This window comes from Rattus norvegicus, chromosome 7 (assembly GCF_036323735.1).
Source record: "Rattus norvegicus strain BN/NHsdMcwi chromosome 7, GRCr8, whole genome shotgun sequence".
In the NCBI taxonomy this organism is placed as follows: domain Eukaryota; kingdom Metazoa; phylum Chordata; class Mammalia; order Rodentia; family Muridae; genus Rattus; species Rattus norvegicus.
Genome location: NC_086025.1, coordinates 94,179,888 through 94,324,066, shown reverse-complemented (window position 1 = coordinate 94,324,066; position 144,179 = coordinate 94,179,888). Strand labels below are relative to the sequence as shown.

General features: G+C 41.7%; 2 protein-coding genes and 1 pseudogene across 2 annotated transcripts; 2 read left to right on the top strand and 1 right to left on the bottom strand.

Moving 5' to 3' along the window:
• The first annotated feature begins 47,621 nt into the window (after positions 1–47,621).
• Positions 47,622–53,314, top strand: Lratd2 (LRAT domain containing 2). Its single transcript, NM_001398722.1, has 2 exons — positions 47,622–48,113; positions 48,627–53,314. Exon 2 carries the CDS (start codon positions 48,723–48,725, stop codon positions 49,653–49,655), a length of 933 nt encoding a protein of 310 aa, NP_001385651.1. The 5' UTR covers positions 47,622–48,113; positions 48,627–48,722; the 3' UTR covers positions 49,656–53,314.
• A 292-nt stretch (positions 53,315–53,606) lies between these two features.
• Positions 53,607–118,436, top strand: LOC134479736 (U6 snRNA-associated Sm-like protein LSm6; annotated as a pseudogene).
• A1bgl1 (alpha-1-B glycoprotein like 1) lies at positions 116,010–119,734 on the bottom strand. The gene is made up of 6 exons (XM_039080610.1): positions 119,254–119,734; positions 118,775–119,068; positions 117,856–118,173; positions 116,804–117,091; positions 116,216–116,289; positions 116,010–116,039 (listed from the first exon to the last, which is right to left on the bottom strand). Exons 1-6 carry the CDS (start codon positions 119,732–119,734, stop codon positions 116,010–116,012), a joined length of 1,485 nt encoding a protein of 494 aa, XP_038936538.1.
• Between the last annotated feature and the right edge of the window lie 24,445 nt (positions 119,735–144,179).

Below are 144,179 nucleotides of genomic sequence, written 5' to 3'. Positions count from 1 at the left end.
CTGAGGACCAAGCTATACCACTCCTGGGCATATACCCAATAGATGCTTCAACATATAACAAGGACATATGGTCTACTTAGCAGCCTTATTTATTATAACCAGAAGCTAGAAAAAACCCAGATGTCCTTCAACAGAGGAATGGATATAGAAAATGTGGTATATCTACACAATGGAGTACTACTCAACTATCAAAAACAATGACTTCATGAAATTTGTAGGCAAATAGATTGAACTAGAAAATATCATCCAGAGTGAGGTAACCCAATCACAGAAAAACACACATGGTATGCACTCACTGATAAGTGGACATTAGCCCAAAAGCTTGGATTACCCAAGACATAATCTACAGACCACAAGAAGCTCAAGAAGAAGGATGACCAAAATACATATGCTTCACTCCTTCTTAAAAGGGGGAACAAAAATATTCATAGGAGGGGATATGGGGGCAATGTTTGGAGGAGTGACTAAAGGAATGGCCATTCAGAGCCTGTCCCACATGTGGCCCATATATATATACAGCCACCAAAACTAGATAAGATGGATGAAGCTAAGAAATGCATGCTAACAGGAACCAGATATAGATGTCTCCTGAGAAACACAGTCAGAGCATGTCAAATACAGAGGTGAATGCTAGCAGGAAATCATTGAACTGAGAACAGGACCCCCGTTGGAGGAATTAGAGAAAGGATTGAAAGAGCTGAAGGGTCTTGCAACCCCAAAAGAACAACAATGCCAACCAACCAGAGCTCCTAGGGACTAAACCACTACCGAAAGACTATACATGGACTGACCCATGGCTACAGCTTCATATGTAGCAGAGAATGGCCTTGTTGGGCACCAGTGGAAGAAGAAGTTCTTGGTCCTGCCAAGGTTGGACCGCCGTTATACGTTATAGGAGGGGTAGGCTGGGAAGAAGGATGGATGGGGAGGAGAACACCCTTATAGAAGAAGGAGAAGGGAATGGTGGGCTAGGGGGCTTATGTCTGAGAAACCCAGAAAGGGAATAACACTTGAAATGTAAATAAAAAAATATCCAGTAAAAAAATATGATTAGTAGAACAATTATTTATTTTTGGAAAAAACAAGATTTTGGGGGTGGGCAGATACAATGGCTCAGTTATAAGCACCTGGTGCTCTTCCAGAAAACCAGGGTTTGAGTTCTAGCACCCATACATACAGTAGCTTACAGTTGTCTGTAATTTCAGGTCCAGGGATCCAATGCTGCCTTCCATTTTCTGAGAACACTGCATGGATATCAGTGAGGGAACATATACACAAAAAGTTAAGGGAGCCTTCAAGGAAGGGTGTTGAGGTGAATACCTTTAAATGAAGCACCTAGGTGGTAGAGATAGGAGGATCTCTGTGAATTTAAGGGCAGGCTAATCTACACGGTAAGTTGTAGGCCAGCCTCAGCTACACTGTGAAACAGAATGAAAAAAATAAAAAAGAAAGAAGGAGAGAGAGAGAGAGAGAGAGAGAGAGAGAGAAGAAAGAAAGAAAAAAAGAAAGAAAGAAAGAAAGAAAGGAAGAAAGAAAGAAAGAAAGAAAGAAAGAAAGAAAGAAAGAAAGGGGGAGAGATAGAGGGAAGAAAGGATGAGATGATAAAAAATGTATATATCTATAAGTTGTTTTTAAAAAACAAAGCAATGAATTCCTTAACAGAGTAGGATGGAAATGTATTGATCATATTGCAACAACTTGAAAGACGTCAACTCATTCTTCAAGAATTACTGATCAGTTAAAATTATAGAATAATTTTAAAATATAAACCATGAGTAATCAAGTGTAATTATTCATTTCTGTAAGCACAAATTAACCTTTTTTTTTTACTTTTCTTGATGAGTATCGGATTTATTCCACAAAGAATTAATTGAAACGACCTCTTTCCACTCTAAGTTGCTATTAGATGATACAGTGTTCCTTTGGCTATTTCTTCTCTCTGAGGATCACTGAACCTGAGCAATCTAGGTTTTCCAAATAGCCTGATATTATGATTTTAAATGCCTTGCTTAACAGAAGTCCATTGTAAGAAGTCACACCACTAGTGATTACTACATATGTCTAAGATGAAAATACTGACGTAATGTCATCCCTTCTTCTTCCACTTGCCCACTCCTCAGTTAATGTCTGCATTACACTACATCCTTCATCCCCCCCCCCCTCCTTCATGCTGGTTTTTATGAGCAGAGTTAGTCAGATGTTCCAAATAACTTGTCTGTGGCCTCCTTACTTCATGAGTTTTTCTTCCTATTCTCAGTCTCCCCAAATAAAAAATCCAGAGTCATTCTTCTGAACTAGAGCGTGTCTTGGGACAAACATGCTGCTCTCCCTTCCTTTCCTGTCCAATGTGCTTGTATCCTGCTTTTGCTTGCAGTCTCCTCCAACACTGTTCAAGTCCTACCCAGAACTCGCCTCAAAGCCTTATTTCAATGAAAGAGCTTTGTCTTCAAGAATACATTTTGCATCAAAAGAGAATGATCCCTGCATGAAAATATTTGCTCCACACAGCATGGAAATCAGAATTAGAAGAGTTGGATGCTCTTCGATATAACAGTCTCAAGCAATGCTCTGTAGGCATAACCACCTTTCTGTTAGTTTTTCACTGCTGTGACAATGTACCTGTGATAAATATTCTATAAGAAGAAAAAATTATTACTTATTTTGGCTCATGATCTCAAAGGTCTCAGCCTACGATTGCCAGGATCCTTTGTGCTCAGACCTGTGATAAGGCAGAAAGATACAGAAGAGGAAGGCTGCTGATCTCAAAGCAGCGAAGCAGCAGAGAGGAAGAACCAGAAGACAACGTAGAGAGATGCCCTTCAGGATCACTCCTTCGGGACACATTTCCTTCAATCAGATCCACCTTTTCATGCCTATCTCCCAATAATTCATTCAAGTGAGGAGGCATCATTGTGTTCATCTGATGATCTACTCAGAGCTTGCAAAGGATTGTCAACTGGCAATGAAGCCTTTAACATGAGGGAGTCTTCATGGGGAAGTCTTCAAATTCAAAGCGTAACACCTATAAACTATTGATATTCACCAAAGAGCTCTTCTTGGCAAGGAGTTTTATTTACTAATAGCAATCATTTATTGAGATTCTCTTAGATACCAGGACTGTAATGTGAGACTATTTCTGGAGAAATGAAGCAAATAAATGTCTACTCGTCACAAATAGGTTGTCAGCAATAGACCAAAGTAATGATACCACCAAAGTCAAACATGGTAAACCAATGAATTTGCTGACTTAATTACTGAAGAATGAGTTGGGATTTATTTATGACACAAAGACATCAGTATCCCTGAAAGACTGCCCTAGCATAGGTGATGTATGGCTGGTTAGTCTCCACTTGACACAAACTAGAGTCATCAGAGGAGAAGGAGCCTCCTTTAAGAAAATGCCTCCATGAGATCCAGCTGTAAAGCATTTTTCTTCTCAGTTAGTGATAAATGCAGGTGGGCCCAGTCCATGGTGGGTAGTGCCATCCCTGGCTGGTAATCCTGGGTTCTTTAAGAGACTGAGAATGCCAGGGGAAGCAACCCAGTAAGCAGCACCACTCTATGGCCTCTGTGCCAGCTTCTGTGTCCAGGTTCCTGCTGTTTGAGTTCCTGTCCCTACTTTCTTCAATTTTGAACAAAAATATGGAAGTATAAACTGAATAAACCCCTTCCTCCTGAACTTGCTTTTGGTCATAGTGTTTCGTTGCAGCAATAGAAAGCCTAAGCCATGAGGTTCGGTTCATCATGACAGCGTTAAGCTGAGGGATCTCTACAGGTGTTGCAGACAGGAGATTGAGAGGGCTCCTCTCCTCACTAGTTCTTCCTTCTTATGGAACTGTGGGGACAGAGAGGCCATATGCATCTGGTAAGTGCCAGGGACTTCCAGAGACTTTTAAATTTTTTTCCTTCCTGAGATTTAATGAGCTTCCTCTCAGAACTCCCTGAATATTGATGAGCTTTTCCCCAGGACAGAATGTTTCAACTCAGAGGAAATTGCTCCATAGCAAAGGATTGACTGTATGATGTGAAGGAATTCGCACAGCTTTACACATATGTGATATTAATCTCACTTTTCAGATGGGAAAAATGGAGCAAAGAGAGCTCTTTGCTCTAAAATATTTATTTAGTGTGCGCGCGAGTGTGTGTGTGTGTGTGTGAGAGAGAGAGAGAGAGAGAGAGAGAGAGGGAGGGAGGGAGAGAGAGAGAGAGAGAGAGAGAGAGAGAGAGAGAGAGAGAGAGAGAGACAGAGAGAATCTACCACATGTGTGTCTGGTGCCCCCAGACAACATAAGAGGGAATCAGATACGGAGTTATAGTAAGTTGTAAGTCACTAACTGAGTGCTGGGAACTGAACCCAGGTCCCTTACAAGGGTAGTGTGCAGTCTTATCCTCTGAGCCGTCTCTTCAGGCCCTGAAAGCTTACAACTTAACAAAGGAATTTGCAAGGAATATGGCATGACTTCAGATTCACACTGCAGCACTGCGGCTCTTGAACCTTCATTCTAACCATTGCCCTCTATGATAGCAAAGCAAACCACATTGTAGTTCTCTACAGCATGTGAGAAGTATTTGCCCTACACTGAAAATGGGGAAAAAAATGACTTTTAATGAGGTAAAGTATTACACTAAATGTCCTAGTACTACACTAGCAGATGTGTTCTACAGTAACTTATTTTATAGCCAGGCTATGCTTTGTTAGGAATTACTTTTGAGATTAACATGGCTATGCAAAGGTGACTGTGATTAAAAGATGATGTAAGCATTTTATAAATGGATCAAGCTTTTCATAAACACATACTTGTGGGCCACCATGACTATTGGACAAATAGTCTCTAAAATTCCATTCCATACTTTCACAGGTATCTGTGTTGTTTTTAAAATTTAGTGGCTTGTGTAGAGATGAACTATGTGTGTTACTGTTCAAGTAAATCCTGACTCTCACTTTCTAACTGTGTCATGTCTATTTGTGAATAGAACCATGCTTTAGCTTCCTGACTTTTAAAGTAAGAATTGTGAGACTTGTTATATATGCACTTATAATCCACACCACTGGGATTTATGAAAATTGTAGTAACTTACATATCTAAAGTGATTAAAACAATGCCTTGTACAAGCAAAATGCACACAGTATCATGTGTGCATTAGTTGTGCTAATTAGAAAATATACATGAAAAGGAAATTTGGTTTACTGATTTAAAAAATGAATTTAATTTGTTTGCTTTAATTAAAAAACATTAGTGAATTTTGCCAGAAAAAACAGGATTAAATGTACCTCAATATTGTTGAATACCTAAAAGTGTCTTGTGCTTCAGTGATTCAAAGGGCTGGCTATATATTTTAAGTTCAATTTTCATAGGCAAAAATATACTTTATAAAACCTTAGGTTCCTATGAGACAGAACATATTCATATACAAATTACCTACTGAGTCTTAGTTTCTAAATCATAGTACCTATTTCTGTAGTTTCCATCTATCAGTAATTCCAATTTCTATGTTAATATTTAACTAATAAATTTGCATCTTCCATAACATCAACTTTCTTTGAAAATTAATGGAAGGTCTTTAATATTTATATTTTTGAATAAGTCATCTCAGAACCAACTTAACATCTTCATGTTGAGAGTACTGAAAAGTTTCTTTCCAGAGCCTTACTGTCGAAGAGTGAAGGTTTTACATAAAGAATACCTCAGTTACGACCTCAAAATAAAAGCATTAAAAACATTTTTAAACTTACATTTTCAAAATTGTTTCTCCTAAGCATGCATTGCCTTTGGAAAGGCATTGTCCACTTATTACTTAAAATATCACCTTGTGGCAAAGGGATTTATTAGGCAGGCACCTTTCAGTGGAAGTAAAAAATTACAGGCACAATGGTGAAGGCCTGCCTTCTTTATGTGTGCTTTGCTAAGGTAGGATTGTGAACTACTGAGCTATACAGAGAAACTTGTCTAAAATACATTTTAATTGCCATTGCACATACACAATCACGCACGTGCGTGCACACACACATACACACACAGACACACACACACAGACACACACACACACACACACACACACACACACACACACAATGTGAATGAGAGACGGTCTCTATCAGGAAAAAGTAGCATTTGACCTTCAGTCTTACTCGTGACTTTAGCTTGAATCTGTACGGTCACTCATTCCTCATTTTATGTGCATTAAATGCTGAATCACATACATTTAAGGGAACATGGGACTAAAAGTATGTACCACCATGACCATCTCTGAAAATCCATTTCACTAGGTATCTGAAATCCATAGGATGTGTCATTTTTATCACAACAAATGAATTCACAGGGAGCAACTACAAACCCCTGGATTACAGAGCTCTCATTGGCACAGGCTTTTCTAGTTCCCACATGACACACAATTATTTAACTTACAGATGAGGTGACAAAGATAGTTTTCCTCAATGTATGAGCTATCAGTGAAGCCTGGAAATGGTTGACTTGTTAAAGACACAACCTAAATACCTATGGAAGTGTAATATTTTCTTAGGCACTTGATAGGATTAAGATGCGTACAGTCTATGCCAAGAGTCTGTGCACACAATCCTAGCCCTGCTGTGGTTGCAGGAGTGGCACCAGTCTTAAGTCATCCTAGAGAATGAAAGGAGATTCTGTCTGAAAAAAAAAAGAAAGGAAAAAGTGTGGGGACAATACTTATGCTCTATTTTAAAGGCATTAGCATTAAACTGTCTCATAACAAGAGTGCCACCAGGAGGGCCCCAAAAGTCAAATCAAAACAAAACAAAAACCAGGAAAGGAGCCTGATGGTTTTGGTATGCTTCTACTCATCCATGTGAAAGCATCTTGGGAGCTAGGGAGGAGGCTCACTGGCTGAGAAATGAGCACAAGCTCATTCTGCTCTTGCAGAAGCCTGCCCTGGATTTGGTTCTTAGTGCGAGTCTCAGGTGACTCCCAACTGACTGTCTCTCCAGCTCCAGGGTCAGCCAGTGCTTCTAGCATCCCCAGCTGCCTGCACTCATGAGCACATATCCCCTCCCCTACACACAAACAAAATGAAAACTAATGAAAATAATTAAATACATGGATTCAATACATCAGTTCCCCTGCCCACACATATTAACATGTACATACTCAGACACCCTTTCAAATTTCACAATTTTTTTGGTTCCTTCCTAAATGAACTCTAGATGACATTTCCATGCTCCTTCTTTAGCTCTGTCAGGTGAGAACTGACTCTAAGTGCTGATAAGCTTAAAGATCATCCTAGTAGTTTTTTGCCCATCTTCATGGGATTGGGGTTGGGTATCCATTCAGATTTTCCTTTTTTAAGTTCACACAATAAGTCCCAATATTGATTGAAGACCATAAATGGTTCAAGGTCTTAAAACCAGCTACTCTTCCCTTACATAGATCTTCTTCTCAGAACTTCATCTTTCAATCACACCTGTGTGTCCAAAGTTAATGTTAACATGGAAGAGACATGTTCTATTCATTCCCTTCCTGTTCCACATCGGTCTCTTTCAAATAATCCAGGCCTGTGGCAGAAGGTGCCAGCCCTTCTACTTTGTCTCCTACCAAGAGCTCCCATTTCAGCCATGAAACCTGGATAAAGTGCATGCAACAGCTAGTGAGTGGGGAGGAGTGGGGCTTCTGGGACTCTTGAGAATGAAGATCAGCATTTGAACTGCATCTAAACCAAAGATGAAGACTCAGTTACCTCAAAAAATCTGCCTCAAGGAATAAAAAGAAAGTTCATGATAAATAAATATGGACTGTTCTCCTTTTCTTTTCTTTGTTCTTTTATTTCAAAACTCAGCTCCAAGCGATCTGTGACCTGTGACCATCATGGGAACCAAATGAAAGGGAGGGCACCAGGCCCTTCCTCTCTGATCAGTGTGGCTGCAATCCCAAGGAGACAGGGGAAACAAGCTCTTGGTTTTTGTTTTCTCTGCGTGTTTTCTCAGCAATGTGCTCTGGTCATAACCATAGTGAAGACAAACGACCTTCTAGCCGAAGGAGCAAACATAACTGGGCAAAGAGCAAGTCCTTGTAGATTGCAAAGAAGAGAGATAAAAAAGCTAACCCCGTAGGTTGTTGATGCATTCCTAGGCTTATTTCCAGTCAGTGTATGCATGGATATGATCCTACTCAACACAACAAAGAATGTGAGCACAGTAAACATGGGCCACTGCATCGGTCATAGGGTGACTCAGGGCCATTCACGGAATCTGAATCACGAGATCTGCTCAGAACTGCAAAGGCTTTAAAGAAAGAACGGACATCAGAACTAGTGCTTATGTGTGAAACCTGAACCCAGCCCAGTCAATTACTATCTAACACACACACACACACACACACACACACACACACACACAGAGAGAGAGAGAGAGAGAGAGAGAGAGAGAGAGAGAGAGAGAGAGGAGAGAAATTTGTTTTCAATAGGAGTTTATTATGGCTTTAAATCTAAGAATATAAAACATTAAAATGTGCAGAACACAAATGAAACAGATTCAAGAAGAACTAGAAAATGTTTGATCTGCTTAGGAAAATGCACTTGATGATAATAACATCAAAGTGACAGTGTTGTGAGTCACTCTAGGTCCCATGTTGAAGCACTATTTCCTATTAGCAGTGAACAGAACAGTATCTGCAGTAGATTGCAGATGTAAATGAGAGACAATAAGTCCATCAGAGTAAACTCTAATCCACATGATCAGGTATTCTTATAAAAACAGGAGATTTGAACACATATAAATTGGTCCTAGGGAGTGAAAGAAGTCCACATGGACACCAAGGAGAAAATGGTTGCCTACAAATGAGGAGAAGCATCTCTGAAGACTGTCCATCAGCCTCCAGGATGGTTAGAAATAGGTTTCTGTTGTTTGTGATTCCCAGACTGGTATTTATTGCAGAAATGTTATCAGATTAGTATATAGATAGTACATCTGAAACACACCAATAAGCTATTGCATGACCGCCATAGCAAACAATGGCAAGTATTCTTTAAGCAACTATGAAATTAAAAAAAAAATCCTTGACAAAGAAATAAGAGACATAAAAGATTACCAAATGGGGCTAGGAGGACTGTGCGAACTGAAAAGCAATTGATTGCTTTGCAGTCATCCGGACCTGTGTTTGCCCTCAGGACTCATGTGAAACTGGAGGTCACTTTTAATGCCACAACTATGGAAGAGAAGACAAAAAAGATCCCTAATGTGCCAGGCTGTCTACTAATTAGTCAACTCCAGGCCAGCAAAAGAGAGCCTGTCTCAAAAAGAGATAAGTAGCAATCCTGAGGATGACACCCCATGCTATCCTCTGGCCTCCACATGCACATTCACTGCATACACATCACACACACACACACACACACACACACACACACACACACACATACACCACACACACATACATACACACACACACACACACACACACACACACACACACACACACTTGGATGGAAATTTTAGAAATAAAAATCCAGACCCCCAAAATATTAAGTCACTGACTAAATGTGAAAGCAAATTAGGAATGCCAGAAGGAAACAGGATATGAACCTAAAGATAAGTCAGCACAAATCTTCCAATCTGAAAAACACACACACACAAAAAGGAAAATAAATTGAAGAGAAATTAGCAATCTCAGAAACCGATGGAATAATTTAAAAAACAAAAATCTGAGGTTCAGGTCACTGAAGTTCCAGAAAAATAAGAAAAATATTTAAAGAAATACTGACTGTAAACTTTCCAGGTGTAGCAAAACAATTAAGTCTAGAAATTCAGAAAGCCATGAAAAACCTCAACAGGAAGAACCCAGGGAATTCAACACCCTAGTAGATTCCTGGTTATCTAATGGACACTGATGGTGAACAAGAAGTTTTGAAACCAGTCAGGAAGACTTGATTTCTATATGGGACCAATTTGCAAGATAGTTCTCTCATGACAGAAACCATAGAAGAATAAGGAACCACAACTCTTAGAAATTATAAGGAAAACACAGCTCATTGGAGAAAAAAATGGTAGACAAGACTTCATGAAAATGGAAGCCTCCTTTTTTGTGCAAGACGTAATGAAATGACTGAAAAGCTACAGACCCAAAGAAAATACTTTCTAATTACATGGCTGGCAGATTTGAACATAGATAAAAAGAGCTCTCCAAATTCAACAGCAATAAAGCAAACTGGGCAAAAGACAGATGTATCCTTAAGTAAGATGGGAGATGCAAATGTATGTGTAGAAATATATTCCGTATAATTTGACACTAGAGAAATGCAAATTAAAACCCTGTGATGCTATTACATCTATATGTGCTAGAGTGGCCAAAATAGAGACGGTGGTCCTCTGTGCTAGTGAGGAGGTGGAACGAATGTCATTCATTCATCACAGGTGGGGATGGAAACCGCTGTAGTCACTGGCCCTGCAGACCTGCTTGACAGTTACTCATGAGTTCAAGAGGTGACCCAGCAGTTATACTCCTGGCGATTTTCTCTTAAGAAACAACAACTTGTCTTCACTATAACATCTGTACATGAAGATTTATAATGACTCTACATCTAACTGCTTGAAATAGGAATTAAAACAAGTGCCCTTCGCTAACCAATCAATATACAACTGGTGCATGATACATCAGCTAGCAAACTGCCGTGCATTAAAATCAAACAAAATATCCATGAATCCAACCATTTGTATAAATCTCAAGAAAATCGCACCCACTGAAAATGATTTCCATTAGTCTTGTGAGATCATGTTTTAATACTTAACACTCTTCATGTGGCAAAATTATGTACAGTGACAGACCACAGAGCAGTGGGTACAAGGACTTAGGACGGGGCTGACTCTAAAGGAGAGTCACATAAAATTCTACAAACATCTGAAAACTGATTATGGGGTTGGAACTAAAACTGAGTGGGAAAAGAAAGCTTTCCTAGTCAGGAGGTAAAGCTCTGGGGGTTGGGGTGTGGGTACGGGTGTTGGAAGAAAGGTTTGGAAAAAGAAAAACCAACAAACCCAGGTCAGACACATTGTACACAACATTATCCCAGCACTTGGAAGTAGAGGCAAGAGCATCAGAAGTTCAAGGTAATGCTTAGCTAGAAAAGGGACCTTTAGCCTAGTGTTACTGAGAATATCTCAAAAAACCCAACCAAACAAAAAAAAACAAAAACAAAATCCAAATCCCCAAAACGTGAGAGTGAGGGCTGGAAAAACCGCTCAGGAGTTATAAGCGTGACTGGTCTTTCAGAGCACCAGAATTTGGTTCTAGTACCCATGTCAAGTGGATCACAACCTCTGTGACTCCAGCTCCAGTGGATCTGTCGTCCTCCTATGGCCTCTACAGGCACTACACTCATGTGTACAAACCCACATATTTATATACATAATTTTTTTATACTTAATGCTTAAAATCTGTGTTTAACATAGGTATTTACCTTTGATAAAACTTATGAACTATATTTCCAAAAGCCCATTTTGATATATAATACTATCAAAAAGAAAAGTAGTACATAAAAAAATGGATTGTTGTGTTCAGTTTCGCATTTGACAAATTTACTACTTTACCAAAGTTTCTAATGCTAGTTCTTTGTCCCGTTCTGGAAGAAATGACCCTTTGATGACTAACTTAGAAATCTGAGTTTCAGAAGAAAGCATTCTTCGAGTCCCTATCATCACTTGACAGTGAAAGATGACTTCAGGCAAGAAATGAAAGAAGCATGATGAGGGTCAAGAGTAGCATGAAGTGAGCAGCCAGGAGCCAGGCTCACACATTGTAGAAACAGGTCTGGCTGGGGAAAATGGACCTCAGTCCTCCCAAAAGAAAGAGAAAGGAGAGACTTCCTGAGAGGAAAACAGCAGGCCAAAAGGGAGATTTAGTTTTATATCAGAGGCTCTTTTACTTCACACACACACACACACACGCACACACACACACGCACACACACACACGCGCACACACACACACATACACACACACTCATACACTCATGATACACATGGTAGGAGGGAGAAAAGGGGAAGGGATGGAGGGATGGATGTAGGGAGAAAGGAAGAGAGAATAAGAATAGGTTGTGAGTCAAGAATGTAGATACTATAATCCCAATAGTCAGGAGGTTAAGTGAGGATCATGAGTTCAAGGCCACAATGGGCTACTTAAAAAGGTCCTGCCCCCCCCAATAAACAAACAACCCCCCACATTGATAAAGGTTAGAAAAACAACTTCGGTTCTCTCTCCCTCTATCCCTATGCCTAGGGAAGGTAGTGGCTATGAGGACACTTAACCCTGTGGAAAGTCCTGACACTTTAAAGAAGCTGAGAGAGCTTAAAGTCAACCAGCACACACAATAGTGGCCATTGGAAGAGAAATCCTAAACGTGAATTCTCTAGCTACAGTTAGGCAGGTAGATACAATGGTATACTGAAATCCCAAAGCAGAACAGCTGGGTTAAGATGGCACTGGAGTCCTTACCTACAGAAACTGGGAGGAGCAATACACCATTGTTGCTATTTAAGTCACTAAGTTACCAAGATACATAAAGTACAGAGCATGTGTTTGCTTTTCAAAGTGTCAGCCACAAAGTAACACTAACTGCATGGCTAAAATCAACTGACATATTGACTAGAAAGATGGTTCAAGGTTTAAGAGCACTGACTTCTCCTATTGAGGTCCTGGGTTCAGTTCCCAGCACCCACATCAGATACTCACAACTGCTTGAAACTCCAGTTCAGAGGTTCCATCCATTTGACTTCTCTGGGGACATAAAAACCCACATGGTGCCATAAACTCCCACTGGTATGACACACATGCACAAAAATAAAGGCTAAGCCTTTTATTTTAAAAGAAATTTAAAAAAACCTATGAAATACATTACATCATAATTCTGAAGGCCAGCAATCCAAAGTAATGGTAATTGGTGGGGCTATGGCCTCTCTAAATGTTCATGTGTGGGATCCTAGCTTAACTTTTTGAGGGAAGTACAATGGTTAATTTTATATATCAGTTGGCTTAGGTGAAGTAATCCCAGGGAACTGATAAAACAGTATTTCCAGGTTTATCTGTGATGGTGTTTCAGAGAGAGATTAGCATTTCAATCAACAGGCTAAGAAGATCTGTCCTCAACAATGTGCATGAACAGCATCCAACCCCTTATGGCCCTGAGGTGTGAGGACAAATCTCTTTCTTTTTCCTTGAGTTGGAATACATCTTTCCCAACCCTTGGACACTCAGCTTTCAGTTCTTATGAATTTGGAGAAAGATTGAGTGACACATCATTAACTCTTCAGGTTCTCTACCTTGCAGATACAGATAGTATTATTTCTTGACCTTCACAATCACAGGAAGCAATTATCCATATCATACATATATGTGTATATACCTATATCTATTTATATATGTGCGTATATATGTAATACATAATCTATTCCTCTCAAAATCACTTATAGCAATGAGCAGCAGACCACAAGGTCAGCAGAACTAATGTAACAAGGAAAGAAAGAAAAAAGACTTGTCTCCAAAATCCCCAGGCTAAGTTGGTTCAGACTTAATAAGCACCCACTTGTGCTCCTTCCACAGTTCCTCATTCTTTAGCTCTTCATGCCACTTGCAGTCCCTGTAAGACAAGAGTTAACCTAACAGATAAAGTGGAGAGATAGGAGTGTGAAGCCTTGACTTTTTATGACTGGGATAAAATCAATATACAAGCATTTCAAACTACCTTCCAGAACTTCAAATGGGTGCCCCTCTGATACGCAGCAGCTCACAGATCACAGGAGTTTGGTGATGCATGGGTATTAATGCATACATGAGGCACCCGCTAGACAAGCGCTGGGTCCATGATGTCTCCCCTGTCTCCCATCACTCCATTTGGAAGTCCACCTTCAGGAAAAAGAATAGTATTCGAACATCTCCACAAATGAGGACAGCTCAGAATCAGCGCACCTGACTCCAGACCTCCTGGCATAGCAAAAATTTAATCATGTGCTCACATCCCAGCATCTAGAAAAAAACAAGGTTTCTTGTCAGTAACCAGCCAAAAGTCGGGAGTTCTATCATTGGGAACTAAAGAGGAAAATAGAATTTGTTTAAAATAATCAATAAACAAATAAATAAATGATGTCTGATGCTGTCTACTATCTCTATATTTTGTAGTTATGAACTTGTTCTCTGACAAAGTCCTGGAAAGGCTTCAAGTCTGCATGGATTTGGACAGATGTTTTGCATCTTCGTTTTCCTATTTTTAGACATCAATAATGTTCTTTTGTATGGCAAAAAGTGCTACAAAGAGGGCCCTGTGTATTTCTATGATTTTTCTACCAACAACAGACTCCTGAAAGGTTTTCCTGAGATTGTAGTCCTCAATCCTTTGATGCAGGAACCAAACCAGAAATTCTCTTCCCAGTCAATATTGATGAAGCTGCCAGTTTTGGAACGTCCTGACACTTGCTTCCAGGCCCTCTGCTTTAACCAGTCCTTCTGGGCTCTGGGCCGGATACAAACACTAAGATTTTTGGGTGAGAGTTTGAGATGGCTAGCTCTGCCATTGGTGAAAACAGACTAATTATTGGGGGGGGAGGAGTTTCCTTGAAATTCTGTCCTGTGAATGTCCAAATCACTTGTTTGCTCAATTTTAACTCATCACTTCTGTTTACATTTATAATTTACAATGTAGTTAAGGACACGTGATATCATTGGCTACATCCAACAATGTTTTTGAAACATATATGGGATAGTGCTGCTTTTATGACTTTTAATCTCTGAATACAGGCACATACATATACATACATTCAAGTATAATGGATTATAATAAAACCAGAGCTATTTCTTTAGTTCACAATCACAGGGTTCAGCACATTGGTCTGGGCTCAGTAGGGCAGCCCTTCTAAGCTGAGCTGGGCCTGTGCTATATCTAATGCCCACCTCATGTCACCTAAGATCCTCTGCTTCTAGGTTTAGCTGCTGATGTGCCAAGGTGACTGAGAAACTAGGACACATGTCTCTCACCATCCAGCAGTGTACTCTGAATGTATAACGATGTCATTTCCTAGTTCTAACAGCATCAAAAATGCCTCTGTAGGCATTTAAGAATCTTTTGAATCGTATTTGTTAATTTTTCCTTGGCCAAACCAAGTCCCAAGGCAGCGCTAACCTGGGGGTTTAGAAGACTTTGTCTAATGACTAGAGAAAGAAAATGTTGCCATTGTTTCCATTGATGATTCCTCTTTCCATTCACAGCTCTTTCACTACTCATTTGCATACTCTCTGCCAGAGAACTACTTATGGTCCCTCCAGTGTCCTGATTTTCATTGTGTTGTGGGAAAAAAACATGCTGATCAAAACCATTTTGAGAGAATAATTGGTTGATTTCATTCTCTTAGTTTGGGTTTTATTGCTGTGATGAGACACCACAACCAAGGCAGTTCTTATAAAGACAAACATTTAAATGGGGCAGGCTTACAGTGTCAGAGCTTTAGTCCATTTTTATCATAGCAGGAAGTGTGGCGGCATCCAGGAAGATGTAGGGCTGGTGGAGCAGAGACTTCTGCATCTTTATCCAAAGGCAGACAGAAGACTGACTTCCAGTAAGCTAAGACGAGGCCCTTAAAGCCCACGCCCACAGTGACACAGTTTCTGTAACAAGGTCACACCTACTCCAACAAGGCCACACCTTCAAATAGTGCCACTCCCTGGGCCAAGCATATTCAAACCACCACATTCATCTTACATTTTATAATCCATCACTGAAGGAAAATGCAGGACAGAAATTTGGAAGCAGGAACTGAATCAGAGACCATGGAGGAATTCTGTTTATAGTATCTAGGACCATCTACCTAGGGATGGCACCACTAGAAGTGACTTGGGCCCCTTTATATGAGTTATTAACTAAAAAAATTGTCTGACAGACAAGGACACAAGCCAGTCTGTCCTAGGCAATTCCTCAGCAGAAGTTCCCTTTTCCCAAGTGACTGTGAGTCCTGTCAAGTTAACAGCTAAAGTTAACTGCAACAGTTGGCATGTCTTTTTCTTCCAGATTCCCAGGCATGTCTCAAGCTAATGCCACCTATTCTATGTATCTATGTATCTATGTATCTATGTATCTATCTATGTATCTATCTATGTATATCCATCTATCTATCTATCTATCTATCTATGTATATCTATCTATCTATCCATCATCTCTCTATCTCTATTTATCTCCATCAACTCTGCTTTGGACTCTGCTTCTAGGCTCTGGGCTGGATATATGCACCAAGTTATTTGCAAAAGAATTTGGACAAATAGGAAGGCCGTTAGTAAAAACAGACTAGTTGCTCTGAAGATTGTTGCCTTGAAATTCTGTCCCACACACCTCCAATTCCTATGTATGCACTATTTTGTACTACTCTCTACTGCCTCTGTATTCTGTTGTTATGAACTTGTGCCATAGTCCTTGAAATACTTAAAGTTTTCTTAGATTTGAATCATATGACTCCTTAATATTTTACATTTTCTACTTCCCATTTTTAGCCACGGTGATATAAAGAACATGTTAACCCTATAATTGTTTCCTAACGAGGGTCTCCTTAAAGATTTTCCTGAGGTCCCATAACCCAAACCTTTGATAAAGGAGAGCTCATTCTGTCTGCCTTTCCCTCTGCCTCTGCCTCTGCCTCTCTGCCTCTCTGCCTCCCTGTCTCTCTGCCTCTCTGCCTCTCTGCCTCTCTGCCTCCCTGTCTCTCTGCCTCTCTGCCTCTCTGCCTCCCTGTCTCTCTGCCTCTCTGCCTCTCTGCCTCTGCCTCTCTGCCTCTGCCTGTGCCTCTGCCTCTGCCTCTGCCTGTGCCTGTGCCTCTGCCTCTGCCTCTGCCTCTGCCTCTGCCTCTGCCTCTGCCTCTGCCTCTGCCTCTGCCTCTCCTTCTCCAACCACCCCCCTTGCACCTAGCTAGGTCAAACAGGACACACAGATCTTCTTTTTTCTCTAGATGAGCTTCTCCCTCTTAAGACAAGAATAGTTGTCCTTCCCTGTGTTCTTGTATTTCTGCTACATTCCTATCAAGTCCTATTTAAAATGTTGCTTGTTAATTTTTACAGCAAGATTGCATGGTGCTCACAAACAATAGTCACTGTTGCCTTCTTGGAGCCTGCTACATATTGGAAGCCTGATGCCATATGCCAGGGACAAAGTAGCTGTCTGTTGGCCAGCCAATGGCCTACATATGAAGGACTGAAATCAAATATAAAAAGAAAAGGCTTTTGTAAATGGTAAAGCGTCAGTTGTATCACAATAACAGAAGATATCTTATGTTCTCAACAATGAACAGTTCTTGGACTAGTGTGTTTAAAAATGGCTTCTAGATGATGGGACATAGTTGTCAATATAGAAAATGTAACTTACTGAAACTCATTTTAAAACTGATTGGGTTTGGGATTTAAAGCCTTCTCTCTTCATTCAATCCAAATGCTCCTCTCAATAACTTAATATCTAGTGCACATGGACCAAGAAACTGGGAAGCAACATTCAGTTTCTGTTCCTATATATTAGGGAACTGTCTCATCTCTCTCATGGCCCTCAGTACTCTGATGGCCTTTCTGACCATTCCTGGGAATGATGTCCAAGGAAGGACAGGGTCCTTTTGGGAGATTTAATGACAAAGGTCTGCACAAACCTGTGCTCACACTGCAGGACAGCAACAGATGTTGATGCTGACATTGTGGTTCCAACTGCCAAGGGACTCTCATCGGGTGTCAAAATAATAACACAACATTTCTAAGATCTTTAAACTCAACACAGGAACTAGACTGAGGGAAAAAAAACCCAGAAGAGCCATTTTCATTATTTGAATCCAGGACAGAAGCCCCACAGCTCAAAATGGCCAGATCTCAAAAACTCCAGCATAAAACCTGAGATTCTGAGGGTCGTTCATCATGAGAAGCTTGTAGTTGTGGAAGGAAGAAGATATGCTCCAAACAGCTAATTCCAAAGTGTCTTAGGTATCAACTTGAGACAAGAATCTCCCTCTGCTAGGCCAGGCAGTACCTTATCCTCCTGCTGGGCTATTATTGTTAGGGTCACGTGTGTGCAATACCAGCTTCAGCTTCCAAAAGACCAGGGGAGCAGCAGTGTATATTTCAGGCATGTTAATAGGCACCGCGTCTATGGAGAAGATTCTGTTAACATTTACATTTTTCTGTAAGAGTAAATGGACACCCACAATATTACCTAGCACCAAAGTGTAAATCAACAGCATTGCCAAGCTGTGAAGCCACTATTCTAGTTCCAGAGCATAGGCACCCAGTGAACAATCTAGACAGGTTGGTCTGGGCCCCGTGTGATGGTACCTAACTATCTTTTCAGCACTCTGGAGGGTGAGGCAAGAGAATCACACACACACACACACACACACACACACACACACACATTTGCTATCTTGAGGTCTACAGTAAGTCATACTAACACTAAAATAAATGCCAGATCCCTTTTTCCTGCTCAAAAAATAGAGACTGTCACTAAATGTTGACCGATGTGTGGGACATGGCCTACTGGATGCAGGACTCACACAACCTCTGTGATCAGTGGTAAGCACAGAGCAAACAAAGCACCAAGATGGGAATAAAACTCGCCAGTCTCTTAGATTTTGGTAGCAAGTTGTGCTGCTGTCTTGGCATACTTTCCTAGAAATAGACTAGAAAGCAGGAAAAATATTTAAAAAAAAACAGAAAAGGAAAATCTACCTTGATGCGTTATATTGCTAATAGCCCTGTCATTGCAATAAATAAGGCCCATAAATGGAAAGAAAATGCATGAAATGAAAACAGGCCGACTGGACCAAGGCATAACAATGCATAAATATTCATGTTAGATTACCGCTTACTCCAACTTCATGGTCCCTCTGTGTGCACTTAGGGCTGAGTGGTTGCAGTAGGCCTTAGTTACCGACACAAATGTGTGTGACTTGAACAAGACTAGTAACTAGGGACTATTAGCAGAAGTCTGAATCATAGCTAATCCTTCCAAATGCCCCAGCGGCTCAGGCACACACACACACCCACCCCTCTGTTTGTCAAGGAAACAGTAGTCTATCTCTAGGTCTCTCCTCCTCAACAGAAACCAAGCTCAAAGAGAAAAGAGAGTAGAAAAATCCTTAATCTTAGCAACTGCAGAATCTGGTATTTCTGCTGTGCAGCTTAAAGGCGAAACACAAAAAGCCTTGTTGAAGAGTTCAGCTTGAGGTAACCAGGTTCTGAAAGACTCTTTTGTGTGAGTGGGGAGACAGGCGGTGTGGGCCAGGAGGAGTGCAGGTCACACAGGGAGTTAATTTCCTGCCTGGCAGAAGGCTCTGCTCCCTTTGCTGGAGGCCTAAGGGGAGCTGATTTGTGCAAGACTTGTACTGCCTGACACAGCTCTGAAGCTCATAGGTGGGAGCACTAACACAGAGGCCAGGCGAACTTACTTGCCTCCGGCTAAGCTGACTGCAAGGCCTGCAAGGCCGGCAAGGCTGGCAATCCTCCCTTCCTTTTGCTTTGGCCTCCTAGTGACCTTGGGGTTAAACTGCAGTCAAGTCCAATAGCGATAACTTTTATCTTGCTCCTGCAAGCAGTGTTTAGCTTCATCTTACCCCAGGCAACATTCTAAATGGCAATTATTGGAATTTCCCTACATCAGCAAAGAGTTACTTAGAGCCTCACTCTCTGAGCCTTCTACCTTATTCCTTCCTAAGAGAGAAGACTGACAGTAGGGTGGGGGTGTGTGTGCACTCTGGAGTGTACACATGTGTGCACATGCATATGCTTGTGTGTGTGCATGGGTAGTGTTTGTACACGCCATGCAAAGGACTTTCTGCATGTAGAAAGTATTCTTCATAAGAGGCCCTCTGCAGAAAATGGCAGACTGCCTTCAAAGTGTTGAGCCTGGTTTTTATTGTGCCTCACCATCCTGGTGGTGGTGGTGGTTTAGCAAACAAGAGAGCCTCTGATGACTATCTTTGTCTCCCTAATGTTGGTGTACTTATTACTGCTTTTCTTTTTGTTTCTTTTTATGTTTCAGACAGGATCTCACATAGTCCAGGTTGGCTTAAAACTCATTGGGTATCTTCTGTCTCCACCTGCAAAGTGTTGGAATTACAGGCATGTGTCCAGCTTTGTATCCAGTTGGGAACTCAACAACCAAGGGCCTTATGTATGCTGGGCAAGCACTCTACCAAGAGAACTTCATGTTTTCTTTTGTTTCATTTCGTTTTGGATAAAGTGCATTAAAATGTTCGGGGGGAGGTGTTCAGGGAGAGAGAGAAAGCGAGTCATTATTGAGTATGGACTCTGTATTTTCAGTTTTATTTGTTCAAAAAAAGTATCCGAAAGCAAGTTCTTTGTTTGTTTATCTTTTGAGACTTGGTCTCCCCGAGTCATCCAGGCTGGCCTTTAACTCGTGCTCTCCCTGCATCAGCTGCATCTCAGTGCAGAAATGACAAGCCTGTGCCTGGAGGTGAGATATTCTTCTCTCACCTTAGCAAATGAAAAGGCAGGTGGAGAAAATGACTAGCTCACCCAGGTTCACAGTAGCAGTAAAAAGTGGAATCAGGTGGCACTCCTATCACAACTAGAGAATGCCAAAGCTATTCTTGTTCCTTCTTTCTTGGAGCCTGCCATCGAGGCTTTCGATTCTGTGTGCCCCCTTCCCTCTTCCTCCCACCAGCTTCCTCAGTACCCCTCACCTGGAAGATCAAAGAGTTATTAAGCAGAAGCGTCTGGTTCTGCTCATCCCAGCTACTCTTCCCCACTGCAAGACAGACAATATCCCAACCCAAAAAGTAGAGGTGGCTGATAGGAGGAAAGTGCCCGTCTTGATTTTTCCCTTCATGTAAACACTATTCTGTTTCCTGATGGTTTAAATCAGTGAAATGCGCTTGTGGGGTAAAACAGCGATTTACAGAAATCTAGGTAATATACAGTTGTCACACAAAGTTAAGAACCCTGTGGAAAGAGTATTAATACCGAAGGGGGTGGAGGATGTCGATCTGCATCCAGAGTAGCTGGGACCCTGATCAGGTCGGTACCTCCCACACATAACTGTGACTTGGCACAGTGAGGCTCTATTTCCTGAGCCTCCAAAACCCCAAGAGGCTGTGCGCTTCTAAGAACTGCAACTCCGGTGAGTTGCACCTGGAATTATGTTTTCATTACAGCATATTTGGAATAAAGACGGACAGAAAGGGCAGCGTACGTGCAGAGAGTGAAAAAGCTTAAAAGGAGCAGGTGAGCGGTCTTCAAGTTAAGAGCGTCAAGACCCAAATTTTCTTCTTATGGCAAAAGAAGCACCAATTCATCACCGCCTGGGCTTGGGGTTGGCGAGGCTGGAGCCGATGACTCTGCTGCATAGGTTAGGTCGGTTTCATGCCGTTAGCTTTAGAACACGAGCGACTCTTTCACACCATATCTTGAAAACAGCAAAGCTGAGAGTGACCATTCAATAAACAGTTGGCACCAGGGACTGTGCCGAGCACCTAAATCCATCCCATGATTTAATCAGCTTGGCAGCATGCGGTGCGATGGGTGCGGGAGACATTCTGTGGCTCTCCACAGTCCCGGCCACATTTTCCTTTCTCTCACTCTGTGCCCTGTGAGCGTCCTCCACCCTGTGAGGCTATCTGCATAGATCCTGACAGCTGCTTCCATGCCCTCCAGTTTCTCCTTGGATGGCCTCCGGAGAGCCCCGGTTTGGATTTTGTGGAAAGGAAGTCAAGCAAAGCTACATTCCTTCCCGGAAAGGTTATTTCTGATAAACAGAAAGACCATGGCCTCTCTTTAGGAAGACTTTCCTATTAATCATCGGTAGTTCTTTATCTGAGAGGAGATTTGGTAGGAATGAATATGATCAGAATATATAATCTGAAATTAAGAAGTGTTTAATACAAAACATTTTTTAAAAAAAAAGAAGACACCTTCTTTAAGTACCAACCCCCAACTTTAAGATTTTGAAATGTATTTTTCTTTTTAATCTGCTGCCTTGCATAGGCCATCTCTTGCAGTTTTCCTTCTGTTAAAAAAAAGGTGTGTGTGTGTGTGTGTGTGTGTGTGTGTGTTTTGTGTGTGTATGGTGTGTGTATGTGTGTATGCTGTATGCATACATGGTCTGTGTGTGTGTATGTGTGTGTGTGTGTGTGTATGGTGTGTGTCTGTGTGTGTGTATGTGGAGTGTGTGTCTGTGTATGTAGAGTGTGTGTGTGTATGTGGAGTGTGTGTCTGTGTGTGTGGAGTGTGTGTGTGTATGTGGAGTGTGTATCTGTGTGTGTGTCTGTGTGTGTGTCTGTGTGTGTCTGTGTGTGTGTGTGTGTGTGTGTGTGTGTGTAAGACTGAAGAGGAGCTGCAGCTTTTGGGGGAGGTTAGAGGACAACTTTGTGAGCTTCTCTTCTCCCACGTGGGTTCTGGGGATCAAGGTTGGGCCATGAGGTTTGCTTGCGTCACTGGGCAGCAAACACCTCCGCTAGCTGATCCACCTCTCCATAGACTTTTTGTGACTTTTCAAACCCCTCCTACACATTAATAAGTTGCCTATCTGTAAATAAACTAACCCAAGTGCAGCATGAGTTTCTTCTTTGGATCCTGATACATAACTACAATGGAACTCACTTAACAGACAACTCTTAGAGAGAAAGAACTGCTTGTTTTGACCCCATTGTGAACTGGCAGCAAAACTCAATTTCAAATACTGGGTCCTGGTTCTTAGCTGTGATATTGTAGCAACAATGAAGTGTTCTGGACAGTGTGGCAAGGTCAGGGCTTGGGAAATTCAGGGAATCCTCATAGGAGCACACTGGGGAAGAACTACATTGTATGGGGTAAGGGGGCTTGCTCCTACCTCACAGCCACTTTTCAATCCCATGAGGCAGAACGAAGAGTGTAAGAGGGGGAGACACTAGGCATCTCCATTGTGCCTGAAACTCTCTCACCCTTGTCCCTGTCTAACGGTGTGGCAGAGAACCTTCCTCTACAAATAGGCTGTGAGGTATTGTGAGACCTCACCCACATTCAAATCCTGGCTGGGAACACATCCCATGCCTCATTGGCTTTACCATTATTGTCCTGCCTGAGCCAAGATGGGCTACAATTGAGGAAGAGCCCCACCAGCACGCCAGGACAGGCAACGGTTAATTCTTTATACCAGAGGAAAAGTCAGGGCTACCTTGGCCCGAGCCTAGCCAACTCATTTATAAGACACCAGGAGGATGTGTCCTGGGAGATAACTAAAGGCTGTTTGCATCTGAGAGAGGCTGACCTCTGCTTGCTGGCTTCTGTCTTCCACTCCAGGAAGCAGAATGATCTCTATTTAGAGACTCTCGAACTAAGGAATTCGCCATCCCAGGTCTCAGATTACTTGAAGAGAATATTTTAGCTAAAATAGTCATAGACATTTCCATAAGTGATGTTACTGTAAAATAGGAAGGGGTCTATTTCCTCTGCTTAATGCAAGGCAGTTTTGAAGCCAGGGCTCTTGAAGTTCCTACTCCCAAAGTTCCATTACCTCATGTCTCTGTCTTAAAATTAGCTGTACTAATGGCATTGACAACTTGTCCCCCGCACTAGAAAGTGAGGTCCCTGTAGGTGGGTGGCATATTTCTTTCTCGTCTCCATCTTTGGCCCAACCCAACACCTGGCACACAGAATGCACTTAATGTATGCTGCAGGGTGAGCCAGACACATGGGTGTCCCTAGAGTACCCCGTGACGGCTGCTGTCAGAGAGCGCATTATGCAACTCTGTGTTGACTTGCTAGCTTCATCCACAGAGGCAGAGATCATATTTCATTTAATTTTATACCACTGTGTTTAGAACATCCTGACTGTTCAAGACATATTTTGTAGGAAAAGTGAGGTGGAGGATGCAGGAAAAGAAATAGAATATCCTTAACCATCGCCCTCCTATATCTCTTGGAAATGCTTTGCCAGCAATTTGAGATGATATCATAGGATCCTGCACACCATACACCCAAGTCCTTCCAAATGAATGACGGTTCCAGCATGGAGGCACCCTAAGAGAAGACAGTGAAAGGCAGGCTTCAGAAGAAAGATATTGGTGGAACTTGTCGCAGAAGGCAAACCTCCAATCCAATTGTTGGCTAAAAATCCCTTTTCAAATGTCCCTTCTCTAGGAAATATGCCTTGACCTTCAAGAGAGGCCACATTTCCTTCACAGTTCTTCCCTCTGCTTGTAATGATATGTTTATTAATGTGACTTTTGGATAAGTCCCCAGCTCTCCAGAAATCCCCATCAGTCAAAAGTGCATCTGCTTTGCTTATTATGGTATTCCCAGATCCATGTGTGATACAATACAATCAGGCATTCAAAATTTCAGCGTTAGCTGAGGGAATCCATAGGCAGATAAATGTATAGATATGTGGATGGATGGACACTTCTCAGTCTGCTTACTTACACCGGACCACATGTCTTACTCTTGGTTCACTGTTTTATTCTAAACATGGACCACTTAAAATAGATGCTGTATGTGCGTAGGGGGAGGGGTTCCCATAAATCAGTTCCTCTTATTTCACCCTCATTTGATTCTGAGGAGTTATCTAAGGATTACATAACTATATTGTGACTATTTCATCCAAGCAAGTCATAAGGATAGGGTTTTTTCACCATATTTTGTGTATGTATGTATATGTGTATTGGTTATATGTATTGGTTATGAATATGTATGTGCATGTTTGTGTAGGAGGCAAAGTGTATGACAGCCTTGGATATCAATCCTTTCTCTTTTTTCCTTGTTTCAGCCAGCATCTCTTTGACACTGCATAAGCTGGCATAACTGACCCACAAGCTTCTGAGGTTGTTTGATCTCTGTGCCTCCGACTTCCTCTAGGCTCATTGGGATTATAGACGCTTGCCCTAGAGCATCAGCTTTCAATGAAATTCTCGCCATCTGATTCAGATCCTTATGCTTGTGAGGCAAGAGCTTTCCTCTACCCAGTCATGTCTCCAGCCTATATATATTGCCTACAAATGTGCAAACAATCCCAAGTGAGGAGGGTAGTGAGTTCAAGGCTAGCCTAGAAGACATAAAATCTATAATAATTTATAATGTATTCACACAACAAAATATCACTGAATGACACAAAGGTATAGAGGAAAGTTAAATGAAACTGCTCAGAAACCAGCCTGAAAATTCTATGCAGTCCCCCTCATAATTGCAACTGTAACATATTGTAGAAGAAGCAAGAACAAGTAAACAACAAATATCAAAGTTCATAGGAAGCAATGAAGGAATAAAGAGGTTGATCACAGGGTATTCAGGACCTGGAAAATATATGATGCTGTGACCTGTACACAGCACTGTGCATTTACCAATGTACAGCTTGGAGTGAACCTTAATGAAGTCTGTAGGTGTTAGTTCACGATACTCTATCAATATTAGTTCATCAGTTGTAGTTGTAGTAAATGGGCTACACTTATGAGAGAGATGAATGATATGGGAAGATAGAGGGAAAAATGTAAGAGCTTTGTATTTTCTGCTCATGTTTTCTGTAGTTGTGAAAAATAATAATGTTCCCTGGGCCTATTGATATGAAGCAGTATTAGTCCCACTTTACACTTACAAATACATCTGTGTCTTCACTTTTCTCCCTGGTTCCTGAACTATCCTGATAACCCAGGGAGATGGGAGCTGGTGGAACATAGAGAGGAGCCTGAGTTCTCTTATCCTCCCAAGTGCAGCCTAGATTCCTCTGACAACCTGCTGAAGCATGTCCAACCGTCAACAAAGAATCCAGGCGAACTCCGCAACTCCTTGAAGCCAAGCCTGTGGCCGCTCACTGTAGTGGAGACTCCACAATTACCTGCAGATTCTTGCTGGGCAGAATGGCTGTGAGATGCTGCAGGGCACCAGACAGCAAGGAGCCAGGGCCACCAATTAAGGAGTGCCTGTGAGCAGGGCTGCCTCTCTGAGCATCTGTGAAACAAGTGCAGGCAAGGCTAGTGAAGGTCCCTGGGAAAGGAGCTGGCAGGAGGAGACAGAGGCACCACATCACCTATGTCACAGCGCCTGCTGCAAAAGCCTTTTAGGAAATGCTGTTTGTGAAAGCTGGATAGTGTCTTCCCGAGGCCAGCGTGCCTTCACTCTCACGCATTTCTCAGTATCTGCCTCTCTCAATTCTATCCTTTTCTAAACCAAAAGGCAGGGGTGGGGTGGGGCAGGGCCTTGATATTCTGTCCACACATGCTGGGGCCCCCTCAATGATGCCCAACTGGAAGTCATGGTTCCCAGACTCACTCACATGGCTGAGTGGATTCCGGTGCTCCTGTGTGCCACAGATGCAATATGCAGAGAGCTTGGTATGGAACGTCATTAGTGTGCTTTAAAGTCTTAGCCAGACTGGAAGATGAAAGGCAATTAAAGCCCCAGGTCCTCTTTTGTTGTTCTGCCTTCTGTTCTGGCTCCTAGCACAACTTCAGGGGAGATGAGTGACAAGACAATGTAATCACTGTTGCACATTTGCCACAAAGAACACCCAGTTGGAAGCCATCCTGCGGGGCCAGCAATGGATGACAGTTTGCGTTTTCTTCCCCAAATACTGTGTGTATTGTTTAACAAAGTAATATCTTAATATCTTAGAGAAGATAGAAAGTGGATTTAAACAAGCTAAAGATCTCCTTAAAACCAGACCCTCCTAGCCTCTGACAATACAAATAAGATACCTCTAATCAAAAGAAAGACTTTTGATGCACACGATTCTTAACACTGTGCCTGTCTATCTGTTTATCTGGCCAGTGTGTCTCTCATTTTAGAACAACACCCCCTCATTTTTACAATGGTGTCTACCAAACTCCTCTTTCTGCCCTGTGTGTCTAAGCATGAAGGTCAAATGGGAACTGCCAGTCACAGTAGCCCCTCACTTTGCCTCAGGGCAGGCATCTGCCCCATCATTAATCTGCCCCTTCCTCCCAGCAAGTCTCAGAATAGAGCTAAGGAAAAAAAAAAACAAAACATTTACCCTCTGCCTGGGAAACTGCTTCCCCAGAGCAGAGGTCAGCTTTGGGGCTTGGATTGCATTTAAAGTAATGAAGAAAATATGCATCCAAAGGGATATCTGTGACAGGGAGAAACCTAGGGACATATGAGTCTTTGCAAGGTTGTCCAATATTTTGACATAGACATGATCTTGCTATCACTTACAATGTTTTGGGCTACATTTTCAGCTGCCCTAAGGACACACACAGTTCAATGGCTTCAGGCTATGCATACCTAGTTTAATCATACATAGTAGATTGGAGTGACTGGTCCAAAAGTTAATCCTGATGTACACATTACCTTTCTCAGGCCTTCCCACATTAGCCCATGCCTAACTGTAAAGCTTGACTGTAGTCTTCGTCATGGTGGTGCTTTGCCTAGTAGATGCCAGTAAATTGAATGATAATCTAAGCTTGAACAGCATCTGAGCATGGGAATTAAACTCTTTTGCCTGTGACTTCAAGAACCTTTTCATCACTTGAAACCCATACTAGTGTCCTAGGGACAGGAGATAACCCAGTAACCCAATAACCCCGCACCAACTAAAGTCCAGAGATGACCATCTTAAGCCATCATAAGCTTCATGAAAGACACAGGAGAGATCAGTAGCAAATCATCATGCAGAGCCCAGCCTCAAATGAGGACTCGTAGCTATGAGCAAATAAACAACGATGGTTCCTTTCATTTAGTTTTGAATGTTTTGTTATCCAACAGTCAATAACTTGTAGTTCTCTGACGCCTTCACCTTGTGAATAGACTGATTGTATGACAAAATACTACGTACAATGAAAAGTTATGCCAGGCACTCCAATGTCCAGTGGTGTCCCCAAGCTACCTCATAGCACTAAACAAGGCTGATACTACCTGGAGCAGAAATGTAGCCTCAGGTGAGTCCAACTCAGGCTTCCAATCCAGAGCCTTGAGCAGAGAGATGCCTGCTTGACTTCACATTTAAACATGCAGTCACTTCCTTTTTAAGTAGCCTGCTCCAACAGAAATGATCCTCTGCTTTCTCTGGAGCCACTCAATTCCTGTTCTTTCATAAAGCCAATTTCTGCTGATTTGCAATAATTTTAGAGCAAGATTATTGACGTCATTCCTAATACACAATCACCCCTTCTCCCTACAGAATTCTCACATGTAAAAAATATTAATCAACTAAATACATACTTTATCCATTTCTCCAGCTACTAGATATGGCTATAAAGCACAAATGACATAGATGAAACCATAAGAGTAGATCTGACCACCCGCTACAGTGGAACATGCTCCCTCTATCTACCTACTTTCCTTCTTTCCTTCCTTCCTATCATCTTTCCTTCCTCCTCCTTTGTCTCTCCTTTTTTGAAAGGGTTTACTCTGGCTAACATTTTGAGCAGTCAGAGTTTATCGTGGTAGCCAGAGTGAGTAGTGGGTACAAAAGGTACCAAATCACTTTGTATCTGATAGTCAGAAAACAGAGACTAGTGAATGCTTAAGTTCCTTTTCTTATTTTCTTCACTAGAACACAGATAGGGTGACTACAGCCATAGCAGCTAAATGAGATCCTGAATACAAAAGGAAATTTATGAGAATAATAAAATGACAGACCTAATGTTACTGGTTACTAAAGCAATGCTAGTGGCCACCAAACTCCAGAAACACTCTTGTAAAAAACAAAAAACAAAAAACAAAAAACAAAAAACAAAAAAAAAAACAAACAACAACAAAAAAAAAAAAAAACCCCACAGAAGTGTGCTTTCAGGTCATCTGTGTATAGTAGGTGTTTATTATACACAGATAAACACAATCTCAAAACAACTCAAAACAAAGAACCTGGATTTGAATTCCATCACTTTCAGCAGAAGACTAATAGTTAATGATTTAGTCTCTTCTATGGGAAAACCTTTGGTCATCCCTGTGTTAGTCTACAGCAAAACAGATTTGACTTTCTCTCTATCACATGTATGGACACAGATTTATAGGCATCTTTCACTTTAAAATAAATGAGACCAGTAGAAACGTACAAAAAGGATTTTGATTTGAGACAGGCTCAAATGTATCCTAGGCTAGCCTTGAACTCGATAAAGCCAAGGATGACCTTCAAGGTCTGATCCTCTGGAGTGGTTGACAGTTGTGGTCTACTACCCTCAGGACCCAGGGCTGTGGGAGGTCTAGACGAGCACTCTGTCAACAAAGCTACATCTCCACCTCCTACAAAAAGCATTTTTATTGAAATCTAAAGACTAATACAAGGGAAATAATCACATTATAAATATATAAGTTAAATATAAACAATGTGACATTGCTCTTCCTCACCACGATTTCACCCCATGTCACCATGTAATCCCTTTGAACCTTCCACTGTAATATCTTGAAGCTATAGTTCTCAAAGTAAAGTCCTCCAACCATAGCTTCAGGATCCTCTAAGAACCTGTTAGAGATGCAGGTGCTTAGTCTTTGATCCTGACCTGTTGAACTCGAAGCTCTAATAGTTGGGCCAGCAGAAGTATTTGTGTAACAAGCCTTGCATGTGACCCTGAAGCACCCAGTCATGAAAGCCGTTTTCTTAAAATACCTGTTTGCCAATTTCTGGTGGACATTGAAACCCAAATGCTTCTCTTCTAGAAGGTACTGGGTAGTGCTTAAAGTCACAGAAAGCCTGTAGCTCAATAGCAACCCTACCTCATTAGTTAATGTTACATCTCAGACCCTGAGACAAAAGGCTGAGGTACCTATTTAACATATCAAAGTAGACCTAGCTGCCAGCTTCACCCAGCATCCCCCAGTCCCTACCAGTTACAGGGTAGAGCAGGTGTGCCCTATCCTCTACCCTGAATTCTTTAGCCCAGGGGTTGGGTTGCCTTTCCCCCAGAGTTTCTTCCCTAAATAATGAAGGAATTTTGTTACCCTCCTCTCTTTTATCTTTTGTCCTCTCGACTGCTGCGTGTGTCTCCCCTTTCTTCCCTCCCCAACCCCTTTCTCCACACATGTCCCAGGGTCATGTCCACTCTGGACTCTCCCACGTGTCCCTCCCTGCCTCTGACTTACACTCTCCTTTTGTCTTTAATAATCATTTGCCTCCACCATACCTAGAGCAGTCATGTCCTTTCTTTTTATTCCTCACCCCCCACTCAGTTAGGAGTTCTTAGGCCAGTTGATTGGCCTCTAACACCTTGGTATCTTGACTTCTTCATGGTAAAGTGGGATGGTTCTTAAAAGACCATTAAGAGAATTAAATGAGACCTGCAAACTGCCAGACTACTCCACTGTCTAGACCTCCATACATTGTGAGTGAAGTTGTCTGGTTTTTCTCATAGTCACTTGCCAGCCCTGTGGGTAAAGGACATTCCAGAAATTCTGCTCTGGATGTCCAAGTAACACCTTAAAAAAATAAAAGATAACACCCCTGCCTAGTTTAGATTTCTCAGTATTTCTAGCTACTGCCTCTCTATTTGGGAATCAGGATGAAGAGCCTGACTTGACTTACCTAATAAATGTGTTAAACCTGTCAACATTCACAGTCCCCAGTGGCTGATCTGACCTTTTCTGGCCAGGTTTTCTGTTTTGAATTTTCTATTTCTGAAGTCTCCGTTCCAACATCTGTGAAGTGGGAATAATAAGCAGATAATACAGAATGCTTAAAATTATTCAACACACACAGAGACCACCAAATAAGCTATTTTATTGGATGATACTTTTTTTTAAATTTTTAACCTTTGTTTGTATTTTATATATGTGAGTGTTTTTGCCTGCATGTGTGTCCATGTACTACAGGCATACATATAGTGCCTGAGGAGGCCTGAAGAGAGTTTTAAATCCCCTGACAGAGTTACAGACAGTTGTGAGCTATCATGTGGGTGCTGGAAATTGAATGCAAGTCTTCTTAAGAACTGACCCATCTTGCCAGCCCCTAAGTTTTCCAATTTTTAGGCATCATTCCCATATTTCGCTAAGAAACTTAACTTCAGAGTTCTAGATATCTTCTTTCTGAAAACATCACCAGTGCCCAGAGTATGCTATGAATAATGAGAACAAAGACAATAGAGGAATTGCTATTGTCCTATCCCCTTACAGGTGGTCGCACAGTATGATCCATTCTGTGCAAGTAAGATAAGAAACCACAAGAAACAGAATATTTAATGTCCAGAGACATGTGCCCTATGGATGTGGTTCAGGGCTAAAGGGCAAGAATGGCTTTCTCAAATATATCTTCATCCCATCTAGGTACCACACAGTTGCTCAAGACCAGCACAGCACATTCCAAATGTTGTAGCTACATCTCCATCTGAGCTGTTACATGCAGAGGTGCACAAGAGTTGTGTCTGCATCAACGAGAGCCATCTCTACCTTTAACACTTGGGTCTCAGTGCAACCTCTTGATAAAGTCTGCAAGAAACAAGCTCCTGGGGATAATTTGTCAAGTCAGCCATTGAGCAACAGGGTGCAGACCCCTTCCTGACTTAGGGGCCAACATCTCAGCATGAAATTTGTTTACCCTTATCTTAGCACAGAAGGACAAATTACCCAGCCTTGTTATAAATCCCATGGCTGTGTCTGGGGATTGGTTTCTGTGTTAATCTCCCACAAATTCTGCTTGGTTAGCTGTTTACTTTCCTTTCAGACTTTTCTGTGGCTCCAGGCTCTTGAATGTCATTCACGTTGGTAGACAAGATTGCCTTCATGAAAGGAAACAATAAAATCCTATGGAGGGCAGCCGTGTCCTCTTCTGCCAGGAACCCCTCCTTGCAAAGGTGTGTCAAGATTTCAGCTGCTGGGAAGACTCACTCAAGCAAGGAAGCCCTCCCTGCCTTGACATCCTGGGAAACCAGATCCAGCACTGTTCATGGCCTCTAGTTAATGCATTCTTTCAAAGTGGTCAGTTTGAATGGATGGTGGCCCAGGGCAGAAAACTTGAGCCACCAGGATGTAAATAACATTGATAGCCCCAAAGCCACCTGGCTTAGCCTCAAGCTGGGAAGGGGAAAACCTATAAAGCAAACAAGTAATTAAGATCATCTAAGATCTTTCACCTGGGTGCCTAAACCTCAGAAACAACAAACAAGCATAGCCTAGGGAACAAGAAGCTTTGGGAAAACCACTAACAAGGACACTTGCTTCTTAACTTGCTTCTTCAGAGACCTGATGTGCCCTGAATGCAGTGCTCGGAAGTTGTCTTCAAGCATCCAGGTACACTGCCCAAGATGTTCACCAGAGAGCAGTGAGGAGAGTGCTGTTAAAATCAGGGTCTGAGCACAGAGACCAGGAGTGAGCCACAGAGAAATAATAAAAGTGCTGGGGCAGGAGAGTGGCTATCCAGAGGTTGTGCTTTAAATCCTGCCTCCAGACACACAGACACAGACACAGACACACACACACACAGACACACACACACACACACACACACACACACACCCCACATATCACAGACACCACATACACACATACATACATTACACGCAAACACACCACACACAAACATATATATATTACACACAAACACATACACACACAAACACACCATACACACACATACATACACAAACAAAAGCACACTACACATGCATACAAACACAAAACACATACACATACACACACTCGCACATATACACACTGCAAAGACATGCATATACATAGATACAAATATACAAACACACACAGACAGACGCACACACAGTTCAGGGAGACCTTGTTAAAGTGAAACACAGCTTAGCAGTTCAAGGTCATCTTGTATTTTCGAGAAGCTCCCGGGTTGACCCATGCTGCTGGTTTGGAGGTGTAAGAAGCAAGTCACTCAGCCTCTGTCCATCATCTGTCTGTAGAATCTGGAGAAAACCCAGCAAGCCTCTCACTCACTGTGTGACAACTCACGTGAAACACACGCATAACACAAGAGTCTTTAGTTCATCTCTCAATCACCAGCAAAAATTTTTTTAAATCCCAAATGCGTATGAGGAAACACACCCTACAGGAAATAAATCCAATTCACACCAGGTATTCTTGGCCTCCATCAGCAATTTTTGAGAACAGGCTCTGGACCCTCTGCTGGTTGTAACTACTAGGCCCGGGTCTGCAGCTTTCCACAAAGACTTAGAGATTTCTTCCTTGCCTTACAGCAGGAAGGGCCAGATTGCTCACAAAACTCTGTAACTGCAGTTAAATTTTAATCCTCATAGATAGGTAGCATAGTGCCCTCAGGACACTGCAAGATACCTGATCATGGAGGAAAAATGCAATTATTTTCCTTTTACTCCCAGGTCCCAGGCAGGCATGTGAACTAGCAGTTTAGAAAGATTTTCAATTACAAAGGCTGCAACTAGGCAGATTTTCCTTAACTCCAGTTAAATAGAAATTGAGTTAACGAGAGGCTTTCAGAGGAGAGTAGTCCAGAGTATTAATCTGTTAGGTTCTGTCTCTAAATCATTTACATAATGAATGAAGAAGTCAAGCCCTCCTGGGGCTCGTGGTTAATGACAGGAAGCTGCTAAGGAGCCCTTGGTGAGCATGGATCTAGTCCTTGACTGTTTGCACAGTAATCTGTGTGTCACTAGGTGAGGGGAATTAGCCTGATAGGGATAGGGATCTGTTTTGACCTTGGCAAACTGGCAGACTCCTTCATGCTCAGGTTGGCATTGTGTGTAAGTGCCTGCAGGAATGCAGTGGTTTGGTACAGCAGACAGAAATCCGATTTATATATCAGTGTTGCCATGCCCTGAGAGCTCCAATGAGTCACATCTTCCCTTGGTAATTAATTCATTTGTCAAATTAGTCAGGATTCCTGGGTCACCCTCTGCCCCATCCCACTCCAGGCAATCTGTATATAGAAAGGTCAGGTTCTGCATCCCAATAAGCCATCACCTCTCAGTTTGTTTCTGAAATCTCAGTGGGTAGGCAGAAGCTCTTGAGATGGCTGTTCTGGGTGAGGCAGGGCCTTAGGGTCCAAGAAGAACCAGGAATAAGAAAGGCTTTGCTAAAGAATCTATTTGACCTTGCAGAACAGACCTTTCTTGTCATTGATTTGTGGCAATAGTAGATGAACACTGGATAGAATGGGGAGAAGGTTTGTTCATGTGGGTCAGAGTCAGTCTTGCCTGGGTCCATATTCTGTTAAGCCACCTGCCCTGGGATGGTTTATTCATTACGGTTCACCACAGAGATCCAACCAAGAAGAGATAGGTAAGTAGGTGGGTAGGCAAGCAGACAGGGGTACATTTGGAAAACAGATTTATAGAATTTCAAAGACAGGTAAGTTTTAATGGCAGTGGTTAAAGGGTCAGAGACACTGTTCCCCTCATCAGACTGAGACAGTACCCTTAACTTTTAGGGACCTCACCTTAGGCCAAACCGTGATCATGCCTTCCAAACTTTGAAGGATTTCAGGACTAGCCAGTTTGATCAAGCAAAGTAGATAGCATTGGTGAAGCTATATTTTTATAATTTTTTGAGATTATATCATAATTACATAATTTCCCTTCTAAACGCTCCAATTTCTGGCCTTTTCCCCCACTAATCATTGTTACAAGCATATGCATGAAGATATTTTAACATAGACTTAAACGTGACGGTTAAGAAGAAGAAAAGCATGCAGAAGAATGAGATATACCCAAACGGAGAGTATATGTCTCTCAAGAGAGGGTAGGGGAAAGCAAAATTTGCCCAAGTGTGTGGGAACAGGACCAAGAGGTGACAGAGTCACGTGACAAACCCTGGGAATTCTGATCCCAGAGACCAATAACAGGCTACAAATCTGAATTTTCTGCCCGGCCCATAAGCTTATTTATATAGTGTCTGAGCCAACCTTTTATTATCAGATTACAATATCATCTAAGGTATCTTAGGTGTCACCTCATGCACCTATCTCTTGTATCAGAAGGGAGAGAGAGAATAGGAAAAGGAGATTGATTACTTGAAGCCTTTTGAGGTATGACCCAGTAGCCTAAAGGTACATACATATGGCTAATGCTAAGTAGATCAATTGCTTTGTGCTTCTTAGAGAAGTGAATGAAAGTGAGAACATGGCTACTCTAAGTATGTATGGTTGAAGAGAAGGATTTTTGTGGTAGATATGGGGGAGAAAGAGTCAGAGGCATCTGGAAAGGACCAGTCTGAACTGGGCCATGAGAGGAGAGAGGGGAGGAGCGAGAGACGAAGAGGAAAGACAAGTCCTAATTATTCACAGCAAAAGCTCTACTTCGTACCTCATTTGAGTCACTCAAAAAACTATCAACCATATATATATGTATATATATATAATATTGTATACACATACACATAATTATACATTGTATATTCTCTTGTATCTGGTTTCTTTTCACCAGGATAGTACATGTTTGATTCATACATCTGTAATGTGCTCTATAATGTACGTCTATAATGTGCTCTATAATGTACATCTATAATGTGCTCATTTTTATTACTTTGAATTTCATTTATAATATAAGTTTTATATGAATATAAAAACTATCAATCAACTTCCAATGGAACCAATTTCAGGAAAATCCATATATACATAATATATATTATATATATGCATATATATACACACATACACACATATATGGAATACACACACACACACACACATACATTTAAGTACCAGACCTGATTTTGAAAAGAAATCCATAAGGCAACAGTTCCAGGAACAGACCATAACATCCAGAAACAAGGTCATAAAATCCCCTCCCAAAGAACAGCCTGGGGATAAACACAAAAAAGGGGAAATATCTTATCTCCGAATGGGCCATCTGAGCTGGGCAGCCTCCCCCATGGTTAAACATTCATGGCATTGGAATGCAAACCACTGATCAGCTGTGAACCCCCTAGCACCCACCAATAAAATTTTCAATTACTTAATCCTTCCAGAGAGTTCACCCAGTTCCCTACAAGAAGAGACCTGCACATCTTTATCTGGCATGGCCATTTCAAAGAATATTGTCCCCTGCATGCTGGTTGCTTCAGCAGAATCAACACTTTGTCTTTGCATACTGTGTGAGTCTAGGGTCTTCTTTCAGTAATTTTTAGACCCTTACAATAGGAGGTACATAAAGGGTGTGTTACCTGTCCTTTCTCATGAGATTCACTGGAAAGTACATGCTCATGGCTGAGGATGGAGAAATGGCTCAAGCAGTTTTTTCTTTCTTTCTTTCTTTTTTTAAAGAAGCATTTATTTATTTTATGTATAAGAGTACACTGTAGCTGTCCTCAGACACACCAGAAGAGGGCATCAGATCTCATAGCCACCAGGTGGTTGCTGGGAATTGAACTCAGGACCTCTGGAGGAGCAGTCAGTGCTCTTAACCACTGAGCCATCTCTCCATCCCGGCTCAAGCAGTTGTGAACCGTGCTAGAATGTTTGCTTTGCTGCTGGCAAAGGCTTCGGATGGATTCTAGAATGAAGGCATTTTTTCCTCCCCACTGTTCATGTCCCTAAGATTGTCCGTGCCTTTCAATCCTGATTCACCAAGCCAAGTGGTGTATGAGCCCTTGGATGGGGGTCCTGTGTTTTGGTTCGGCTCCAAAAGACTCAGAACAGTGAAGTCTATGTGATAGTCTGAACCCAAACCCTGAGAATGGAGATAGGCATGGGGATGGTGTAAGTTTTAGAGCCCAAAAGACTAGAGAACCTGAATCTAATATCTAATGGGGCCAGGGCAGAAAGAAAATATAGATCACCTTTGGCTGCCTTGATATTCCTCTGGGTCCCAGCAAATTAGATGATAATCCCTCCTTAGTTCCGGAGTCCCACATCCATCTTCTAAACTATTCTAAAGTAATTTTTTTCTTATTTTTTGAGTGCTTTAATAATATTGCCACAATGACACCCAGCATTAGCTATCACAGATGGGACAAGTCCCTTCTTGCTGTTCACTTTTCTCAGCTGTAGGATGCTGTTCGAGTATCACTTCTGTGGTTGGGACAAATACCTGACATAAGAGTATCATAGGGAAGGAGCGAGTTTATTTGGCTTATAATTCCAAGTTACAGTCCAACTTTTGGAGGAAGTCCAGGCAGGAACTTAGGTGGCAAGTCACCTCATATACACAGTCAAGACTAAAGAGGGAATAAACATATCCTTGCTCTCTAGCTTACAGATAGTTGTGTCGTTGTGTGTATTGATCTGGCCTCCTCCTTCCTAGGCAATGTTGCTCCATACAACTGGCTGGGTCTTCCTATATCAATTAATAATTAAGACAAATACCCACACACATACCATAGGTCAACCAGACCTGGGTAATTCCTAACTGACACTTTCTTTCCATAGGATTTTAAGAGTGTCAAGGAGACAGTTAAAACTAACCAACACTTACGGGTATTATCGTAGCAACATGCCTGCCAGTACACACTGGTGAAATCACAAAGGGAAATCCTGCAGTGACCTCAGAGACAAGGCTTCCTTCCTCTTTTTTTTGCAAGTCAACAACTATGCATAGAGCAATTTTGGCTACTCTGATTTGCAAAGACTAAGAAGATACAGCTTTTGTTTCTACTTTTGATTTAATCTTTGAATATTGCTTATCTGGCATCCTCAACAGACTTCCGTAGCTCAGTTCTATATGCTCACTAATCTATTGCTGGAAAATGCTTACTGGTCATTAAGTGCCACTTGGTATGATAGGAATGAGAATTTTTACAGGGCAGGGCTGGACTTCAGTCCTCCTTCATATCAGTTTGGGAACTAGATCAAGGCATAATATCACGTGGGTGCTCAGTTTCTAGAACTTATTTGCCAGATTCCAATAGGCTCCGTAGAACATGGGCCCTCACCTTAGACCAAAGACAAAGTCCTGGCTATTCACAGCAAAAGCTGTACTGTAGCCCTCATTTGAATCATTCAGAACACTATCAACCAACTCCCAATGGTACCAACTTCAGCAAAATCCATATATTTACATGTCTTATCAGTCTCCTCTTCTTCCTCCCTTACCTCCCTCCCTTCTTTCTCTCCTTTCTTCTCTTTTTCTTGTTTTACATATCTGCCTGTTCTCTTTCTCCTTTTTTCTCTCCCTTCCTTCTTTCCCTCTCTTACCTTCCTTTCCTCTTTCCCTGCCCCCTCCTGTATTTTCCACCTTGGATTACATTTTCACTGCTAATTTTCTCCTGATTCCTCTGAACACCTCAGTTTGCCAAAAGTGAGCAATACATAAAAGTCAGTGTGATTGTCTGAAGAGGATATTGTCTTAACCTTCCCCAGAATAGACTATCAGGCTCATCCAAGGAGAGATTCATTAATGCTGTGTATATTTACTAAGCATTTAAAATGTGGAGATTACTGGAAAATGGGGTGGAAATATGACACTTCAAAGAGTGGGTTCCTAGGGGGGCAAACACTCCACCAATGCCATTGTTATGTTATAGCATTATAGTGCTATAGCATTAGCCCATGTTTTGTAAGAGACAAAGGGCAGAGGGAGAGGGGGTTGGATAAGGTGCTGGTATGCATAGCGCCTGGAGAGTGGGCATGGCTTTGAGTTGAGGCATAAAGAATGCAAAGCATCCAGTTTAGGGATGTGTAGGATTCAGGGCATCCCAGGTCCCCCAAACAGGCTTATTGAGGCCAGAAGCAAGCATAATCTTTCTGAGAACAGGAAAACAAAGCCTGGGACAACAGGGCAGAAGGAAACCAGGAAGAAATGAGGTTAAAAGGAAAGGAAAAAGATTAGACTGGGATGTGGGTAGGGTCTGAGAAGGTGACCCATCCACTGATCAAAGGATGAAAGTATGAAGACTAACTAGTTGTAGCAAGGAAGTGGGCAGGAGTGAGGTGCTTGCCTGAAAGTTAAGCCCACGCCATGGTACTACTTGCTGTCTGATGTGGAATGTTCACAATGTAGCTAGCTATGTCCCCATGCGCAAGCTACTTGCATTTCCTTTCCCCTGTAATCTCCTTTGTAAAATGAAGAAATGACAATGATACCTGCTTCCCATGCAAGGGTGAGGGCTGCGTACGGCGCTCTTAGGTTGCTGCTGTTACATGTCACCACCTTAGAAGTGTGAGCCTCAAGCTCAGAGTCAGTCCACTAAATCCCTCTCTGTCAGTCCCCACAGAGTCTGATATAAACCAGGCTGCCAGTTTGATTATGGACAAGGAAAAAGGAAGGGAGAGAGACAGGAGAGATGGAAGAATGGAAGAAAAGGAGGGAAGGAGAGAAGGAGAAGAGAGAAAAGAAGAAAGGGAATGAATTATTAGAGTTATTTGCAGTTTCCATAAATGTTCCCGCATAGAATCCAAATGCCATTCAGAGGGTCATTCAGTCAACAGGGAGTTGAACCTGATCAATCATGTTAATGTGGAGTGTCCTGACAGTGATAGGCAGCTTTGTGGAACTCTATCTCAGTGGGAACTCCTTGTCACTTAACTACTTCTCCAGGTTCTTCAGGGAGCTCTCTGCTACAGTCAGAACGTGTATGGCGTAAGTATTAGAATGCGATGGCATTGAAGGTGGGGTCTTTGGAAGGTGTTTGCACTATAAGGATGGTGACTTCAGGAATGGAATTAGAGCCATTGTGTAAGACTCCAGTTCTCTTGACATGTATGTCATAAGAAGTACAACCAGAAGATGGCAGTCTGCAACCCAGAAGACAGATCCCTTACCTGATCCCTTCCATGTCCTACTTGGCTTTCTCTTGCTGTGATAAAACACCAAAAGCAACTTTTAGAGGAGATTTTACTTGGCTTACATATTCTGACCACAGTTTACTATGAAGAGAAGTCCATTCAGCAACGGAAAGCCGGATCCTGGAGAAACTGACGCAAAGGTCATAGAGGAACACTTCTTATTGGCTTGTACCCCATGAGCTGCTCAGTTTGCTCTCTTCTACAACCCAGGACTACCTGCTGAGGGTTGGCTCCACCAACATCAATGATTATTCAAGAAAATGCCCAATAGACTTTCCCATGGGCCAAGAAAATGGCGGCATTTTCTCAATTGAGGTTTCCTCTTCCCAGATTACCACAACTTATATCAAGTAGGTAAGAACAAACAAGCAAACAAAAACCCAAACAAACCAGCATACATCCCATCTCAGATTTCCAATACAGAACAGTGGGAAGTAACTTTCTGTGTTCCTTCTCCCAAACATTTTTTAAAAATATAGCAAAATACTGTTATAGTAACCAGAACTGTCTAAAGCAGGTATTTTGGTCCCTTTGGGAACTGATGTATTCCATACGTCTTTGTTTTGATAGGAAGAACAAGGTCATCCTCTTTCTGGAGTCTGAAGAGTAATTCAGTTGAAGACAAACACAGAAGAGCAACAAAAATAGCTGGAGGAATTCAATGCAAATACAGCTACCACCACTGTAATCTACATTTTTATAGCATCCACATTTGAAAGGGAAAAGAAGCAGATGATATTGATTTTAGCAATATATTTCGTGTAACCTAAAATCCAATTATCACCATTTCAACATGTAATAAATATACAAAGTACAGTTTTATATTTTGTTTAGTTTGTTCAACTACTTCTTAGAACTTACTGAGCACCTTGCATGGAGGACACATTTCAAGTCAGATACCAGTAGCCATTCTTGAATGGTGGATACATGCAAGGTAGTACAAGATTATTTTTCTTGATGCATCCAAGACCAGTTCAAAGACTGGTTTGAAGCCCAAATCTCTGGACTATTGTGTTGGTCACAATATAGGTACATGCTAAATTTTAGAGCTTGACATCCCGTCTGTAAATTGAAATGAATTCATACTCTGAAGATGTATAGAGATGACCAATAAAGATACTTTCAATTATTCAGTAAACTATAATTTACTGAGCCTAACATGTACCAAGAATGTTCCTAGGAGTTGGGGTAAAACAAAACAAAACAAAGCAAAACAAGGGCCTATAACTTTTAGAGCTTATAATATATGAGTGATGACAACCAAGTTACCAAGTTATACGTCAAAAGAAAAGGAAATAAGTCAGTAGTTTAAATAATATATAGCAGGACAGAAAGGGGTTATGATGGTCCTTTTCCGTGGCTGCAACAAAACATCTGAGGCTGAGTACTTACAAAGAGAAAGGCTCATTTACTCAGTTTTACAGGATAAAGACCATAGCACCAGCTTCTACTTGACGCGTGTCTCCTGATTGATATCACTGCAGCTGTAGCATGTGCAGGGGAGAGGTCACATGATCAGATGGGAAGCCAAACAGATTTTGAGTTCAGGCTTGCTCTTTTGCAACAACTCCCGCTCTTGGGAACAAATCAGGAATCTAGAATTATCATGATTCCTTGCACGGGAAGTACCACCAATGATCTAACCATCTTCCAGGAAGATGCCACCACTTCAATACTTCAGTGATCAAGCCACAGACCCAAGGGTCCTTGGAGACACATCTAAGCCACTGCTATACTTAAGAGCATGTATGGGAAGACTAGGGATTTTTAAACAATATCATCAGGGATATGTATCTTGAAGCTGGCATCTTAGGGAAGACTTAGCAGAGTCTGAGAGGATTTGCAGGGGCAAGTACTCCAGGCAGAGGGAATGAGAAAAGTTTAGGTTCTGAGAGAGAAGAGTGCTTGCCATGGGGAAGGGAGTATTGAAAGCCACCTTGTCTTGAGGTGATGGGAAGAAAACTAATGAAAGGACCTTGGAGACTATGGTAGGAACGCCCCGCCCCCTTCAAGGCAGATGGGAGCAACATGAGGATTTTGAGCAGAGAAATAACTTGGCTTGTCTGACAGCAGTGAAGGAGCCCTCGCCCTGCTGGGCGGTGAATGTCTAGAGTGCACTTACTGATCCATAAGAAGCCTTCATCCTAGGCCCAGTCAACTGTCCTGGGATGGGCAGAGAGATTGGAGAGCCCTCCTGTGTCCCACATGCTGCGCACCCCGCTCTCCCTGTCCTGAAAAATGTCACACTGAACAAATGCTAGCTTCTACTTTGCATCACAGCCTGTCTCCTTGAAGGCATGCAGAATGCACAAAGAGAGAAAAGGGAGGAGGAGTTGGGGTGTGCTCTGCTGAAGTCTCTGAATCTCATCTTCCCTTTTGCACACAAGAAGTGCAGAATAAGATTCTTGGGATCTAGGGGTTCCCCCCACCTCACATTTGGATTTGCAGATATGCCAATATTTGGATTCGTAGAGCTGTAATTTAAGCCAGTCTCTCCCCTGGAACTGCCTGGTGAAATGCATCTTTCATGAGGCTCCTGTGGGAGCCCAGCTACAATCTCAGACTCCTGAGCACAAATCACACTTTCAGCAACATCAACAATATGATCACAGGGCCCCCTGAAGCCTTGGGTCTGATGGAGGAGCGTCTCCATCTTTTCTCTCTGAGACAGTCTGGTAACAAGAGAAATGCGTGGGCTGCAGGTGGGATGGCTTGAGGTCCCAGCCCTCGGGTGGGGCTCCAGCTCCTTCTCAAGGGCCCTCCTCCTTATCTCTGTCCATATGCAGAGTAACTCCTGCCTACTCTGCTGGAAAGAGTCTGCTCTGGTTATCTAAGGAAAACCGAGACAGGGAAAAAAGAAAAACCTCATGATTAGGCAGCCTCTGGTGCTTCTCTCCTTAATCTAGAGTGTGTCAATGTGTAACGCTCCTATATTGATTTTGTAACCTAAGTCTGGCAGCTGGGACCATAGCTACAGGTGAATAGCTCTCAAAGGTGAGGTGGGTACAGGGGCTATCCCAGAGAATGAAATTTAAAACAAACAAACAAAAACGAAAAAAGTGTTCAACTCATAGACGCATTGATTGGAACACTATCATTGTCCTGGTCTCTGTTAAAAAACGGCATCTCTGAACACTCTATTCTCCCTGCTTTCCGTGCCCACTCTTTCCATCTCTGAACATACCTAACCCAGTTCTCATGATAGCTCTTTGTTCAGGGTGGGGGCCAATGACCAAGACAGGGAGGCACCCAGATAGGATGACCACTATCGCTATTAATTTTGGCCAGACATGTTCAAGACGAAAACCATTCCAGTTCCTGGCAAACCAACATAAGCTGGTCACACAGATTTGCTGGTTACAGGCCAAGCAAACACACAAAGGATGGGAGAACTTCACCCCTCCTCCAATTCTCTTTGAGTCAGTGTGAAAACCAGACTTGGAGGCAGCAGGGTTCATCCCTAAATCTGGCCTCTTCCTTAATAATGAGTAGGACTCATACTTAGCATGCTGGCTGGGGACACGCAAACATCAGGAGTGTGCTCAGACTTGTTACAAAGGGCCTCTCCTATTCCTTGAGGACAGTCACCATCTGGTTTTGATATGGGTTGTGAAGCAAGCCCAGCATGCACATGGCCTTTAAGATTTCGAGGGTGCTCCTGTGCATAGATTTTTCCTTGAACATCTATGTTGTGACAGAAAGCACCAGCACTAACAAAGAGGCTGAGGCATCAGGCCCAGCATGGAGAAGAGACAACCCTAGTATCAGAAGATTGGCAAAATCAAGGAACGTCAAATTATTGCTCTACTCTACCACTGTTTCCTTTCCAAGATGGCCAGAAACCCTCGGGGGGATGGGTAGAGATCAACTTAGGGGTTTGGGGATGTGGGTTGCTATAGAGGTAGCTGCTTTTGAGAAAATGCTATTATGTTGGTGAGCTTGAGGCCCAGCCTGGGGATAGGCAGAAGTCTAGATTGCTTAACCACAGAGTTCTTTGATCCCCTGTTACGTACATTCCTGGAGAAACAATTTTCAAGGCAATATCTCACCCCACTTGCAGTGTCAGAGTCCAGGCCTCATGGGGTAGAAAGGTCAACTCTCGGTTCATCCTCAGGGGCTTAGAGGGGAGCACTGAGAGCAACTCACCAACACTGATCACAACTTGTTTTTATTTCGCTTCTTAGAGCGGGTGCAGAAAATAAGAAACGTCGGTTAAAGTGGTTGAATGATTAAAAAAAGCAAACAAACAAGGAAAAAACAAATGCAAGTCACAATAGCCACCATTGGTGCCATGTCTTCACTGACTCTATTCTTGGCTCAGGGGGTTTCTTCTCATTCTGATGTGTGGGTCATCCAGGACACCTGTTTCCTTTTCTGTCCTACCATCCTGAGTGGCCAGAGGGACAGCCTGAGACCCTAGGCTTACCAGCCTCTGACAGCATCTCCCAGCCCTGCCTGTTGTGTACCCTCGTCTTAGTCTCCTTTTCTCCTATTCCCTAAACATGCTCAGCTCCGCCCTACCTCTGGGTTCTGTCCCCATCTCCCTTCTGGAGAGAATAACAATGATAACCCTTCTTATCTTTATGTCTCAGCCCAAATTCCAGTTCCTGAGGGGTCCTGCTTGACCATCTCATGTAAAGTAGGCCATGTCCCTGTCACTCTCTCCTTCACAACAGCTACTCGATGTCAGGGTGCTGTCTGAGACTCCTCACAGCCTTGATCTGAGGTGTTTTTATTTGTTCTTCTTCTTATTTATCTCATGTCTACTCCAGTCAAGCCATGAAGGCCACAGTTACTGAGAGTCTATAAGATGGGAAATAAAAAAAAATGTAACTTCAATATTCGTTAAATGTCATGAAAGACTGCTTAAAATCAAGAAGTTTAAGATGCATAGGCCTGGAAGTAAAACAGACATGTGTGCTTTTCCATCTTCCCAGTTTGGAAGAAGACTTGGCCTCCATAAAGCTTTCCCCCTGAGAGCCACTCAATGGTAGTTACTCTCAATTTTAGAATTTTTGTTAACCCAACAGTATGAAATCCCAACGGTAAGCCTTTTGTTGTCCATTGCCCATCCATGGACTTGGAGATTTATTTCTTCTCAGTCTCTTCTATTTCCTGATTGTATAGAACATGCCAATGAATCCTAAAAACTCTATTAGTCTGTGTCCCCAACTGTAACTGAGCTCTTGGATGATAGGAGTATCTAGCAGGGTTACACTGGACTTGTAGACTGAATGCTTTGTGTGACCAGCACATATCTAATACATCTGCCAGGAACAGATTTTGAATGAGGTTGTCTAGTTTAGATAGAACAGGGGCTGGAGACATGCTTTAGCAGTTGAGGGCTTACATTTCTTGCAGAATACTGGAGTTCAGCATCAAAAATCACGTAACTCATGACAAACCCACATGCAAACCTAAAATTAAACCCACATTCATGAAAAATAATAAAAAATAAATTGAATAATAGAAATAAATGAAAGAATATTTGAATTAGAGGTTGACCTGAGGACTCAGTCCTTGGGAATTAACGGCAGGAGGATTCAAAATCTAGCTACAAAGAATTCAATGCCAGCCTGGACAACTTAGTGTGACAGTGTCTCAGAAAAATGTGAAGAAAAGGGAGAAACAAATATAGAAAGCTTACCTAGCACGTGCAAGGGCCCAGGTCCAGTCCTCTGCACCACAAAGAATAAATACACAGTCAATGCATAAATTAGAAAAGAGTGGGAAATAGCATATACTCATGAGCTGAATTATACATAATCAAATGATAAGGTGTGAAATATATGTCTGTTGGATGAAAACGGGGTCAGCAGAGAGTCTCCTAGGGCCAGGAGAGGGACCACTTTAGGTGAGGTGGCAGGACAGGAGTGGAAGCAATTGTAGTGCACACCTTTGAAAAGCAGCCATGCACCACTGCCTTAGAGCTGGAACCACCACAGCTCCATATCTTTGTTGCTTACCATCCTGAGCAATGGGACTAATGGGCTTGTAGCCTTAGTCTTTCTGTCTAGTAAAACTGATAATCTCGACTTTCATTAATCAATTATTTGAGATGAACAAAGCATTTTGGAGCCATCGTGTAACCTCTGACCCAGAGCTCCATGTGGCCAGATGGAGTCTGAGCCCTAGACATTCATTAATTTAAAAAAATCTGCACCAGACGATGGCTATCATAGGTATCACATGCTCACCCTTCTGATTGTTTCATAGAACCAGGAAGTCATTTCTCTCTCCCTCTGTGTGTGTGTGTGTGTGTGTGTGTGTGTGTGTGTCTGTGTCTGTGTCTGTGTCTGTGTGTCTGTGTGTGTGTTGGGAGGATGATTAAACCCAGAGTCTTGCATACTCCAGGCAAGCTCTCTCATAGAACTCTATCTAGCCCTTAGGAAGTAATTTTTGGTCTGTGGAAAAATTTCCCCTCCAGCATCTACTAACCATTCGTTAACTGAGTGAGTACTAAATAAGATGATGTGATGTCTGTTCCTGATTATCTTGGCCAGCTGAAAAACAGAACAACCACTGATATAATAAGAGAGAATCAAGGAATACAGCTTTCTCAGCCTTCAGGACTTGAACTCAGGGTGCTAGCGACAGCCTCCTATGCAACTGTTCCCTTCCATCTCTTCCCAACCCATCATACAGGGGCAGACTGGCCCACAATAGCTGACAGAAGTTTTCACCACTCAACAATCAAATTCCAAGTGTAACATTCATCGCTCTGTGTTCTCATGGCAGGAACAAGGGCCCCTACAGCATGTTATTCAAATGTCCAGAAACTGCTCTCCTAACTTCATATATCTCCAGCCAATCAGAAAAATATCGAAATTAAATCTACAGGATATACACAGATCTCTCTTTTGGTATAGTTTATACTGTGATCTTAGGCTTGCTGAAGGACTAACTTCCATCACAGCCCTGGCAATATCGATTGTTTGGGCTTAAAGGTACATAAGTAGATTGATTTTTGTTTCTGCTTTCAAACTAAAAAGGATCATAGCAGTGTTAGTATATTCCTGTTTCCACTGGTTGGTATGCACTGAATGAATAAATAATGCTACTTGGAAAAATTTAGTCGATGGAAAACAAGGTGCAGGTCTTGAATTGCACTGTTAACTGGCTTGGATGCTTCCTAAGATTCTCTATTTCTGTTCTGACCCATTATTTAGAAGGAAGAAGGGAGAGGAGAAAGAGGAGGAGGAGGAAAGAAGAAGGAAGAGGAGGAGGTGGAGGAGGAGGTAGGAGGAGGAGGAGGAGGAAGAGGGAGAGGGAGAGGGGGAGAGGGAGGGAGAGAAGAAGGAGAAGCAGCAGTAGCAAAATCACTTTAGTAGTTTCGTTTAGGTCTGGGGTAGAGAAATGAACCCAGCAGGGGGAAAGTGTACTCTTGTGGAGGTTAATAACCAACAAGACTGTCACTTCCCTCTCTAAGTAAGGAGGAAGGAAATATATTCACCAGGGGTCTTTGCTAATTTGTTTTTAATTTAAGGACAATTAAGGCAACTCTACACCCCCTTTCCATTTCAGCATGCTTTCTCTCACGGCTAGAAAAGAAATGGAAAACAAAGAAGGCTATGAAATTAACGTTGAGTTTACTTGGAGGGACACCTAACAGTCACCAGGGGTTTGGGGAGCCAGTCAACTAAGTTCTCTATTATACTGCTTCCTCTTTCTGAAAAAAAATATTTTTTTCTATCCCAAAATATTACTCGCTCTGGACACAGTTTTTAACTGATGTGTTTTTTGAACTATTGCAGCATAGACTCCTTTAGGTCGTAAAAAACGTTCTGGATGAGAAAAGTCAGTCTCTCCATCTAAGAAGAAATGGGAGGAGAGGAGGAAGAAAGACCAAAACCTGACCACTTTACTGGCAGGTGTCGTTTGATTTCCAACTTCTTAGAACCCCAACTCAGAATAATAGAAAGGCAGGGAGATTCTGGGCAATGGAGGAAGCCGGCTCCGGTGAGAGGTACACGATTTACCAGTCGGATTTACACCCCGCTACAGAGGGGGCGTGGCCCTTGAAAGGCGGAGCAGCCCCGGTGGGCGGGACGGGGCGGGGGCGGGGCTCCGAGAGACTAAGCTGGTTACAGGAAAGACCGGAGCTCCCCGAACCTCCTCTGTCTCTTTAAATGCCACGGGCTGCGCTCCCGCCCGGGAGCCCCGAGCCGGATCTACAATCCCGTCCCTCCCGCTCCGGCGCTTGTTGCTCGCCTAAACCGAGCGGGAGCTGCCGCCCGGGGAAGCCCAGCTAGCTCCTTCTGCTTTCCTCCTGTCGCCCCACCTTTCCGGAAATTTGCGTGAGGGGTCGTGCAGCAAGGAGCGCGAACAAGCATTGCCACCCCACCGTCTTCAAGTCTTGGGGGTCTACGCAGCCGCGGGGGTCGGCAGGGGAGAAATGCGTCCTTCCCCGAAGCCCAGCTTCGCGGTGGTCTGCACTGCGAGTGGAGGCACTGCGGAGCCCACACCTGAGAACTCGCCCTAGAAGTCTCGGGTGCGGCAGGGTGCCCCTCCCGGTCCCCTAGGGCTTCTAGCTCTCCGGGAGAGAGTCGGCGCAGGTAATCCGAACCCCAGGGCAGGCGCGCGGGGGAGGGGCCGGCGAGCTGCAGTGACTTGCGGCAGGTGAGCCAAGTCGGATGGCTCACCTGCCACCTCCACGCCGAGGGAGCCTCGCGGGTTCCTAAGGGGTGCAGGCATTGAAGGACGTCAATGGGCTAGTTAGGATCTGGAGTGGGAGGGGAAGTTAGGAAAGAGAAGGAAATTGGAATAAAGTTTCTATTTCCTCACCCCCACCCCTGCCCAGGGTTGGCAGGTAGGGCGCGGGCGGAAGCTGTCGGAGCTGCTGATGCAATGGGCTTTGGCTGGGGCCAGGTGATAGCTGGGGGAAGGGGAAAGTGGCCATGTCTCCCGTGATCATGACCCTAGAGGTGGAGAAACGCGAGGAAGCTCGCTTCTAGACTTCCCCCAAAATGGCTCCAGGTGCTCGGCCCCCACCAATTCCATTTCCAGAAACAAATGTGTTTTTCTGGAGTGGCACCTACGAACACCTCCCTTGTCTTCTCTTCCAACAGGTGGCTTTAGCCCCTGCTCGGGGACCAGTGCCAATGACTCTGATGGTGGTTTCGCTTTCTCCTCTTGAAGTCCTGTGAACAAGCGTCCCCAGCGTAATGGGTAACCAGGTGGAGAAACTGACCCACCTAAGTTACAAGGAAGTTCCCACGGCCGACCCGACCGGCGTGGATCGAGACGATGGGCCCCGCATCGGAGTCTCTTATATTTTTTCCAATGACGACGAGGATGTGGAACCTCAGCCACCGCCCCAGGGGCTTGATGGCGGAGCTTTGTCCGACTCGGGGGACCGGCCTTCCTTGCCCCCGCCGCAGCCCTACGACCCGCGGCAGCACGAGGTGGAATGCTCGGTGTTTTATCGTGATGAATGCATCTATCAGAAAAGCTTCGCGCCGGGATCGGCGGCGCTGAGCACCTATACACCGGAGAATTTACTCAACAAGTGCAGTCCGGGTGACCTGGTGGAGTTTGTATCGCAGGCGCAATACCCGCACTGGGCTGTCTACGTGGGCAATTTCCAAGTGGTGCATTTGCACCGGCTGGAGGTGAGCAACAGCTTTCTGACCGATGCGAGCCAGGGCCGGCGCGGCCGCGTGGTCAACGATTTGTATCGCTACAAACCACTGAGCCCTAGCGCTGTAGTGCGCAACGCACTGGCCCACGTGGGCGCCAAGGAGCGCGAGCTCAGTTGGCGCAACTCAGAGAGCTTTGCCGCCTGGTGCCGCTATGGCAAACGCGAGTTCAAGATCGGTGGCGAGCTGCGCATCGGCAAGCAGCCCTACCGTTTGCAGATTCAGCTCTCGGCTCAGCGCAGCCATACTCTCGAGTTCCAGAGCCTGGAGGACTTGATCATGGAGAAGCGGCGCAACGACCAAATCGGACGCGCGGCGGTGCTGCAGGAGCTCGCCACGCACCTACACCCGGCTGAGCCGGATGAGGGCGACAGCGACGCGGCTCGGACTACACCGTCTCCCCTGCGCCCCCCTGCTTTGGGCTCTGAGGAGGAGAATGGAGAGTCGGCGGTGCACTGATACTTGACCCGGGCTCAGAGCTACAAAAGGAAGCTTTTTGCAGCGGCCACACCCCCTTTCTCCCTTCCCCACCCCCTACCCTTGGGCCCCATTTAGTATTCCTGGGACCTTTGGAAAATGCAGAGTTGGTGAAATGAACAACCGGCTTTGGACGGGGGAGGAGGAAGGGGAGCAGGTAGGATTGGCTGGTGGGTGGCTATGGGAAGCATTTTCTTCAGTCCCCCTCAGTCTACCTTCCCTTCTGAAGTGGGGTAAAGTGAACTTGCAGCTTCAACCCTTACAGATATGGGATCAAATTCAACCCTTCATATACAAGCAGGCTTGAAGAAAATCTCAGAGCACATACGCCCTGCATTCCGCCTCTCTGGAGCCCTCCCTACTCTCAACTGGGATGCAGGGTACAAAGGCCAGAGAGGATTGGGGCGGAGCTGCTTCGGGTCTGTTGGGAGAACTGCTTATCTGCTTCCCCCACTGAGCTGTGCTTGGGATCCTAGAGGCTGGAATGATTTTATTTTATGGGATTCCCAGGGCACAGGGCTACTGAAACTACAAGGCCTGGGAGCAGCAGACAGAAACCAAACAGCCCTGTATTAAGTGCAGCAAATACTTTAGCAAACTCAGGCTACAGGCTACAAATGGATTTTACTACCTCCCCCTCCCTATCCCCAAGTACCTCCTCTTGGGAAGCTGGCTCTAAGCGGAGTCTTTGGCTCCCAACTCCTTCCCCGGTTACAAGTAAATCATTGTCAAGGGCCAGCCAGGGAAAGGATTCAATTAAGGTGCCATTCTGCCTCCTGTGTTTTTGGCCTGCTGTTGTGGACTCTTAGAGCTACAGTGTCGTTATCAAGGGAAGCAATAGCCCTTTGTGTCTCTGATCTAATTAAACCTGCTTGGCGTGTTCATCTGCAGGTCACAGATGGGGTTGGCTTGTGCCACCCCATAAAGTATCCTCTAAGGAATCAACCAGTGCTACCCTGTCAAGAATTAAATCTCTGAACGTAACCCTTTAAAAACCAAGCTGGATCTAGGGATTTTTTTTTCTTTTTGTTTTTCTCTCCCTGGTCCCCCTTCCTCACCAGACAGTTGCTGTGGTAGGGTTAGGGTTACTTTGCCATCCATGGTGTATGAAGTTGAATTCAAGGTACAAAGTCTTGTTCTATGTACCCAATTTCTTTATGGCTTGGAGAACATCCTATTCAGAGCCCTTCATTAAGAAGGGTGGCATTAGTCACAGATACCATGTAGTATGTTCAGAACAGATTTGATGGCAGTCCCACACGTAAGTTGGTGACGGTGGCATGTGAACAGACTGAACAGGTAGCAATTGGGTCTGCCACTGAACTTCCATGCACTTTAGTACAAGGCTTTATGACTGCGACAGCCTGTTGCCTGAACGGTGGGCAGATCTCTGACTGCTGCGTGCTTATGGGCGGGTGCGGTCTGTCAACTGTTCTCAAAAGTTGAGCATAGTTAAAGGCCTTCGCTGCCTCCCCAGTCCTTACCACACTGGAACTAGTTCTTAGTCATTGCAACAAAATCTTACTGGAGTGTCCTGAAGCCACGGTCATTGTCAGGCTTCTTGCTTGGGGATCTGTAAATCCCACTTTTTTTTTTTTAAGCCTAAATCTTCATAGTACCTCAGCACGAAACCTTTTCATTAATTATAAAGGCATTAAATGCACTTTCTGCTTTCACAGTGCTTACCAAGCAAGTCCTTGTTCTTTGAATGTTAAGGAAGAGCTACGTACACACTAGCCTTGCTTTGGGACCTGGGAGGAGAACCGTTTTCTAGTTGGGAATATAGATCTGATTTCCGTGTTTAGTGTGCTCACAGGTATGTGATTATATGGTCTTGTCCATAGAACAGTGGAAAAAGATAAACACAGACCATGTTATTTAGGGAAACCTTTGTCTAACAAGTTTGGCTTGGTGGGAAATTGATGCCCACTGTGTAGCCTACAGAAGGGGAGGAGTCAGAATGGCTGTCCCCATCAGCTCTGAAATGGCAACTCTCCCTGCTCTCCCATGCTTGCCTTCTTCCTCAGACCTCAAAGATCATACTGAGTGTAGCAGGTGACTTGCGTCCATGAAGTGCTCCCCAAAGGAAGATTTTTCTAAGATCCACCCCACGTGGAGCATTCTTCCTCTTTGAAAGTTGATCTATCTCAGATGATGGTTTCTGGAATATGCTGCCAGCAATTTTTCTGGTACCAATAATGCCAAATATGTAATACTGTGAGCTAACACACTTAGGAGTAGTAAGTCTAAGGTAGTGGTTCTCAACCTGTGGGTTCTGATCCTTTTGGATATCCCATGTCAGATATTTATATTGCAATTCTTAACAGTAGCAAAATTAATAGTTGTGAAATATCAACAAAATAATTCTAGGTTGAGGGTCACTATAGCATGAGAAACTAACCGTATTAAAGGGTCACAGGATTAGATTGAGAACCACTGCTTTAAAGAAAAGTACATCAATTTAGGGTTCTAAGATATAGTGTCATGTCATCTCTTGGTTTTTAAGACTGCAGTGTTGTGGGGAAACCATTTTTTATTTTAATGTCCTGGCAATGGCTACATCTGGCACTTTAGGGGAAAAAGTATATTAATAATTTTCATCTCTCTTTAGGAATAAGACATAGAACTATTTTGTATTGTGAATTATGGACATTCTTTGAAGGAAAGAAATATTAATTCCAGTGTTTTTCCCAAGCTCTGGAAGGGATAAGCAAGACCCTGTGGAACACGTACAAAAAGAAACCAGACAAATTCTATTTTCTTACCCGAGCAAATATTTTATTGAGACTGCTTATGTATGTCAAAGGAGCCTACAACTTCAGCTACACAGCTTTTTGTATTGAAAGAACTCGTACTTTTGTAGCTTTTATTCCACATTTAATTTAAAGTGACTTTGTAACACTAAAGTGTCTAGCAGAAGACTTTATTCCAGATGTTGAAGAAAATTTTTAGTTTTTATGAAAATGGTTCAGTGGTTCAGCTTCTCAAAGCTGCGGTGCTCCTGGCCCTCCTGGCACCACGGGACAAAGACAACCACATGACAACATATTTTTTTGGAAGCAAAACTTTAATTTTATATGACATATACTATGGAAAGCTAAGGAAATTTAAGGACCAGTAGTTACCTTTTTCTTTCTTTCTTTCTTAAAATGGGATCCACTGTGTTGAAGACTCTTGATATCATGTACTTGTCTGGCTATTTTTTAAAACAATTGAAGTAGAATTGATCATAGTCATCCAATGAATTTGTTTGAAAAAATTAGATTTTATTTGTGAACTGTTTAAAAATCAGGATCCTGATAAATTTGACTATTTTATTCATCACTTCATTGTATGTTTTGTTCTTGGTTATAAATCAGGAAACGTACTCCACATGCATTTTATTTCCCAGCAAGCTGTAGAATCTTTAATTTGATTGGAGGTTGTATGTTAAATCAGTTTTCTTTCACCACTTCTTGAGAAGGCGGTTCCAGTTTGAAATTGTATCATTTCCTTCAAAATGAAGGGCCGTACTTAGTTAAATAAAAGATTGATCACATCTCTTAAGCCATTTCCTCTCCACTCTGTCTTAGTAGAATAAAAGCTGTCAAGTCCTTTTGAAAAATGTTATGAGGGTTCCCAATAAACCATCTATTATTAGAGTGCATTGCATTCATTTCTCCACATAGGCACCCTTTCTTTTGACATTTTTTTATATTAATTCAAGCTGTTCAACTTACTGTAATGTTAGTGTGTGTCATCCCTACATTGTTCAGTGAATAGTTTGTTGGATCGCTTGATTGGCCCAAACTCTTAATGTTTGTCATGTGGGAATTAATCGCTCATTGCTTTATGCTGTCTGTGTTCATGAAAACTATGACCACACATTTTCAATACACGATTTTTCCTTTTTCTTTTTTAGAAGTTTATTAATTTATTCACTATGTATTCTGACCACAGCCCCGCTCTCTTCGTAATCCCCCTTTACACAGCCCCTCCTCCCTGCTACTCCCTTTCAACTCTGAGAAGGGAGAAGTCCTGCCACTCCTTATGGTACCAACCCACCCTACCACCTCAAGTTAATTGTAGGACGAGGCACATCCTTCCCAGTGAGGCCAGATACGGCAGCTCAGTCAGGGGAACAGGATCCACAGATAGGCCACAGAGTCAGGATAAGCCCCCTGCTCTAGTTGTTTGGGAGCCCACACGAAGAAAGCTGTACATCTACATATTGGGGGGCAGGATAGATCCAGCCCTCATGTGCACTATGGCTGCTAGTTCTGTCTCTGGGAACACACATAGGCCCAGGTTACTTGATTCTGTTAGTCTTCCTGTGGAGTCCCTATCCTCTCTGGGTTCTTCAATCTTTCCCCAACTCTTACACAAGACTTTCTAAGCTCCTGGTCTAATGTTTAGCTGTGGGTCTCTGCATCTGTTTTGGTCAGCTGCTGGATGGAGCCTCTCAGAGGAAATGACAGTTATCCTAGGTTCCTGCCTGTGAAGCCAGGCTGACAGATACAAACAGAGCCTGATGCCCCAAGGTAGTTCAAGGAGGCAGGCAGGCCTGCAATGTGTCCCTATTAATCCTCCAAGGACATCTCAGAGCATTCTTCCCCCAAGTATCAGGGGTTGCTGCTGCTGCCTTCATTTATGTCCATCTCACAGAGGGCACCTGTATATCCAGGCCAGTAGTGACAATACAAAGGTTTTCAAAATCAATGTGGATGTGGCAGAAGATACACTTACTATGGAGTCTACAATGGGAAGGTCTGTATTCAGCAACTTGTGTTGGGCCTTACCTAGTTTCAGAGCCTCAGGTAAAGCAACCATGCTTATGATGTGACACTGTTGGCATGACAAAGAATACATGCAGTTGACAGAACAGATGTGTCATCTAAGAGGGCACCTGAGAGGCTCCGCAGGACAGCCTCTGAAATTACCTTCACAATATCAAAAGGTTCAAATTCCTAGTCTTTGTCAACAGACTGAAATTTTTATGTAACAAAGTGGAACTAAGTTAAAAGGAGCCCAGGTGGCAAGATCCTGTTTCTCTCTGCTGTGGAAGTCTTTAGTCTCACAGTTCTCATCACACAAAGTTTGGGGAGGGGGAGGCTAATGCAGAATTGGCACTAATTCTTTGGTGGTTTTGATGGAGGCTTCCATTCCTACTTTTTTCTCAGTGGACTTTGTGTGCCTAATGTAGGAAAATGACATGTTCAGAAGTGTTTAAAAGGACCTTTAAAATGAACAGGCTCAGAATAGAGGCAAAAAGGCTTCTATTTCCTTTTACTGAATTTACTAGGGGAACTGCTCATTAAATAAATATAGCAATTTGTCTGCAGAAGAAATGCATTTGCAATCCCAATGAGGTATAGTCCCGAGCATTGTGAAGGGATAGAGGGTGTTGAGCCCAGCCTGGTGTCAATCTGGGAAGAACAAAACAGCAATCAGATATTCTTCAAAGAATGACACTTATTTAGGGTTAACAGAGCATTACAGTAGGAACAATCAAGTCATGCTAAACTGAGTGTACTCCGATAGGTTCAAACCAGAGGAGCCATCCTAAATTCACGGGTTTTGAGAAACAATAACCCTTAGCCTCAATAGTTAACAAGAGTGGTTGAACAGACAGTTGTCACACAGCTGCCCTCATAGTCCTGTTGGTAAAAGATTGCATGGCTTCTGCATAAGCTTGTGGTTTTAGCAGAGTCGTTTGCTGTAGTGACTATCAGTCAATCTAATAATTAGGCATGGCTTCCTGGCTTTTATTAGGGCTGATAGAAGTGACTCCATTTTGATTCTGATATAATTTTCAGTACTTTTCTCAGTAGGAGCCACATCAAGAAGAAGATATATCCATATCCATATCCATATCTAGATAGAGATAGATAGATAGATAGATAGATAGATAGATAGATAGATAGATAGATAGGTTTAAAAGATGTGGAATGGCCCGGTCCCTAAACTTGTTTGTAAGGAGAAGTCATGTATATATGGAACAGGTTATAATAAAGGAGTCTCTGTACAGGGCTAATGGTGATAGGCATAGGAAGAAAGCAAAAATATACATGTTTAATTGACATGTTTGTAACTGACAGAGAAGAAGACTGTAGTCCTGTCATACAATTAGATCGAAACATAAATAGAAAAGGTAGAGATCATGAAGTCACCAACAGAAGTGCTATTTACTAAGTCCTTAGCTAGGAGGCTCCTCAATGCCCATAGTGTACCTAACACGTACAACAATGAACTACACTTACAGTCACTTCCATTTAAATAAGCAAGGTGAGCAACAACAACAACAAAAGCACAGAAGAACTTCATTACAGTTGTGATGGAGTCATGGAAAGGTGTGTAGTGTGTAAAAGAGACTCTCCGCCAATGAGTCAGAGAATGCTACATGTCTGCCTTGGAAGAGGCAGAAGGGAGGGAGACAGAGCAGGTGCCTTGGAACTAGTGCAGACACATTCACCAAGGCAGGAAGACCGGAGCGCAAATGAATGAATCCTTAATGTTCTCAAAATGCCTTTGTTCCACATGCTCGCACTCATGACCCTCTCCAACTCATTCATGAATGCCTCTCTTTCTCAGCCTGGAACAAAGGCAGAGACCCCCAGGAGGAGCTGAGTGGCCAGATGCACAGAGGCAGGCTTTGCCAAACTAAACCCTCTGTCATCTCACAGTGAAGTTAGAACGGGATGAACACAGTAATGGCTTTTAGGAGGTATGGGGGTGTGACAGTCAATGACTGTCAGTGCTGGAGATTGCCCTGTTACCATTATGCAGGCCTTGGATTAGCAGAAAGGAGAATGTGGATTCAGACCTTGGCCCAGTGTGGGAGTAGACAAATGGGTGAACTCTGTGAGATGAGTCCTAAAGAGCAGGAATTACAGCCTTGGAATGCGGATTGGGGAGGAGGGAGTTGTGTTCATCTGGTAAACCACTGCTGAGCTTCTCGTGATATAACCACCTCAAGAGTGGTCATAAATGGCTCTAAAGATGCACTCTATAGGCTACTTCCTTTAGGAAATATAATACTCAATCAAGTCCTAGTGTGGTTATCTCACTACCCAGTGCATTCTTTTTGTTTTTGTAACTTAGGATGCTACACTGAAGGGAAGGGATCTACCTGGGCACCGGTTATGGTTGGGACTTCATAGTCAAAGGACCTGGATGTCTCCTGCATTTCTCTGCTGTAGTCTGGGCTTATTAACCTGTGAACCTGGGAAGAGTTATATACTTCCTGGAAATTTCGCCTTCTGTAAAATGCACTATTTCAGTTGTACCTATAAAACCATCCTCTGTGTACATGACATTGTAGCAGTGTAGCATTTAATACTTAACACTAACACAAATCACCATAAACATTGATATATAATAATACATTTGGACTATATCTACCTTAGTGTCCATTGCAAGGACAAAGTGAAACACGTCTGTAGAGGCCCCTGTCAATAACAACTAGGATTAGGATGGGAAATTCAGGGTCTCACAGTGCATTTGGTAGAATGCTTGCTGGCGAAAACATGACAGCAGAGTTTGGACTACCTGAATCCACGTCAAAACTAGTTGGAGCAGCACCTGTCTTCTATCTGTAACCCCCAATGTGTTATACGTAGACCTCTGACGCTTGGTAGCCAGTCAGTCTAGCCAAGTTGGCAAGCTTGAGGGAGACAAACAGATACAGAGAGAGGCAGAAAAAGAGAGCCTTAAAAACTAGTGTGGACAGTAATGGAGGAAGATATCTGTATCAACCTTTGGCTTCCACATATGTACACCATTAGGCACAGGTATGCACACACACATACACACACACACACACACACACACACACCGCACACAGACATACAAACATACACATACACAAACATACACACAAACATACACACAATATAAAGCATACACACACACAAACATACACACAATATAAAGCATACACACACAGAAACATACACACACATATACAAACACACACACATGCACACATACCCACACACACAGCGAAAGGAAACTGTGGGATACTATATGTGTTCTACAGTCTCCCTCCTGTTACTCTCTGGGAAAGGGAATCATCCCTTTAGGCTTGGAGACATTCTTTTCAGAGAGAATTGTTTAAAAAATTAATTGTGCAATAATAGTAATAGTAAAATATCATTGTATTATAATACAATTGACTGAGTTTTATAGAATAGTCACGAGCCTATTTTCTTGTGTTTGTTTCCACACTGGACAGATTTATCATTATATTTAATATGAGAAGCCAAGTCTGAGAGTCAATGGAAAAAAAAAAGAAAGAAAGAAAGAAAAAAGAAAGTAAGTTCGTATAAGTATTTTTGTATTTTTTTTTTTGGAAAATGCATTTAAAAGCATGTATGTTTCTGTTTGCTTTCAAATATTGCTATATTTAACTTGGATATCCCTTTTCCGTTGTTTCCATATCAGAGTGCATTCCCCTTTGCTGCCCAGCTCTGTCTCCAGGCAGAGCATCATAGACTACAGAAGGATGTTGCTGTATTTCATTGGATATATATAATCTATATGAAGGGAGTACTTTCCTTGTCATACTTCAGACAGAGTTATGTTTGTCCATAAATCCGTAAAGCATTAAACGGGGGTCGTTCTTTGTACTGACATATATTCTCAGAAATTGAATTTATGTTTAGATTTGCAGAGAGGTCTCGTGTAGCACAGGACCTGGCTTTGAGCATCATTGTGGTACCTTGTCTTGATCCATGAGCTCACTCTGATGCACCATTATTTCTTCAGCCCAGAGTTTACATGAGGGTTCACTCAGTGTGATACTGTCTACAAACATTGACAGCTGTACCCACCATTACAGCTTTTACTGTAGCCTCTCTTCCTTCACCTCTTCCTCCTTCCCTGGGCAGCGGCTGAGCTGTTTTCACCTGTTCTTATCCAGTCTTAAGAGAAACTTCCCTGTATGCCACTACTTTCCTCCACGGGCCCAGTGACATTGCTGGCAAGAGTGGTTTGCATTCATTCTTTAGGAATTCATGAGGCCTGCCAGGCCAGGGATAGCAGGAGGCTAGAAAGAGGATGGTCCGGGTGCTGCCCACTCACATTCCATGAAAGAAGCCAGACAGGCCATACCACGTGATAAAGTGATGACAGGCCAGGCAGGCCCCAGGCATAGGAGCAGTACCACCTTGTTGGGGGGGAGGATTCCAGGAGAATCTTTTTAGGGAGGGTTTAAGGAGTGGAGATCTTATCAGTTTACAACTGTTCTGCGCTGTTGTCTTCAACCCAGGGTTATAATTTTGTATGAGGAAGGAAGCCCATGTACAACAAGCTCTGGCATTTCCTTAGTAACTCCTCCCTTTCTTCCTGATAGGAAGATGCTGATATGGATATTAGCCACATAGTTTATATATTTTTATGTATAATCCACATTATAGATACACACACATTCTCTCTCTCTCTCTCTCTCTCTCTCTCTCTCTCTCTCTCTCTCACACACACACACACACACACACACACACACACACATACACTTACACATTGTGACACACTGCACTGGTCTTCCTTTTACCACACTAAAAGCAATCTCTTTTCTGAGGACGTTAACTCAGCTTGCCTTGAAGATAGCACTGCTGGTCCGGTACAGTGAGGATTCAAGGCCTTCTCTGTCTTGAAGGAGCTGAGGTATTACAGGAGGTGTAGCTTGTGCTGTCACCCGAGTTCCCCCCTTTGTTGGTCCAGCCCGGTACATGAGTCATCATGTGCAAAATGAAAGTAACAGATCAGCTACTATGCAAGGATTATAATCAGTGTTTGCATTCCAGTCCCCAGAGGGAATCCTGACATGGCTTATGTGCTCAGAGATGGGTGATTTTCTCTCTCTCTCTTCTCTCTCTCTCTCTCTCTCTCTCTCTCTCTCTCTCTCTCTCTCTCTCTCACACACACACACACACACACACACACACACCATTTACTCACATGTGCATAGCAATAGCTTCCTTCAAAGTGAACTTACATCTAAGGTGTAAGGCCGTAAGTACTGATAGCCTCAACGATGCGTGACTCTTTTCTTAGCGCCCTGGCCTTTTCCTGCTTGCTTTGCCTATGAACTTTTCTTTTACTAAGATAATTGTGTTACCACTTTTTAATGCTATTTTCAAAAATAGCATGTGCCTAGCGTAAAATAAAGTCAAGTATCAATGTGTGTGAAGTAAACAAGACAGCCCTTCTGCCAGCCACTCCCTCCCCTCACCTGCTGTGTTTCTTGAGTGTTTCTTGTAGATTTTTCTTTTTTTTTCTTCTCTCCGTGTTTACATCTCATACACACCTTTCAGTTTGGGCTTTTGTTTTTTACTAAGATTTTATGATGCTATTGATATTTCTTAATTTTTTTTCTCATCAGTAAGTTAGGACTTTTATATTAAAATGCAAACTATCATGACTATGCTTCCATAGCTATGGAACACAGTCAAGACTTTCTAATTTGTCAGCTGTCTTGTTGATCATGTGAAGTGTCTCCAGTGGTTCATAATAATGAGTGATTTTACATGCCTTTTGCCACAACAATTTCTGGTATGTGTGTATGTGCAAGATATAATCATTGACATGAAATTTCTGGGTAAAGGTTATACACAACTTAACCTTGATAAGGACAGCCATATTACCCTCTAACAAAAGCCTCAGGTTTATTGGGAATACTGATAATATTCTCAAGTGTCTGAAAACACTTGCTCACTGACAGACTTTTAAAAATGCCTCATTGAAGCTTACATTTCTGTTTCACATTTACCACCTGGTCACATATGTTTTGGCAAGAATTTAAATTAGTGGTTTGCCAGTATTCCTCTATTGCTGACACTTGAATGTTTACCAAAGCATTTGTTTATTGGATCAGTGCAGTAAATTCTAGAATTCCATCTGTGGAGTTGAATGCAGAGAGGCATTGATGTTACATATTCAAAATTATTCTTCTTTTAAAATGTGTGCGTCAAAGTGTGCCTCCCACCACCTCACATCAATCAGTAGCTTCCAATAGTATGAAGCATGAAGTCTCAGCTCCCTACAGTGGTCTGTTGACCTGCACAAGCTGGTCTTTCTTCACGTGGGCTTCTTATTGCAAGGGTAAAGTCAAGTCCATCTAGGGCACTCTTTATTTTCCTAAACACCAAGGCCATTTTCTTCATCTTAGAATAGCATCATTCGACCTTCCTGACTATTGACCCGCATATGAAATAAAACTGTACGTGACAGCTCCTTCCCACAGCCCTGTGTGTCCACATGTAAAGAAACTACGTTCTCACTAAGCAATGCTGTCTTGTCTGGTGTACGCTAATGTCACCTCGTCTGATTTGCTTTCTTCTGATCCATTTATTGGAGAGGAAATAAACTTGTTAGCATTCACTAAATGGATCTGACAACTTATTAATACAACACCCAGTGTTTGCAAAACAGAGCCTGAAGCTTGCCCAGGTTTCTTCCCTCTGGATGGCAGAGGCCTTGGCTCTCCTTCAAGCCTTTCATGTCTTGGTATAAATATAATCCTACTTTGTTGTGCTCGCCTGCTTCATTATTCCAGCACAGAACTTTATTTATTTCCTTTATACCATGTCTTAACAATTATAATTACCTATTTATATGACTTCTCTCTCTCTCTCTCTCTCTCTCTCTCTCTCTCTCTCTCTCTCTCTCTCTCTCTGTTTGCCTCTCCCCACTGGATGAGGGGCAACAATCCTGTTTGCGGTTTATGGCTCAGTATATCCAGCATGCAAGATAGTGCTTGGAAAATACTAAGCGCTCAATAAATACTTACAAATGAACAACCGTGCTTGTATTTTACACACTGAGAATGTTTCCCTCTGTGTCACATCCCAGCAAGTTCTCCATACCTAGGCGCTGCTTTAGATCATAGAAAATGTCTCAGTGAAATTTTAAATCAGGAGCTCCCCAGCTCTCTCCCTCTAAATAAGAAATCAAAAGGTAGCAATGCTTACTCTGTCTCCAGACCCAGAATGTGTGGTCATTAAGAGGAGGGACGGCAAGGAAGAGAGCTCTTCCAGCTTTACCTACCTCTTCATTCCGGAAGAACAAGCACGGAATGAAAAATTTAAAAAAGAGATGTACAAGTTGATTCTTTAAGAAAATCCTAGTCAGTATCCGGGCAGAGCTGTGCTTTCCACCTGACGGTTTTGCAAACATCTAAACCTCACTGTAATCCCGTTGGAAAGGGGAGAGCATTTGGGATTATGACCACAATGCTGAGAATGTTGACTCTCCTAGTGCCAGGTCCTCTTACCTCATGCCATTTCCCCCATAATGGCCCAGAAAGGAGCTGTAACCCCCACTGTAAGGGCAATGTTGAAGATTAGATAGGTAAGGTTACATGGTCAGGCAGGGGTGAGACTTATATGGCCAGACCAGTTTTTCTACTTTCCAACCACATGGTAACATGATGATAGTCATGTCCTAAATAAACTAAGAATGTGGAGATGAGATTATCCTGCACAAAGCCCTGTCAAGAGCCCTTGTAAGAAGGAGATGGGAGGATGAGGCTGCTGGCACTTAGCATTGTGCATTAGAGCTCCACTCTTTCAATTCTGAAGGATATTTGATCGTGTGTGTATAGAATGCTTTGTATATCTACTATTTGACTGTGGCTGTTTCCTCTCACCACTTCTACTTCTCCTCCACCTCCTCCCCTTCCCCTCTCCTTTCTCCTCCTTCTTCCTTTTCCTCCTCCTCCTTCTTCTTCACCCCCTCTTCCTCCTCTTCCTCCCCCTTCTAATATCTTTTTGGCTTTCAATAATTAGGGAGCAACCAACGATATAATGAGATTAGAGGTTTGTCCACCTACTAGTTTTGAAGACCAAGGAAGGAGCTATGAACCAAGGCAAGAAAGCAACTTCTAGGAATATGAAAACCACGCATACAGAGTTACCCATGGAGCCTACAGAAAGCCAAGTAGCATTTCTAACAATTTGAATTTAATCTACTGTTACATGTGTCTGATCCTGAGTACTAGAAAATATAAAACATTTATGATGTTGAAACCTACCAATTTGGGCTGATTTGCTGTAGCTGTCCATCCACTGTGCTTGCTCTTAAAGCTAGTGGACTAAATAAGATACTGTCCATTTCTGTGGTTTTCACATCTGCAATTCAACCAGTCACAAGTTGTAATTATTTGGAAAAGTACTTGTCTCTATGCTGCAAAGATTTCTTCTTTGTCGTTATCTCCATATACTACAGCATGAGAATTTGCATAGTGTTTCCACTGCTATGCAATATAATGCTATATTAGCTAGTATAAGTATCTCAGATGTGTGTGTTTGCATGTGTGTGCATGTGTGTTTTGAGGGATGTTATATACAATTTGCTACAAAATTTATAGAAGCGATGGGAGGATCTTAAAACATGGGTATCTGTGGAACCAGTTTTCCATGGGTAGAAAAGGATGACTGTGTTTGTTCAGTCAGACACCTGCTGAGCATGTCTTATGCCCACAAAGGCTTAGAAGCATAAGAGCCTATGATATATTTGCGAATAGCTGTTGTTCCCTAAAATATTAAAACTACTTTACCAATGAGAAAACTTAGGCTCAGAGCAAGAATTGATAACACACCCTGGTGGCACATGTGTGGGGAGTCACTACACACAGGTGCCAATGCAGCAAGGCCCCAGATTGCCACTGTGCAGCTGGGAAGCCACCAGGTCCAGAAGGCACAAGGGAAATAGTACATTTTCCTGATTTTCTAGGGTCCCATAAATTCAAACGAGCAAAATCCAAGCTTTCTGCTTTCAAGAGTTTATTTTATACCTTGTTTTCTAACATGGGTAAAATGTGTTGTGTAAAATTCACCACTTCATCTAGTTCAAATGTCTAATTTAGTGAAAATTACACAGTTCACTATGCTGCATGGCCATCACTGTTTAGTTTTGGATCTCTTCTGTCAGTACAAATGGAAAATCCATAGACATTTTGCAGACACTCTCTAGCCGTCTTCTTTCTGGTTCTGGAAACTAACAATCTATTCTCCATCTTTATATGGATGCCTAGATATGCCTAGCCTGGATTTTTCATGGAATCATACCATATACATCCCTTCATTTCTAAAGGCTTCTACTTAGCATGTCTCAAGAGTTCAGCAGGAGTACACTATGTGTTTGCTCTTCCTGCCTCTCTGAGGTTGGTCCGCATTGCTATAGTTTATAACACATGTTGTTCACTCATTCATCCATGGATGGAAATTTGGACTATTTCCATCTCTTGGCTCCTGGGGGAAACGATGATATCTAACTATTGATTACAATATAGGTGTCTGTCTGAATGCATGATTTGTACTCTTTTCTTTGGGGAATATCAGTAAAAATAAAATCAGTGGGCCATATGGCCATTCTATGATTAAGTTTTTGAAAGTTGGCCAAATACTTTCCACAGTACTTATATTATGTTTTCTTTAATCAGTTTTTAGTTAATTACTTCTAATATACAATGCTTCCTATTTTCTTAACCCGAAGCTACTCATTATAATATCATCTTCACATTTCTTGGCAACTTTGGGTGGCTAGGAAAAGTAAGGTCAGGGAAAGAACAATTTCATCATATTTTTAATTTGGAGGCAACGGCATTATGGTGACATCATTGATAATAAATGTTCACCTTTGTATAGAATGCCAATGTACCAGGCTCTACCAAAAGCAGTTTTTGTTTGTAAATTCATTTAATCCAAAATAGACTGCTAGGAAGTATGTGAAGGTATTTATTATTAATTTCTCCTTGCTACAATTACTGTAATAGATATTAGTTACTTTTTCATTGTGACCAAATACCTGATGTGAACAAAAAAAAAAAGGAAAAAGAGAAGAAAGGAAGGAAGGGAGGGAGGAAGGGAGGAAAGAAGGAAGGAAGGAGAGAAGGAAGGATTTCTTTTGGCTCAAAGGTTGGCTCACAATTTAAGAGATACAGTCCATCATGGTGAGGGGGGTATCTGAACAGATGCATGTTGTGGCTAGTCAGATTCTGCCATTGCCATCAAGAAGCAGATGAAAGTTTATACATGGTTCCCTGATCTTCATCCCCATAGTACTCAGCCCAAGACTCTGGTACATGAAATGGTGCAGTCCATGTTCAGAGAAGGTCCTCAGTTAATTCTCTCTGGAAATGCCTCTCAACCTTACCCCACCCTGGACACACACAAAACACCACGCATCTCACTATTTCTCAATCTAGTCAACTTGAAAATAGAATTTAATGACCACATGAAAGAAACATATACAGGTCCTATAACTGGATAAACTCTACTGACCTATATTCTTTCTCCATTTTCTAGGAGAAACTGTCCTCTAGGACAGTTGTTCTCAACACTTCGCTCACAATCAAGCAAAATTCATGTTACCTGGAAAGTTTCTGGTTATTTCTTGGGCCCAGCTCAAATCCACTAAGTCTCAGAATCTCAGAGTGTCACTCAGCTATCTGATTTAATAAGACTCCAGAGGGTCTCAGAGCGCTCAAGTTGGAGAATTCTTATTCAAAGAGATTTCCTTGTGGAATTAAGTTAAAACAGTCAGATTAAAATATAGGATACCCAATAAAATATGAATTTCAAGTTACAAGTGTATCTTAGACTTTTTGTCACATATATGTATGTCTCAGCAATATGGTAAATATAGATTTAATTTGTCAATTATGCAAACTTTAGTATGGAGAGTTTTGTCACAAGCATTCAGCAATGGTTTAAGATGTTCTGCCTTTTAAAGGATATTTGCAAGTGGCTGAGTTAACTGTCTGCAGATGTATCACAGTTCTCAGTTACATAGGCCACTGTGAAGTCCATATTGTGGTGGTATTATGCAGAGATAAGAGAAAAGAGGATAAAGATGTGATGGGTAAGAACAGTCAAGGAGAAGAGTCCAAAAAAGTGGCAAATTGGTGAAAATGACCATTAAACACTCGTTCTGTTTTATTCAGATACTCTGATCATAATCTAGGGTGAGGATATGCCCTGAGAAGCTTTAGCTGAGAGAAGAGAGGTATCTCAGTGCAGAGAGCACCTACAGGTAAGGAGAAAGTGAAGTACTTCATGAAGACTTCTTGAAAGGGCTGTGGGAATGAATCCAGAACACAGTAGGGCTACATGGAACACAGAGGTCAAGTCCTGTATATAAGGTGTTCTGACTTTCCCTAGTTCCCTATGTCCCTAAATCTGAGGTTGGAAATCAAGAGGCAGAGATCTTCCCCAAACCTTGGGACAAGTTAGCATGGACAAAGAGTTAAATGACACTGTAAAATTCCATTTCAGTCTTAGAAACCTTTAAATTGTGAACTCAGTTGTCTAAAGGAAATAACTGAGGTAAGTTTTCCTCATACCTGAGGGCTACAACTGCCGTGTCTTCAGCTATCCTGCAAGTATATTTGCTTCAAGGATGGTCAGGGCAATATACCTAATTTTACAGTAGTAAAACTAGACTTGATTTGGCAGGTTTTAATGAACTTCCCAAAATCCATATTTTTAAACATGGAATAAAGAAAAAATGACTGGGGTAAGAAAGAATAAATATTAATTCTGTTGTGGGTCTGGATTTGTGATTGTGACTTTAGGAAGCTGGTCCTAGGTGATGTGCCATCTCTATATGACAAATTAAGGCCAAATAAAAATGTTTCATGATTCATTTTCTATCTGATGGAACCAGTGACAGAGACAACAGGAATCTATCCCCCAACCCTACTCCATGCCCCAGCCCCAACCCCTAGTGCTAAAAGCCCAAGATCAAGGTGTTTGCAGGGATTTTTTTTAGCAAGATTCCTTACACGGGGAAGTTCTTTACTTGTGTCTTCTTCACACTACCTTCCCTCTATCTGTGTCTAACTTCTTCTCTTTTTTTGTTTGTTTATTTGTTTATATATTTATTTTTCCATCTTTATAAGTTGGATATTTCTTATTTACATTTCAAATGTTATTCCCTTTCCCAGTTTCCAGGCCAACATCCCCGTAACCCCTCTCCCTCCCCTTCTATATGGGTGTTCCCCTCCCCATCCACCCCCCATTACCACCCTCCCCACAACAATCCCATTCATGGGGGGGTGGTCCAGACTTGGCAGGACCAAGGGCTTCCCCTTCCACTGGTGCTCCTACTAGGCTATTCATTGCTACCTATGAATTTGGAGTCCAGTGTCAGTCCATGTATAGTCTCTAGGTAGTGGCTTAGTCCCTGGAAGCTATGGTTGGTTGGCATTGTTGTTCATATGGGGTCTCAAGCCCCTTCAAGCTCTTCCAGTTCTTTCTCTGATTCCTTCAACGGGCGTCCTATTCTCAGTTCAGTGGTTTGCTGCTGGCATTCGCCTATGTATTTGCTGTATTCTGGCTGTGTCTCTCAGGAGAGATCTACATCTGGCTCCTGTCGGCCTGCACTTCTTTGCTTCATCCATCTTGTCTAATTGGGTGGCTGTATATGTATGGGCCACATGTGGGGCAGGCTCTGAATGGCCGTTCCTTCAGTCCCTGTTCTAAACTTTGCCTCCCTATCCTCTCCTAAGGGTATTCTTGTTCCCCTTTTAAAGAAGGAGTGAAGCATCCGCATTTTGGTCATCCTTCTTGAGTTTCATGTGGTCTGTGCATCTTGGGTAATTCAAGCATTTAGGCTAATAGCCACTTAGCAATGAGCACATACCATGTGTGTTTTTCTGTGATTGGGTTACCCCACTCAGGATGATATTTTCTAGTTCCATCTATTTGCCTATGAATTTCATGAAGTCATCATTTTTGATAGCAGAGTAGTATTCCACTGTGTAGATGTACTACATTTTTTTGTATCCATTCCTCTGTTGAAGGGCATCTGGGTTCTTTCCAGCTTCTGGCTATTATAAATAAGGCTGCTATGAACATGTGGAACATGTGTCTTTGTTGTATGTTGGAGCACCTTTTGGGTATATGCCTGAGTTGGGTCCTCAGGTAGTGCAATGTCCAATTTTCTGAGGAACCTCCAGACTGATTTCCAGAATGGTTGTACCAGTTTGCAATCCCACCAACAATGGAGGAGTGTTCCTCTTTCTCCACATCCTTACCAGCATCTGCTGTCACCAGAGTTTTTGATCTTAGCCATTCTGACTGGTGTGAGGTGGAATCTTAGGGTTGTTTTGATTTGCATTTCCCTGATGACTAAAGATGTTGAACATTTCTTTAGGTGCTTCTCAGCCATTCAATATTCCTCAGCTGTGAATTCTTTGTTTAGCTCTGAACCCCATTTTTAATAGGGTTATTTGTCTCCCTGCAATCTAACTTCGTGAGTTCTTTGTATATTTTTGGATATAAGACCTCGATCAGTTGTAGGATTGGTAAAGACTTTTCCCAATCTGTTGGTTGCCATTTTGTCCTAATGACAGTGTCCTTTGCCTAACAGAAGTTTTGTACCTTTATGAGATCCCATTTGTCATTTCTTGATCTTAGAGCATAAGCCATTGGCGTTTTGTTCAGGAAATTTTCCCCAATGCCTATGTGTTCGAAATTCTTCCCAACTTTTTCTTAACTTCTTTTTAATAAGATACCTGTCATCCTAAATTAGAACTCATCTTAATAACCTCATTTAATCTTGGTTACTACTTTAAAGAATCCGTGTAAATGCAGTCACAATCTCAGATGCTAAGTATGAAGACTAAGACAAACCAACTTTGGGGACCACAACTGAGGTGTAACACAGAGGGGGCTAGTAAAAGAAACACTGGATGCACCACTTAAAGCTGCAAATCCTCTGTTACCTTCAGGGAGAGTGTTTTTTAACTGATACATCTCCATGCTACCAGACTCTGGCAAGTATGTCTCCTCTGGACCACCTCTTTTTTCAATGAATACATCTCCAGCAGCTATTTTTGTTCTGTCACATTAAGTGCTATGGTTAGATCTCTGAAAGGGTCAGGCAAAGATTCATTGTCACACGAACTACCAACTCTAGGGACAAGACAGAATAATGAACTGGGGGCAGGGTGGTGGTAATAAACATTGCATAGTAAATTAAAATAATTAAGATAGTTTCATGAGATAGTCATTTAGGAGAAGCAATGAAATGATAACATAGCTAAGATTATTTTGTTGTTGTTGTTGTTGTTTCTTTGTTTTTGTTTTATCAAGACAGAGTATCTCTGTGTAGCCCTGGCTGTGCTTGGAACTCATTCTGTAGACCACACTGGTCTCAAACTCTCAGAGATCCACCTGCCTCTGCCTCCTGAGTTCTAGGATCAAAGGCATGTGCCACCACTTCCCAACTCTAAAGCTATGATTCCTAAAGGTGAGGAGGGGCAACAAGATGATATTTTGGGGGAAAAAGAGCCTCAAGAAAATGGAGCATAAATATCCTAATGTAATATGTCTAAGTATTTCAACTGAACTGGGTATAGAAAAGATTGAAGATGGTCGTGTGCTAAGAGCCTACCTCTTTCTGGTAGAGATGCTCACTTGCATCGTTGTGAAAGTTTCATTCTATCTTAAAGGTGAAAAAATCTGACAGGATAGGTGACTCTTCTGAGGTCACAACATCAGTATCAGGAGACCTGGTAAGACTGATGTACACTGTGATTTGTTTTACCGAGTCAAAGAATTGGCTCTAATAATTGTAAATAGACTTTGATTTTAAAATTTTGGAAATAGAATTGCATGAGAAAACAGCAGAGTGTGTTGCCAGCATCTTAGCAACAGTCATACTGGATCAAGCATTTGTTACTACTTTATAATATGGGGTTGGCTAAGCCACTTATCTTATAAATAGTATTCTGAGTGCACACAGAGTCAAGTGTGCTTCTGTGGATCATGGCTAAAGAGATAGAAAACCTACACTGAAAGAACAAGGACTTCTGCCTACTGTTTCCTTCTCAAATGCCAGCACGTCTCATATATACAATATACATTTATTGGTGAATGAATGTAACTCCAGGCAGTAGCATGAATCTTTGGGAATTCATGTAATAGTAAAGTATTTGAATTTTACTCTAAATGGAAAGCTACTTTTTTTAAATTAGGGGTACAATTTGATCTGGTTTGTGATTTTAAAAGCTCAGTATAGTTTCTATAATTGAGTTGGTTTTATTTGGGGTTGAGGGATGAAGAATGGAAATGAGGATCATTTCAAGTAGCTTCATAATTAGTGGTGACAGTGAGTGGACGATAATAACAGGGAAATAAACCAATGTTCAGGATGGACACTGTGAAGATCTGTAGATGGATTGTGGTGGAGAGAGAAGGTATCAAAGGAAAGGAAAGGAAAGGAAAGGAAAGGATGAAGGATGGCTTGTGGCTGAAGAAAGTTGAGTGATGGGGGTGTTAGCAGGAAGACAAAGAGTTCAATGTTAGAGAAGAAAGAGATTTGGGAGGTTTCCCAGGTAAAGGGAGTGGGTGAGTTCAAATGCAAAAGTTCCCCATAAGTGTGGATATCCATAACCCTACAATTAAGAATATTCGGGAAAAGAGAAGGCTTCAACAATATATGCTGGTTGAAAAGCTAGAAGTTAACATGTGAGTAAAAAAAGATGATAGGACACATTCCATAGTATGATGAGATTAAGGAAAGTACATGCTTGGGATACTTTTTGTTGTGTCCAACAGTATAGACAATGCTTATTTATAAAAGGATGTGTTTCCAAATTATGACTCCTTGGATTTCACATTTGACCTTTGTAGCTACCCCTTAAAGGGTTACTATCATCCTTCTGGAGAGGTTGAAGGGCGTGAACCTCTGGTAATGAGAAATAACAGTTTCACTGACATGTACTGTCTGTTTGCCCCCTTGCTTGGAACTTGCAAGTGTTGGTTCATTTCATCGTCATTGAAGCCGGGGAAACAGCCTTGTTTTAAATGCAAAAAACAAAACAAAACAAAAAAAACCCAAAATATCCAAATGCTTGCTTTGCTTGCCAGGCATGGTAGTGCACACCTTTAATCACATACTCTGTGAGTTTGAAGCCAGCATCATCTAAATAGTGAGACTCTGTCTAAACAAACAACCAAACACCCCCACATAAATATATAAATCAGTAAAGAAAAGGTGTGTCTACTCTTTATTACAATTTTTGTTGACATTTTATTCTGTTTTAAAATGTAAATGGGATACATTGAATGCCATATTTGACCAAGAATCCAAATGTCTAACCTTGCTAATATTAATATTAATAATTAATATTTCTTTTCCACCCATGTGAATGACTTACTTCTCTTTTGCAAGGTCTTCTTTCTCACATTGGTTAAACATCTACCTATGCCATTGCTTATGCAGAATCCATATCCTGGGTCTTCCACTTCCTAGACATTGTAACTTTGGGAAATGCAATTTTCTTATCAAAATGTGGACTGCAATACCACTGATTGCTAAATACATGTGAAGATTACATGGAATCATGTGAGGAAAACAGTTTAGAAATGGAAAGAAATTGGGTATGTTTTTAGAAATTTGTATGACAAAATGAGTAATATTAGGAAAATATAGGCCAGTGTTAGTAGATGAGGAAGAAGTAGCTTACCAGAGAGAGAGCAAGACAGACAGACGGACACACAACACACTCAGAGAGACAAACAGAGAGATAGACAGAGACAGACAGACAGAGATAGAGAGATAGACAGATAGAGAGAGACAGAGAGACAAAGAGACATAGAGACATAGACAGAGAGAGACAGAGAGACAAAGAAACAGAGACATAGACAGAGCGAAATAGAGACATGGAGAGAAAGACAGAGAGTGACAAAGAGACAGGGAGACGAGGCATGGTGGCACATGTCTTTAATTCCAGCACTTGGGAAACAAAAGCAGGTGGATCTCTTTGAATTCAAGACCAGCCTGGTCTATAAAGTGAGTTTGAGAGAGAGAGAGAGAGAGAGAGAGAGAGAGAGAGAGAGAGAGAGAGAGAGAGAGAGAGAATCTTTCCTCTGTATAAGGAGAAACTCTAACCAGAATATATTGTATAAAAAATATCTATTTTCAAAAAAAGAAAGGAAACAGTCATGTTACTAGAAGTCAGCAACAGACAACCTTGAAGCAGGTGCTTATCAGAACCCGACCGTGCTGACTCCTGAACTGTGATAATGAACCAGTTCCTGTCCATCTCTAAGCTGTCTAACCTGTGGGAGTTTACTGGAACAGCCTCTGTCTGTTTGTTTTTCGTGGCAATAATGAAAGGTCTGTTTGGCTTAGCTCGCAGTATGGGAGGTTGTTACAGTCTGGATATGAAGTCATCTGAAAAGGAATATAGGTTGAAGCCCTTGTTTCCCGTGGAGAAGTTTTCAGAGTTGGGGGTTTTAAGAAGTGATTAGAGGAAGTCGATCACCGGAAGCATGCTTCATAAATACACAGCACTGCCTTTGCATTCCTGGCTGATGTAAGGTAAGTGGCTTCTTTATTCTACAGAGCATGACTTTCTTTTTCACTGTGCTACCAGAACACACATCCAGCCAAACATGAGCTGAAACTTCTGAAACAACCATCCAAATCCTTCTTCCCTCAAGTTGTCACAGCAACAGAAATCCTACAAAAAGTTCAGGGCTGTGAGTTGTCATTGGCTTAGCTCTGGTGAGGGTTCCCTTGCCCGTGTTGTACCATAGGATGGGCATCTTTTGAAATAAGGAACCAGAATAAACAGGGGTTCCACAACCCCCACCCAGGACACACACCCACTTACCATAGCAATTTCTCATTAGGTATCACCTTCCTAAGGATTCAATGCCATTTTCCCTTACCACATCTCTGAGAGTAACATTCCGGGGTTGTCTTACTTAGCTTTCTCAACTTGATACAGATGACAATCACATGACAGTAAAACGTTGATTGAGGAACTGCCTAGATCAGATTGGCCTGTGAATCTGACTGTGGGGTATGTCTTAATTATTAGTTGGTAAAAGAGGATCCAGTCCATCAAGTAATGCAACCCTGAGGCAGGTTTTCCTGGGCCATATCAGAAAGCCAGCTAAGCATAAACCCATGAGGAAGGCATCGAGAAGCATTCGTCCATGGTACCTACTGTTTTTCTTGACTGTGAATGAATTCCTTGGTCTGAGGTAATGCTGTGTGGAATAGCAAGTAGTCCTGCCCGCAGCTTCCCATCCTGAATTCCCCCAGTGATAGCGGACTATGACCTAGACATGGAAGACCAAATAAATTCTTCCCTCTCCAATGTTGCGATCATAGTATTTGTCACAGCAATAGAACAGAAAGCGAACAGCATCCAAACCACAGCATAAAGCAGGATGAGATACCCATAGTACCAAGCACAGGGTGATTTTCTGTGGAAATGCAGACGCATAAGCAAAGGGCACATTTTATGTCCTTATCAGTTATATAGCCACACTCACTGTTAATCTATGGTTCTTTTCTATCCCAGCTTGTGAAGAGAGGCTTCATTGAAACTCACCCTGTGTCATCTTCTCCCCCCACCTCTCTAGCCACTTGGATTTTCCTTGGTGACTCCTACATATATCCCTACCATACAACTAGTCCAGGACATGGCTATAGAGATAGGGCCCAGAGAAGCTGGCTGCAGCAATATTCACAATTTTGGCTGGTCGGTAACTATTTTAAATGTTCATATCACTGTGGAATATTAGCTAGTAATTGTAGACACTATTCTTCTCATTTACAAATGAGGAAGAAGCTGACAGAGGCAATTGTGTAACTTTGCCCAAGGTCACACAGCAAATAATGACTTAAGTTTGAAAGTGTTTAATTTCCCAAACCTCTTCCAGCCTCCTTGGATTCAAAGAACTTATGCCGAGCTTGGTAACCTTGGTCAGAGACTTTGCCTAGCAGATAAGGGGCAGGGGGAGTTTAGAATGTCTCTTTTGTCTTCTTATCTAACTGGGTATTGAAAAGTACATTTAGAGAGACATTCTTTTTTTCCTTGTCTTTCTTTTCATAGCAAATAGTCAAATGCAGTGGTCCACTTGAGGCCAGAGATCAAACGCAACCAGTTAATCATTCACAGAGCTGGTGACTCTGCTCCTCTTTTGAAACTGGTAAACCAGTTGAGACAAGTCAGAACCGTAAAGCTAGTTGAACAAACTTTTTGAAAGTAAATTTTGGAAGCATAGCATACAAACAGCCAAAGAACAAGAATTTGATCCAATGAAAACTAAGACTTCCACAGCCAGGGGAGCCTGACAGGTCCCTCTTAAGTCACACCTGTGTTATTGGCAAGTCAGGTCATAAGTTACTTTTGGATAATTAGCAATTACCTTGAGGAGCTATCTAGAGTAAGATACAATAGGTTCCAGCCCTGAAACCAATGCCTAATACCAGGAATGAGATCAAATATTTAATGACCTAGACTGCTGTACAGGCAACAGACCATAGTGCCACAATGATTCAGCACTTCAGAAACACCCGGCATGCACCTAGGTAGTCCTTTCATGCTGGATCACAAGACTGAGGATTCTGTGACTCACCAACAAGTATGAAGATCTTTTATTAAATGTATCTCTGTGTATAGATAAAAAGAACCCCTGCCTGGAAGGAAAAAATGTTACCACCCACTATATGTGATGTGTACTCTTCCTCGTGGGACAGAGAGAGCAGGAGATGAATGACTGCTTGGGAATTGGTTTGTTTTCTGCGGAACAGCAGGAGTAAAGTAAATGTAGACGTTCCTGTTTCCCTTATCATTCATTTTCACCCTCTAAAAAGAGCAATTAGTATCAGATTTTTATGTCTTTCTTTCTGGAAATTAGCCAATTAGCCTTCCTACCATATATGGAATTATAATGTGGTAATCATGTACTTGTTATGTGACAGAGAATGTCTTAAGCGTCTTGTATAGACTATATGTTATGTAAGTCATATAACCCAAATTTTCATTTTTCACCTAGCAACTGACACCTAGATAAGCTAATCCCCCTCTCTTCAGAGAGGGTACAGAAAACAAACTTACAGAGTAACATATACCTATCTTGATCCTCAGCACTGCAAATGAGGATTTATTAAAAAAAAGATCCACGGTGATTTGAATAGCAAATGTTCCCCTTAGTCTCTTGTATATGGAAGATTTTGAGGTGTAGCCTTGCTAGAAGGCAGCCCTTGAGGGTTTGTAGCCTTGCCACTTCCTGTATCCTGTGTGAAGATGAAACAGCCTGTCGCCTGTGAAGTGGTCTAGCCATTAAATAATTAATCTCATTTCTGGTACTAGGTATTGGTTTTAGGGCTGGAACCCATTTTGTCTCACTCTAAATAGCTCTTCAAGACTGTCCGTTTACTTCTTACCCCCATGAGATGATCAGATCTCACTCTTCCTGTGTTCTCACTATGATGGATGGCTACTCTTTATGTAACAGTAGATACCAAAGTGACAAGGCCCAACGAACATGGGCTGAAACAGACATCTGAAACTGAACAATACAACCCTTCCTCTCTTTAAGTTAATTTTTGTCTCAGAAATGTGTTATATCATTAGAAAACAAACAAATGAATACTATTTCATACCATTTTTGAATGAAGGAATCATAGCACATATACTTTAGTCATCAGTCATTGACGTTATTGTGATATATTCTAATAATCATTATTATTAGGCTATGCTGTACGCCTTGGTTATTCATCTTTGAAGTTTTAGCTTTTACTTGTTGTCTTCTTTGCATCAGGAACTCTTCATTTCTCTTTATATGCATCTCGTTGCTTCATGACAATAACCACTCCAGGGGGATCTTAATCATCCATTCTTCATGAAAGGCTCCTAAAGCTCCAACCATGGTTGCATGACAGTCAGTGACTGAATGTGAAATTGAATCAGTCTCCCCTATTTCAGAGCCTAAACACAGCTATCATCACAGGACCTTGTATGGATGTCCATGAGGAATTTTGGAGACCTTCAGAATTTTCTTCCAATATTATATGTTATTTTGTGTATTGCTCTCACTCAGATGTAGTTTACCTATAAAAGGGAAGTAATAAATATCTACTGTAAAGAGGTATGTTACATATTAAACTCAAATATTCATACAGTCACATATTAGGGTCAATTATATTTGGAAGAGAAGTTAATGGGAAATGACTAATGTTGTGTTCATGGGACTAAGGCTCTCAGTATGGGATTAGTGATCTGACAAGAAAAGCATATGTGTTCATGCTTTCTCTCCACCATGCTCATGGTGAGGATGCTACAGGTGTTCATTTCCAAGGCAAGATGAGAACCCTCCCCTGAACTCGCCCACCCATGTTGACATCTTCATACCTGACTTCCAGTCTCTAGAACTGTTAGAGACAAAACTGCTCTAAAACATGCTTACCCTATGGCATTGTTGTTATAGCAACAAGAACAGACTAATATACCTACTTTATAAAATTATTAGGAAGATAAATAGCAACTGCAAGGAAAAACACACAGACTAATTTTTAACATTAATCACTGAGTTATCACCTGCCAGAGTTTATTCTAAGAGCTTTATGTGTATTTTAGTATACTAAGATCATCACTAAAAAAGCTATTTGACTTAAATACATAACTTAATTCTTTATGGATTTTGGGATAAGAAAGTCAGGGTGCTTCCCTAGAAGCTAAGAGGGGATTCTTTCTTGCTTCTTCCTAATTTCTGGTAGCTATAGATATCCCCTGATTTGTAGACTCAATCATATCTCTGCTTCCACAGATATACACTACAGTCCCTGAGTGTTTGCATTTACACAGGGCCATCTTCTCAATGTGTCACATTGGAGAAAGCCCTACCTTATTCCGGTATAACATCATCCCAACTAAAATCTTCTAGGATGATCTTATTTTCAAATCAGTCACTGTGAAAGTAACTTTTATCCACCTGTTGTAATTGTCACCTCAGATATTTAGTGCCTCCATCTGCTAACCTAGGCCTAGTCCTGGAAGCTAGTCAACTCAGCTGTTTTGGCTCAAAACTACCCTCCTAGCTGACTGATTCAATTTCACTTCTCTGGGCTTCTCCTGAATTGCTCTGCTTGGCCTCAAGCTGACTTTGGCAATATGTTATAATCTCTGGCTCCTTCTCATTCTCTGGCTCATTCTGTCTTCATCTATGTTGAGCCTATTATTACTCTGCAAATGGTTTCTGCACCATTGTCCCAGTAAAAATTGTCTCCCCCTCTCTGCCCTGACCTTCAAGTAGCTTCTCTTTGTTCTCTTCTTCTGAAAGTTGGGCAGATCCTATTCTGTCAAATCTTTCTCTGATTCATCACTTTGTCTGCCACTTAATTAGACATCACATTCTAACATGGGTGCTTCCTTCTACGAGCTACTTTACCTTCATTGTTTAGGATAATAGGTGTGTACTAAGGGTTTGTCTGTATTCCAGCCAGCTGTGTGCTAAAGGCTGAGCCCCACAACTAGAAACAGGTTTCTTTTCTTTTCTTTTTTCAGCAAATCACACAAATTTGGGGTTCACAACATAATCTAATATCCTGCAACAAGTCGCAGCCCAGATACTTTGAGTTAGGAGTTCACCATTCATTTTCTGGAGGAAAATAATGTCAATATATAGCAACACACATTGCCTTATTCAATATCCATGGAAACCCAGTGAGGCAAATATTATGCATTTCTATGCTAGAGATAAAGGTATTGAGGCTGAAAGTGTTTGTGTAACTTGTCCAAAGTTGCATATGACTAAGTGAATATATACATTACTGCTTCTTGGCAAGAAAAGTTTGGAGACTCTCCTAGTTTGTTTTCTATTTCTGGGGAAAAAACGTAGGAAAGGCTTTATGTTCACTACAACTTCGAGGTCACAGTCTATCACCAAGTGAAGTCAGAACAGGTACTTAAGACAGGAACTTGGAGGCAGGCACTAAAGCAGACCCTGGAGGAATTCTTTTTATTGGCTTGCTCAGATATCTTTCTTACATAGTTCAGTCTCTCTTCCTCTAGTCCAGGGATATTACTATATATAATGGGTTGGGTCTACTACATCAGTGAAAAATAAGAAAAATACACCATGAGTCTTGAGAGCTCTGGTGGGGTCTGGTTGGTTGATATTGTTGTTCTTCCTATGGGGTTGCAAACCCATTCAGATCCTTCAGTCCTTTCTCTAATTCCTCTGTTAGGGTCTGCATGCTTAGTCCAATGGTTAGCTGCAACTAACCTCATCTGTATCAGTAAGACTCTGGCAGAGCCTCTCAGGAGACATGCATATCTGGCTCCTGTCAGCAAGCACTTTTTGGTATCAGCAATAGTGACTGGGTTTGGTGGCTGCATATAGAATGGATCCCTAGGTGGGGCAGTGTCTGAATGATCTTTTCTTCAGTTCCTGCTCCACTCTTTGTCCCTGAATTTCCTCCTGTGAGTATTTTGTTCTCACTTCTAAGAAAGACTGAAACATCCACATTTTGGTCTTTCTTTTTCTTGAGTTTCATCTAATCTGTGAATTTTTTCTTAGGTATTTCAAGCTTTTGGGTTAATATCTACTTATCAGTGAGTGCATACCATGTATTCTCTTTTGTGACTGGGTTGCCACACTCAGGAGGATATTTTCTAGTTCCATCGATTTGCCTGAGAATTTCCTGAAGGGATTGTTTTTAATAGCTGAAATAGCTGAGTAGTACCTTATTGTGTAAATGTACCACATTTTTTTATATCTTACTTTGTTGAAGGAATCTGGGTTCTTTCCAGCTTCTGGTTATTATGAATAAGGCTGTTATGAACATAGTGGAGCATGTGTCCTTGTTAAATGTTGGAGCATCTTTTGGGTATATGCCCAGAAGTGGTATGGCTGGTTCCTCAGGTAGTACTATGTCCAATTTTCTGAGGAACCTCCAGACTGATTTCTGGAGTGGTTGTACCAGCTTGTGCTCCCACCAACAATGGAGGAGTGTTTGTCTTTCCACAAATCTTCGTCAGCACCTGAGTTTTTGATCTAAGCTATTCTGACTGGTGTGATGTGAATCTCAAGATTGTTTTGATTTTCATTTCCCTGATGACAAAGGATGTTGAACATTTCTTTAGGTGCTTCTCAGCCATTCAGTATTCCTCAACTGAGAATTCTTTGTTGAGCTCTGTACCCCATTTTTTAATGAGGATTATTTGATTCTCTGGACTCTAACTCCTTGAGTTCTTTGTATATATTATATTATTCCTCTATCAGATGTAGGATTGGTAAAGATCCTTTCCCAATCTGTTGGTTGACATTTTGTCTTATTGACAGTGTAGCCTTCCTCTACTCAAAAGATAAACAGGCCGAGAAAGAAATTAGGGAAATGACTCCCTTCACAATAGCCAAAAAATAGTATAAAATACCTTATTGTGACTATAACCAAGCAAGTGAAAGATCTGTATGACAAGAAATTCAAATCTCTGAAGAAAGAAATCAAAGATCTCATAAGACAAAAGGATCTCCCACGCTCATGGATTGGGAGGTTTAATATAGTAAAAATGTCCCTCTTGCCAAAAGCAATCTATGGATTCAATGGAATTCCCATCAAAGTCCCAACTCAATTCTTCATAGAGTTAGAAAGAGCAAGTTGCAAATTTATTTGAAATAACAAAAAACCCAGGATAGCAAAAACTATTCTCAGCAATAAAAGAACTTTTGGGGGAATCGCCATCCCTGACCTCAAGCTGTATTACAGAGCAACTATGATAAAAATTGTATAGTATTGATACAGAGACAGGCGGGTAGATCAGAGGAATACAATTAAAGACCCAGAAATGAACCCACACACCTATGGTCACTTGATCATTGACAAAGGAGCTAAAACTATTCAATGGAAAAAAGACAGCATTTTCAACAAATTGTGCTGGTTCAACTGGTGGTTAGCATGTAGAAGAATGCCGATTGACCCATTCTTATCTCCTTGTACAAAGCCCAAGTCGAAGAGCATCCAAGACATCCACATAAAACCAGATCCAGTGAAACTAATAGAAGAGAAAGTTGGGAAGAGCATTGAACACATTTGCTGCTCTTTCAAAGGACCTAGGTTCAATTCCTACCATCCACAAGGGAGCTCATACCAACAGTAACTTCTAGGGCATCCTCACACCCTTCTGGCTTCCACTGAGACTCTGTGTGGTACATAGAGATATATGTAGACAAAACACTCATAACAATCCTAATAAAACAATAATTTATCAATTAAAAATTAAAAGAAGAAAATGACTAATAGAAATATCCACAAGACAATCTGGAGGAGAAAATTGCTCAATTGAAATATTCTTTTATAGGTATGCCTTGGTTTCTTTCAAATTGAGATAAAGGAAGAAAGAAAGAAAGGAAGAAAGAAAGAAAGAAAGAAGGAAAGAAAGAAAGAAAAAAAGAAAGAAAGGAGAATATTATGTCTGTTCATTTGTTATATTGAAATCCCTCACAAATTACCAAATAGCTCGGAAAAGAGGTTAGAAAACTTGTTGAGAAAAAGATTAGGAAATGTTTAGACTTTGTAAGAAATTCCTCCATCCGTCTCTGTGGCAGCTTTGCTGTCGCAGCATGAAAGGCGCCAAGCTGATATGTTAGGAAATGAGCATAAATTCAATAGCACATTCCAAGAAAGCATTATTTGCTAGCTAAGTAGTAGCTGGACTTAGCCTTTGAATAAATAGTTGCTAAGCTTTGCCCTAGAATCTTATAACACCCAAAGAATACAAATACAAGTAGATTCCATCTTACTTTGAGTGCCTGGAAGTGGAGCAGTCCATTTCTTTCCTGTTTCCAAGGACTGCTGTAGCTTGTAGTTTATTTCCCTGTCGCACTGAATAGGAGCCAATAGAACATGGACAACAATGATGAGGGAATTTATGTATTTTTCTGCTTTGTTTGAGACTTTCTTCTCCATGATCATTATGAGAAAGAGCATATCTTAGGCAGCCACTGCACCTCAGGAATCTAGGGAAATGCGTAGCTCAGACTTGTGCTCAACCTGAAGACAGGAGCTGAATGTAATCCCCCAAGGTCAGTAAAATGTGATTGATTCTCAATTACACACATGTAGGTGCGCCTGCGCGCGCGCGCGCGCGCGCGCGCACACACACACACAATTTTAAGTTGTTGAATTGTGGGGTTATTACCCAATATAACTCACCCAGTAACGATGCCTCCCAAAACAAAAGAACAGATCTATCACCACAGCTGGCTTTTCCTTTAATGGGAGGTATTCAGTGTTTGGTTAGGGACAACCTACTTTCATTCTAAGATTTGAATCAAATGCAAGTGAATGTCATGGCTGTGGGCCATGCTTATAACCATACTGCCCTCTTCGATATGAACAGCACCTACAGTAGTGACAGTAAGAAGACTCAGCTGTAGAGACAGCACATGCCTTTGAATTTCAGAACCAGACTCATGACATTGAGACATTGCCTTTGTGACCTTGGGTAGGAGACCCAACTGGCCTCACCATATGTAAAATGGGACCAGAAACCTTTCTCCTCCAGGTTCAGGAAGGAATTAAATAGCAAGGTCAAATTAGGTGCATGCCGTGCCACCCACTGTCCTGGGGAGCCCAGTAAAGCTCTTTGTGGTGTTTAATATCTAAGTTGAAACCTGAGCAAGGACAGTCAAGAACTTCACTGATGTCAGGAGAACTGCAGTACGACAGTCACATATTGGTCTCTCAATAAACAATTTTCCAGTGTCATTCTGGCCTCTTGTGGAGTATGACAATCTTGTCAGTTTGGTTGGCTAGTGGCAGGATCTCGTTGTAACTCCTTAGGGGAACTATAACATTCACAACCACAAATTTTTCTTCCTGAGGGCTTTAGAAGTTTTCCACTTCTGCCTATATTCCATGCCCTTAATTTTCAGATTTGTGTTAAGGACAGCAACAGTCGACAGCATTAATCTTTGGTAGAATAGAAACATAGGCATACCTTGTGTTAATCTCCTTTTTAACTTTTAATTTTTTTTTTTTTGTGCCAGGGTCTTGCTATGAACCATAGGCTGTCCTGTAACTAGACATCTCCCTGCCTCGGCCTCCCACATACCGGATTACAGGATTGCAGTCTCATGCCTGGAATTTTTTGATTTTCTTTTACATGTCGCTTTTATTAAGATATAATTGTGATACTATCAAATGTAGAGTCTGTGTCTGAATAAGAGTAAGTATTCTATTACTTAAATGGGCCACATTCTGTTTATCAGTTCAAGAGCTGGTGGGCATGCATATTTATAACTTTTGGCCATTATGAATAATGGTGCTGTGTGATACCATCTTTTGAAGACCAAAGTTTGTAAATTTCATTAGTATGGTTTGTTTGTTTGTTTGTTTGCTTATTTATTTATTTATTTATTTATATGATTTGTGTCATATCTAAGAATCCTATGTCTAATTTGAAGAGTTTTATTATCTTAGTCCTTGCCTTTAAGTTGATATTTGACGTTCAGAATGGGTATTAAGCTCAGGCACCATTACGATTTTACATGTGAAAATCTTACCACCCAGGGCACTTTGTTAAGACACTATTTTTTCTTTGTCAATGGTCTTATCATTCTGGCAAAATGCCAGTTCACACAGACGTATGCTGTCTTTCTGGATTCTTCTGTTTTGACTCATGTCTGCCATGGTTTCTGATTCTCATTATCCTGACTATAGATTTGCTATGTTTTCTTGACCAAGTGTGAATATGTAGACTGCTTTACTCCATTTTCAGGCTCTTAGCTATTCTCTAGGCCCTGAAGGTCCACATACATTTTAGGATGAACTTGTCAATTTCTATAAAAACGCCAGGTTGAGTTTTAAATGGGATTGCATTAAAACTGCAGATCAGCTTGGGGATAAAGTTAAAACTGCCATCTCTACAATTACATCCTCCAAACCTCTTGCATGAGGTGGCTTTCCATTTATTTATACTTTCATTAATTTATTCATTTCTGTTTTCTACATTTTAGTGCAATTTATACTTCTATTGGTTTTATTCTTTCATATTTGTTTTTTTAATATTACAATGAATTGACATCAGTCTTGCGACTGGCTGGATGCTGTTATACAAATTCTGCCCTGGCTACTTTTTTCTCATTTAAGCATGTGATCTCTCTCAATGGGAGACAACATGAAGACTCTGCATAGTGCAATGTAACATTGGAGGATTACAGAAGCCTGTCTCTCTGGGTCTTGCCTCTACTTCACAAATACTATATATCTGAAGCAAAGAAAAGTGCCTTTGGATGTGAAGAGATAAATGGTACTGTGGATCCAGGTCTGCTTATGGCATGCCAGTGACAGCAGGCCAAGTGTCCTGTACATTACCACAGCTGCCCTGCTTCCTGATTGCAATGGCTACACAAACCCCGGAGTAAACAGACATGCCACAGAAGCCCTTCACTTCTCTTCCTAGAAGAGAAGGGCATCCTAGAAATGTTCCCATGAGACACCGGTGTTCTTTTGTTGTTATGTCTTTGTTTAGCCTTTGAACCTCATAATCTCCTTTTGTCTACTGTTTATTTAATAGCTTCTAGAACTTCCAATCTCATCATCAGTGGAAGTGGCAAGAATGCAAGTCATGTCATGTACCTATCACGGTGGAATGACTTTCAGTTATTCACCATTAGCTAGCTGTTTGATACGGCTGTTTCACAGATACATTAGCTGAAACCTCTCCCTCCCCTGCCTCTCCCCGAGTGAGTGTTCATTTTATTAAGCAATGGCATTGGGTTTTTCTGAATTTTTCTATTGTAGGGATAAAATCCATTTTTTAAATTTTGCTCTATTTATGTCACATATCACATTAGTTGCTTTTAATATTTTGGTGGTTTGAATGACACCATAGGCCCACCATAGGCTCAGAAGGAGTGGAATTATTTGAAAGAATAAAAACATAGGTTCTTCTTAGAGTAGGTGTGGCCTTATTGGAGGAAATATATCACTGGGGATGGGCTTTGAGGTTTCAGAAGCTCAGACCAGGCCTTTTGAGAGACTATCTCACTCTCTTCTTGCTGCCTGCAATCGAGATATAGAATTCTCACCCATTCCACCATACTTCCAGTGATGACAATAATGCACTAGATCTGTAAACCAGCCTCAATGAAATGTTGTCTTTGATAAGAGTTGTCCTGGTCATGGTATTTCTTCACAGCAATAGAAACCCTAATTTAGGAAAATGTATTGCACAAACATACATTCCTGGTATAAATTTCATTTGCTAAGGGTATGTGACCATGTTGCACATTGAAGAATTAAGTTTGTGGTGTTGTTAGGATTTTTAAGTGTCTATATTTGTGTGAAATATCATTTTTCTTTTGTTTATATGCCTTTGCCTAGTTTTGGTGTATGGATGTGATTGGACCTCATACTCCTGGGTCCTGTGAACCTTTGAAATTCAATTGTTTTGCCTTTATTCTTTTGTTTTGTTCTTTGTTTGAATAATCTATATTGATGTGTCTTTAAGTGTATTGATTCTTTGCTTTTGCTTGTTCAAACATACAATTGTTCTTTCTTGTTAGAAGAAACTGGATTTTTAAGTGACATATTAGGCCAACTCTAAGAATCAGATTTCTACTCTGTCTTGGATTTTGTTATTGTCACTGACAGCTGTTATTGTATGCTTATTAACTTTCTTTGGCCAAAAAGGAAGTATAAAGTAAAAATAAAGTCTGTATTTTTGTCATGTGCAGCCACTGAAGTCTTCAAATAATTAACTTAATGTTTAGCTAATTATTAGAAACAGATTTCTTAAAATGTCTTAGGCTGTGTGTGTGTGTGTGTGTGTGTGTGTGTGTGTGTGTGTGTGAAGTTTTGGTATACTGGCAAGGGCTTCATACCAAATTCAGAGGCTCACAATAGCTGAGAAGAGGGATCAGAACTATCAGTTCACAAGTCTGTTGAGGACTACAGACAGTCATAAAAATATCCATGTGCTTCAAAGGCCTCTACAGACATCACATAGGTCATTTTGGTTGGCCTATTTGTAGCCCCAAGTGATACCACTTCTCTAGCAGCCCCAGATCTTTGTAATTGTCACGGCTCATGTTTGACAGCTATCTATGTAGGTGTGCTTATTCTCTAAGAGAATAATGACCTCTGGATTAGATCACATGAAGACAATGATCAAAACTAGAGCTTTTCATAGTTTCCAACAAATCAAATAGTTTCAGTTCCCTGGAGAGATGAAGTTTCTGGGAAGCCTTTTCTCTCACCAGGGATCCCTTAGCTGCTAGTTTTCCTAACTACCACAATGGTGAGGCTGATGACTTTTAATGCTACCAAAGGAACAGAGAGATAGGATGATGGGGAAATTAATATGTCATGAGACTGTGTTGTATGAAATTCAGTTATTTTCTTGAATAATTGGCTCACTGATTGCAATCCTTTAGTGAATTACTGGTGCTCTAATACATTGATTCTGATAGTTTTCACTACTTTTCTCATTGCCTTCGTAGAACAATGACTTTCCAAGGACTTCAATATACTACTCCAGAATAGCCAATTAGGTATTATCTGTCTACAGCTATGCAGTAAATTAGCACAAACATGGCAGCCACAATATGCTCATTTACTGCCTCATAGTTTGTTTTTTATAAATTAAAGAGCTGTCACAAAGTAACTTATTTTTGTAGAGAGACTTAAAAGGCCAGATCAACAAGTTAACTGAACTGCATTTTCTTCTGGAGCACTAGCTGGTCCCCCCCCCCCCATGTTCATTCAGGTTGTCCATAGAATTCAGTACCATGCAGTTGTGACACCAAGCTGTTAGAGACCATCCTCAGGTCACTATCCTGTGCCACACACTAAAAGTAGCCAATAAAATCCTCTCTTCAGTCTGTTCAAATGGAAGTTTAACGATACCATAAGCTAATGGTGTGCTAATTTGAAAGTGAAATGCCTCCAGCCCCTACAGGCCCATGCATCATTTTAACATGGTCACCAGCTGATGGAGTTATTTTGGGAGGGTGCAGAAACTCTAAGAGGTGTAGCTTAGCGGACTTCAGGAGCTGAGTCTTGGAATGTTCCACCCAACTCCTTGGACCATTTTGGTTCTCTGCTTCATCTATGCCAGGAGGTGAGCAGCTTCTATCACAAGAGCTCTTGGCCTCCCCATATGCTCGGAATCAGAGGAACAGGCTGTGGTAGACAGAAATCTCCTGAAGTAGGTGTCAAAATTCATTATTATTTTAAATACTCATTCAAGCATTTGTTATAGTCTCAGAAAAGGTAACTAACATAGGACAGGGCAACCATCCTATCACAGGCTCAAGCTTATTCACAAGGGGGAGGGCATGAGGATTTACACATCAGGAGATCTGAGAGCTGCCTTGGAATCCTGCTTCCAGAGTTTCGATTGTGAATTCTCAGGCATTCTTACTAGGAGACATAACTTACAGCTATTTTTCATCTGTATCAGCCCTGATTTACATAGCATTTCACATGAGTAGATACAATCTAATTTAGACAAGAACCTTTTGATATAGGTGATGGAGGTATTCCTAAACCCATTTCAGGGATAATAATAAAAATAATAATAATAAATAATAATCCAGGGAGAGAATATGATTTACTCTTAAATACTCAATTGGTGAGCAGCACAATCAGTGTTTTGAATCTGTGTTTCCCTTTTTACTGGGCTAGAAGCGTAAAAGTTGTTCCACTTGGATTCTGGTTTGGGGCACAAGTTTGGAGGATCTTAGTACCTAAGTCCTCCTTAAGGAATCTGTCTCTATCACAGCCTCCCCTGCGTTCCTGAACTTCAGGCCTGTGCATTTGGGAAATGTTCCTGAGCACCGAAAATACTATTAAACAGCCATTTTGATAAAATGGAGTTTTCAGGAAGTGAATTGTAATGAAAATAGCTGAAAAAGTCCATTTACTTCCAGCAATGTATTTCAGAAGCTCCTTCTGGCCCTGCTCAAAAGGAGCAGCCCATAATTCCCTGAAGAAAGTAAACAGGATTTTTACATTCATTTTCCAAGTGCCTTGAAATCAGCAGTCTTGAGTCAGGTAATGGGTGTTGGTAAGCACCTCATCGGGATGAAGAGCAGGGGCTCTGGAGGTAGCCGAGTGTGGACCTATATGTACTTTCACTTAATTTGATGGCTTTGGAAAGAGTTAACATTTACAATCAGCCTTCTTGCTTCTATTTAATTCCCTGGTTCAATTGTGTCTAATCATCAAAATAATTGTAGTTCTTCAGTGATGCAGCTCAATCCTTTTAATTACTTCTCCGCTTATTTCTATAGCAATACAAGTGGGTACTGTGACCTTCATCAATTGATCCTTCAAAAAGGGAAGGGATTAAGGATGGTGATTTCTGTTCCAGAATCTGGTTTCCAGCTTGTGAATAAAGCCTTAAATGGTGTGAGAAGGTGGTTTCAGTCTTCTACAGTCTTCCCATGTTCTAGAGCTCTTGAATGATCATGCTGGGCTAGAGTCCCAAGCTCACATCCCTCCCCATCAACACCTTCCCTTCTTGCTCTGTCCCCACACCACACTTCTTGGTCCTCATAGCCTTCTCCACATACACTTAGAGCCAGAGCCTCAAGTGCTGTCTTGCAGGCTCTTCCTAAGAAAGAAAGCATAAAAATTCTGTTGTATCTTCCTCTATGCCAAAAGAGAATCAAGCCCTTTTTCTTGTAAGTGTTTGAAGGGATGTTCAGTCTTATTTCTTTTCTCATTGCTGTTATACAGAAACTCATCAAAAGCAACCCAAGGAAGAAGGAGTGCATTTTGGCTCACCATTTGAGGTTATGGTCCATTGTAGAAGTCACAGCAGCAGAGAGCAGTGAATGCACCGGTCCTGATGCTTGGCTTGCTTTCTCTACTTTCAATAGTGCAGGACTCAAAGAAACAGTCCTATAATAATGAAGACAGGTCTTTCCACATCTTTTAACCCAGCCAGTTTACTACCTCCAAGGCCAACCCAAGGGCCCATCTCTCGAGAGCTGTTAGAGCCTGTGGCAACTAACATGATACATTAACATTTCAAGTTTAGCTGTCTGGAATTCATTCACAAATATAGAAAATATACATACTGTATCTATGGATACATTATGTAGATATTACAAAATGAAGATGAATCTGTGCCTTTGCAATTTAGCATGAAGAACAGTTTTGGGACCTTTGACAGACAACACGTGTGACTAGATATGAGGCAGATCCATAAGTGTTCCAAATCTTAATTTTCTTTCTGTAGCGAAGGGGTCACACAACATAATGCTGCTTAGATGACATAGACTCACTAATGTCAAAAAGTGTAAATGTATATCAGGACTTTAAATGCTAATCTTCATTGTGAAACTGTCTTAGTCAGGCTACAAACCACTTCCTATTTCAGATCCAAGTCTAAAACCTAATCCTTTCGTTTTTTCAAACACAGAAAACCAAAATCTACCTTACCCTACCTTATCTTTGTCTTCCAAATGCTTTTGAAATCATCAATAATTCTCAAAACAAGCTTCATTGATGGTTCCTAGCTGAGTTCTGTTTGGAAAGGAAGGTCATAGGTAGCCCTGCTGGAAGGGAAGGTAGATTATGGTTCTATTGCCACAGGGAGGTAGACATAAACAGTGAACATTGTCTGGGGTCCTTGGTGTCTTCTAACTGCCACAAGTGGATTGGTTCATCCTAAAAAACAGAATGTGGATAGTCTGTGTGGGAAGTGGAACGGACTTGCATTTGTTTGCATTTGTTAAATCTGGTTGGTGACCATGCTAAGGATGTCTGTCTGGTCTTTACCTTTCTATTTGAAGACTACGAAAGAGTATGTGGCCCTGGTACCTCAGAGCCTTAAAGTTCTACATGGAAGAAGCTACCTGTGCCACACGGGCCTCAAGCAATGGTAAAGGGACCAGCTCTGGATGTAATTCTGAGAGCAAACACCCAACGTCTCCCTCTTTCTCTTGATAGTTTCTCTACATGTCAAGTGGCAGTGAATTCATTGAACCTCCAGGTTCCTCCCTCCCTGCAGGGGACTAGAGAGAAAGATGGAGGACCAATAACTCAAGCACAGCAACACTCAGAAGATGGGGACCATCTCTCACTAAGAATTTATATGATCTAAGCTTTCGTGGATGAAGCGCCAAGGAACTGTATAATGATAATTATTTTGCCATAATAATAGATTACAGGGTAATTCAAAGTGTTGGCTATTACCTCTCCCAGAAGCAAGGCAAGAAGCAATTATTTGCCCAAGCCACATAGCTTCAGATTGGTGAGATTAGAATGAGTCAGGGGTTTTAGAATGCATGTGATCTCTCTAGAGCCATTATATACCAAAAAAAAAAAATCAGATGTCAAAAAGGTTAAAAGATAGAATTTCTTGCAGGAAAACAGGGAATCAGGCACACAGATCTGGGAATCTAGGATATGAACTGAACAGAAAGGATTTTTGAGTCCAGATACAGTCTTCTGTAGCCTGGGTATCAACTTAGGCAAAGGAGAGGTACAAAGGTTATAATCCCTGCTTGGACCAGCTGAATAAATTAAAGATGAGCATTAGCACTTTAGTCCAATAAAAGCAGACATTTTTAATATGGGGTCTTTGGGCTCAAGGAAGTTTTTAGATGTTTCCTTATGGGGTTCTCATAAAACTGAGACTGAGGATAGAAAGATGTATTTTGCTGTGTTGGCCCGAAGATCTGAATTTGGATCTTAGAACTCAAGTAAAAAAGATGGGTGTGCCTTCAGTCCGCCTTACCATCAGCCCTGTGGAGGACAGAGGCAGGAGGGCTCCTGAGACTTGCTGCCTTCTAACTCATCCAGGTTCTCTGATAGACGTTAAGCTCAGGGAATATAACAGTGACTCATAAAGGAAGACCCCTAACATTCTCTTCTCGCCTCCATGCATGTTTACAGGTATGTGTATCTGTACATGTGTGTGCATATTTTCATGAGCACATTTATTCCCCCCACAAACAATCTGAAATAAAGAATTCTCCTTTATCAGACACTCTTCACAATGATAGTGTCGGAGAACCAAAGGCACAGGCTTAGTGATAAAATGGAAGGTTGTCTATTGTATTAGGCTGTGGGTGTCTAGAAAATTCTGTCTTTTCATCTGGGAACATCTTGTGCCTGGCATTGTGCCTGGCACTTGGTAATCTATATTAGCCAGTATAAGTGAAACAAATGAACTAGAAATAATATGAATAGTCAGAATCCCGAGAGGTTTGAGATCCAGTGATGTCAGGAATAATATTATACTTCTGTTGCTCTTTGAGGAAAGATTTTGTAAGAAGTCATTTGGTGTTTCTGAACTTCAGACTTCATATAGAGGACATGAACATAAAAAATAAAAAACAAGACAATACAGAAAAACCAAACAAACAAACAAACAAATAAACAAAAACCCTCTCCAGCTGTCAAGCTTTTGGGAAAGTTACATACAAAACTCAGATACACACCACATACTATTTTTGCATTGGGCACCACAACCATGCTAACATAGTGACAGGGACCACAACAGTGAGGACAGAACATTGTTTAGGGGTGCTGCACTGTTTTGCAGCCTCTATTATTTGAACACATTTATTCCCACACAGCTCTTCTGAAGCAATACACTGATCTGAAGCTTCCCACTTGAGAGAAAATCCGATGAAAAGCTATCCGGGTATCAAGGTGACCTCTGTTATTAAACCAACACAACAGGGCATGCTCAGGCTTCCTCTTCTTGCCATCATAAAGAAGAGTTCAGAATCCATCTTGCTGAGTTCTCTCAGGTAAAAGCTCTGACTTCTAGCCTTTTCTGAGCCTTCCAAAGCCAGGCGACCCTGGGTTGTGAGCTGGGTGCTTAAATAGCTCTAGTTCAGTTGCAGTGATGTTTTTCCCTTGCCAGTCAACTTTTCTCAGCCTATGAAAGTTAATTTTCTTTCTGTTGTTCTCACTGTTAGAGGCTCAGATTATAACCCTTATTAATGATGTACCACCACTAATTTCTAGAATGCTGTGCATTTGGTCCTAAAACCATCACTACGACATTAAGTAGAAAGAGACCAATTCCCCTTCCATGCCAAATCCAAGCTCCCTACCTAATATCCACCTCTGGCATAGCAAGAAGCCTTTGGACAGCCTTTCTCTTAGCCTGTGTGCATGGATATTCCAAAACGTGGTGCTTCTTATCTCATGTAATCTGAATGGTGGAGGCAAGGACAGACGCTGGGATGAAGAACACAGAATAGAGGGTGTTCGACTACTTTCCTTCAAGGACCCTACAAAATGTTTATATAGCACTAGAAACATAGTTGAGTGATACAGTGCTTGCCAAGCATGATGAAGGCTTAGGTTCCATCCCCAGATACTCACAGTTTATATACAATACTTCAAGCAACAGAAGGCAACTCGGTGCACATGTATTATTTTATTGCCATGAATGTCAATCACAATCCTAAATCTCAGAGAGACTGAGACAAACACACTGAGATTTTGGGCATTAGCAAACATTGCTTGATGCCACAAGAAAGTGCAAGGGGATCCTCTGTTGAGGTTTTTCCACATTAAATCTCTTGATAATATGTTTACTCAAGTTGTCTCCTTCCCTCTCCTTATGGTATCCTTAAAAAGTATAATTTTGATTCATTGATTCTCTGCTTTTTATTGATACATTAGAGGTGCTTGGAAGGGATGAGACCTTGTCATTTCTGTGAGGACATGAATCACTGATCTTTGGGAAAATTGGTAGAGTGCCCATGAGCCTGTTTATATTATACATAATTTATATTTATGGAGCTTCTAGGCTTTTGTCTGTCTGTTTGTTTGTCTTTGTTTGGTTGGGGGTTTTTGCTCTTTTTTTACAATATTTTTTAGATTTTTTGACAGTTCCTATAGTTTCACATGATCACCCCCAAAGATTAAGCATCCCTAAGTAAGAGGGTTCATTGAACTGTTTTACAAATTATACACAGTATACTCTGAGAGATGCTCAGAAAAATGACAAACAACCCTTTCTCCTTGAGTTATATGATTCTTCTTCTTTTTTTTAACCACTGTCGGTGAAAGAGATACGGTCAGAGATGGGGACAACAGCAGGTACAGTGACTGGAGAAGACATGACTCATGCAAACGCTTACACAAGTCTGCTTTCTTGGTCTGAAGGTTTTGCCCCACACTCTCTTGGAAGTAGGTAAAGAGGAACATTGCCTCCTATCTCCGGGCTAGTGGTATCCCCAATACCACTCCAAGCAACTGACAAGAGAAATGTTGCTTACAATAAAAGTATAGTGGCTTCCTCCCCCTCCTTAAATCTTCCATAAGTCTATATTCACAAGCTAACCCTTAAACCTGTTCCCAGACTGTGCAAAACTAGGGGAGGGAGTCTTCTCAAGGACATATGAATTAATTAGACTGTACTCAAGTGTTTGTCTTGATAATTTCATTAAGTCTCCTAACATGTCACCTTGTGTTACATGCTTTGATTAATCTGAAAAGGCTTTATTCACTTAATATGATTTTTGGATATAAAGTATTTCAATGAGAATTTGTAGAAAACCCCAGGGACAAAAGTGAACCCAAAAGGAAGACAGAAACCTGGGTGTTTTGGTCTTGATGGAAAGAACTGGATTGTTTTGGAAAGTCAACTATGGGTTGCTTCCAAAAAGAAGAATCACAGGTTAGAGTTGCTTCTAAAAGAATATGTGGATGCGAGAGTCACATGTTTCCTTAATTCCATTAAGAATTTAAAGAAAAGAAACAATATGGGTCTTTTCACTAAGGACCAACTGGTGAGCTCAGCTTCTTCGGATCAAATAGACACTGGCTCAGCGATCACGGTGAATACACCTGGAAACTTACAGTCTTCTCTTAAACTTTGGGCCACTGTGGTGTCTGAGGTCCTGGAAAATAGGTCTGACCTTGACTCTCTCCAGAGGAAATCATTGTTCTACATTCAATCCGATGGAACAAAGCCTTGTCATGTTTTAACTTAGAACATAGAAGGCGAACTCTTCCTGATAATCAGAATATGCCATGATTTTAGCATTCGTCAGTTTAGTACTTTGTTGCGCGTTGCTGTCTATCTGTTCTACTCCCTCAAAATGAGTGTCTGTACTCAGGCAAGGTCAGGCGAGATCTTAATTGGTCAGATAAAGATAGAGCCTCTGATTGGGCAGTGGAAGAAGGAGGGTGAAGTGAAAGTTTTAGAGGGGGAAAGAGAGAGATGGAGACGAGAAGACAGGGACAGAGAGAGAGACAAAATGGAACTAGAAGGAGAAGATGATAGAGCTGGCCCACATGGTCTGGACCGCAAGTAGCTTGGGATTTTGTAGATGGGCAGGCAATAAGAAGTACAGGGCACATTCCTCTGATCTAGGTGTGCCATTTTTATTTATGTCAATTGAGTCGTGTGTTCTTTGCGTGGGCATTTTGGGGTTGGAGATTTACTGTTATAAATCGGGCTGGTTATTAAAAGTCTCCAGTGTTGTCATTTTAAGGGGTGGTAGCCGACTTTCTGCGGGCTAGCCAGAGGGCGTGGATGGCCTGAGAAGATCTGAGAGACTTGGCAACACTGGCCAGAGAAACCAGGGCAAGACCACCGCTTGGTCGTTGGTGAGACCGCATTGCCGGTGTTTAGCTGGATTAGTGTGGACTGTTTTTTAAAAACTACATGCTACAGTATTTTGATATAGCATTAACAGCAGTTCTTTATGAATATGCCATGGTGTACATTCCCTGGAGCAGGTTGTGTCTGGTTGATAGCATCAGAAAACTGTATCTTAAAAAAAAAAAATCTCCAAACTGCCTTAGTTGCATTTAATTTCCACTGGATAGCAGATTGGAAAGAGCAGATTTTTCCAATCACTTCCAAGTATTAAAAAGTCCAGTTCCATTTACGTCAAAATTTAATTTCACTACTAGTTTAAAGCTTCTCTCAGCTGCCCACCTCAATTGTCTATATGATCAAGTCTTAGTAAAAGCATAAGGTGCTCCACCATCTCTTCAATCCTCTACCAGCAATCTTTTAGCCTACTCAATTGCTGATGGCTTGCCCAAGGCTATGACATTATGACAGTGGATGCATGAGAGAGCAGGTGGCAGATGATGGCCATGGTGTTCCCTTGGCTTGTTGAAAGCCTTCTTCGCGGTCAGATATGGATGCTGACTTTTAATGTAGACTCTTTGGAGACCCTCTGCTATAAATGTAGATAGCCTGCAACTCTTAGATACTGCCTTTTGCTGGTACCCTGTTCTTAGTGAGCAGACGAGTGATGCTGACTGCCTTCTGTGCCATTCACCTGCCTCCAGTCAACCAATACTTGCTGGGGTGTTGTGAGCAGCATTGTTCGGTCCTTTGCTTCCGTCGTCTCCTGATAAGAGCTAGGTTCTATGCTCTCAGGGCATCTTCAAGAACTCTGTTCTGCCACATCCTTGGGAACACCTTGGTACCTACAATTGCACCTTTGCTTCTAAGAGTGGGATACCAAATGACCTTCTCGGCACATACCTTCTCCAAGTTTGTCTTACACTTTATTATTTTTGCCAGAAAATGAATGGAAACAAGGCCTTTCCCAATATTAAAAGTCTCTTTAAATGAATTTCTTTTCCTCAAACGAAGCTCTAACATTTCTAAAGCAAGCCAGTAGGGTATTAGTTTAGTCGTGAAGAGCAAGCCGTTCGCATGTGGGATAATTTTCTTCTTCTCCCAAAGATGCAGTGCTACCAAGCTTTGTCCTCATCTTTGGGGTTTCACACAAAATTCTCTTCTTACTGTCTCTGATTTACTCATAAGAACTACACTGAAAAGAGTCACCACCTCCGAAATTTCTAACAGTCATTAGTTAGTTTATATGGCCAGAAGTCAGATGTAAGCTCTGATCTGCCCCTCCCTAACCAATACTCTTCTTCATACCCCACATAGTTCTTCTAATAAAATGTATCAAAGATTAGGAAGGAAGACTTTAAAGTTAACCCATTTTAAAACAAAGATACAGGGTTTGGAAAACTGTGAGAGATATTCCTAAGAGACCCTGTGGATTTTTCAGGGTCCCATTGGGAATCAGATGGTCACACAACACAATGTCAAAACACATTAAAAAGAATATTATGTAAATAGGTGTGGACAACTGGACCTCTTCATATTAAGTAAAATAAGCTATATACAGAAATACAAATAATCCATATTTTGTCTCACATGAAGGATATATATATATATATATATATACATACATATACATAGATATATACTTATAAATGTATATGCCTATATGGCATGAAAACAGAAGAGAAATCATATTTGGGGGAGAAACATAAAGAGACCTTTTTCATATACATATGAAAGCAGAAGGTGTATTATTTGTGAGGAGAAAGGGGAGAATATCAGCAAGGGGAGAGGACAGAAAGAGAAGTTCATAACAGGCAAAATACATAGGATAGATATGTATGAAGAAAGTGCAACGAAACTCATTGATTTGAAATCAAGAGGGACAATAAAAAATAAGTTACGAAAAAGTAAAAAGGTGTGGACAGCATTACAAAGCCACAGGGAGGTATGGTGGCCCAGCACTAGCTAGCAGCAGTGCTGCGTTCCAACCTACCATGGGAGAGGGAAGGAGAGAAATGTGTCAAAAGGACACTTGGGTGTGGCAGGGGCCTCTTGTGGCAGGTCCCAAGCAAGTCCCAAGTCACACCTTAGAGAGGAAACTGTCCCCTCAAAGCAAAACCCAGTGTAGAACCAGAAGTGTCTGTTTGAAGTGTTTCTATAAATCACGCTTTCTGTGCAGGGAGCTGGAGAGTGACTCACACATCTGGTAACGGTGGAGGTGAGCTTAAGGAATGTGGAAGCAGGTTCTAAAGATCGAGCCCCATTGTATTGTTTTTGTGTTCATTTGTCATATGACTGATGCTTTCTTTGCTTCGTGGACAGTCTCAGGCAAGGACTTTGCTCACAAATGCTTCCATTTCAAATAGCCAGGGGCATTCAGCACAATGTTTTCATAGAATCAACACAGGGAAAGGGGCAGGCTACAGAAGAGCTTCAAATTCATGGGGACAAATGAGAAGTGCAAGAAACACAGAGATACTCAAACACACACACACACACACACAAACACACACACTCATACACAGAAACACTCAGATACACACACACACATACACAGACACTCAAACACACACACAGACACACACAAACACACACACAAACACACACACAAACACACACACACAAACACACACACTCATACACAGACACTCAAACACACACACAGACACACACAAACACACACACACAAACACACACACACAAACACACACACTCAAACACACACACAGACACATACAAACACACACACACAAACACACACACACAAACACATACACACACACACAAACACACACACAGACACACACACAGACACGGAGACACACACAGTTAACCATTACCAATGGAGGCAGTGCAGATAGAATTTCATGCAAATGTGACATCCCTTGACTCATGTGACTTCTGAATCATGAGCCTCCTAATCCATCCCCATGTCCTTAGGTTTAGGAACAGCAGCCGGGGCAGGACATAAGTCCAGGTCATTTGTGTGCTGACCTATTCTGGTGCTCTTTTAGGATGAGCATATGGGAAGAGAGGAGGATGGTCATGGTACACCCATCTAACCTGTGTTTCTCTTCATCAATCTGTTCTTGAAATAAGTTATTTGTCTATCAGGGTGTCTGACACCTTAGATAGCTCACCCCTTCCTTGTAGCGTCCTCTGACTGCTTGCTCTGTCACCGTGCTTAAGGATAAATTTGGGTCAGACTTCTTTCTTACGTCTGAGATTTTATGAGTGGTTCTGAGCTTCACATGATCTCTTTATGTTGATTTTCCATGAGAAACAATCCATCCGTGAATTCAGATGATTTGTGGAAATCTCAGTCATCATTCTGTTGAATCCACATAATAGCTTCACAAGAAAGCAATCCCCACCCCCACTTATTAAATGAGAAAAATGAGGTTCTGAGAAGTTACCAAAGTCAGCCCACCTTTGAGGGCAGAGTGGGGAGTGAATTAGATGCCCTGGACTCTGAGTCAGTGTTTCGAATATCTGGGGTAAAAGCCATCCTCCCATTTCTCCTCAGGACTTTCTTACCAAACTGCTCCCAAGTCTTTCGATCTTTACTTGTTAGTATTCTGTGAATCTCACGGGCATTTACACATTTAACTTGAGAGGCAGTTCTGGGCAAAAGGCCAAAGGGGGAGGAAGGTGTTTTTGATGCCAACAAGCCATAGCTGAAGGAAACAGAGACAGTATCTATGAAACAAGATACCCAGGGTCACCTCCACCTGTGGAATAGAAGCTTAGTTCCCATTGGGACAGAATTGCTGGGTCACAGAGGCACTAGCTACCCTCATGAAGGACAGAGTGAGGTTCCTTAAGTGTTCCCTAAGGTTTTGTTTGCTTGTTTGTTTGTTTTTGGTTGTGTGTGTGTGTGTGTGTGTGTGTGTGTGTGTGTGTGTAGGCTTTTTTGTGATGGATCTTCTTACCACCCATTAGCATACTCTACATACCCATTTCCCCTCTGTTCCTCAATGCTCGAAACAGCAGGAATCTCCCACTGAAAGCTAACCAGACAGCCCCAGCACATTCTTGGACTTCCAGAACTAGAGATAATAAACCTCTTTATCTTATCAACTATGCAGCCTTGGACATTTGGTTTTTTAAACAGAAGGCATTCATGCCAAGATTGGATCAAGATCTATAAAGATCTGTTTAGTTTTGTTTCATAAAAGTGGACTCGTAACTAGTTTAAGGAAAGGGGCTAATTTACTTAAGTCTCAAAACTGTGGGAAAGACCAGAGGTAATGTAGGATCACAGGATTGGCCTGAAGCCTGAGAATTTTAGCTCTGACCCTCTTTGTGTGCTGCTTTCTTAATTTTATGCTCGTGACTTTCCAGAATAAGAAGTATGGCTGTAGACACTCATGTGTCCTCTCTTCTAGTAGGAACTATTACAGGGATGAACTTCTATTGGATGGGCTGGAACCTATTGCTATGGCCAGCAATTGGAGACCCAGAGAAGTCACATACTTCTCTGCGGCCAGAAGACAGGACCTATTTCTATTAAGAAAGAAAAAATTCGGAGAATGTGGGGGGGGGGGACTATGAATTAAGAAGATATTTCAGTTGTGTGTGTGTGTGGGTGCACGTGTGCACATGTGTGCACAGGTGCATATGGACACACATTTATGTGGAAGCCAGAAGACAATTTTGGATGTCAAACATTGGTCAAACACTGTACGTGTGTGTGTGTGGGGGGGGGGGGCGGTTCTGTAATCCTGGGCTAAAGTAGAAAACACTTAGAACTTTTTGAACATGAGTTTAGGGGATTGAACTTAGGTCCTCAGGCTTGCAAGGCAAGCACTTCATGACTGAACCATGTCTCCAGGCCCCTCTGCACTCTTATTAAGAACAAAGGGCAGCTGATGATATTTAAACACAGTGTTTCAGGTGATAACAAAGAAAAACTGTCAGGGAGGGATGCTGACATTCTTAAACACTCACGGGTGCCACGCAGTCTCCTATGTACAGAGGCGGCATGGACTCAGGGTTTATCTTTCCTCCCTCAAAGGAATATTTCAAGACACAGGGTAATTAAAGGATCTACTCAAGGTCCAAATTATTGCCAGAATGTGAATCTAGACTTGAACATACTTTCCTCTGGGTTAAATGTTTTTGAGTACTAGTGAGTCTGGTGATAGAACCGTAATAATATCCATACACATAAAATTCAAAGACAAAATGGATAATAATTCACAGAAAAGAGAGAGGCACCTACATATACTGCAGATCACTATGTCAAAATAGAATAAATACGCAGGCTATGCATTGCTGAATCAAACCTGTGGTTTGTTTGTTTGTTTGTTTGTTTGTTTGTTCCATCAGAGAAACTTTACTTGAAGAACACCCAGTGACCTGTACCCTTCCAAAGGTGGCAGAGTGGTGAGAAACAAGCAAAGTCTGAGATGCCATCAGAGACCAGAGGATGCTTGTGAGACTTGGCCTCTAGATGTCATTTGGTATCCTGAGTTTAATTTTAGCACCGAAGGGGATCACTTATGGAGAACTAGTGATATGACTGAATGACTAAGGCAATGTCATTTTGTTCGACTTCATTTTGCGCTTGCATAGACCCTTCCCAGCCCCCTTTACCTGTCCCCTAAATGGTCACATCTACCTTGGCAACACATTTGAGAGTTCTGTGCCCTTGACCATGGTCCAGATATATTAACCAAAAATAATTAAAGTAACCTAAAGCAACTTTGAAAGATATGAGTCAAAAATGATCTGCATGTTATGTCTGAAATAATTACTATGCTTCGGAACAAGCGTTTCAAGGTTATTCTGACCCTCATCTAACTTTGATGTAAATTATGGTCTTTGTGGGTTTTGCCTTGAAAAATTAAAAACTCTATATCCCTGAGCTTGGGCACCAAGAGACTTTTCCGAGGCACAAACCCATTCTTGATTGGAAAAGGAATCTAAAACTTTTACTTGGCTGAATTGGTGTGGTTGTCAATAGCTATCTCCTGTAGGATCATTTCAGTAGTGAGTTCAAAGAAAGCCTAGACTTAACATAAAATGGATTACTAAGGTGGGTTTCCCAGCTCTGCCGAATGCATCATGAAAACGGAACTATTAACAAAAGACAATCTTAGGTAAAAGGCTTGTATATAACCGCTGTGCTCTCTTTACAATTGCCTAGTGAATTTAAAATCATCCTCAAATGAAATGTTGATTAAAACCTCATGATATCCTGTGATGGTTTGAGTAGGAATCACCCCCATAGACTTAGTGTTTGAATGCTCGGCTCATAGAGAGTAGCACTATTAGGAGGTGTGACCTTGTTGGAGAAATGTGTCATTGTGGGGGTTGGCTTTGAGGTCTCCTATGCTGGAGCTGTACCCAGTGTGGCACATAATCTCCTTCTGCTGCCTGTGGGTCAAGATATAGAACTCTTAGCTCCTCCAGCATCATTTCTGCCTGCAAGCTGCCATATTTTCTGTTTCATATAACTTCTGAAACTATAAAGCAGCCCCAATTAAATGTTTTCCTTTATAAATATTGCCATGGTCATGTTGTCTCTTCCCAGCAATAAAACCCTAATGAAGACATCTCCCATATGCCCTCTCAGTAAAAACACAATGCCCAAAACCAGGAATATGTCTACACACGAAGTTTACCATTGATCACAGCAGGAAACCTCTGGAATTCCGAATAGAATGCGATGGACTGAACTGCATCTTTGTCCTTGCCAAAACCTAGAGGATAGAGCTCTGAAACACATCCCTACCACCCCAGCTGCCACCAGAGAAGGCTAGTGGAAGAGGGGTGCTATGGAAGGTAAGCAGGTTTAGATGAGCTCACACCTCAAAACACCATGAAGCCACCATGGTTTTATCGAAGGAAGTGCTGCTAGAGGTCTGTCACACTGAGAAGACAGCCAGGTGCCATCTGTCTGTGAGCTCAGAGCAGAGCTGGAAACAGCAGCATGTGATAAATGCCCTCCTGTGACATCCATTCTGAGCTCTATTTCAGCACCCTAACGCAAGTAACAGGGACAGACAAGCTTTATTATAGGTGGTCAGCTAAAGTAATAAAACCCTAAAATGAAATTTTAAGCCAGGGAGGTAATGGCTATATTTTTTTCTCTTTCTCTTAAAGTTCAGATTTGAGCCCCATAAGCTTTCCCCCTACGCATGTCCTACTGCTGTGGTCTTGCTTCAGACTCTGACATTTCTGCAGCTAATTTACTTTGGGGCCTCATTTGAGTTAGCAGTCTCGGGTTATGATCCACAACATTCATGGCCTCACGGCTCTTGAGAATATTGCCCCAGCTCACCCCAGTGTGTCTTACCTCAGCTTCTAGTCCTGGTTTTCCTTTCATCCTCTTGTCTTAGGAGCAATGCAGGCCAGGGGAGAACATGCTAATTTCTAAGGATTCCTAGTCTCTCTGGAGCTTTTTACATAATATTTAAAGGTAAAAGATGATCCCTCCACTCCATCAAGCTTTGGTGGGTGTTAACAGCCCACTGACATGATCGATCCTTATTTCTGACAATGACATCAACTCCTAGTGGGATTGGCTTTGACCGATTGAAAGATTGGGAGGAAAGGTAAAAATCTGTGTTAGGTCTCAAACCCAGGACAAGTCTCACTTGGCACTTCACACCCCAACCCCTATGCTAAACTTCTCCTCCCAGGACTTCTGCCTTCCTTTTCCTCACCTGATCCCTATATAACTCAGCTATTTTGGTTATCCTGGTTTCTTGGTCTCTGTCAGAGCTGCCCCTCAGAGTGGGCAGCTCCTCTTTTGCTCTCCCTCTCCCTCTCTCTTCTAGTTGTCTGGCTTAGTCTTCTGGCCATGTTCAGCCTGGATTCTTCCCTCTACCTGCATTTCCTCTTATATCCACAATAAAAATCTTCCCCAGGCGGTTTCTGTTTTCTGTGCGAGTGTCCACCGAGGCCTGGCCTGTGAGGGCTCCGGATTCGGCTGAAAGATGAGCCCCGGGCCATGACAGATGAAATGGTGATGAGTTACCCGAGCTGCTAATTAAGTAGCAGAGGAGATTAGAACTCAGGTTTCCTGTCTCCGAAGACAGTTAAAAATGAGTCTGCGGGGTTGGGGATTTAGCTCAGTGGTAGAGCGCTTGCCTAGTAAGCACAAGGCCCTGGGTTCGGTCCCCAGCTCCGAAAAAAAAAAAAAAGAACTAAAAAAAAAAATGAGTCTGCGGAAGCAAACCCCAGTGATTTCTTAAAGCGGATCATCAGGCGGCCAGTTGCGAAATTAAACTCTGGCGTGGATTATCGAGGGGTCCTGGCCTGCCTGGATGGCTACATGAATATAGCACTGGAACAGATAGAGGAGTATGTAAACAGACAGCTGAAGAACTTATTGTTCCGAGACGCGTTCATCTGCGGAAAGAATGTGCTATACCTAAGTACGCAGAAGAGGCAGTTGAAGACACCAGGAGAGAGGAACTGCTCTTCAACGATGGATGTTTGAAGTGCTTTTTGGTTCTCTTACGATCTTAGTTGGCCTGTTTTCGTGGTGGTTGGTGGGGGTTTTGTTTTCTTTTGTTTTTTAATTGACATCAGAATAAGATAGAGGTATTACATTACAGATTGAATCTTAAGCTTTAAAAAATATCTTCCCCATACATTAGGAGTCATGTTCTCTTCCTTTTATTTCATTTTCTTCATTCAACCTAGAAAGTATGTACCACCAATCGTTCTTTTCAGGGTAGAGGAGAGCATCTCTTATAAGATGTAGGAAATAAAGATTTCAGAACTATTAATTGTCCAGTAGTGAAGATTTTCCTGGATAAATGATTTTGAGAGCTAGAACTGGGCCAGCTCCTGGCAAACCAGGAAAGTTGTCTTCTCATATAAGGGCTTTAAAGATTGTAAAGGATGTAAAGGTTACAAAATATAAGCTCTCTTTTAGGAGTTCTTGGAGTCCATGTAAGACAAATTTATAACCAAGAATCAGTGGTGTATAAGTGATAGATGGATAGGCTTGAGATAAACACAGGGAGAGAGGAGGGACATTCAAGACTTGTAGGATGCTTATGAGTAAACACTAGCCAAGTGTACAATAGCTAAGACAAACAAGATTAAATCACATACCTTTCCTTCTTACTTTGCATTCCACATCCTCCAATATTCCTGCTTGGTTCCTTGCCTACAGTTTGCTTGCCTCCAAGGTTATAGTACCCGAGGTGATGTTCTGTGTCTTCTCCGGGGCACACTAAAAGAAGTTATTTGGTTGTTTTTCTTGATATTATCAGCAGTTTGGATTCTTAGTCCTGTCTATGTCTTTCAGATAATTATGTTTCCTTATCTGTAAATGGACAAGCATTCACTGTACTGAGGGCTTAGGGGGGATTTAGTTAGACAGGACGAGTATGCAGTAGACAGGAGATAAAAAGAAGATTCTTTGCCAGTTCCTGAGCTGATTAGGGCTCACTTTCTTCTTGTCTCATATTTCACTCCATTTGTAAAACATGAGACAATTGCATTTATAAGCAGAGTCTTAGTCTTGACTGTGCTGCTTTTAGGGCCTTCAACTGGTAACATTCCCTTTACAAAGAGACTCCGATATTTTGGGAGAAAGGCTGGGAGTCTGCCATAGAAGCAATACTCCAAAAAGAGTGTCATTCATGTTCTGACACGTGGAATAATAATTGAAAGGAGAGCGCACGTTTTCAAAATTATCCCTTGTGCAGCCTGCATGTTAGCTTTGTTCTCATTCTTTCCAAATGGGTCTACTCATGGACAGTCATTACTGAACAAGGGGACTGATCAGAGATATTTTTACACACAGTAGAATGGAGGCCACACAACACTACTCATTCCCAACTCCTTCAGACACCCTTCTGCTGTTTTCCTTTCTTTTCTCACATTCTCTCTTTCAGGCATGCTTAGAAGCCTTACCAGTTTTTAAAAATATTTCTCCTCCCTTAGTCTTTGTGGTGGAGGTAGTCAAGTGTTCCTAAAAGCTGTTTTCCACTTGTTCCTAGACACAGAGCTAGACTTCATTTCCCAGATTTCTTTGTAGCCAGCAGCAGCTAGAAGACTAATCTACAACTGGGATATGGACAGGGGACATATATCCTGATGATCATGGGTGTAGCATCCTGGGTCAAGTCCTCTCTCTTCCACCCTCTGCTGGCTAGATGCTAAAGTCCAGTGACTGCTGATAGTGTTTCTCTGTCCCAGTGCCTTTGACCAACTAAACTAATCACAACTCTAATTGACACGTCCACCTTTTGTCATTTGTAACTTCTGTGTGAAAATGGAAGGCGTGTCTCATACACGGCTAAGGGACACATTTTTAGCTAAGTAGAGATTAGATGCCTGTAGTATCCAAGTTATAGTGTTTGAAACTCTTCTCACTCTAAATTCCCCATGGGTGAAAGACCTGTGCAGACTCCAGCATGTGCACGTCAAGGTGGATTCAAAGCTTTTTAAAAGCTGCTGTGAGGGTCAGCTTTTCTATACATGAGACCCCTTCATTAAAAAAAAAAAAAAAGCCAGCATGCTCAGCAGAATGGAATGGAAATATTCAAATAATCTTCTTTTTAATGTGAGGGGATTATTAATACTTTAAGAATTGTAGAATACAGGAATTCTTTTTTAGCATAGGAATGTGATGATGTTTTCATAGATCTTCATATAAATTATTATACTCTGCTATAATCGCTCCTAAGAACATTTTATTTCCACACTGTCCTAACAGGAATTGCATTTGCTTCTTTCTTACCAACTCCTCCTCCCCCCTTTAAATCGTAATGACTTTGGCTTAAGTGACTGCGTATGATCTTTCTACCATGATTAGCTAAAGCTATTTCATGATCTTATCATATAGATGAAGAGACTGGGATAATCTACCTTTCTTCTTTTGTAAGTGGCTAAGCCAAGGCCAGAACTGCCATCTAACAAATATTTTATGGGACTTTGATCTGTTTTCCTTAAGATCAAGCTTTCTATCTTCCTAATATCCACCCCTTACCAGAGCTTGGTATCAGCTTTTAACCCATGTTTGTTGATTTAAATCGAAATAGTCATTGAGATCATAGGCTTTTGTATCAAAGGGACTGTAGATTCAGATCCTGCTTCCCAGTGTAGCTGGAAGGTCATTTAATTTATCAAACCATCAGGCTCCTTGTGTGAAATGGACTTTCTTCATTGGCTGTATGGGACCATATGGGTCCTTAGTACCTAGAGTTACAGAAATATGCCAAGGATTATCACTACTGTGATGTCTCTTTTCTGTTATTTGACTTTTATTATAAAAATATGTAAATGTATTCCAACCAGGGAGTGAAACTCTTTAATCAGATTAGAAGGATTAGGAGGTGTGGCCTTGTTGGAGATAGTGTTGGGTTGGGCTTTTGAAGTGGCAAAAACCCATTCAAGCCTGAGTTCATCTTTCTCTTTCAGCCTTCACACAAGGATACAACTCTTTGCTACTTCTCTAGCACCACTCCTCCTACCATAAAGCTCCCTGCCATGATAAGACTAAGCCTCTGAAACTGTAAGCAAACCCCCAATTAAATGTTTTCCTAGATAAGTGTTTCTTTGGTCGTGGCATCTCTTCACAGCAATAGCACATTGATTCTGTGCATCACTTAAAAAGGAATTCAAGTGTTATATGTGTCCATTTGTAAATTATACACTGTAGGCCTATGAAAGAAACTGAAAAAAAAACCCACAAGATGGTTCTTAGTCTTCCTTTTCACCTAAGAATTAGTTTTAGCATACAGAATAATGTATCTCTAAAAAGAGTCCCTGGATCTGAATATGTCATTCTACATGACAGAGGAGAATTAAGATTAGAGATATAATTCTAATTCATAAGCAACAGAACTTAAAATAAGGCAATGATCCTGGATTATCCAGGTTAGCCTAATATAATCTTATAAAGTTGATCCTTAATGGGGAAAGAGGATAACAGAATGGTAGAGCCCTAGAAATGGGTATATAAGGACTTGGTCCAGTATCATGGACTTTGAAGATAAGAGAAGGAGTCACAAGCCAAAGAACAGAGGTAACCTTCAAAGGTTGGAAAAGATAGACTATATATAGTTCATATTATATATATAAGTTTTACATATATATCCTACTTGATACCATTTTATTTATCCAACTTAACTATTTCAGACTCTGAAACCCTAAAGTAATAAAATGGCAATGCTTTAAGCCACTAAACACATGGTAATTTGCTGTAGCAGCAACAGGAAACTAATACAACAGAAATACCTCGTGTTATCAAATATGCAGCCAGTTTAGTTCAACATTTAAACTTGTAGTTTAGATTCTAGTCTTCCTTCTCTGTTTAGTTCTAGATGTCCTGTATTGTTGCACTAGTAAATTCAGCAGACTGTTTCTATAGGAGGAGACACTATACCCCACTCTGGGCTACTGTGATAACCCTTGAGAAGGCAGACATGTAAATAGAACCCCCCTTCTCTTTGAGGCAGTAGACAAGGGAGATCAAAATTCTTGAGTTTTAAGATTATAAATTCAGGGTTAACTTAGCCTCAATACTTGTCAATTGTATGACTTAGCAGAAGTTGACAGACATTTCTGACCCTCAGTGTCTTCACACAAATGAGGTTAATGGTGATACCTGTACCATGAACCTGCTGTGACAGGTTCATGACAGAAGACATGAAACAGTGCATGGAACATACAGAGGTTACAAGTAGTTGTTTCTTGATGATATGAGTCAAAAGTTGATACTGAATGACAGGCCTTGCTCAAACAGTACTGGGTTTGACATCTACCTATTAACATTAAGTGATGTATTGGTTACTTTTCTATTACTGTGATAAAACATCATGACCTAGTCAATTTATAGAATAGTTTATTTGGCCTTATGGCTCAGCCATATGGTGAGAGCCCTTATGGTGAAGGGAAGACTTGGTGGCAAGGGCAGGAAACTGAGGACTTATACCTTGAATCAAAAACACAAAGCAGGAGAGCTACCTAGAAATGTCAAGAGTCTATAAGCTCTCAAAGCCTCATCCCATGGACATACTCACTCTAGCAATGCTACACCTCTTAAATCTAACCAAACGGTACCACAAATTAGATACCACGTATTCAAATGCCCAAGGCAATGAGAGATTCAGTGTTGATTCAAACCACCACAGGTATCTATTATATTTAATGAAATAGCAGAGGTAAGTAGCTTTCATAGAATTCAATATGATTTCCCAAAATGTAGGTAGTGATTGTTTTTCAAATATTTTTTATAATTCCTTGACAAATCTGTACAATATATTTTCCTCCTATTCATAACCCCACTATTCTCCTTAACTCCTCTAAAGTTCACCCCATCTTTACACCCCAACAACTTGGTGTCTTAGGTTTAAAATTTAATAACTCATCAACTCTGATTTTTGCTGATCGTGACCTTCTGGTTGTGGGCCACCCACTGGAGCATGGTTGACCTACCAGGAGCAATGGCCTTAAAGAGGAATGACAGAGATATTCCTCCCACAGGAGCATTAATTGTCAGTGGCTTCTCTTTTAGGAGAGGGATTTCCTGAGTTGTTCTTCCTTCCTTCAGTGCTTGGGTATTAACTATCTTGATCATGTGCGGATCTTATATAGGCAGCCATAGTTGCTGTGACTTTATGACTACAGTGGTCTTGCCATGCTCAGAAGACACCAGGTAACCAGGTAGCCAGCCTGGAAAAGAGTCAAATCCTTCCACTACGGAGTTCTATACCAAAGGTTTTTCAGTCTTCTGCAGAAGTATAATGTGGTAGATATGTCCACTCCCTAAAAAAGAGTTATCTTTTATTTCCATCCTGAGCAGAATTGCTACACTTTTAGCCTTGAAGACTTTTTTAAGGACCATGGAATAAAATTTCCTTGATTAAGCTACACTATATGGCCAACTAGCCACCCCACTAAAGGATTAAGAATAAAATCATTTTTAACCAAATTTTGTGTCATCTGAAAGGTCTCTTTTCCATTGCCAGGTCCCAGAACCCTTCTGATGATTCAGGAATAAAATACTGGCATTGGTTACTCTTCTTATGGTTCAATCAAATGTCTAACAAGAAGCAACTCTAAAAGTCAGTGTGGCTCATGGGTTATGAGCCTATTATGGAGAAAGAAGCTAGATGTGGAGAGGCTCCCATCTGTGACTGCAAAGAGTGAGGATGCTCACTTGCATCAGGACAGATCAGGAAACAGAAACACAACAGGAACTAGCATTAGACTATAAACCTCTAGACCTGTCTCACATAGACAGGTGTGAGACCAGCTCCAATGCTAAAATCTATCACAAGACTATAAGTCAACCCTGGGAACCAAGTATATAAGTCTGTGGGGGGGGCATTTTACATCTAACACATTATTTTATACTCTGCACAATTTGATTGGCGGAGTTGATCAAGAAGGGAGCCAGGAAAATTGGTCAACTGTTGACCGTTCAATTATTGTCAAGTTCTGGCAAAGGACCCTTAGGTAGATGTCAGTGGGGATGCATAGAGGGGAAATCGTCCCTTTGAAGGGAAGAAGAAATGATATAAGTGTGTGCTCTTGCCAACAAAAGGAATCCAGAGGTAGCTTTTAGAGCAGAAAAAAATATCAATGCTAAAAAGCCTACTTTCCAAAGTACGATTATCCCAAAGAAATACTAGGAACTTGCTCGGAGAACCAAGGCACATATGTGCATGTCCACATGCTCCCACACAATCACACATAAGCAGCCCCAGAAGCAGAAGAAGTAATGTAAGGTTTTTGCAGTCATGAAATCTTTAATGTTGACTAGATGATATGTTTACAGTTTGTCGTTTACAGAAGAAACTGGAGAGCAGTCACTATGACATTTTCCTGCACTGCATTTTTAGATGCCTCAGAGAGCCTGTCCATGGCACTTACCTATCAGTGCTGAACAATGTTCAGTTTCTTGGTGCTCCAAAACCCACCCCAGTTGTGACAATGGTAGTGGTCCAATGGGAATTCCTGCTCGGCTGTCTGTTGTTCTTCATTCTCCTTTCTCGACTCTGTGAGACACACAGGTTTGAGATTGCAATCAGCTGAAGGGGCCTTGAAGAATATGCAGGCCCACACAGGGGACAACACTCTCCAGCAAGGAAGTGATTGGTTTGAGGTGATTTGGCCACTTAGATGCAGAGATCTGGACATCAGTCACAGTTTACTCTTCTCTCATCCCATTCCCCTTTCCCCCTGCCTATTCGGGAAGAGAAAGTGGGTGTATGTTCAAGAAATGGAAAGCCATGCTCCTGTTTGAATATTAAAATTTAATATTGTAATTTTGGCCCAAACCCAAACTGAATTTAAAAGGTGCATCTGTTGCAAAGCATTAAATAATGCATTTCTGGATTCGATGAGCATGCTTCTGAATAATTTGTGCCCACAGATCTATTTGTGGAAGCAGGGCTGGTACAGGCAGAAAGCAAACCAACTTCATAGAACCCACATCCTAAACATGACTCTTCCAGCTGTCTTTGAGCCTCAGCTTCTACACTTATTACCCCAAATCCCCTGTGCTCCTAAAAGCATCTTTCTACCACCAAAAGTGACATTTATGTGTCCTCTTGAGTTGATAGAATTTCCATAGCAAAATGCCATCAAAGGAAAGACTCAAACAATAGTTTGTTTTTTCTCTCAGAATCCTGGAGGGTGGAAGTTGAAGATCAAGGATTGGTTCCATTGGAGAGATCTGGAGGAAATGTCTGACTAAAACTCTCTCTTTACCCTGTAGTGACCAGATCCTCTCTGTGTTTTATATCATTGTCTTATCTTAGTCCATGTCTGGGTACATGTTTTTTATTTTAAAAGGAACATTGATTGTATGAGGTTAGAAGCTGCACAGTAACTTCAATTTTACTTTACTAGTTCTGTACTGACTTTATCATTCACTGAGCTCATGTGGTGAGATCCCAAGGCCCATACCAACACTCTGAGGCAGTGGTGAGATACTCGTGTCCCTGCAGGAGCAGATGAGAGATCAGAAGTGAATTCGCTCTGCTCTTCACTTACTACTGCCCATCTTCACTAACCTTGGCCCAGAAAAATATCTGACTGAACTTCTTCTGAAATAACAGAAGTCACACATACATGTTTCAGAGCTGGGATGATAAGTAAACAGGGTTTCTCACAATTTTAGAGGTAGTGTGACCTTAGAGAAGGGATTAAAAAACACAGTGGACTAATGTCTCATGCAATAGCCAACTTCAGTCAGAGCATAATTTTTACTCTGGGGGTTAGGAGGGACACCTCATAAAGTGTGTAAACACAAGGGTAAACTGTACCTGGCAGAGAAGCTGCACATGCCAAAAGCATGTCTTCTCACAGATGCATATAAACAAACAACAATGACCAGTTTAATGAATAATCTAAAGCAAACTCATTCCTATCAGCTACATTTGGAAAAAGCACGAAAACACATTCTGAGAACAGTTCCATAGTTTTGAGGAAACGGAAGTCACAGGACTCTCATGTTTTCTTGGAGTTTAGTCACAAGCATTCAGAATTCTTTTCACACAACCCTGATCTTGAACCATGTTTCAACAGAGAATAGTCAATATGATTCAACAAATAGCCAAGACTTGGAGAGTCTTAATACATGCTCCTTTCCTGACTCACAAAGGAAGTTTGAGATACAGACCTGTGAAAACAGCACAAAGCCCACCCTCCCACATCTCTCCTTGAAAACTTGTAGTTAAAAGAAAGCAAACAAAGTAGTCTACAAAAACTTGGGGGTTTTAGGCCCCTCACAACAGGAAAGTATTTACATGCCAACAGAGAACACTTGGATATCATTTAATAAACTGTTTCTCAAGTAGGCAGGGCAATTCTTTATGTGTATTACTTTCTATTCAAAGTAGTAGCTATGTGTTGTTTTTTTGTTATGAATGTAATACACATCTGTCACAAAATGTAATAGAAAAGTCTTGCATAGGGCTGGGCTATAACTCCAAGCCAGAGAGCACAAACACCCTGGGTTCTGTAACCCAAATTATTAATTATGAATTATTCAAATTCCTGTACAAGAACATGAAATAATGTACATTATTTGGGAATGTTATCCCTTACCTTATTCTGTAAGAACCTGTCATCATTGTGTTTTTGTTTGTTTGCTTGCTTTGGTTCTTCATTGATGGAAGCACGTTGTATGTATTATTTCTTTGTTTTCCCTTTGCTCCCCCATAACCTTCTCTGGGCTTATACTAGGAAATGGATGTATTCAAGGTACATAAACCAGCCAGAGGCTTCTTATTCTACCTCTACTGCCACAGAATCAGTTACTTTTAACGATTCTAGAAAATTTTCCTCTTTTTAGGATGTGTCAACGTGGGGAAAAGAGAAAATAAAAGCTCTAGAAAGCAGACGAAAGCCTGTATCCTGAACCAAAGTTTAAGGAGGGCTTAGGATTGAGAGAGGACTGTCTGAACAGCACACAGAATGTTGATCCTAGGAAAGGAAGACCCAGCCATCCATATCATGAGTACACAGGAGGCTCCCACCCAGAACAGAAATAGCAGTGAAGATCAAACCTGCCTTCAGCAAGGAACAGTCTTGCCACTCTGCCTTCACTTCTGTCATTGTTGGTCTCTGTGGCACAAGGCTCGGGTCATGTTCCCAGGAGTTGGGTCGAGGAGTTCCAGTTGATTTTGGTGACCCAACATAAGCCAATCTGTCCGTGTCTCAGGCTGAGCTTTTAAAATTTGTAAAGATTTGTTAGAAAATGCATAGGATCATTCTCATATTCTAATGAGAGTTTAGAGCTCCTAAAAGAGAAAAGAAAGAAAGAAATGAGGGAAGAGTTACAACACAGGCTAATGGGTCATAAGCACAGACCAGGAGCATCACCAAACTTTATTAAGCATTTTCTTCCACCTCTGTTATAACCCCATCCCTCATGTTCACCCTTCAGCATCCTGTCAAATTACCATTCAGATCAACTGACTAATTCAGTCTGAAAAAGGAATGGAAAATCTCCATGTCATCCAATGCACTTTACATTGATGGATGAGGCTAGAGTTGTGGAAAGAGTTAGGCAGCAAAATCTTCCTCTTTCAAACTAATTACAGCATATCTGATTTATTTCCTGCCTTAATGTTCTTTATTTTGTATTTATTCAAAATATAAAATTACTCACTGAATTGTGAGATTAATGGATTTTTTCTCTTTTAGCAGTAGATTATTTGTGGGCTCCAGTTATAAACAAGAGGTTAGAATCCCTAATGCAGGGAAACCCTGTTCATACAGGAGGTCCCCTGAGACTGACTGAGTTACATTTTTCCCAGTTAGAGACATTAATGTCTAATTATTCATGGGCTGTTCTATTACAGGCCTTTGTTTTTGAGGAAAATGGAATGGTTTGGTTTTGCACCTTATTCCGGGAAAACTGTTTATCAATCAGGTGGATTTGTCAACACCATTAGGCAATTGTGTGACTGACTGTGCATTTGATTGGTTTTGTGATTAATTTGTTTAACAAGTATTTGTTGTCTGCTTATACTATATAATGGATGTGAGCATTCAGGCTCTGGGTCTTGGAGCAGGAGTATAAAGTCAGGGAGAAAGTCACTCCCCTGGATGATTTGTTCTAGACTTGGAGCATTTTCATTTGTTTATTATTTATGCACAGATCCAACATCCACTGCAGCTACAGGTCACAGCAGTGTTCTGAACAACGGTTGTGCAGGAGATGTACGCTCATCCATTTACTAGCAATGCTAACCACCAAACAATCCTGTCTGAGACGCCAACCTTCCACTCAACTGTGTGCTATAGGTTGATGGAGGAAAATAGTGATTCTTTCTGCAATTTGCTTAGCTTGATTTACTATCTGGGTTAAGTCCAGTTTTAATTAGGCTTTAGGTTACCCTAAAGCTGTTTATTTTGGAACATGTTACCTAACCTCTCAGTGCATTAAATGAGTAATTGGTGCCCAGTGAAAAAAATGTATGAGGCCCTGCAGATATTTCCAGCAAAGCAAGATTTAATGGTGATAAGTAGTCAAAATGCTTGGATAGAGATACAGAAGTTAAAGAGAGATGGAGCCTTTATATTTAGGTCAGGGAGTATGGCTCAGCATTCAGAAGAGGCTTGGGGCACTTAACGATGTTGAACTATTGGAGGGAGAGGGGCTGCTTCTGCTGCTTGTGCTTGTGCTTGTGCTTGTGCTTGTGCTTGTGCTTGTGCTTGTGCTTGTGCTTGTGCTTGTGCTTGTGCTGCTGCTGCTGCTCTCAGGTAGCCCATGTAGTAGTATATACTAGACAAGCTGCTTTAACTCCTACCACTGCAAGAGTTTTCAGAAAAAGCTGGAAATGAGCAATGAAGAAAAAACCCACTTTTCCATTTCTAGGATTTCTGGTATCTTCATAATGGCAAAGCCCCAGAGAGGGCAGCTGAGACAGGATTCTGGGACATGCAGCTCATAGGATTCTACATATTTTTGTGGAATAAACAAGAACATTGGTGGGCATGAATGAACCTGTCAGTTAACAGATAATGACCAGCATAAGTAAGAACAGTTATGAAACTTACCTAGTGAGCTAATGAGTCAAGTTAATAAAGGCATTAATTACTGACACATAGTAAGCAGTTGACATTAGCTATTGTTTCTCTAATAATTCCCAGGAATCAGAGAAGAGTATGTAACTGGGTGGTAACAGAGTAACATTTGTGTTTGAGAAAATTTTGTGAGGATCATGGGAGAGAATATGCATGACTTACTCTCTGAGTGACAGGGTGCTCCTAGGGAGTGAATGGTCCATCTCTCCAAAGGAATTTAGAATTATCTAGAGCAACTGATTTATAGAAATGAAGAAAGAAGAAAATTTGGGGATGATTCCAAAGTTTGGGCATGGGTGATTGGATAGCTCCAGTATTATTTATAATTACACTATCGGGGAAAAGATGGAGGGTGTCATGTTATCTATTGACTCCCAATAAGTAGGATATGTTTGAATACTGTACTTATGATTGAATAGTACTTATGAATTAATAGTTCAGTTGTCTTTCTTTGTTAGGAAGATTGAAACTCCCAGATTCTCAGGGAACAATGGCCAGGTTCCTCATGTGCTTTGCTTTTCTTGGTTGTGAAGAAGCTAAACATCTCTTCTGTACTTGGACAAAAGCTGTGTGACTTTTCCTGGAAGATATATAGAAATGCCCATTTCCTTCAGATTAAACAACAGCTAATCTCAGATGTTGCCCCCTCCAAGTTTAGCTTCTGAATCCATGAGTGTGTGGGCTTATTAGAAGGAGCATGGGTGAGGGATTCTTCAAGGCACGTGGGTGACTCAGTGCTGTGTGAATAAAAAACTTCACATAGTGACAACATGTGAAATCAGTACTATCACTCTGTCAACTTTCCATTTTGTCTAACTCTGGCAATGCCCAAGCAGTGAGAACAGGAGAATGGTAGCTGGACTCTCTAGTGGGGAACTGATGACCCCTGTCCTACAACAGAATGTCAATAGACCTGATCCTGTGATATTTTGAGTCTCTTGCTGATAGATTTCAAGCTCTGCTCTGATTTTAAGCAGTAGTGATCATACCATGATTAGAGAATGGAGTCTTATTCTGCCAGCCATTTCCTCAATGCTGGTGCATCTCGACATTGTCCTAAACAGTTCAGCATGGTTTCTACAGAAACTATATTCACACATTGGCATTTTTATACTCTGAGTATTTTCCTTTATTCTGTGACTTCTCTTCTGATCTGTCTTTCATAGTTAACAATGCTCTGCTATATAGGCTAAGACATTGTGTTTTATTAGCATTCCTAGACTTTACTTGGCAAAATGCAGTGAGTAAAAGGGCTGTGGAATTGAGGATCTGAATGCCATATCGTGTCTTAGCACAAAGGCGTGATCCTAAATTCCAGGGAAAGAGACAAAACCTACTCCAACCATCACACTAGCTTAGCAAACCCTGTGACTTCCTGATCCTGTCTCTTAAAATGAAAATGACAGAGTGAGGTTTCTTGAGTTGTTTTGTCCTGGGTAACTGTACTTATATGTAAAGACAAACTTGGTTAAGGGTTAATCGTCACCAGTGTTTACTGGCCTCTTCTCGACCAGGGTAACGTGGCTCTAGGAAGCAGTGATGAAGCTTCTCTCTTCACCAGATGTTGTGGAGAACAAGCTTCTCCTCACCCCTAGTTCAGAAATAGAGCTCTTTTTGACACACCCAGTCAATTGTTTTCCAGGATTTGGAACAGAATTAATTAGCTTGAGCAAGCACTGGAACTATGCTAAATATTATTAATGATACAATTAACTGTTCTTTTTTCTGGGGATGGGTGGTTCCTTGTTTCCTGGGCTCCTAAGGATGAACCCCATTCTTTGTATTCTGCCTGTAACAAGCTCTGGTCAGTGCAGAAAATCTATGGAAAGCATAGAGGAAATTCATGAGAATTCAACTTATGTGATGTCCCAGGAAACAGGTTATGTTCTCTTCTGTTGATTGTTTAATAATCTCACCCTAATCGCAGCCCTGTGAGGTAGATAACGTTCATATTGTACAGATGAAAAGAGAAGACTTACAAATTATGTCATCAAAGGACACTACCCTACTGAACAAAAGATTTAGAAATCATCTCACGTTTGTTGCAATTTCAAATCATGGTTGCTTATCACATACCACAGCCATGCTCTCCATGGACACTAGGACAGACCTGCTTTATGGTAAGACTATCCCATCAGTGTGTTTTCCTAGCTTCAACCTAAGCTCTGCTTCCTCTGTAAACCTTCTCTGTGCTTGGGGCTTTGGCCCTGTGCAGAACATTTCATAGCTGTCCCGCTCTGTTTCTTCTGGTTTTTACATCTTCGCAGTAGCACTGGGCACAGTGGCACATGGCTATAATCCTCATGACGTGGATGCTGAGGCAGGAGGATTAGGCAGGCCAGGTGTTCAAAGCCAGCTGGAGATACATAGTGAGATCCTGCCTCAAGACATAAACAAAAAGTCATCCCTGGGATCCTTGGTGGCTGGGTTCACAGGGCAAATTAAAGATAGGCTGAGTTAATGATTAAGAGATGTGACTTGAGCTGATAGGTACTGGGATGGAAAATGGCTCTGCTGTTTGTTAACTCTGCAAGTTGGGAGACGTGTTTAGTGTTTACTCATCTCTAGATTGGGAATACTGACATTAGGCGAAATGGTTGCTATCTTTTAGAATTCATATTTTCTCCTTCATATTTCCAGCTATGTCAGGTGTCATCAACAACTCCTAAGAGCCCTTTTGACCTATTATGAAGTTCTTAAGGTATTCAAGACACAGGCCCTGTGAGCTCTTTAGAATTATTAATCTGCATCTTGCTCTATGAGTGCATTTTGCTCTGCAGTCTCTTATACTTAACAGCTCTCTTTATTCATTCCTTCATTAGTAGATGTCTATATGGGAGTGTGGGTATGCAAGATTGTGTCCATGCCCGTTAGAAATAGACTTCTGAGAGTTCGTTATCATATCCTACCATGTTGATGCAGGATGTCTCTTTCTCCTTCCTGGTCTCTCTGTTCTCCAAGATAGGTGGTGTTCTATTCTCATGTCTTCCCTCCATCTCACTGTAGGAACTGTGGGATCGCAGAAGCACGCCACCTCATCTTACTTATTTATTGCTTTTATTGTGGACTCGAGTATTAACTCAGGTTTTCATGCTTGTAAACAATGCAAGAGCTTTTACTTACTACCATTTGCTCTGTCCTGGACTCATATTCTTTAAGAACAGGGACCACATATTGTTCATCTTTGCCATTGCCACTAACGAAATTGAGCTCTGTTATTCTGAACTTCCAATTAGAATTTGTTGGGAAAAAATACATGAAGGAACTAATTCTTTAGATTTGAAGCATGAGTCTTCAAATTTTATCATCTAAGTAAGAATGGTAAGGAGAAGAAGGGCCCTCTGAATAGAAGCACTGAAGGAACAGTGGTCAGAGGGAGACATGGAGTATTTCTGAGTTTATTGTGGGTACCAGTAGCATTGGGGGATGAGGTATATGTCAGGGAAGCAGTCTGGTTTTAAGCTGAGGGTCCTGGTTCTGCCTCAGAGATCAATTCTTTAGGCCTCAGTCTCAGGCTCCACTGAGGCCTGAAGGGAAGAAAAGATTGGTTTAGCTCTGAGGATGTTTTTCTGTTTTGTTTTGTTTTTCTAGTTGAGTCATTTCAGATAATGCATTGATTGGGAGACACCCTGATTCCATCCATCAGAGCATAAGTGTAAAAAATAAAAACACAGCCAGAACATTTAATGTATTATTTTCTAACCTGCTGGTAGGGTAGGGACAGACCCTTCCAAGCTAAGATAGGCTTGGTTAGAGCTTCAAGCTGCATATCCACACCTGCGGGAAGGGGAAGAAGTGGTCAGGAGCTATGAGATAGCCAGGCACAAGAGGGCAAGAGAAGGGGATCTTGAGAGATGTGTGGAAAGAAGGGAGACCTTCACCCTTCTGTCCTTAGAATCTAATCATGACTCGATTCTCTTCAAAGAGCCAGAATCTCAGTCCTGAAAGCACCTCCGCTCCCACCTGCAACCTCCCCAGACCCAGAAATGGAAGACATGTTTTAAACAAACTCTTGTTTGACCTTTATTAAGTGGAGGGAGTTTGAGGGAAATACATTTTGCAGCAGGAAGAATAGGAGTTCTGCCCATCTGTCTTCTGCTCTTTCCAAGAACAACATTTGGTTCTGTGTCTGCAGCTACATCAGTTTCCTAGACAAAGAAGTAGGTGACTTGACTCAGCAAATCACCACAGGGCCTTTGTATACCAGGCTAGATTGCACAATTAACCAGAATGCATAGCCCAGGAAAGATCAAGAGGCAAAACCCAACCACCACCACTCCAGAAGCCATACCTTCTACTAGGAGTTCCACAGGGTTGCTGGGCTCTGACTGGACAGGCTCAGGCAACCAGGAGGTATAACGGCAGGTGTAGTTCCCTGTATGTTGGGGACCTACAGAATGCAGCCCCAGGTCACTGTAGTTGTTCAGTACTCGGAGTATCCTGTAGGGCACAAATTTGCCATCACGCAGCAGCTCCACGATGACCCCGGTTACATCACTCTGACAGCGTAGAACAACATCGTGACCAGCAAACACTTTACCTGTCCACAGAGCTTGGAGCTTTGGTGGCGGGGGTGGCCCTGGGGGTTAGTAAGGAGTGGTACTCAGTTTGGATCATTTCCTATGAGGCCCGATGGTGAGCTTACTCTGTCTCCTTTTGCACTAGACACCAGGAATCTTCCTATACCCTTGCTCCTTGGGTATCCATTTAATGTTTCTACCTCCTCTAGGTGTACAACCTCCAGCATCAAAAGAGCTATGAATCTCCCAGGCTTTGACCTGTTCTAGGGCTTCTGTGGTTTCCCAGAGAGGTGAAGAGACCTTTTAGGAAACTGCTTCTGGCAGTTCAAAGGTCTGAGGTCAAAATTAAGCCTGGCTGGAGGCTCTTTGGTCCCACCCTGGATGACCTCTGACCTCTGATTCAGGGAGGCCTTGATGAGGAAATGAGAGGAACAAATAGTCCCTAGGAACTCTAGGGCTCTATAAAGTTACAAATTAGCTCAAGCCTGTGGTGATAGCAGGCCAGAGTAGGCAGTCATTGAAATGAGTGATGCTGACATACACATCACAGACAAACTGAAGCACAAGAGAGCGCCCTGAACACGAAAATTGTGAAGCCAAAATGTTAGAAAGTGGCTTTACCTGACACCTGCCAGTTTAGCCTCTGGGAAATAGACCAGAGTCCCAAGCCTTGCCTTCAAAGTCCTCAAAGGAACTCAAAGTCCAATACCTCATTAAGACACAACCCAGAAGGGATGGACCGACACAGGATCGCAGCAGAACCTCTGCCCCCTTATCTAGCACCCCACTGGGCTTCCTATCCACATGACTATGCTCAGCTCACCGTTCACCCTCAGAATCACAAAGTCGCTGGGAGCAGATCCTGAGTAGGGTGGCGTCAGTTCAGTATAGATGCAGCTGTAGCTGGCAGAGTCTGTGGCTGAGACGTTTCGCAGCTGGAAGACAGTTTCATTACCAGAAGACTTTTGTGTCTGGAGCAGCCTGTGATCATACAAGTCTTCAAGATGCAGGCCAAAGCGTAGGCCAGCCTCAGAGCGTAGGCCAGCCTTGGGCGCGGTACATCGAAACTGCACCGTTGAACCAGGCTCAAAGCTCTGATGAGGTGAGGGCTCTACAGTGAGCACTGGTTCTGGTAGAGTTTCTGCGGAGGATCAGATACATTGACCCAGACTGAAGTCATGGCAAGATACCCTTGAGTGCTTCAGTCTGTGCTTTGACTAAGTCTTTTGTCTAAAATGAGTCCTAGTTCATTCTCTCTGTGTCTGTCTCTGTTTGTCTGTGTGTCTATCTCTGTCTGTCTCTCTCCCTCTCCCTCTCCCTCTCCCTCTCCCTCTCCCTCCCTCTCTCTCTCTCTCTCTCTCTCTCTCTCTCTCTCTCTCTCTCTCTCTCTCTCTCTTGCTCTCTCATTCTTCTGCTTCTGAAGGCCATACTTAATACGATGTCTCAGCCTCCTAGCTGTGGAAAACTCTGGGCAGGCAGCAAGTCCACACTACTCTTGCTAGGATACCCGAGAAGTGTTTTCCATCAAGGTCTGTGCCTGACTCACTTGAGGTGGCCCAATTCTTTGCAAGTCTCAAAGGTTTCAGTATTAATTGTCCTACTGGAAGCTTGGGAAGCCGAGGCTGACTGGATAATTTTTTGGGTTTGGAGATTCTGCTTTGGGGTCTCCATCCTGCTCTTTTCTGACAACCACCTATGCCTTTCTATCCTACTCTGGTCTTCAGCCCTTCTCTGTGGCTTACCATCACTCCACATTAGCTGCACCGGCTTACTGTCTTCAGACCACGCTGTCATTCTGTTTAGACGGTAGCGGCAGGTGAAAGGGCTATGGTCACCCATGTCTGACAGTTTCAGATAGAAGCTGGCTCGCTCTGGGCTGGTGCTGACGATAAGGACCTTCATCTCACGTTCTCCCTGCCTCAGTTGGAATTCAACATCACTCAGAGGAGCCACACACAGAAGGCTCATTTGGGTCATCTCGGGTTCATCCACTGTGGAACTTTCTAAAGAAGTCAGCATGGGTGGTGGAGGTATGACTGCAAGGCAGAGAAGATACCTAAGTGAGGAGGCCAGGAGACCCTCCTTTGTAGGGTACCACTACCAACAACCCCTCTCTCTGGCCTCAAACCTCCAGTGACAGCTCAGGAGCAACTGAATCATCATTGGGTGCTATGCATCAAGTCTTATATAGAGCCTTTCATTGGTGGGGTTCAATACTCACCATACTCCTTGATGGTCACAGTACCACTGGGCTTAGAGGGCGTATACTCTGTATTAGTGTAATAGTTGCAGCTGTAGTTTCCAGGCTCGTGGACTTGGAAAATGCCTTGTTCCTTTTCCTTGTTTCCTGCCTGCGTTATATTCTGGAAACCATCAGGTCCAGCTCCCTCCAGAAAAACATCTGTTGGAGCTATCGCCAGGAAACCATCATCTCCTTCCCGCCTCAGCATGAAGACTACATCCCGCACTGTCCCCTGGCACAGCAGGAATGTCCTCAGGCCAGGTGTGATCCAGGGCACTGGATTGGCAGAAAGCCAGGGCCTGGGCAAGGGACCTGTGTGGATGAGGGAGAGCAGGATCAGTGAGTGGTTCAGTCTCACTCTGAGGAGGATGAGAGTATGGACACCAGATGCAGAAAATATAAGGGAGGCAGAGGGAAGGGTTGGGGGAAGAGCAAGGGAAAGGGTACAGGCTGTCTCCATCGCTCTATAAGACTTGTACTTATACATCTGGGGACAGCATAAGACCCTACTTCACAGATGTGCAAACTGAGGCTAAGAGATACCAGGTGACATGGATTGAGCATCCACCACCCTTTTCCTTTCACGGCCTCCCTAACCGAGAAGGGTGCTGCTTTCCTCTTCCTGTCACCTCCACAAGATTGCTCATCTCTGTTCATCTAACAGAGTAGGCCAAGCCTGATTGGTAGTGGTAGAGGCCTCTATTGTCACTTGTAGGAAGTGGCATGACATGAAAGGTGTAGTATTCTGTGTAAGTCTTTGGAAGGCTCACAGACCTTACAAGTCAATGTCAGGCTTGCCAAGGGTTCTAGAAGGACTAGTAAATCCATAGGGTAGGTTTACTGGTAGTATCTGGAGTGCAAAGGAGCTAGGGTTAACTTGCTGCCATTAGGAAAAGGGATCCCCCGTAACCCATGCTCACTGTTTTCCGAGGCTTCCTTGAATATACAGGCTGTGTCAGTTGCTGGGCCCAGAATGAAACCTGTAGAGACAGTGTGTGTGAGTTTCCATTCATGCCACACCTGCCCCAGAGGTTCTAGGTCTTAGGACATCTCACCCCAGAGAAGTAGTACAGTAGTCAGCAGAGACATGGTGGGTCTTCAGTCCAGCAGGAGTGTCTGTGGGGAGCATCTGCAGTGGCAAATTAATCTGAGGCACTGACCTTGTACTTTGTTTGCCCTTCTTGGAAGGTAGGGGCAGAGAGACAGCTGCTTGGCATGGGGGTGAGTATTCAGCAATAATGCTAATCAATAATAATGTGTAATTATCAAGTCAAACTGATAATAACAGTAAAATCCTTTTACTTGGATTAAACAAATACAACAGGAGTACTCTAGACTACAATAAAGGAAAGAAGATCATATGTCCTTGATCATATGTCCTTAATACTAAAGAGTGCTTTATTCTAGGCCAGCCTGGGCTATATAGTGAACCAGACCTTATTTTTTGAAAAAAAATAACAAACAAACAAATGAATAAACAAAGACACAAATCAAACCCAAGGATACACACAGCCATTTTGGCGGCCTGAAATTACACTGCACCATTTAAACTATTGTATATGTGTTTAGGGGACACAGCCATGGTAGTTTCCTTCTCACATTCTTGAAGATCCTCAAATATAAATTTCTTTCCCTTTGAAAATACTTGAGAAGGGGATGTCTGAAATTTCTTTCATTTTTCCAACATCCCTCTGCCTTTCCAGGAAAGAGAGAATACTTTATCTTAGGGATAACAAGGACGTTGGAATTCCACAATTTTTCAAACAGTTGAAAAATTAGAGCCTATAAAATCAACAAAATTGAGAGACAAATAGGTTAAAATTCATAAAATAAACATTAATTCTCAAAACCTTTTAACTTTTTTGCGCAAGCCTGGTCGTGTTTGTATGTGTGAGCTTGTGCGTGTGTGTGTGTGTGTGTGTGTGTGTGTGTGTGTGTGTGTGTGTGTGTGTGTGTGTGTGTGTGTTTTGGGCCACAAATGTAAAATATTTATTGTGGTTCTTTGTCAATACTTTAAAACTTCTCCATTGGTTGGTGTCTATAAATTACAAGCTTCATGGGCCACTTCTGGAACATGTTTCCTCAAGAGAGCCTGTGGTTCCTTTGGTTCTTTTTAGGGTCCTTCCTTAGAGGTCTGGATCCAGGAAAGAAGTTCAACTTGCAGCAGAGTAAGGAATGAGGCCTTGTCTTGCATGATGGCTACAAAGAATCTTGTCCTTAGCTAGGTGTGAGCATGTGGCAGAACTGAAATGCAGCCCTCAGTGGGTGTACTCAGTCGCTGACCCGTGGGGCCACTCTCACCCAAGAATGAGCCCCCCTTTATTACTTTGGAAGGTTCCAGAAAGGCTAGCTGTTCTTGCTGCTCTGTAGACTTCACCACGAGGCAGGGTGGAGTAAGCACTTGGGAAGAGACTCATGTGAGGCCTAATGCTTGTCAGTGGACACTTAGGGTTCTCTAGCAAAGCCTCCTCCATAAGGAACTGACAGTGTTTCTCCAAACTGGTCATGACTTTCTATTTCCATGTGTCCTCAACTGAGAGGACAATGACGAGAAGGCTGTCTTTGCCACTTTAGAACACTGCGGCCCACATGGGTACCTGCTGAGGGCTTAATTCTGCACTCCCTGCTCCTTCCAGAAATCTCTTGTTAAGTCGGTCTGCTTCCTCTAAGTGACAATAACCTAGGTCAGACTTGGCACTGGGTTCACTCACACCCACTGCAGTGGAGTTTCCTAAGCTGATGTTTGAACCTGGTGCCTCAAACCAGTACCGAATCTTCTGCATTTTGAATGTTTCTTTCTACTTATTTGTGTCCTTTTTACTACTTTAAAGTCATCCATTTCTTTCTCTCTGATTTCTAATGTCTCTTCTCATATTCTTGTGTCCATTCTCTAGAATTATTAAGTATGAAACACACCATACATATGTTAAATCTATGTCCTTATCTCAGGAGGACAACAGTATCTCCGAGATTTACCCATAGAAGAACAATAAAAGTTGAAATGAAAGGAAATTATGCACTTTTCCTGCTTACTGTCCATTTCTCTTCCTGTTTTACAGGAGTCAGACCTATAATCTGATAATCATACATTAACATGAATTTCTATCACAGCGTATCAGTTTTTCTTCTAAGTTCAGTTTTCCTCAGAGTTCTAGAAGTCTCAAACATGAAATCAAGAGGTTGGTAAGGTTCTGGTTTACCTTTGACTTATCTTAGGGCCTGAGGGATGATGGATCCTCAACCGTGCTTGGCTTGCATGTGCATCACTTTGTTGTCTGAGCGTCTTCTTCATATCTCTTTTTTTCTCTGTGACGACATTTCTCTTTTGCTGGCAGTAAGTGCCTTAGGGTCCACTTGAACTCACTTAAAGGTGTCTGTAGAGATACTTCTCTGTAACGTCACTGTCAGAGCTGTGAGGATTACAAATAGACCATGTAGATTCACAGCCCAGTGCACCACTGCTGTCTAGGGGGATGAAGAAGCAGAAGCTGCTCAGAAGACAGGGATGCAACTGATGCTGTGTTCGCTTGGCTCACAGATGCTAGAATAATTTCTATAATTGCTAATGTGTGCCCTGGGATGTCTTTTCTCTGCAGGTGAGAAATTTTAGCAATGACTGATGTCTGGATTGGGCCTTGCAAGGGAGTAGGACACTTGAAAGTATAATCTTGAGGCATCCTCCAGTTTGTTTCAAAGGTACCACTTTTCAGCACTCAGAAGGCAGAAACAGATGGATCTCTGAGAATTGGGGGCCAGCCACAGAAAGTTTCTGACCAGCCAGTGAGAATGTTATAGTGATATTCTGTCCCAATTTGGGGTGCAAGGACTTTTAGACCTTGATCCAGTTGTGAATTTTGGATTTGACTCACCTCCATACTTTCCATTTATTAAGCAACATTTTTTTTCGTGTTCTTTTTTTCCATCAGAGATGGTGTCAATATAGCAGTAATTTCCTGAATCTGAGTTATGTTCTTATAGTTCTTTTGGGCAACAGTAACAATAGCCACAAAATAGTAACAAAAGCCTTGCTTGGACCATCCATCTTTCAAAGCATTTATGCGTAGTCATTCACTTAAGTCTGCCAAAGCCTCCTTGGAAGAAATGCTATTAACCTCTCCATTATTCAGTAAAATGAGTGAGTACTACAGGAATCAAATGTGGTTGCTGTACCCAAAGTGACTATAACCATTTAAGTCTCAGTCCACACATGTCCTGCTTCTAGTGGGAATTCTGTGGGAAAAGAAAGCCTGTGCATTGGCAAGAGAAACAGTAATCATCCCAAATATTCAGTTTATTATCTACACCATGAGCCCTACGTCAGCAGAAGACACAGTTGTCTACCATACTGTGATCTTATTCCCCATGCTCCCTGAAGACCTTCCCCTATGTGCCTGTCCTCATTCTCACATCATGACCCTACCTAACTGGGTGTGTTCTGGGTTGAGTCCATCCTTGGCACGAGAAGAATGCAATGTTTCCTCACGTTCCCTAGTTTCCTCCTTCCTGCTTTGTAGGTTTGATCTTTAAACACTTTTCAGACTTTATTTACAACGCAATTTTTTTCTTCTGCCACTTAAACCACATGGCCTCTTAATCATAAAGGAAATAGAATCCCCTTTTGAGACACCTTTGTCAAGACCAGGCACCTGAGCATGCTTGCAGATATGTCTTGTGGGAGAGTCCATGCTTTGGCAGGGCACCTCTCATCTTCCGGTACTATCTGAGAAATGAGTTGGTGACATCATCTATAAAGCAAAGCAAAGAGGGAAGTCCATGGCTAAGAGGTAACAGCCACTTCCAGCTGCCTTGATGGTAAAGAGCTGGTTCCTTTTGACGTTCTTGACTTCTTCTGCCTCCTGCCTTATCACCCTTTCCTTACAGTCTACACACATGAACTCAAATACTTGTTATATGTACATGAGGGAGTTCCAATACCCTGCCTGTACTTAGGATGTCCTTTTAAAGGTAACTGCATGCCAGTTCTTTAGCTCATAGCCCGCCATTTCCGTCATCACTTAATTTCCATCTTTGTCTCCATCTTGCGAAGTACACCATCATGAGAATGTTTATAATGAGGATTTATGAAATATCAAGCAGGCACACACCCATGCATTCCCGTTGAGTGGGTAGAGCATAAACCATTACTCTCCCTAAATTTCCTTCTCCATCCCCAAGCACAGGAAATTTTATAGCCTTATTATACTTACTATACCTAGCCTAGTTCTACTTATTAAGAACTGTTTTTCTCTGTAGCCATTTTCTTCTATATTTTTCTTTTCTCTAGTCCCAGAGACACAGCTATCAGATTCAATCCCCTTTTCTTTAGAAACCATATGAGGGTATTTTGTGAAAACCTTTTCCTTTAAATTTCTCTTCTTCGGTCATGTTTTAAAGCTTGTATTTTTGGATTAACCCAAGGTTCTTCCTAAATTTATTAGTCACTTATATGTACTGACTGTTGATTGGAGCATAGAAATTAGAGCACAAATGCTAGAAATGCATTCTGACCGAGGCATATCCCCTGCCCAGGCAAGCCTGAAATTAACTCTCTTTTTACTTCAGCCTCCCAAGGAGCTGGGTTCCAAACTATACCATAATATCTGGAAATACTCACTTTTAGAAAGGCAGACACCTAGGAAAAAACACTTAAGCTCCTCTACCACAGATCTTTTTACTTCAACACATACTGGTAGAAGCAGAAAGTGATGGAAAAATGCGTTATTTTCTATGGTCAAGAGCAAACTCTAGAGGCTACAGGGATCCTTATGATTCTCCTACTTCAAACAAAGCCTAAGAGGCATGATTGCAGTGAGTCACACACTGCTGGCTCACTGAGTGGACATTTGCTTCGTGTTCCTCGATATTAGGGCAATGCTGAGACAGGTGACTGTCCTCGGGCTAAGCTCTGTCCAAACACCAAACACTGATAACAGATAAGAAGGGAGCACAAAAGTCCTGCCAGAAAAATTCAGGAGAAATTTGCACACATAGCTTTGGCAACTGTTTGGAACAGCTGCCACTAAGCTGACACTTGCCACCCACCCCCAACAATCGTTGACATCAACCTTTCTGTGAAACCTGTTGGGTAATTTTTGCTCCCTTTCCCCTACTCTGGCGTCTCTGCATGAAGTAGATTCTTCTTTTGTAAAAGGTTGGTCATTTTGCTGGAGGAATCTGGTTCATCTCTCACCATCTTCTAGACTCAGCAGGTTTTAAGGTCAACAGCAAGAGCTTAGAGAGAACGAGGTCTTGGGAGACTATCTCAGGCTAACTCACCTTAATGTGTGTCATGAGAGGAGACAGGATACCTCCACTCTTTCTAAAACTTTCTATTTTCAATAAACTAATCCATGAACATGGCTTAAAGAGTCAGATAAGCCCAAGGTACATCCAAACAAGCCAAAAGGTTGGTTTCTGTACCCTTCCATCTATAAGCTCCCAGAAATAGCCATTAAAAACCCAGCAGCCCTTTTCTGTTGATGTAGCTTCTTCATATCTGTAAGCATTACTTTTTTGTTACATATTTTATTTGTTCTCCATCAACTACAGGAACTGAAGAGTGAGTTCAGTTTCCTGCTTGAACTGTCACCACAGACGTGTAAAACACTGTTTTCCCTTGTTTCTGCTCTCCTATTTATCTAATTATAGTGAGTATTTTAGAGTCTAATTAATTAAAACATGTAAATTTGCATTAGCATATTGGTATATTCAAATGACCAGATGTAAATATGTACAGTAGTGTGTCCCTTCATGGGGATGCATTCTGAGAAAGGCATCTTTAGATAATTGCACAGGGCAAACATTCAGAATCCATGCTCAATAGTATAGCCTACACCACACCCAGGTTGCCTGGATGACAGTATGGCTCCTAGGCTACAAACCAATGAAGCATAGTTCTGTGCTGAATATCGTAGGCAACTCTAACCTCACGTAAATGGCATATATGTATGAAAACAGATCTAAACATGTGAAAGGGGCAGTAGTAATAGTGAATTATGGGAAATTTTCCAGGTTCATTGTAACTCTTTTAGACTACTGTCCTGGATATGTTATTGACTTAACCATCAGTGTAGCTCATGGCAGAATGGAGAACCTATCGAGGACATCATTGTTCTACCATTCTTCCCTGCACAGATTTCTGCCTTTGCTGAAGTTGAAAAGTGTCTTTTCCTGTTTGTTTCCTTTGCTGTGTTTCTTGGTAGGCAATTCTCAGTCTGTCTTTTCCTTTCATTTTATCAGAGACATGAAAGGGTCTTTCAACTTTATTTTAGTGAAGAAGACTGTCTCTGTTCCTGAGCCTCAGGGACAAAGGCATCAGGGTCCCCTTTACCATCCTTCTAATGTGACACTGCCTTTTATGTTGGTAATCTTGTACAACACTCGAATCTCTCTCTCTCTCTCTCTCTCTCTCTCTCTCTGTGTGTGTGTGTGTGTGTGTGTGTGTGTGTGTGTGTGTGTAGCAGTAAGAGGACAACATTGGGTGTTCTTCCTTGCTTTTGACCTTGCTTGAAACAAATTCTATTGTTGGCTTTCACTATGAATAGCATGGTAGCTGTCCTTCAAGGAATCAGTGAGTTACCTGTCTGTACATCCCATCTCCTTTTAGAAGCACTGAGATTACAGAAGAATACTACCATGCCAGTTCTGATATGAGTTCTGGGAATGGGAGCTCAAGTCCTCCTGCTTGTGGGATGAGCGCTTTATGCACCAAGCATCTCCCCAGCCTTCTTGCTGTGATACTGTATTTTCTTCTTTCAAACCTCTTATCTTATATTGGTTACAGGAGAATTAGGGAACATAAAATTAGACATTTTTGATATGAAGTAAGCCTAAAAGCGTATGTGTTGTACTTTGCTGTGGCTCAAATGCTTCTCCCCCGCCCTACATTTGCATGTTAAGCCCTAATCCCCCAGTGGGTAGTGTTAGGAGTTAGGCCTCTAGGGAGTCTCTAATCAAGAGATCCCAGAAAACTGACTAGAAGTTTCTGTGTATGAACCAGAAGCAGAATGTCTATTGTGTGGCCTACAGTAGACATTGATGCTTCTGGACCCTGGCGCTTGGTCATTCAGCCTCTAGTGTGGACTACACAGAAAAAAGTTGCTGGCATTTTTGGACCATCCTGTATTTGGTATTCTGTGATACCACAAGAAAAATGAAGGCCATGCACATACCCTGACTGAATCTTATACACTGCATAGAACGTAGGAATCACCTGCTGCTCTCAGCAGTGTGCAAGACACAATTCCTAGTTAGAATCTCTTCCTAATGTAGGATGCGTGGATCTTTTTGGTTCTGGACCCTTTGCAGAGAAACTGCTCTTATTTATTTAATGCGAATTTAATATTTATTTTTATTTGGGTGCTTTGAGTGGTAAAAAAAATCTGTTAGTAATTTATTAGGTATTTTACACACACACACACACACACACACACACACACACACACAAATAGATACCTTCCATTCCGTGAACACTTTTAATGTTAAAATATTTATTATTTTTCTGCAAATGAGTATTTTGTCCACATATATATGGGCACCTTGCATAGGTATTACCCATGGAGACCACAGAACTGGAGTTAGGTACAGCTGTGAGGCACTGCATTGGTGCTGAGAATAAACTTGGGTTATACGAAAGAGCAGCCAGTGCTCTTAACCCTTAAGGGATCTCTCCAGTCCCCAAATTTTCAAATTTTCATTTTATATTTTTCCTTTATTTTTTCTATTTTCTTGTTCTAGAATTGATGTCACTGGTATTTTGGATCTCAAGGACTCAGACTCAAATATTTTTTTTTTTTTACTTATTTCCCTGTTTTGTTTTGCTTGGATTATTTTGTATTTGTTTTTACATTTTTCCACATACCAGACCATTACCTTAATTTCACCTCAAAAGCCTTTAAATATTCTTATAGTCATTCTTACTCCTCTTACTCCTTTTAAGTTTAAGATTTTAATGGGTCTAAATATATTTTTTGCTTCCTGCTGTTGGTAGGTATTAAGTCTTATCTTGATAGAAATATTTCACGCAGCCTTATTATTTTGCATTTAATTGCTTAAGTTATAGGCTTCTCTAATTGTTGAACCACAGCTGGATGCCTCATGTTTAAGAAGGCCTCTGACTCACATTAAGGGGTTCACCCTCCGAAGCTGACTGGAAGCCTGAGTGTGCTCACCAGACTCCTCAGCTGTGGGTTTCATGGTAGGATGTTCTGTCTGGTTTTATCTTTAGGAAACTGCTATTGTCTTTCGCTCTTCATTGGGTGGAACTTTTGTGGTTTCTCTGCAAACAAACACAAAATCAAAATAGTGGTAAGCCATTTCTTAGAGACCGATATTTTGATGGAAAGAAGGAGTCGGAGACTTGGCGCAGCCACACAAAACCATCCTGCAAGCTACCCTGGCAGAATCTGCAGGGAGTTTTATCCATCAGTGCCCAGTGTTCCCTTTTGGGCTGGAACCCAGTTTAGACTGTGACAAGCCAGTGATAAATGTGTGGTATCTCAGAGAGAGTGTGACCTTTGGTAACTGGACTTTCCATAGCTGAGCCAGAAAACTAAATGACCTGAGACACAGCTATACAAATGCAAAACCAGCTGCTCCTGGAAGAGAGATCCGGGTGGTGACTGTGTACCCTGGATCTAGACAGAGTTTCCAAGGGACTCTTTCATTCCTGGTTTCTGAGACTATAGCCTTGTTCTAAGCTTTAGATAAGAAGGAGGTCATCTCAGACCACTCACCAGGCATTCTCATTACATAATTGTTCATGGGACGGCTGTCTCATATTTATCTGTGTCTCCCATTACACAGGGAAGAAACAACCCACAAAACTTTAATTGGCCCCCTTTGGTAGGATAAAACATGTAGCTGTGATTCATTCATAAACAAAGGTGGAGTTTAGGGGAGCAAGCCTGCTTTTGTTTTATTTTGTTTCCTCCTGTTTTGTTAGTCCGTGAGTTTTCCCATTTCTAGAAGGACCACTGATATTTGCTGTGTGAGGACATATGCAGCAGCGTCAGTCAGCCTGCCTTCCCAGCTCCTCCACAGCTCAGCATCCTTCAGTTACTCCACTCCATCAGTCATCCATCTGCTGTGCAGCTTCGAACATGTTGTCCTCTCAGTCATGTGGTCCTTGAATGTGCATACTTAAAACACGCCCTTTCTTCTCTTTTTACTGTTTGCACCACTGAACAGATATAGAGATATATATTGCCATCTTTAACTTGACCTTGTGTTTAAAGAGGCATGGCCTGTAAAATTTTTCCCCTAGTAACATTAAAAATCCATCAATAGAAATTAGAGAAGCCACATAAATTGTAGAAAATGGCAAGAAAATTGTAGAATGGCCCTTTGGGTTGATCTGTGAGATTTTTATTCATCTGAGCCTCATGTTATTGTCTAATGGGAAACAGAACAGCAGGTTATGCGGTATCCAATATGTCCGTTGTTAGGTGTGTAGTCAATAGTTACTAAATTTAATCCCTGGCTCCTTCGAAGCCTTAGATGAATGTGGCTTACAATTAAAACATGACAAGTTCAAGTAAAACACTTGCTTGCTTATTGTCTCCAACTGCAGCTCAAAGAGCTGTTTTATCTTTATGCATAGGAGGATCAGGCCAGGTTTCCGAACGGTTCTGAAGCTAAAGGTGGCCAGAACTTGCTTGCTTCCTTGCTCATGCCCATCTTTGGTTCACTGACAACACTTTGCTTTCCTGGAATGTCATCCTTCTGTTTTGTTTTGACTTGATTTGATTTTCAGTTGCACGGTCATAGCTCATTTGGCTCCCCCCCCCCCCCACTTTTGTTCGAGTATCAGGCTTGTAAGAGAAGCCATGCATACAAACCCTGGGAACATTCCTGCTGGAATCAACAGTGACTGCAAGAAATGAAAAACGAACCACAGTTGGGCGACCTGGTGTGCACTGCTTGTTTGTGACTCCGAATGCAAGACTGAGTGTGTGGCATTCCTCGGGCTGTTCAGAATTAGCTTTCCTGGGAAGATGTGCCAGCCTTGTTGACCTTCTGGCCTCATTTTCATGCACCATTGCTTTTTTTTTAAATTATCTTTAATCTTTTTTTCCCCTAAAAGTCCAGTCATTATCCAAATCTCAGCCAGTCCTCCGACAGTTCCTAGTCCCATTTCTGCAACAGGATGTCCCCCAACCCCATCCCAACCCACCAGTTTCCCTACTCCTTGGGACCTCAAGTCTCTTAAGGGTTAGGTGCATCTTCTCTCACTGAGGCCAGACCAGGCCGTCCTCTGCTGTACATGTGTCAGGGGCCTCCTGTCATCTGGTGTGTGCTTTGTGGTTGGTGGCTCAGTGTCTGAGAGATCTCAGGGGTCCGGGTTACTTGAGATTGCTCGTCTTCCTGTGGTCTTCCTCCTCCTCAGTTTCTTCTAGCCTTTCCCTAGTTCAACCACAGGGGTCCGGTTGGGTGTAGGTTTCTGCATCTGACACTTTCAGCTGCTTGTAGGGCCTCTCAGAGGGCAGCCATGCTAGTCTCCTGTCTGTAAATATACCATAGCATCAGTAATAGTGTCAGGCCTTGGAGCCTTCCCTTGAGCTGGATCCCAATTTGGGCCAGTCACTGGATCTCCTTTCCCTCAGTCTCTTCTCCATTCTTGTCCCTTGCAGTTCTTTTAGACAGGAACAATTCTAGGTCAGAGTTTTTGACCATGGCATGGCAACCCCATCCCTCCACTTGATGCCCTACTGGAGGTGGACTCTACAAGTTCCCTCTCCTCACTGTTGATCATTTTATCTAAGGTCTCTCCCTTTGAGTCCTGAGCATCTCTCACCTCCCAGGTCTCCAGTTTGCCCACCTCCCCCCCCCACCATGTTGCCTGTTTGCATTCTTTCTGCAGGCCCTCAGGGCTTCACTACTGTTTCCATCCCCAGTACCTGATTATGTTCCCCTTTCCCCTTCCTGTCCCATCTCCCACCCAGGTCCCCACCTCCTCCACCCCCACAATTGCTTTGTTCTCTCTCCCAAGTGGGATCAAGGCATCCTCACTTGGGCCCTTTGGCATGTTTACATAGAATCTAGTAGAAGAGAAAGTGGGAAAGAGCCTCAAACTCATTGGCAGGGGAGGTGGGGGTGAGTGTCTAAACAGAACTCCAGTGGCTCAGGCTCTGTAATGAACTGTTGACAAATGAGACCTTATGAAACTGAAAAGCTTCTGTAAGGCAAAGGACATAGTCAATAGGACAAATTGGCAACCTACATACTGGAAAAAAAACTTCACTAACCCCACATCTGAAAGAGGGCTAATATCTAAAATATATAAAGAACTCAAGAAGCTAACTACAAAAACTGGACAACTCAATCAAAAAATGAGGTATAGAAAACTAAATAGAGAATTCACAACAGAGGAATCCTGAGTAGTCAAGAATCACTTAAAGAAATGTTCCAAGTTCTTAGTCATCAGGGAAATGCAAAACAAACTGACCCTGAGATTCCACTCTACACCAGTGGGAATGTCTACTCTCAAAACCTTAGGTGACAACACATGTTGGTGAGATGTGGAGAAAGAGGAACACTCCTCCATCGCTGGTGGGATTGCAAACTGGTACTATCACTCTGGAAATCAATTTGGAGGTTCCTCAGGAAATAGGTCTACCTGAAGACCCAACTATATCATTCTTGGCTATATACTGAAAAGATGCCCCACCATGCCACAGGGGCACATGCTCCACTATGTTCAAAGCAGCCTTATTTATGATAGCCAGAAGCTGGAAACAACCCAGATGTCCCACAATGGAAGAAGGGACACAGAAAATGTGCCTCATTTACACGATGGAACACTATTTAGCTATTAAGAACGAGGACATCATAAGTTTTGCAGGCAAATGGATGGAACTAGAAAATACCACCCTGAGTGAGGTAACTCAGACCCTAGAGGATATGCATGGTATGGACTCACTAATAAGTGGATATTATACCATTGCTTTTTAATCCTTCACTAGATCTCAAGTTCCCCTGTATTAGAAAACCACATATATACCCTCAACTCCACAGCAGACCCCAGAGGTTCTCAAAGATTGATCTCTTGACCCTAATACCAGAAACACCAGAGTCATATTAGTAAGAAGTAAGCTTTATTTTATTTACAGACTTTGTGTTTTATATGACATGTGTGTAACATCAGAGTAATGCATGTTAAATATATATAATTAACTATAAGGAATAGAAAATAAAATTATGTTATTTTCTCACTACATAATTTCTCTTGTAGTAATGTGTGGGCTTATTGATTAATATATAAAATAAAATTTGCTATCAAGTTTAATAGCAATTACTATTTCCGCATAAATATTATTTTAGAATGTCTACAGCAGTGTAATGTATCATCAAAACAACTTGTGGCTTTTACTGGGGATGTAACTATATTATCAGTTCCATCTAGTTAGATGCCTATTTTCAAAATGCTAAACTTCAGGGCTGGAGGGGTGGTTCAGTGGTTAAGAGCACTGACTGTTCTTCCAGAGGACCTTCGTTCAGTTAGTACAAGGTAGCTTACAACCATCTGAAATTCCAGTTCCTGGGCTTCTAATGCTCTCTTCTGTCCTCCACAGGTACATGGCAAATAAGTGGCCCACAGATATACATGCAAATAAAATACCAATACACATTAAAAATTAAAAACGCAAAACTATAATTTAGTAAACATAAATATGTAAAGAGTTTTCATTTAGGTTCAGGAGCTGTCTGAATTCCAATTATGTCTGCCACTGACGCTTGTAGGAGTGCACAGCTTGGACTCATCTCCTACACTAGGCCCCAACTCACCAGCCCAGATCTGAATGGCAACACTCATGTTAGGTTTCAAATCAGCAAAGCCTGTCGTTAAGGGCGAAGACAAATCTCCAGACAGACAGATTTCCATGCTAGAGGAAGAGAAGCAGGCACCAGTCAGCATGGGTCCTTTCTACAGAGAGCATAACCCTCCAAGCTCCCTGACAAGCTTTAAAAAAAAGACTATTCTGTTTCCCTGTTAGCACACACACACACACACTAGTTTATGGAATGAAGTTTGTACCCTCTGATATTAGCTTTGCAAGTAATGGCCATTCAGTCTTCAAACTTATTGTCATGCTGTCTTTGATAAAACCAAAGTTCTCCTCTCCCGTCCTCCTGTCCCCTTACCTCTCTCCTCCTCTCTTTCTCCTCGTCTTCTCTTCTCGTCTCATCTCTCTCTTTTTTCTTTTTTCCCCAAGAGCAAGTTTTTCTGTGTAGCCCGGGCTATCTTAGAACTTGCTCTGTATATATTCCAAGGCCAGCAGGCTGCTCATGAACTCAGAGATCCACCTGCCTCTGCCTTCTATGTGCTGGGTCTAAAATAATGTGCCACCACCAGCTAGTTCTCTGTTCTTTTTTAAATGTTCTTTCTTGCCTCACCATAGTGGAATTTCAGAACAAGGCCTGCAAATCTGCGTTTGGGTAAGCTTTGAGCACAAAGCTAGTATTACCACCACATCTTCTCCAAAGTTCACTGGTTTAAATATCTTTGTACTGTAAATTTAGAGCAAGACTTGGATCATCCTCAAGCACGTCAGACTAAGCCTTCTTCACAAATTCTCTTCATTCCCTACACTTATCTCTAGGCAGATGTAGCTGCTCCTCTGGCTAAGAGTCATAGAGTTCTAGAGTGGTCTTACTATTACGTAAAAGATATACCCCAGTTCTGGTCTTTGCTCCACCCCATCATGGGAGATTCCAATACATTGCTTTTAGCTTTATTTTATTTGATGAATATGGATGTTTTGCTGACATGTGAGAGTGTGCACCACATACATGCCTGGTATCTCAGGAGGGAGTCAGATTTCCTTAAACTAAGGTTACAGATGGTTGCGAACCTCTACATAGTTTCCAGAAAGGTCCTGTGGAAGAACAGCCTGTGCTATTAACCCCTGAACCATATTCACAACCAGTAATTGTGTGAAAACTCTAAAGAGCCTATAAAGCCCTCGGCAGCAGATTCTGAGTTCCATTAACATAGTTCCCTAAAGCAGAGCCCATTTCGGAGCAGCTTTCCTTGGTAATTGTTCTAGCTTCTGAGCTATTTCATGAGCTTGGATTTCTACCCATCTCTGTACCTATGCGCCTTTTTTTCCTCACCAGTCACTACTCTGGACCATTTAAGCCCTTCTCTGTGCTGTTACAGCTTTAAGCAAGGTCCTTTCTCATTAGTCTGGTTTTGAAGTGATACGGGACTGCGAGGGTTTTTAGATGTGGATGACACACCAGCAGAAGGCCAAGCTAAAGAACGTTACAGCACTACAGTTACGGCGAGGATTGTATTAAGCACAACACAGTAACTGGATCATTATTTTACAGACTGCTTCCTGCAGTCCCCTACTCTGTACCACATTATGTTCAATTGGACCCATTTCCTTCTCCAGGAGGAGTAACATTATGAAAGTCACTAAGCCTCGAAAAAGCAGGGAGTGGAGGAAATATTCCAACAGAGAGGCTCCATCTCAGCACGTACAGTCATTTTATTTAAGGCACCTGTCTGTCCCTTGAGACTGCACTTTCCAATACTAAACACATGTATTTAAAAACAAATATTCTTCTTTTAACTTGTAGAGTTTAATCTCTTTAAGAGTTAACGTTCCACAATTTAATTTCAGTACGTTACAATTGTGCGATTAGATGATGATAGATCTTTAATCAAATTATCTTATATAGAACTTTTCACTGAGTGAAGTCTTCACAGGTAATGATTCAAAGGGAGGACTATTGTTACTTCCTGCTTGCTGCCTACACTCATCAGAGTGCTGACAAGTAGTTTAGTATATCCTTAAGAACTTGAAGTGAATATATATATGTATATATATATATATGCATACATACACATATCCAAGACTCAGGAAATGTATATTCAAATTCTCCTTCTGTTATTAACTTGCTCTTTGTCTCTGTTCCTTCTGGAGTTACCATTCCTGAGCTCCACCAAAATGATAGACCATCCTCATCAAAAAGCTCTGGTCCAAAGTTTAGAGTCACCTGGGAATCTTTGTACTACTACTACTAACAACACCAGGGATAATTATGTCATAAAATACTGGTTTCTAGACTCCCACCTTCCTGAGTAAATTGATATTTTAACCTTTGATCATATATATATATATATATATATATATATATACATATACATATACATATATTTAATCATTACCAGTTTGAAAACAGTTAGTCAAGGGTCTTCTTTCTTCCATCTCTCAAAAATGCAGACTGTGTAAGGAATTCTGCAAGTGGAACTAAAGGAACTTTGAGTATTAACTTCTTCCTCCTTCTCTTCCTCCTCCCTCTGTCTCCTCTGCCCTCCCCCCTCCTCCTCCCCCTCCTCTTCTTTGAACACAGTGGGAAGCCAACTTAGAAGCATCTGGCTCTGTACCAGCAAATACACTAATCTGAACCATGATCTACATACTGACACACATCTGAAACTCCCTTCTATGCAACTGCAAAATACAACCAAATCTTCGATTCTATAAAAATTAAAGAAAAAAAATACCAATTTACTCCCCCTATATAGCAGCTAAATTAACTTCGACACATTTGGGTCTCCAGAGGAGTGAGCATTTGCTCTAAAATTGCCAATTCTGTTACTAGGTAGCTTGGGGCTGCATTTGGAGTCTTATGTTGGCCAAATCAAACTTTTCCTAGTATGCACCAAAAAGTGGTTAACTTCCCAATGAAAAAGGCCTCAATTATATTGAAAAGTTTTGACTTCTATAATTCTTTTTAATGGTACAAAAATCAACCCTAGACTCCAGTTCTCAGATTGCCTTTTTTTTCTTTTCAAAGAATTCTTTGCTGGGACTATCAAAGACTTAATTACCATATTTATTGCCAGATTCTGCTTCTCAATCCCTGTCAGTCTTTATGTTTCCAAACCATTCTCTTTTTTCTTTGGCCATGGATTCTGAGCTAAGCTTGTTGCAACACTAATTGGAGAACCTTCTGGACAATAAGAAGGGGCCAGGGCAGAGGCAACCCTGAAATATACCCCATGCCAGAGCCAGAGAGAAAGAGACAAAACACTGACTGCCAGCAATCAGTGTTGGCATTAGCAGTACCATATTGCAGGTTTAATGCATGCAAACCCAGCTACATAAGTAATCTGGCTTCTCTCTTGCTCATCAGAGATCTCAAGCCAAGAACCCTTCTCTACCCTGCTGGGATCTAGAGGGGACCTGTTTGCCATCCTTCTGTTCATGTAAGGTTTAGTTACTGTTTGCTGGTACTGAGGAAGACAAATTAAATGCTGGTCACATTTAGGCAGCTAACGATTCTATCCAGGTGAAAGAATGGCTGTGATTCTGGAATCTTCAGAGACACTCTGACTTGATTCATGGATGTCAGACTGTAGTTTCACACAGTCCGGTAAGCAGAGCAATTTGTTTCCTTTGGGGGACAGGAGGCTAGTCACTGTGAAAAACAACCAGTCCCTCAGTTGGGTAAGTAGTTGACTTGATGAAGTACCATGGGGGACCTGAGCTCAGTCTCTGGAAACCAAATATGAAAGCTGAACATGGTGGAATTCTGCACTTGGAATCCCAGGGACTGAGAATGCTAAAAAGCCCTATCTCTGGGTTCACGGGCCAGCCGCTTAGTGTAATTACCCTAAGATTTTAGTTCCAGGCCAGCAAAGGACCCTGCTTTAAAAAGCAAAGCAAAACACCCAAATATGAGACCACCAATCTCACTTTAACTTGTTTCAAACATTCTTCATGGCAGTTATATATTTAAAAAATGCATGTTAGTGAAAGTGTCTCTACTGTCCTACTCTAGTCTGCTTTTGCTTCTTCACATTAAGTCTCACTAAGTAAAGATAAAACGTGTATGCAAGTAGGTGTGCATACATGTGCGCGTGCGCGCGCACAAACACACACACACACACACACACACACACACACACACACACCACGCTAAAACAATAAACTGGAAAGTCAGTTATTTAACATGCCTTTTCTTCTGATGAAGTGTCTAGGAAGATTTCCTACTTACACGTTGGATGGCAAAATCATTGCTGTGTCTGCTTCTGAGCTATTGGTAAGTTTCTTTCTAGCCTATTACAGTATTTTTATATATCCTTCCCCTCTTGTCTTGGCTGAAGACTGAGTTTTCCACTGGCTCCATTTACTTTGTCAGGACACTCGGCTGTACTCCCCAGTTGGAGCTGTACATTGTACCCAGTCATCTCTGACGGGGTGCTTTTCACTTACAATGCGCAAATGGAAATTCAATCCTTGAAGTACACTATACTGATATGGTTAACAGAAAATGCCTAATAGGCAAAACTACAGACAAAGGGAGCTGTGGGCTGCTGGGAGTTCTCAACCTTAACAATAAAGCAACAGGTAAATAATGATGACATCATACCCCTCAGAGGCCAAATTGAAGCTTGGGTGTTTAGTAAATGAGAAGGGGAAACTTTTCACTCTTAGGGAGGAGCGTTTTCAAAGACCACAGACAGAGTCCTCTTCTCCTATTTTAGCATTATTTATTGCTCAGCTGAATCCTTCAAGATAGGACTTACTGTTCCAGTAATACATATCCAATCACTGGCCTATTTCATACTCACATTCTGTGATGGCCTAAGAAATATATTTGGTCTTTAATCTTAGCCCTGGGCTCCTAAATTTTGTGATGTGATTAATAATAAAGATACTAGGGGTATCTTTGTTCAAATTGTTTGGGATATAGAACATTTAAATTCCTGCATTTACTTAACTGATGATGTGGTTTTTTACTCATAATAAGAATTTAATTCGGCCTGAGTTTGTCTGATGTGGTGACTAGGGTAGTACCTAGTCAGCCTAGGGATGTGAGGTCACCAGAGAAACCAAGTAGTTAGATGCTTAAAATATTCAGCATGATCCTCCAACCTTAGAAAAAAAATAGATATTGAGATCCAAGCTCCATACAAATTTACATCTTTTTTTCCTTTTTTTATTTTATGTGTATTTTAAATGTATTTCATTTTGTCTGAATATATACCTGTGTGCCCCACGTATGACAGGTGCCTGCAGAGGCCATATGAGGCCAGCAGATCCCCTGGGATTGAAGTTACAAATGGTTATAAGCCATTTGCTAAGAGCTGAACCCTGATACTCCAGGGCCTGCTCTTAATGGCTGACACACCTCTTCAGCTCCTGTAGGTAAACTCTGGGGCAATGAGATTTGACAGACTTCTGGCTGTTGAAAACATCAAGGTTCTGCTCCCTGAAGAGGGCATGAAATTCCCACCTCTCTTTATCACAAACCATACTCTATTCTACGCAGTTCTTCCATTGAGTTGTTTCTGTCTTGATCCATCATAATGAATCATAAGTCAAATATTTCCATAAGTTGCATAAGTTAATAGAGCAAATTATCATGGGCTGGGGATTTAGCTCAGTGGTAGAGCGCTTACCTAGGAAGCGCAAGGCCCTGGGTTCGGTCCCCAGCTCCGAAAAAAAGAACCAAAAAAAAAAAAAAATAGAGCAAATTATCAGCCATGAGGAGAAAGTTATGAGAACCTTCAGAATTAGTAGACTGTCAATCAAAAATTCTAATTATCCAGATTTGTGAGTATCCAGAATTGGGTATAGCCATATGGGATAAAACTATTAATTTATGGATGTGATGATGATAATTCTGTAATTAATATTAGTAATGAATGAAATAGCAGTCTATACAGCTGTATGGAGCGAATCAGAGATGTGGTTGTTAGGGAAAATACTGAAGATCTGTTCATACCATTTGTTAATTTTGTTTTATTAATATCTATCTAGTATGCAGCATAGTAAGTCTATCTTTGAGGGCCTCACAATTTAAATGGGGTTGGCAGGTACGAGTGGAAGTGGCATAGTGAAGTTCTGAAAAGCTAAGTGCCACGACAAAGATAGAAATATGATGTTGAAACTAAGAGCAAAGCCTGGAGTCATTGAGAAATCAAGGTACTTTCTCTTTCCTCCTTCCCCTGGATAAGACCTACAGAAAGCAAGGGTCTTGGGCCAAGAGACTAATTGAATCTGCTATGGTAGCAATCTTGCTGATTTTCTCAGTAATGAAGGATGCAGGTACTGCCGTGGGCTGTATTGTTTTTTTTTCTGCAAGCTGCAAAGAGACCCAATTTGAGAGGATGTGGAGCTGAATCCAGGGACTAACTCTACTCTGCAAGATAATAGAATTCACAGACACTATGGGTAGACAAGAACTTCCAATTTAAAACAATTTAAAAATTGGTTTCTTCCGGGAGTTGTCTGGGAGAGTTGCTTGTAGAGTTCATTCTCAATGGGAAATTGTGAAGTGGTAGGATTTTAAGGTCCTGGGAGTGCTTGGAGTCCATGGAGAGACCTCGTTCTATTCTATAAAATCACAATGGAAGGCCAGAGGGTCTGATGTTTAAAATGCATTCTCTATCCATAAATACTTCTTTCCCAGCAACTGGATGTCCAACAATTCCGTTGAGTTCTGACAGTAACTACACAGAATCGGTGCAGACTCTGCTGTTCAAGTTTCATGTTAAGTCTCATGATGGCACCTACTGCCAGCTGGAAAATTAGTTCCCCAGGCAATCCACACCTTTGTCCTGCCAGCTATAAATTTGTTCTGAGACACGTATCCATTCATTTTTCTACTTACCAAAAAGGATATGCTACAGAAACAGCTAAAGGAAAGTAGCAGCAGGCGTGGGGTGGAGGTGCCTGTGGCACAGGGTTCAGATGGCCTCTGGGTATTTCCCCTGTGCACAAGTCATTCCACTAACCTGGGAACTCTCTGTCCCTGGACAAATGTATTTACACTCGAGTTTCCAGTCCTGTCCACACATCAAACGCTACAACTAAGACTTCCCACTGTTTCATGGGCTTCAGCTTCCTGGTGACCGTTCAATTACAGAGTCATATAGTGGCCCCATACTGAGTCAACTCATTAGACTAAACTTGGAGGCTCATTATGAATAACAAAAGATATTTCCCTTGCTCAACAAGGGAGGGGGTGTTGAGAATGTTAGGAGCTCAGTTTAGAAGAACAGGGGGGTAATCCATATATTTATTTCATTTTCTTGCAGTTGTACACAAGTCAACAGAACAGTAGAGGAAGGGATTTTATCCTAAGTATCTGAGTCCTATGTTTTGATTTTCTTTCTTCCTTTCTTCCTTCCTCCCTTTCTTTCTTTCTTTCTTTCTTTCTTTCTTTCTTTCTTCCTTCCTTCCTTCCTTTCTTTCTTTCTTTCTTTCTTTCTTTCTTTCTTTCTTTCTTTCTTTCTTTCTTTCTTTCTTTCTTGTGGTGTTGGGGATTGGAGACATTGTCTGACACATGCCAGTAAAAATTCTACTACTGAGTTCCCTTGTTTTATTTCACAAAGGATAAGAAAGGACTCGCAAAGTTGCCAGGGCTGACTTTCAGTCTACTCTTTCACTCAACCTTGAGTTTAGAATCGGTTGTCTTAATCTCTAGAGTAGCTGAGAGTACAGGTCTACACCCCCCAGGTATACCTTCTAAGTTCTTAGGACTCTTCATTAGTTCTCCTGTATATTGATTTTTGACATTGCTATGACAATCATATCATTAAGGAAAAACTTCAGAACTTCAACAGCAGTAAATGCACTGGTAGGGATGATGGCCTCAAAGATGCATAGCTGGCATCTTGTGATTCAAAGACCAGCACTCTAGGCTATAAAGAACGGATAAACATGCTACAATTAAGTTTTTTTGCAATGTTTTAAATTGTTCAGTGAAAGAAGTTGTCCAACCAAGGACAGAAGGAAACTGAAATCTTCTCTGTATTCTACATGTCTAATGTGTATACCTTTGTGAGAAAAGGTATACCTTTGTGCTCCAGCATAGAGTAGATCTTTCCTTGTTCTCTCAAAGTTGCCATCTAGGTTGTCTGAATCTTATGAAATTTTGTCTGATAATGTTGGCAAAAGGCTTTGGCAAAGTTGAATGAACATTGCAGAATGTAGTTTTAAGCTTTGTCTATAACTGTGGAAGTTTCCTCAAAAGTATAGGAATAAAACTTCCACATGATTCAACAATTCTACCACTTGGTATATGGCCAAAGGAAAAAAGAAAAAAAAAGTATATCAAAGAAAGAGGCAGTTTCATGTTTATTGTCATATTATTAGTAATAGTTAAGATATAGAATAAATGTAGGTGTCCACTGATGGATTAATGGTGTATATTCACAATGGAATATTTTCATCTACAAAAATGAACTATTACTTGCAGTTACGTATCTGAAGTTGGAGAACAGTTATATTAAATGAAATGATTCTGACGAAACTAAATCTCATGTATTTTCACATTTACATGGAAGCAGAGAGCAGAATTGTGATGAGGTACGGTTAGGAAGAATAGAGTAGAGGATGGAGAGAAGATGATACATACATATAGTTGTGCAGTTGAGCAGGAGTACCTTAGATGATTTATATCGAAACATTGCAATGCCGTAGACAGGACTCTACTGTACCTAAGACAATGAAATAATCAATGTTTGCAGTGATATACATGCCAACTTCCCTGGTCTGAGCAGTACAATAAATATGGATATCTATCTATATTCCACATGGTATATATTATGTATACTTACTATATGTGAATTAGAGAGTTAAAAATAATTCATACATGTAGTGTAATTTTCTGTTACTGCTATAAAATGTTCTGGTGAAAGCTATTCAAAGGAGAAAAAGTTGATTCTGGCTCTGTTTAAAGCTCCAGTCAGTCCATTAAGGGGGAGAAGTCAGGAATATGAGGCAGCTTGTCACATCTTATTCACAATTGGAGAGCAGAGAGTAATGAATACATAATATATCCAGTTAAGTTTCTCCGTTTAGTACAGTTCAGGGTCCTAACCAATGAATGGTCCTTTGGATAATTAAGATGGATTCTTCCACATTAACTAACCTAAGCAAGAAAATCCCTCATTCAGAACTTTCTCAGAGGCTAACTTTAATCTAAGTAATCCCTTATAAGTGGCTTTGTAGGCTTCTCTCCTTGTTTATTATAGACCCTGTCAAGTTAAAAATTAACACCAGCAATCACACTTAGTAAAGATAAAAGGCATTGTGAGATATTGGCCTTTTTTCTTCATATTTAAATTCTGCAATGATAAAATAATTCATTGGTTGGATATGAGGGTCCTTCTCAGTCTCCTGGTTTGAATGCTTGGTCCTCAGTTGGGAAGTGCATTTTGAAAGATAGAGAAAACTTTGAGCAGTTAGGCTTAATCAGGGGAAACAGGGTTTGGGTCTTTGAAGAAATATTTTCACTGGCTAATTCCTAATTCCTGTTCCATTCTTTCCCTTCTGCTTGGATTTGGAATCAACACCTGGCCTTGTTCACATGTTCCAGTCACCACGATGTCTTCTGAAAGCACAGAAGACCAAATAACCATGAATAGAACCCAGCGAATCCATGTACAAAACAAATCCTTCCCCACTTAGGTTGTATCAGTCATGCCAACAAACGGTCACTGATATATAGAGTTCTACCACCCTTGGGATGAAGGTAAATATAAGATAAAACTATAGGGCTGTCTGATATAATTTTGTTGGTAGTGAATTGAATTATGTGTTCTATAAAATGTAGATGAGTGGGCAATGAAATATTTATAGAATAATATAATGAATACAATAGAATAAAGTAACCGAGAGCACCAAGAAGCATGAAATACTGACGTGGCAAAGATGAAAGGAAGCGTGTTTTGTGTGTCAAAAAGTGAAACACACATTACTGACCCTTTTCCCTACTCCATCAAATACTTGTTTCAATGATCAAAGTCTGCATTTGACCCAATAAGTGACTCTTTTAATGTGAAAATGCCTCTCCTGTGAAGATTAAGCCTTCTGGTCCCCATTCTGTGAATAAACTTAATTAGATCAATGTCTAACAGAGAGAGAAAGTCCCCACCTGGAGCTTTCTATTACCAGGACTGTTTTGCAGAGTGAGAAGCCTGGGGTGGTGTATGTGCCTCTTGATTATCATCTATCTCTTAGTAGCCATTGTGTCTGTAGACTCAAGAAGGTAGAAAAGTCGCTGTCAGCTTCAAAATAAAATCGCTCTAGCAACAGTGATAAAAACAACAGGGATGTACATACAGAGAGTGATGGCAGGTGATGATTGTGCTGAAGATGTTCAAGTTAAAGGGCCTTGTGTGTATCACCTCCTTCGATCCTTTCAATCTTTTAATATGGTGAGAGTTACCAGTCCTACCCTACCCTCCTTCCTGTCTCTTAATACATGAGGAAACTTTCAAGAGACATGGCACATGTTCAAGGTCACCCAGCTGTGAAGTGCCTCAGCTGGGGTTGCCATCGGAATCAGCTTAGTTATAAGACTTGAGGTTTTGACCAGCATGAGGGTGGATGCCTGAAATCTTGATCCTGAAGAAGGTGAGGCAACTGCCAAGGCTCGATGCCCCAGTGTAGGGGAATGCCAGGGTGGGGAGGTGGGAGGGAGTGGGTGAGTGGGTGGGGGAGAAGCAGGGGAAGGGGGGGATGGGATAGAGGGTTTATGAAAAGGAGACTGGGAAAGGGGATAACCTTTGAAATGTAAATAAAAAATATCCAGGAAAAATAAATAAAAGAAGCTGAGACAAGGAAGTTACCAGCTCTAGGAAGCCTGTAATACACACCAGACTCCTGTCTCAAAAACAAAAACAAAAAACAAAAAACAAAAAAAACAAAAAAAAAAACAAAACACCAAAACACTTTTTTTTTATCTTTATTAACTTGAGTATTTCTTATTTACATTTCGATTGTTATTCCCCTTCCAGGTTTCCTGGCCAACATCCCCCTAACCCCTCCCCCTCCCCTTTTATCTGAGCTTCCCCTCCCCATCCTTCCCCCATTACCACCCTCCCCCCAACAATCACGTTCACTGGGGGTTCAGTCTTGGCAGGACCAAGGGCT

Coding starts and splice junctions, on each gene's coding strand:
- A1bgl1 (XM_039080610.1), bottom strand. CDS start 119,734: ATGGAGACAGCCTGTACCCTTTCCCTTGCTCTTCCCCCAACCCTTCCC. Junction 119,069..119,253: donor TGTGACCATCAAGGAGTATG/GTGAGTATTGAA, acceptor TCTGCCTTGCAG/TCATACCTCCACCACCCATG. Junction 116,040..116,215: donor TGTCCCTACCCTACCAGCAG/GTTAGAAAATAA, acceptor TCTTCCCTTCAG/GCCTCAGTGGAGCCTGAGAC.
- Lratd2 (NM_001398722.1), top strand. CDS start 48,723: ATGGGTAACCAGGTGGAGAAACTGACCCACCTAAGTTACAAGGAAGTT.